Source organism: Apteryx rowi, unplaced genomic scaffold (genome assembly GCF_003343035.1).
Source record: "Apteryx rowi isolate R43461 unplaced genomic scaffold, aptRow1 scaffold_71, whole genome shotgun sequence".
NCBI classification, from domain to species: Eukaryota; Metazoa; Chordata; class Aves; order Apterygiformes; family Apterygidae; genus Apteryx; species Apteryx rowi.
In genome coordinates this window covers 1,296,741-1,440,919 of record NW_020450994.1, presented here as the reverse complement: position 1 = coordinate 1,440,919, position 144,179 = coordinate 1,296,741, and the positions used below count along the sequence as shown (strand labels likewise).

The 144,179-nt window shown below is 36.0% G+C and overlaps 1 protein-coding gene and 1 long non-coding RNA gene across 2 annotated transcripts; one reads left to right on the top strand and one right to left on the bottom strand.

The window, feature by feature from the left end:
- Positions 1–49,175: 49,175 nt before the first annotated feature.
- Positions 49,176–56,421, bottom strand: LOC112976262. Its single transcript, XR_003256974.1, has 3 exons — positions 56,396–56,421; positions 54,605–54,690; positions 49,176–52,674 (listed from the first exon to the last, which is right to left on the bottom strand). It is a non-coding gene; the product is annotated as an uncharacterized LOC112976262 (long non-coding RNA).
- Positions 56,422–56,641: 220 nt separating this feature from the next.
- On the top strand, positions 56,642–119,592 carry SPEF2 (sperm flagellar 2). The gene is made up of 33 exons (XM_026087219.1): positions 56,642–56,699; positions 57,512–57,614; positions 61,169–61,421; positions 64,977–65,147; positions 66,707–66,847; positions 67,921–68,003; positions 68,907–69,120; positions 74,572–74,760; positions 75,947–76,134; positions 78,280–78,448; positions 82,025–82,244; positions 82,787–82,917; positions 83,069–83,147; positions 87,998–88,071; positions 88,914–89,017; positions 89,860–90,116; positions 91,154–91,262; positions 92,072–92,229; positions 95,659–95,798; positions 97,342–97,469; positions 97,573–97,711; positions 98,722–98,859; positions 101,302–101,462; positions 102,307–102,493; positions 103,305–103,473; positions 105,813–105,935; positions 107,815–107,953; positions 109,172–109,401; positions 117,073–118,265; positions 118,368–118,585; positions 118,674–118,882; positions 118,973–119,096; positions 119,217–119,592. The coding sequence occupies exons 1-33, from the start codon at positions 56,642–56,644 to the stop codon at positions 119,590–119,592; spliced, it is 6,375 nt and encodes a 2,124-aa protein (XP_025943004.1).
- The last annotated feature ends 24,587 nt before the right edge of the window (positions 119,593–144,179 follow it).

Below are 144,179 nucleotides of genomic sequence, written 5' to 3'. Positions count from 1 at the left end.
TATTTAACTGAAAGCATATTTACATATTCTTATTAATCCTTCCATCGACTTACAGTTCTATCTTCTCTGTATTTATGCAAATTAAGTTTTATTACCACCACCATGAACAAAAAAAAAAAAGCATGAATTTGTAGTGAAATTATTTTAAGCAAGAAGATTGAGCAAGAACATTCTTTTTCATAATGAAGCAAGATTTCTTTGGTGTGGATGTTATTATTATAGTCAAGTTCAACTAATCAAGGTCAGAATGATGCATCTCTTGTGATCAGCTGGAAATTCTGCAGGCTATTTAAATCAGTAATCATATGAACAGTTTCTTGGCAAGATAGGCAAACATTTTGAAATAAGGAACACATTTTTATACCTTCTGATCTATCCACAAGGAGAATATAAAACTTCATCTTTTTCAGTATGGTTTGAACTAAACCAACTGCCAGCTGCAGCTGTGCACTCCCTTCCATCCATCATGCGGGCTACGCTTTCATTTGATCCCACGGTAAGACAGTTTAGGAAGCTAAACTGGTAGAAGTCAATTCCGTTTTTTCCCCTATTTCAACTTGCTAAACAGGCTCACTCTGAAGCCAAACAAATGCTAGCGCTAGGAGAACAGAACTCATAGCAGGCAGTAAAGATTCGACTGGTTGTAGCATAAAACTGTGCCCTATAGTTGATCCCATGATCACAACATTCAGCTACCTCTAAGCAAATCCCTCCAGTGACTCTTTGTGTAGAAAGATACTGCTCTTGGTAAATTGATAATATGTGTTTGAAAAGATATTATCGTCTCAGAAGCAAGAAAAGGAACAGAAGGTAAAACCTAAGAGGTATTTCACCAACAGGAAAAGATGTAGCAGGCTGTGGCTGGTTGTTTTATGTCTGCATGTGCTTGCTCTGCTAAATAAGGAGATCAACACAGGGCGGGGGAGAGAAGATCCTGCCTAGGAAAGAAATTATCAAAATGAAGGTGAATCAAGGAAGTACTGTCCATATCATCACTCTCTTAATTTCTTAAGAGGGATGCATAACCAAAATAGGCTTTATACCCTTAGAATCTGGATGAAGGCAAGAAGACAGCACAAAAATTAAATCACTAATGCAAAAAAGACAGAATGAGGGGTGACAGTTAAGAATAACTACTATCATTGAGATCTGTAGCAAGTATAATTTTAGACATTTATACCTGCGTTATCTAGTTTATAGCTAGCTGAGGTAATGCAGACTTGGATACTGTGGCAGCAGGCAGTAGTGTGTAAATGTTTCCCTACATTTTGGCCTTTTTTTTCCCCAGCTTTAAATGAGTGCTGTGTGGCTGTGGCTACCCTGCCAGCAATATTCAAGCCACTCAGGTGAGTCTGTACAAGCCCCCTCAGCCTCCGGAGGAATACTGCCAGGAAAAGGCAACTATGATCCTAGGAGCACAGGATTAGGGAGAATATTTTAAGGATGGTAGTAAGACCTACCATACACAGAGCACAGGTCACCCACATTCAAGAAAGATTCTTTCAAAATAGAAGCAGACAAAAAAAAAGTCACTAACATGAGATAAAGGGTTTCAAGGCTATCTATTAAAAAGAGATTGAGAGAGCTTGGCTGGTTTAGTCTAACAAAATAAAGGTTGAGGTGGAAAATGAAATAGGTGCTTGCACGCCTGTATAAAGATAATGTATAGCTATAAATATGAAAGAGAGTAAGCACTAGAAAAATCAAAGAGCTATATAAGCTAAAGAACAATGTTGGACCAAAAAAATCCTGGTAGAAACAGAACACAAAATCCAGCTGTGAACTAAAAGGAAACTAAGTATTAGAGAATGAAGAAGGGGAACAGATTTCCAACAGGGTAAAAAAAAACCCACCATAGCTACTTCTCGAATAGAGCTTGGCTAGTTTATGAAAGGGATTATGAACTTGACTCATCCCATCTCATTTAACTGGTGTATCTACCTGAGAAATGTGGTTCAGGTCAGGAGCTTCAGCTGCCTCTATAGTCAGCAAAGAAAGAGTCTCTTGCAGCCTATCTAGAAGCATAATAATTTCATTGACAGAGATGAATTTCTTTAGAAAAGTTTGTAGGCTTGGAAATTGTTAAAACAAGCTATTAAATTCCAAATAGCAGTCCTTACAGACATCCACAGATCATTTCCAGAGAGGAAGATTTAGTAATTTAAGAGATCAAGGGCCTAACTTTATTTTCAATGTAATGACATTTCTACCACTATAACCTCACCAGCCTCAGGGGAGTTACTCTATATGAGAGCTATCTCAGTCTTCTCAAACATTTAGGCAGAACAGAATTTCACTGCTCTCCAAAACAGCAAAACAGTGTTACAACAGCAACCACAAGTTCAGAAGGAGGCCAGAAGGAAGAAAGAAGTTGGAGGAACCAATCGGAGGAAGCAGTAAGGTTTCAGGAAGCGGCTTCACAGGTGAGAAAAAGGCTAAAAGGAATGTGGCAGGCAGGGAGGCTGAAAGGGCATTATATGAGAGGAGACTGCAGTCTGTCTTTCCCTTTCCCACAGCCCCTACCTACAAAAGCTCCAGCCTTCCTCAAAGAGCCACAGCTTCTACAGGGGTTGTGTCTATTTGTCCCCCCCAAAAAAAAGACGCAGAGGAAAGAGAACAGGGCAAGACTGTATTTTTATATGTAGAGGAAGAGATAGAAGAGAGAAAGTAGGAACAAGAATTCAGAGAAGTTCAGAGAGAACAATATTCTCTTTTGCTGCTGCCTTCTTTTCTTATCATTACTTCTTCCTCTAAAGCAGTAGCCAAAACCCATCCATGCGTGTCTCCTTACAAACAGACAAAAAGTAGCTGCAGGACACTTTCGTACAAGACAAGACATGGCAGGTGTCTCCCCTGCTGCCTGCAGGAATCCTGCTGCCACTCACTGGCACATGACCTATTTGTCTCAAAAGTCCCACCACTTTTCTGGTCGCATGACAGGCCCGCCTGAGCAGTACGGCTGGTTCCTTGGGCCCAGGATGTCCCGAGCCCACCATGGCCACCATGTCGGCACCACCATACCCCACATGCTCTCAGAGTGCCCCATGACTGGCTGGCAGCTGAAGCCCTGCCTTCTCCTTTCCCCAAAACAGGCACCAAGGCCACCAAGGCCAGGGCATGTGTCCTGCTTTCTTCATGCATCCATGTCATCACAAATACAGCCCTTTCCTGTTTATGGATATTTGATCATGGACATGAAGTGCTGGTGTTTGTTTACATTTAACATCTGTTCATAGCACGTATCACATTTCCAGCCTTTATATTTGCGAGGAATGAATGAATACACAGAGCTTGTAGTGGTAACAATCAAGCCTAGGCACGATAGTTATCAGTGAAAACGGTTCTGTTCAGGAATGAAGAAGGAAGCTGGCCTAGAGGAGACTGTTTTGCTAGTGGGCCTCTGGTGCAACTGAGGTGCCTGTGTTTTGATTGTATGCAGATGATCGCTTCCTAGCTAGGTTCCTCAGTATGGTTGTGGTAGGCTTGCTTTGATCCTCTGAAATTATGTGTGTGCCTTACTTGTGGTACAATTTATTATAATGTTATGTTAAAGTGGTATTTTTCCAAGTGGCTTTTCCATATAGTCCAAAAAATGAGTCCCCAACAAAAACTGAGACAGTTAAAATGCATCAGAAAATTTTGCATGACTCCTGCAGAGGTATTAACAGGCAGACATAAACCTTTTCCCCAGGAAAAATTAAAAATACTTATTTTCCTATAGCTGTCTGAATTCCAAACAGTTCCAAAAATTCAGTTTCAAAAATTCCCTTTGCTCCTCTAATGGTCTGTGTATGTTTGGAAGCAATGTTTATCAAGTATGGTACTACAGTAAAAGCTGAAATACTTTATCTGATTATGGAGATGTAGAACTGTCTGCTACATGGGGGCACACACGACACTGATTTAGCGCATAGACAGATTTGCTCTGGCATAATGCACATACGCATTGCATAACTTCAGACAAAATGCAGGGGTCTTTTTAAAGGATATTATAAATTAATCTGCCATGGAGTTAAGGATAACATAAAGGCTTTCATGAATACAGTTAAAGAAAAGTGTTACAGAATTACAGATTACAGAATCTGCACAATACAGACTCTACAGAAATACAGTTTACAGAATCTATTTGGTTAGATGCATATTGTGGGAGATGAAAGCAATGACTCGTGAATGACAGACAAGCTAGGCATGTTCTTCTGTAATTCCCTTCCCCAAACTTGCTGAAATGTAGCAAAAGCTTCATCAGAGATGCTAAGCCATATCCAAGTTTTGATCTTATTTTGATCTTATTACACTAATACGTTTTGATCTTATTACACTAATATGAATATGTACAAATGAACTGAACAGTTATTCTGGTTTTACAGAAGTTGCTTCCGTATTTTTATTTTGAAATGATAAGCACATCTTTGGTATTTACGTAAATACAAGAAATATAGTTTATTGTCACTGAGAGCTGTTTCTCAAGAATCATCCCTGTCTCCTGATGTCCAATATATATATATGAAATACTTTGACATATTTTTAAATACAGACTGAATATTAACTGTAACATTATCTAATTTAGCCATGTACCACTTGCCCTATAAACCCATGTAAATTCAGAATCAGCTGCCAAAGGCTGGCACATTCAGGTGAGTCTATTTGTTGATCCAGATAAAATAGCTCTCATTTCTGAGATGGGATCACTGGTACAATGTGGCAGTTTCCTACTTTACTTAGCCATGCTTGATCACTTGACTATTTCCTAAAGAAATTCTTGAAATTTTGCTCTCTCTTTTAATTGTGGACTTGTAGGAAATCCATAGTTCTCACAGAAGCCTTCACTGAATATCTCATTCTCTCACAGTCTGCACATAGTTTAATTAAGCTTATTATTAAAAAGAACTGGAACACTGTGGAAGGGGTGGACATCAAATCCACCACCAATATTTTAATTCATTACTTCTTGTATTTTTATGTCAAAAAGATTCTCTTTCCCTCCGATTTAATCATACAGAGAAGGGGAAAAAATGGTAAACTGTACCTGTTGTCTACAAATATCTTTCTTCTCATGGAAGCATTCATAAAATAAAGATGAAATTTGACTGAAATTTTTTTTTGCTTAAATTGCAAACAAAATTATTTTATATCACAACAGCTTGGTTGATGTGATATGCACATATACAAGTACTGGTGTAACAACATTAGATTTAACTGATAAACCATAATGCCATGAACAGAAAGTAGCTTTTATGCAATACCTTATCCTGTCTGCACAGGTAGTGACAGACCAGACCACCCTTTCAGAGTTTATCTGTTTTCATCTCTTTGATCTCTAACTAATGTCAGGCTGTCCTACAGTGAGTCATGTTTTATTGGTATTTTTACTGTTACAGAAAGCTTACTTATAATTCTAAACCAGAATGCATTTCCACAAAACTCTACATCTAATTAACACAGTATGTCTAACAGAATCTCATGTTGTCTGAAAAGATGAATAGAAAAAGAAGCTGTAATAAAAACAGGCTTTCAGGGGATCTCTCCTAGCTGTTTCCTCCTAAATTCATTCAGTCTTTTAAAATATTCTAAGAAATGATCCCATTCAGTATTCTGGAGCAGATACAGCTTTTTAAAAGACAATAAACACAAAGAATGCTTAATTTCTAACTTCTGTGATTCTTTAATTAGCAATAGCTGTAAAAACGTATTCTATGCATTGCCCTCCCTCAGTTCTTACTTTTTGCCTCTGACTTCAAATGTGGAAGCATTGGAGCTCTGGCTTGTGTCATTTGCTCCCTAAGTCAATCTCAATTTGTTGAAGTAGATGAAAAAAATTGTGTAAAATCAAGAAAGTATGTAGTATGTAGGAGGCAGAACTAGGTAATGATGATGAGATTCCTTCTGACTCTCTTAAACCTGTGAAATTGTCAGCTTGGGCCTACTGTACTTGCAATGCCGTTCTGTTGGTACTCATCCACGCCATGGATTGGCACGCAACACATACCATTGTGATGGCCAAGAGCAGCACCTCCTGAGTGAGGGGGCAGCCTTGACTACAGTAACATGCATATTCAAAGATCTTTTCTGCAGTGTGCTAGCATGTATTAGTGTTCCTTGCTCCAGATAACCTCAGGTCTCTGCTGTAATTTCTGGGCCTTACAGTTGCACTATCCAACAAATTTGGAAAATCTTCTGCCTTTTCACATTAGGAATGTCCCAAGTCATTTATGTATTATATTACAAGATGTATCTATTTAAAACATAAAATTATGTTCACTTCCAAAAATTTTGCTTTTCAAAATCATTTTATATGATCATTTAGAATCATACTGGTATCTTACTCTTTACTATCTGAATAATCACTGTTCAGAAAAATGTATTAGAGCAGCAGTATTTTATTGCTTATTGAGTATTCTTTATCTTAACAAGTAAACTGCTACATTCTGTCTTAGCCTGAATGTTTGATGTGCTACTTCATAAAACAGAACTATATGCTTGAGCTTATTCTCCTTGCCGAGTACCATTTATTGGCCATGGTTGGAGACAAGATACAGAACCAGGTGGATCTTTCATCTGACCCAGTATGACTGTTCTTCTAACAAGTACTCTGCAGAGTTTAAATCAAGAAATGACAATAACAGGAGGTATGATGCATCTTTTCCTCTCATATGGACATTCTCAACCCTCTTCTAGGCAATGAGTTTGAGGGAAACAGTCTTTGCCATTCTAACTACTTGATCTTCCAGAAGCTAGTGAAAAAATAGCTGCACTCAAATAGGAAATTTGGAAATAGTTTCCTCTTCTCAAGACTATCCAATTTTCCGCTTAATTATTCAACCAAAATAATTTCATTGTTATTCAGGATTTATCTTGGGGAACTGATTCACTTTCTGATAAAAATCATGCTTTTTAGCTAGAAGAAATGGAGTAAAGAACATTAGCATACTAAAAACATTCTAGCTGATCAGTTTAATACTGATACAGTCACCAATAATTAATCATTACTTAGCTATCCTTTTGGGGGGGTTTAGATGTTTCTTTTTTTCTGCAGTATAAGTGATGGGAATAGCATAAGTGCAAGAAAAAATTACTTGTCAATAATGATGATAATTGTCTCTCTCCTTGGTAATTACTAAGTTTTCCTCCTAAGATTCAATCAAGTTTTCTCTGTGATAATTTGTTATCAAGAAACAAATAGTTACAATATCTAAACCTTTTTTTAACTGATGCTGTTCTATTGTAGTAGTTCTGAACTGAAAGAGTATTTTATTAGCAAGGTATCTCTACTTTGATTCTGAGTTTTTCTGTTTATCACAATATGAGGAGCTAAATTCTGCAGAGACAATCACAGCCAGTGACAGCTGAAAACTAGCAAGGAAAATAGCTGTGACAATTCATTGCAAACCACAGACTGAAAAGAAGGAACTAACACACGGAACTTTACAATGATACGACCTAAAAAGCCAGATTCTGGACACTGGAAAAACAGTAACTTCACATAATCTGCTCAAGCCATGCATGGGACAAAACACATGGATGAGAAAAACTTCCATGGAAAGAAAAAATAAATAAAACACATGGCAAATAAGCAATATAATGTACACTGGAAGCACTCTGACAAGTAGAACTTGGATATGAATTATGTCTGTTTTCTTGGTACTTGAGCTTTAAAATCTCAGTAAGGCTCCCTATCTGCAGGGACAGCAGCTGTTTTTTATATTTTATTGTTTTCTTTAATCTAAAATAAGAATTTTTATTGAATGTACATGCTTTGCTCTTTGTCATAACAATTAAAATTAAATGGCCTTTTCAATAGAACTACATATTTGAAAAAAACCTCCATAAATACTTAAAAATTCTGGGCAGAATCACTTAAAACACAAAGCCTTGTAAGACTGTTTATGAAGCATTCACAGAAGCAAATAGAAAAAATAATGCTAATTTTCTTTACTCGTGCTGTTTCTCACAAATGTATTGTAGCAAAGAAAATGTATTGTAGCAAAGAGTAAGGAACGACCATCAAAAAATTACAGAAAATGTAGTGCACAGAAAATTAACTGTAAAGGCAACAAAAGCTATTTCTTCAAACCAAATTATTGCTATACTCCCCTAAGACCAACATGCTCTGCCAAATTTAAGCACACACGAGAGGTACTCTTTCTCTAAAATGAACACTCTGACCTTGGGAGAGGAATGATAGAGGAAAAGTCCCTAAATTTCTCATGCATCAGTGGAGAGAGGCATCTTTCAGAATTACAAAGATGAAGATTCCAACAGCCCCTTTAGGCAATCTGACTGGTTTAACCACTCTTATTCTGAATACTTTTTCCTCATGTCCAATTCAAATTTCCCTTATTGCAACTTCTGACTAGTGCATCCTGACATTGTACACCTTTGAGAAGAGTCTGGCTTCATCTTCTCCACAACCACCTTTTAGGTAGTTGAGGACTATAATTAGGTCCTTCTCTTCTCCAGGCTAAACAAACCCAATTCCCTCAGCCTCTTGTTGTGCATCAAACGCTTCAGTCCCATAACCTTCCTAGGGGCCCCTGCTGGAATCTCTCCAACTTGTTGATCTCTCTCTTGTACTGGGGAACACAGTAGCACAGATGCATCCATACACCTCCTAAAATAGCACAGTCTTTTGAAGTATTCCTTGGCCTAAGGGAAAGCATATTCCATGTATCTCAAAAAAGGATACGCCAACTCTATGTGCATGTACGGAGAATTAAGTGCCAGCCACCTGAGTGGGGACCATGAGTCATGGGCTTGTGCATCTGTGGTGCCAGCAACTAGAGAGACCAGAGTGTGTGGAGGTCTAAGTGCCAGCCCCTGGAGAAGGGGCCATGGTTCACAGGAGCCCATGAGTCTTGGGGTGCCAACAACTGGAAAGATTGGAGCATGTGAATATTGTGTGGGTGTGTATGTCAGTGTGCCATTGCTTCCAAACATCAAGCCAGACCAGCCAATGCTTATGGTGCCCCTGATATCTCCTTCTTCTGCAATAGTTTTTTTTTTACCTCTGTTCTCATACTCAATTCTCTATTTCTTTTTATCAGTTTGCTTTTTAAGACTCTTCTATTCCCTGTACTTTGTATCATTTTCTCCTTCAGTTACTTTCTAAAGACACAGTTCTTTTAGGACCTCTTTCTACCACAAGTTCTGGCTCTCAACATTTACGGTTTCATGTTTGGCTACTACTTAATAAAGTCATCATCTTCTTTTCTCAAGATCAAACATTTCAAGCCCTTCCATCCGCATAAATTTCTCTAGATTTCTGACAGAGCTTGTTGCTTTCTCCTAGACTCTCTTAAATTATTCTACCTCTTTCTTGAAGCAAAACACCCCCAAAACGAATGAAGTACTCCCACTTAGTCTTTACCATTGCTGGTGAACAGAAGGAAACCTACACAGCTTGCAAACTATGCTCTTTATATCCAACATAATACTTGCCTTTTTCACATCAGAATGATAGTTTTGCTAGGAAAAGCTATCAACCAGGAAGTAGCTATATGTGTAACTCAGATATGTTCATCTGCAAAGAGTAACTGAAACATATGGCAAAACAAAAAGTCTTCCTTTTGAAAACAAAGCATGCTTTCAATGTATAAATAAATTTCATGTTCAGATATTTGAAGTTAAACACTCTGAACAACATTCAACAGGCTTAACTCTTGTTCAGTTTGTGTTCTCCTATAATCTCTGATTCTGTTTCTTTGCAGAATTAGTATTTAGCTAGTTGTTCCCCGCCCTATTGCTATGTGGTTATTTATTCCTACCTGAATTCACAATTTTGCATCTTTTCTTGTTGTATTTATTGCAACCTATTTTTTCATAACATAGTTCCAGTTTTTAAAGACTATTTTGGATTATGTCATTGCAACTCCAACACACCAATTTTATTTCATTTGCTTATTTAGTACATAGACATTTAAGGCTGTTAATAAAAATCCTGAATTGTATTGGATACAAGACAGATCTATAGAGCTCTACTTGATACGTGCTTCCAATGTGGAACCATTGATAACGACCTACGGTTGTGGTTTTCCAACTTCTTTTTTTTCACTCTATCATTAATTCATCTTGACCATATTTCCCTGTTAGCTTATGAGAAGTGCCTGTGGTACAGCATCAAAATCTTTACTAAAGTCAAGGTATCTAATATCTACTATTTCTGTATGCATATGGCCCGCTATCTTGTCAGGAAAAGAAAGTAGATGGCTTTGACATCATTTGTTCATGATGAATCTGTTAAATTACTCATCTCCTTGTTCCCCTCTTGGTGCTTGCAGGTAAGTAGTTTGATAATATGCTGTTCTATTTCTCTCACTTAAAATTAAGCAGATTCCATTAGTTGTTCCTTTTGGTATTAACTGCATTCACCAGCTGATTGAGACTGACCTCTTTAATGAAAGCTAATGAAACACTCCAGCCTTTCCACTGTTTAGAGGACTAAAATTCTCTTGATTTTTCTCTTACTATCACTGTACCAGATAGATATTTTGTGTTTTCCAAATTGCCGCTTGTTAGTTGCATGTCATTTTGAGTATTGTGCTTAGGAAAGCTAATAATCTTGATCTATGAAAAAAATCAAACACCTGAACTGTTAAACAGTCGAGAAAAATTCATTCCTATTCAAAGGCTTTAAAGAGGGACTAATCCCAGGAAGACAGATGTCATGTATAACAAGGGTCCCTTGAGGGAAAGGATAGGCAGGACCTGTGAGGATCTCCCTAAGGAAAAGAAGCATTCTCTTCAGTAAAATGAGCAAAGGACTCTAGCTACATCTACTCTAGTAAATAAAATAAGGTCAAGGCACAAGTTGAAGCACTAGTAAGTATCTGTTCATACTGTTTAATAGTTAGCATACTCCTGGTCCAGTCTTAGCTTGTGACAATCAGCACTCTTCCAGGGAGTGCACAGAAGTGTTTGGCAAGTACCATGGGCCAGCTACAGCTCCCTACACGCAGTATGGACAAAGCAACACTGTTTTGGAGGAAAGAGTTTAGCTATATGAATATGGGATGTGTTGTGCCAAATGTCCTTGGGGCTTCAGAATTGTCCCTGGATAAATTTATATACTGGTATCAACATAGCCACTAACTTTTTTCTAATTAGTCAGTGGTTTATTTTATTTTGATTGCCCCAAGTGTTTTGGATTTGTTTAATTTTTTCCTATGTTTTATACTATTCTATTCATCTTTTGTCATTTGACCTAATTTCTGCTTTCTGTGTGATTACTTCTTATATTTGAGGACAAGAAAGAACTTACGATTTATTTGGGCTGTTGTTTTCTACATTCTATGTCCTCTGCATTGGAGGGCTTTGTACCTGTAATATAGTACACTGTATTTTAGGTGATACCTATTTTACTTGAGTCTTTTTTTCTTAGACTTGCCTCCTGTGAAATATTATGAATTGATTCTCTGAGCTGCTGAAGTCCACTAATTTGGAATCTGATGGTTTTATTTTGCTGTATTAATTTCATCAAAAGATATCTGAGTAGTCAAAATCCTTCGCTACCACCCGTGATGGCAGATGATTCTACTGGTTGCTCATTAGAAGCCTTCTTAATCTTACTGAGTAAGTGGTCTTTAGTAGGCCCCCACCATGATAATTATCTATGTTCTTGTCCCTTTAGTCACTACCTCGACTTTTGAGTATGTCTATCTGCCACTATGTTACAGACTCCAGACCAAGTGTCTAAGCAAATGCAACTGAATCTCTGCTATACCAATTCATATACAGTCAGTACAGACTCAGCCTCTTATGAACCGAAATAGCAAGGAATCAGCAGGGTTATTAATACATATCACCATAAAAGAATATAGCTTTTTTTGTGAAGGACAAAGAAGGGGGGAAAAAGGAGGTGATGGTTGCCTGAGCACTGGAAACAATGCACACATCAGCTATAGATATTTGGAGGAAATAATATGAAGTGGAAGCTGGAAGTGGATTCTTAAAAAAACAAGAATATGAACAAGAGTGAAACAGGAGCATATTAGTTTGGAATGCACCAACAGATATAAACATGCTTTCTGAAGAAACAGAAAGGAAGGCAGCCTCAGCATGCAAGAACTAATGAATTCTGTTCACTCAAAATCCAACTTACTGAAAGCTTCCAGCAGCTTGCGATAGAAAGTTCTCATGCCCTGAAGCTCACTGTAACAGAGAACAGTAAGACAGAGGTTTCTGCCCCAGATGAAAGAAAAATAAATTCACATTAAAATGCAGTGGTGTAGGTGCTAAAAGTAAGTCATCTAAATGCAAAAGAGAAAGGAAGGTAAGGATCAGAGAAGCCAAGAAGTCTCTACTGGGGTAGGTCTGAGTAATGCAGTAAAATCCAGATTGTTTTAAAATATTTTTAGTATAAAGGAGATATAAAAACACACTAGGTATGTATAATAACACATATAATTGGAGAAAAAATATCCCTAAATAAAAATAGTTTCAAAAGCATAAGTAAGAAACATCTAGACTAGAAAAAGACATAAAAAGGAAAGGATTGTGATCCATAGCCCTCAGTTAACTTCTCAATTAACTGTATGTTGCCTGCTTACAGAATAAACTCTTCAGGCCAGAGATCTGTGTTTCTGCATGTCTAAAAAATTCATAAACTACATGAGTCAATTACACTTTCATATGTTTAAAGTGGTTGTCAATGCTTTGATGGACTCCTGCAGCACTTGAACTGGAAAAATTACTATCTTTAAAGTTGCAGTTATTTTCCATTACAGATCTGGCCTACCACTGAATTATTTTACAGGAATGACATATTCCCTGCAAGCTGATGAATATCTATCCTTCACTGCATACTAACTGGTATTAGTTACAACATTGCTTAATAATCACTTTGCTAATGTACAAGTCTTCTAAAACCATTACTGCCAAAACCCAGACGTCTCATCTTGCTTCTCAGTGAAGATTCACCAGAGACTGCAATACAGTTCTCAGTTACTGAGATTATGATGAAAACAAATTATCTTACAATATACTTACTAATATACTACAAAGTATCATGGATAGATAAAATCATTCACACTTATTAAAAAAGTAAAAGAACACACAAAAAAATTTTTAGATGCCATATTTTTTTCTGGATGTGCCTGTCAAAATAGTTGATCTGATTCATGTTGAAGACAGCAAACTGAATATATGAAACAATTATTTTCTCAAAACCTGAAGTTACTGTAGAATTTGGTAGAGGTGGCAACAGTATTCAAAAAGTGCATGTTAGTGTGATTTAAAACCGGGTCAAATTGAATTTTATAGTCTGAAACTGATATATACTAGTTGTAATGGCTACATCCATGTTTGTAAATCAAACAGTACTAGGAATGTTCCTGGGCATTGGAACTTCATTGCGTATAAATCGTTGAAAAGGTTCCTGGCACAGTTTTTGCATTTATGCAAAGGTGTTGCTCAGCCTGTTTACAGCTGCAGTGTTGAGAAAATTCATACTTGGACTTCTTCATCTGCATCATTGTGCCCCTAAGAGCTGAATTCTACCATGTTTTGTAAAGGATAAAAGATTTAGGATTTTTTTTTTGTTTTTGCTTTTTATGATTTATAGAGTCATCTAGAAATTCTTTTCTTCCAGCTTAACATTAGAAGGTAAAACAGTCTCCAATGAGCAAACATGTGGAAATGATGATATCACATGAGACAAGCCAATGACAGTCAAGGAACTGAAAGAAATATCACTTGCCTTTTGACATTAGGAGAGCTGGTCATTATTAAATCATCCCAATCCCACATATTAGCTGATGTATGCTTGGCAACGTGTCATTTAACATGTATTAACTAATTGAGATGAACACCAGGGAGTTTTGGTTTCAATACAATTACTTAAAAGGTTAAAGGCACATATACCCTTAAATGTCTGTCTTAGTGGAGTCATGACTTTCAAAATAGTCATGTCCAAACTCTTACAAAGAGTCCAAACTCTGTCCAAAGTCGATCCAAACTCTTACAGAATATAAAAACTTGGCTGAGACTGATTTACTGTTTTATTAAAGGCATTTCTTATTCCAGCCAGGACAATGTGGAAATAGAAAAATGCCTTTAAAATTACTAATGTAGAGTCTCTAATCCAGATTGCCTACTAGAATTCTTAACTATTTTAGCATGTTGAAATAGAAAAACATGCAGCAAAATTATAAATCCAGAATCATGAGATACATTTAATCCAAATGCCGAATAAAGAAATAAAAAGGAAAATTTCGATGTTGTTTATTTTACAATATTTCTAATCCTTATGTTTATCTTCTTATTTGGGTGTTTAATTTTCTATATAGTATCTTAATACATAAAAATAATCATGTACATTATATATTTCATGACTGTCTAAAGAAAAAGAATAACAAAAACAAAACAGTTTTATACGAATATGGGAATTCAAGAAGTTAGTGACAGTTTCTGTGAACACCTGGCACTTAGAGACAATTAATTATAGATAATTTAATCCAAAGCAAAATCTCATTTTGCCATCTGGCCTGTTGTAGGCAAGCAGCTGGCAATTAGTACAAGTAACCTGGACCGAACCCAAAATGAAGCAAGACAAGGAGACAAGTAGCTGCTACAGTGATTTATGACTTCTTAAACAAGACACAAGGAGAAAAAGAAAATAACACAATACCTGGGAGAAATAAAACAATCACTGAAGTAAGTGAAAGCACTACAAAGAAGGAACTGGAAAAATTATAGAAGGTGATACAACAAACTTGTGAACACTGAGAACAAAGAAAAGCTGACTCTACTTCTGAATTACCTCATTTCCAAGTTCTCAAGACGCCCAGGACATTGAGAGAACAGACTCAAAGCAAGATCTTGTTAATAGGGATTACACATCACTGGTTAATTTTGCATAGTTATATAGGCAGCCAGTAAAGTTTGTCCTTTATATTACAGACTGTCCTTAGGTGACTGGTTGCTCAACTACCCAATTCCCAGAGTGACAGTTTGAGCAAATGATTTGACATCCACAGGTGTGTTCAAAGGTTCAGTGAACCAAAATAAACTTTTTGGATTGAAGGAATGCAACTTTCCAACTCTCAGTGATCTCAAAAACCCTATTTACTGGGGCCTATAAAGTTATTCTGTAGGAATAAGATACTACTTCCTTCAAAAATAACTCACTTTGCCTAGAGAGGAATGACCAAGAAAGAGAACACCAATTTGTGTAAATTCTTATTCTAAAGCTTTCAGTATATAACAGTTTTCATTCACATTTGATTCTTAGGATCAGAAGAAATGCTCTTTTGAAAAAGAACAGTTAGTTATGATCTTGATAGTTCAAAAAAAAAAAAAACCAAACAGCTACAAGCATCCAACCTTTTTCAAACATTAATAAGCTCTTAACAGCTATTGATAATAACTCAGAGTGTATACACACAATCACCTTCTTATCAACATACACAGGAGTTTGGATTTCAGGTCCAATAAATCATGAAATGATTTGATTAAAATTAAAATTTGAACTCCTGAATTTTGCTGAATTCTGAAGTTAATTAGTTAGACCATATGACGAGCTACTGTGGTGATCATCACTTCTCCAAGTCTAACTTGTGTGCCAGACTGTGCCCCAAAGATTTTTCAAGCTTGCTTCTTCTCTCCTGCTCCTACTGTCCATCTCCATACAATTCTGTTATTTCAGTCCACTGGACAATCGGATTTCTTGTCAGGAGTATAAATGGGTTTAAATCACAGGAATTCCCACCCAACATAGCTGCTATGCATGAGACACACTCAGCAGCTGTAACAGGTAAGCTCTTCCTGGTATTTGCAATTTTCTATCATGCCAGAAAGCAAGGTGCAGACAGGTCTGTGTTTTCTGTCAAGCCAGTTTTGCAGAGTGCTTTTGCAGGGGAAAGCCTGTGGCAGAGACCCTTGGACTACTGTACATCTTTTCTTTTTTTTTTTTAAACTCTTGACATATTTTTCTGTTTCAGCATTCCCATGCAGACAGGTACAGTGCAGGTTGGCCACATTTTCTAAAATCTCCGCAGGAATTCAATCAAAGCAGGAACTTTTGCCAAGCTCTTTTCAACTTCTGAGCAGGCAGGCTCAAATAACCTCTATAGCTAATAGGAGTATAACAATGTCTCAGTGATCAACAGCACCATGAGTCTGAAGTATGGGACTGTTAAAACTATGAGAATAGATGAGACAACTTGGAATCAAAAAGCAGGCCCCAGGATGGAAGAATCTCGGGGACAGAAGAGCCTGGGAGGATGTGACCTCTACGTTGCAAAGGCTTGACAGCTCTGGGCTGCATGATTAAAAAGGGTTTCTGGCTACCTCGTGGGATCAACTCCCTACTTCACCCCGACAGACAAACTTCTGTCTCTGTCAACATCCAGGCATCTCTAGTTGAGACTCGGATTTAGCAGGGGGAATTCACAAACAGTAACACACTGCTCAACCCCTGCCCCATCACTTCCAATAGGTCTGCAGTCTCATCTTCCCCTTCATCACCACATAGAACTTCTTGGTGTTCAAATACCTGCTGCCACAAATATTCCTTTGAACTGCGGGAAATACAACAGCCCCGCAATCCAAGAGGAGGGAAACAGAGAGGAAAACCTCTCCTGGGAATTCATAACTGCAGTCTGCCCAACACAGGTGTGAGATCAGAAAGGCTTCTCAGCGGGAACATAACCTGTCGCAGCAGATTTCAACCAGTTCTTTAATACTCCTGCAAACATTTCTTGCAAATATGCAAAGAAATTAACATTGTATCCATGTATCTCTCTAAATGTTTCTTTTCTAAATGTTATTTAATTCAAAAAACAATATAAAGTGGACTTGTTCTGTGAAAAAAATCAATCAAAACAGTTTAACTGAAGCAGAGAAAACTGACACATCTTGGAGTTTCTTTTCACTCCTAAAAAAGAATGTCTCTTTGCTTACCCGTTTCTTATTTTTTTGGTTCTCATTAACTGATTCATCATGTTTCTCTCACAACTGGGTATAATGAAGATGTTTTCGGTGAATTAAGTAGCCAGTCCCTGGATAGATAAGAAGTGGCATCAATTTGAACCAGCTCTTAACTCACTAGTATCATTGCAGCCAAATTTCCTGTTTGGGACACAGAGTGAGACCGCTAGTGAATCCAGAAATGACAGCACTGTATGCTTTTTTTTAAAAAAAAAAAAACATCCCAAAGCCTCAGATAGTCTAAAAATTTGTCACAGTAAAAAACACATTGTTTCTGCACAGTTTCTATGACCACCAATAGGATCCAGAGGTAGTACCAGAAATAAAGGACATATATCTCACCTTTAATACCTGAAGATTAATTCTGTAGGACTAGATTACATCACTACCTATAGCCATTGTTATCTAACTTTACAGTGTTCTCTATTTTGATAACACAGTGGTAAAATCTGAATTAGAAATAGCAAATATACAACTTAAAGTAAATAAATCAGATGCACCAGAAAGCTTGCTCTACCAAAAGCCTGTGTACAGGACTAGCCCCAAATGCAAATACTGTATTTTCCACAGGAAATTTTTTTCTGTTTCTTTTTCTGTGTTTTGCAGGAAAAAAAAGTATTTATTTGCAGTGGAAACAAACATTTCTATCTTATTGTTAACTTCTTGAAGTCTTATGAAAAAAGAAACAGATGGATTTGAAAATATGTAAAAGAATCCCTTTACATTGAATGATACCACTGAGGAATCCTCAGTAGAGGACACTTGTGGAAGACAAGTGGAAAAAGGAAATACAAAATATAGAAGTAATTTTCCATGCCGATTGGGCAGTGTGTGGGAAAAACCTGTTTTTGTTTTTCCACGCTTGTGATTAGAAATATTTATTTCTTTGTTGACATTTACAAAGTTTAATATGCAAACATAAAAATCCTCCCAAAAAGTAATGGAAATAGTTTTACAACCAAATCCTTTCAGAAACAAAATGCTCTGTAAGTCATCATAATCACAGGAAAAATATTTTCATTGAGTTTTCTTATCTCTTACAGTTTGGGGGATTTTAGTGATCATAAAAACTGGCAAATTGATCAACTTGGACTCTGAAATCTCCTCCTTATCCATAAAATATACACAAAGCAGGCAACACTGAGGAAAGATGTTCTACCTCTGCTTTTTCATGAAGAGACTAAGGAAGCAGCAACTTAGACACAGTGATTTTATCTTAGTCTTACTGTTCTATCTGTAGAATAATATCACCCTATTTAATGCTTTATTTAACAGGACAAATAAATATATTAATTGAACTCTTTTCAGACTTACTGAACTACAGATAGTTAGTTTTTTGTATTTAGTTCCACATCTACTCACTCTTCTCCTAACAGTCTTTAGCCCACATACAGCAAAATTTACTACAAGGTGAACATAAGCAAAGGGATGAGTTAATTCTTAATTATAATTAACTTCACACTAACTTCACAGTGTTGAAAACTATTGAATTAAATTCATGCCACAAACAGCTCAAGTAAATATTAATATAAACATATTATTATTTCAGGTGCATCTTGTCAGTGTCCTTCTTTAATCATAAGACCTAATTATAAGATCAATTCATTTCATATTACCTAAAAAAAATTAGGGATAAAAATGCACTTATTTAAAATGGATATAGAATCTCATAAATCACACTTAAAATATGAATTCAGATGGGTAAAGAGATAGCTACACATCCTGACAGCAGAATAAAACTGTAAATTACACCAAAATGAACTTGAATTACTCTGTTTAGTGAAAAGCAACAGTATTAAATGTGGAGATGACAGTACCCTTTACGAGTGGAACAAATGAACAGCTTGCCACTGCTAGAAGTGAGAGGTCTTGCTTCCTCACTTTTTCCCTTGATTCACTTCCTTTCATCCAGCTCAGTCACGCATTTCCCCACTCTGCCACACTGTACAGGATCTGAGTTTAAGATTAAATGTTTAATGAGTTTAATAGCTTCTGTTTTTCCCAGGTTAGTTTTCTGACACTTTAAAGAGTTGACTATGCTCACATGATCAAATAAATGCCAGCTGATGCAAGGCAAGCAACAGGCATATGTGGCCAAAACTGGAGAAAGAGGAATAACACAGGGGAGATGCCATTGCAGTGGAGTTCTGTTAATCTGGCTACACCTATTTCATGTAACCATATCTTACTTAACATATTTTAAAGAGGAAATATACTGTACATTCATTAAACTTGTAACTTGTATCAAAGTTTCAGGATCTGTTAACATCTGGGGGGAAAGAGAAACAGAGGCCAAAGATTTCCTGCTCTATAAACTTAAGAAAGGTGAATCTGAAGATGTAGTGAAATCTGCAGTGGGAAGAAGCAATACTGAAAGTACTGTAGGCAACGAGAGGTCAGCAAATCACACTCCACTTTGCAAAGTAAAACACAAGCTAGAAAGGTCACTGTAACTTGCCCATCTTGGAACAAGGAAGTAATGTTCCTTCTTTAGTGAGTCTGACCGAGATGAGCCTTGAGTAGATGGTGTACTCTCTAAGGCATAATACTTTCACAGCGACAAACCAGGATTCACCTCGCTTAACCGGATGCCTGTAGCTGGCCTTGTACCTGAGCTATATAGGGGGCCCTCTATAGTCAGTGAAGAGAATGTGACTCATTTTACCAGTTTCAGAGATATACTTAAGGACTCATCCTTAACAAACTAATAAGTCTGTCTAACAAATGCCTATTTCTACAACCAACTTAGAAGAGAGCCTAGAGTGAGTAACACAGGTACAGAAACCTGTTTGAGTATCCACATTTAGTCAGATGAATCACAACTACATTAATGAGCGGGAGGGAGCTGAGAGGCAAACAGAAAATCAGAACAAATAGAAATAGTCACTCCACCTCCTCATCACAGACACTTACAAACGTGCTGTAGGGGCATATCTTCAGAAACTGAAGATTTCAGTCATGTCTTTCTGCATTAGACCCCACTCAGCCCCCTGAATGGCAGAAAAATAATAGGAGAGTCCTGTTCATCTTGATGAACTTAGGACTTTGACCTAATGGCTGAATGAAATGTGGGGTGGTATTTTCTTTTAATAAAATGGTAACAAAAGATTGAGGGTGGATGAAAATAGTATATGCTGTTGCAGTAGGAAATAAATACAAGCATTAAGGCCAAGGCACTTTTTATGGTATATATGGAAGTCCTCAATGAACACAGAAGACAGAAGTTCAAATAATTAAAGAAGTCACTGCCAGTCAATACTGTCTGATAAAATCATTAAAATACCCTCACTCTTCCTCTTATATTAAATTTGACTGTTCATTATACTCACCGGGATCTTAATATGAATATTAATGTCACTAACACAAGAAAAATATTGTCCATTTATTTATAGAACACACAACCTAAATGCCAAATTTGAAAGCAATCTTATTTTTGCTGCCAATTTTATTACTAATTTCTGGCACCTTTCATATTCTGTTCAATTTTTGCCACTCTAAACAAGTTCATTACCTGATAGGTAGAATGCACAGTCCTGGGGAAAAGGGGCAACCCTGTACTCCAAGATTTGGAGCTTCGGAAAAGGTGAAACAGATTACAATTATTACTGATGGATTTAGAAGGAGAAGCAGCTCAGTGAGCCAGTCCAAAAGTTGATGTCTGCTAATATTTACTGATTGCAACCAAACAAAACAGATCCTAACAGCAGGCGCACAATATACTGAAGTATGTTTCTATAGTCTGTAAAAGGAATTAAAAAATTTTTTACTCTAACCATAGTATTTAAGATTTGTGCAGACAGTAGAAATTATATTATTAATTAAACTGTGTACCATGAAATAGGATACATGATATCTTTTAGAAATTAAATATTCATTCAGTTATTAATCCATTTAATATTCCTAGCAGCATCTCATTGAGGTATTGAAAGAAATACTCATGGCTTGCAGTCTAACTTCTTTCGTCAATCAGGCCAAGCTGGGTAATAGATAGATACATATATCTATGAAAAGACAGAAAATGGTGAGAGGAGGTGGAATTTTGCAATTTTAAATGTCAAGGAGTGACTGGAACAATTTTCTTGTTTTCAAGGAATTCTGATAATTATTTTCCTTTCGACAAGAACAGTAATTTTCACTTTCAACTATGAAATATCTATGTAGGAACTTAAAAAAAAAAATTCACAGTTTCCTTACTAAACACAAGGTACAATTTTCTGTGAAAGTAGGATGAATTGAAGACGCTGGCACACTCTCTTAATTGTCTTTCCTCAAGTGCTTTAGAACAGAAATGATGGCTTTATCATTATGATAATGACATAACAAATTTTTGAATATGTGTAATTACGTAAATTCAGTTTTTGGCACAAGCAAGGGCTATTGCATTGTAGTTGGACATATATTTTTAATGAAAATTAGTGTAAATTTTTTATATTTATTTGATTTTTTCTCTCTGTCCAGATCTACTATCCCGTATTTATGTTTTCTTATGTCATGAAACAGCCCACAAAACACAACCAAAAATCCTTCTCTCTAAGCCCCTACCTTCCCACCCAATAAAGAAAACACAACAAAATAATTTCCAGAAGGCTGTAATCAAGCAAAAGAGTGCCACAGAGGAGGAAACTTTCTGCACAAATGTAATGGAAATGCGGAGCTTCATTCATCTAGCACAAGGCTAAAACCTCAGTCTTACCCAGACACTCTAAATTTAGAATAACAAAATAATGACTGTGTGATTATCCATATTTCAGATGTAAAATATAGTTAAGCATTCTAAATAGGATTGAGCATAAAAATCACTGTATCATCTCATGCAAATAGTCTCACACTTTCAGAGAAGAAATGGCTGCTAAGATATCTAACAAATCTGAAGATGGTTAGAGTGTGAAATTAATAAGTATTTAGAAAAAAATCCTGCATTTGCCTCTTTTTGTGCATTCCTTTCATTATTTAATATTGGAAGCCCTATTCTTTTATAGTCAGTTCAATTTCTTAGAAGTTTAGAATAGTGACTCAAGATACCAGGAAAAAAATTTAGAAACACATATGATTTATTGCATGATTACATTTCTTAGTGCAGCTACAAAAATAACACTAATTTGTCTCTACCATGCATAATGAAAACTGCAGCTACCCCCTACAAAACATACCTCAGTCCATTAATATTTCATATATCATGCCAAGGTTGTTCTTCACTCAGCAGCTTTAAAATTTTGATCTCATTACTTCCTTTTAATTTTTTTGTGTTCATTTTCCTTTTTAGTCTTAGAGCAATCAAATGTGGAGTAATTTTGTCTCAGGCAATTTTGTCTCCTCAATTTTAAAACTGTAATATCACACAGCTTATACTACACTGATGGAAGTGAAGAGGAAGTAAAGCAGACAGAATAAAAGAAAATATCCACCTGAACTGTTTTGTAGTTTTGAAAGAATTTGGTTTACTGATCAGATCACAAAAAAGTCCCATTTAAACAGGATGTAGAAAACAAAAAATACTACCAGATGCATGAAAAGACACAAATGCAAAAGAACTAAGCAGTAAAACAGGGGAGCCAAAGTGACTGGTTTTGAATTAGGTTAGTAACATAATACAGATATAAAAACACGGTGGAAGAAAAATAGTAGGTGGAAGGCTGCAGCGCAGGAAACAAAGCACATAGGAAAAACAGAGCTGCTCACTCCAACAGAAGAGCAGTGTTAAATGCTAAAACAGTTGAATCAAATCAGGTAAGTTCACTGTTAATTATAAGGAAAACAGAATCAGTTGGATTGGGATTCCAGGCCTGAGCAGGAAAGCATGACTTTTTGAACTACAATACTGATAGTGGGACTATGATGATGATAATGACTGTGACATAGTAAGGGAGACCAGGAAATCTGAGAGCAGAAAGCAAACAATAATGGGAGGCTATTTCCATGCAAAATGGCTAAATTCCACAGGGGTGCATTGCTGAGGCAAAAATTTTAAATACCATGAAGGATTATTCCAGTGAAGCCAGTCAGGAAACCCACAAGAGGAGAAATAACTCTTGATTTAGCCCTTGGCAATGTACAGGACTTGATTCAAAATGATATTATTATTAAGGTGCTAATCTGTAACTGTGTCCATCATGCTCTTCCTTTCCTGGGCAACATAAGTTAAAAAAAAACAACAAAACACCAGTCTAGGCTTAATTTCAAAAAAGGAAATTATATTAAAATGAGGGAGGCTTGTTAAAAGGAAATGAAAAGGGAAACCAAATGCTTACCCGCTTGTAAGTGCCATGGAGCCTTTTCAACGGCACCACAAGAGAGTTTCAGAAAAAAACCAAAACAAAGGAGCTTTCCTTATAGGAGACTTATTGGAAGATCTGTTTCAAATTTAAGTGACAGTAGAAGGTTTGGAACAGACTAACAAAATGAACTGTAGCAAATTGCCAAAACTAAATGAAATGTATTCAGTAGTTCGGAAGGAAGTCACCTCCAATGTAACTGAATTATTAGGGGAGATGTGCAACCTTTCTCAACTCCAGTGTTTTCCCAAGCAGCTTGTACTCTCCTGGGTCCTCCTCCACCTGCCCTGAAGGTAAGCTAAGCACTACTTCTCTTTCCCACTCATTTGCAGTCTGACAACACTGCAAATGAATTCAGTTCACTGTGTGAAAAACTGCAGACTAGAACAGCCACAGCAATGAAAAAGGGAATATCAAATGCAACAAACGACAGTTTTATGACAAACATTGATTCTTGCAATATCTTAGAAAAATGGCAAATCTTATAACAAAAGAAACACATAGAAGGCACAGAATCCTGAGATTTGGAAGACTCTGTATTCCACTCACACAGCTATTGCTTTTCCTATTGCTTCAGACTGAATGAATATTGCGCCACTTACTTAACTATTAAAATCAATTTAATAGTGTCGCAATTCCTCTTTTGTATCAATATCAAGATTTGAACTGTATCACCCAACACTATATTTCAGGGAGGGAGCCCAGACAACTTCACAAGTATTTTACAGAAGGAAACACAAGGAAGTGAACAGAGATAAGGAAGATAAGCAAGAGTGAAAGAAAAAAGAAGTGAGATGAGATACAGGTAGGAAATAAGATAAACTGTCAGAAAGGGAAGATCATGTGTATGGTTACTGGATGCCCGTGAAAAGAACAAAAATGGAGTGCCACCTTTGGTCACTCAAACTGCACAGTGGACAATATTCCAGGTAACAAAAATGGAAAAGTTCAATATAAAAATAATTTTTGAGTAAAGTAATGGAAACAATATGACAAATTCACTTTAACAAGAATATAGAATACCACAGCAGCAATAATACTCCCAATCAGATAAAAACAATGAAATTCTATAAAGATGAAGGGGTAAAACTTAAACACAACTGTAAATTCTATACTCAGTGATCCTGGTACACTCATTTTTCTTGTAATAGCAGAGGACCTAATCATATCCTCTCAAAAACCAAGGAGTTATGACATTTAAACAGCAGGTTCACTAACCAGAAAAGTCTTTCCAATTTTACTTCTTCAGAAAAAATTCAATCTGATTTTAAATAATGTTCATTACAAATTGGTTATGCATTATTAGACTCCACAGGAATTGCAAATTATCACTAAAGAATCCAAGTACAAAGGGAAGCAAATCAATATGATCAATAAACAGTTCGCACTTCAAGAGAAAGAATCGCCAAAAACTAATGAAGAAATTTCATGGGACACAGGTACCATCTAAGAGTTATAAGAATAGAAATCAGTTTTGAATACCACAGAATTACTGATCTTGAAAAACAATCTTGATAACATTTCTGTCCATTAATTGGCAAGGACTGGCAGGCCAAAATGGGATTAATGCCCTACCAAATTCCATTCATCAGGGCACTGCACAGGATAAAGTTATTGCAGATGTGCCAATAAAAGAAAATTTAGAGACTAACCAAAGAGAATTTTTACCTGGGATAAAATACAATCAGAGACATTAACACTCCTGCCTGGGCAAGCACAATTGAACGCTATGGTAAAAAAACAATTGTAACAACATAATAAAATAGATTAGAATATTTATTTTAAAAAATTCTGCAATACCTGTTTATGGAGTTGTCAAAATGCCACTGAAATGATGGTCTGTTTAAACAGAACCTTGTTAAGAAAATGTGGTGCAGCAGGGTTATATAGATACGTCAAATTGTATTGCAGGCTTATGTGAAGCTCACATTGTCAGCAAAACGGGAACTGCAGACCTAACACCTGTCCTAACCAGTGAAAGTTACTGCCTTAGCCAAAACTAAACTCTGATATGTAAAAGGATTTTTAGGAAAAGCACACATTTAAATTGCAGAAGTAACGTAAGTGTTGCTTGTGTCTGGTATAGTGTAAAATATACAAGTAATGAATTTTCTTCTGTTGTGTTCTTCTGAAGCTTACATATAACTATATTTTTAGAAGATTCAAAAGACAGAGTAAGTTGAAAATTACTGGAAAAAGTTCAAAGGTTCAAACTGTAACCAACAGTTAATGAACATGTCCTGCTAAACAGTGGGAGAGCTATAAAAAAAGACCCAATACACAGGCTAAGGAATTCAGCATCACTTGAAGAAAACTGCAGTCAAGGAACTCCCAAATCTTGCACACTCCAGAACAGGCCAGCCATCTGACAAAGAGATTACTGGGTGACTGCAGAACTGTTTGCCTGATCGTGATTCTGGTTGTCCAGATACCATATCGCCTAATTAAATAAGCTGTTTGCCTTGACAGACAAGCAGTTTGCAATTCAGTCTCTCTTAAAAGTTGAAAGATTCTAAAAAAGGAGGGGAGGGGGAAGAAGAATACCAATTCTGGCTTAGGGAGCTCACAGCAAGAACCTCCAGCTCTAGCTCCACAAACCCCAGCATACGAGATACACAAGTTGTCTGCACACTGTATCTGAGCTCTGCTCTACATTCAAAAACATGAACAGACTTCATTTCCATCTGGAAAATCACATTAGCAAATAAAACTTTCTTGATGACTACAAAGCCAGTGGACACAGAAGGAAATAAAATGAACTACTGGTACATATACTGAGAATGCAAATAAACTGTACCTGTTAATAAAAAATAAATGTTTTCAAGATCCAAAGTTGCTCAAAATCTTAAGCAAATGTAACACGGCATAAGACTTAGAATGGAAGAGAATATCATCAAATTTTATATGGATTATAGAAATCAAAGACATAGCTATACTAGCAATACTTATTTCGTTTCTAAGAAGTGCATGTCAAAAAAAAAAAAAGAGAAATGGAACAATAACTGAAGGAAGTTCCAACAGGAATTTCAAATATAATATAAGGGAAGTTATAGAAAAAAATACCATATAAAAGGGGGAGAAAAAACGGATTCTGCAATCTAGAAAAAAGTTGACTATGTGGGTATATAAGACAATGAATGACACAATAAAAATAAACTTGTCTCCTTTTACTCAGACACTGAAACCTACTAAATTTAACATTGACAAAAAGAAACACTTACAAAAACAAAAGTATATTAACCTAGTAGTTCTCATCTTGTTTTCTATCAGAGGCTGAATATGCAGCCTTTCAGGCATCACACAGGCCATTTATCACTGTTACCTAATAAATTGTATGCCAGGAAAAACAATTAACATCAGTCGATATCCCAAGAGCCTCTTCCTTCAGATATATTCAGGTTCTTACCACACTCACAACAGACAATCACATCCTCTCTGAATCTCTATTCCGAATTTTACCCAGTTCCTCCATTCTTGTTCACCCAGTATTCATGAAATATTGACTATTCAGAAGACACTGTCAGCTGCTTGTGTCATTGGCCTTCTCTGGGTCTCTGTCTCTCTCCCTTCTGTTGGTCATCTATACTGTTCTCCTTTATCCAGCAGCACTGAGAAGTCACTTTTACCTTTCCTTCATTTTCTCCATCCAACTCAAGAGAGCAGAGAGTCTTCACATACAAACAAAACCTCACAAGCAGTGAGTGGAAGAAGTGATGACAATTTTCTCTATTAAGTTCATAATTCTGTAAATGAATTATACAGATTCTTGCCTTTTTCTCTGAAGAACAGGGTATCAACTACAGTCACAGGCAGACTATCAGATAAATCAACCACAGCTTTGATCCAGCAGAGCAGTTTCTACATTCTTGTGTCTGAAAGGACTTAAATACCTCCTAGGGAAGCAAAACAAAGTTTTGCATTAGCAACCATGTGCCTGCGTATAAATCCTAAGCAACAAGCACTAAAATAATCATCTTCTTGTATGTGGGCCTGTTAATACCCTTAAAAGCAGAACTGGTCATCAAAAAGGTCCTCTATGAGTTTTTCCCAGCCAAACTGAAGGTCTGTTAACAAGATGAACATCACTATTTCCAAAAGAATATCTCTCGGTGGAAGCATCACCAACATTTACTTGGGTTTTATCCAGACTGAAGACTGTTGTCTCCATCTGGAGAAAACAAAGAATGTTAGTAAATCAGGTGAACCTTTTTTCTCAATTTTTTTATTCATAATTTGCTGGATTTAAACAAAGACTGGTGTTTTAAATAAAAGCAGTAGTGGAAAGCATGCATGTTTTGCTAGGATTGTTTCAATGAATAATCTGGAAAAGTGGACAACTTCTATCAAGAGATCAAAAAAACCCAACAGGTATTGAGGCCTCCCCAAACTTTCTCTTTCCTAATGTCTTTGACAATGAAATGGTATAATGAGGCAGAAAGTTCTGCATATTGATGGCAGGTTATTAAGTTATTAAGCCAAATCACCCTGATTCTGGAATGAAAAACTTCCTATTTACAGACAGTTGTCAGTTGTGAGAGCCACTCTTCACTTTTCTCCAGTGCAGCAGCTACAGCTTTACACCTCCTTATCTCAGCAGCAGCCTCCTGGTTAAGATGCGAGCAGGCACCGGAGAAGGCACTCAGCTATCATTCACTACTTGAAAGCCATTTGCTCTCTCCTGGAAGAGGCACTGAGCCATATGCGAGCATCCTTAGGACAGGACAGGACAGCTTGTAGGCTGCTCGTTGGACCGGAGTAAGCCTCCAAGTAAAACCATCTTAAATATGATTAAATACTGCTGCTGTCAAACAATTTGTATTTAGGAAGGCTAGGGACTCTAATGCACTGATAACAGTCATAATTAAAGTTTTGTTCTGGTTCTCCATCCAAAAATTAAACTAGGTTGTAAATTGAAAAGCAATATGTAAACTATACACATTGATTAAAAAAAAAAAAAATCAGTAGCTCTTAAAACCTTCTGCTGGCTATTTTTCTATTTTTTTCTTATCATTGTTTAGGGAAGATGCGTGTTTTTAAAAGATAATCATATAAATACTAGAGGAGCAAATAAAAATAAAAACCGTGCAGTTAAGTATGCAGAGGAATATGAAAAATATTGATGCAAACATTTGCATAATTTTCTACATAACAGATATCAGTTTCAGGACAACAGGGTAAGCAATTTGCAAAAACCTCCAGGTACTTTTGGCTAGTCATCAGACTAGTACGCTTGACATCTGTTAGGATCATGTACTGCCACCCACTATTGCAGTGATATAAAGATCTTTTAGATATCTTGTACTCAGATGGCTACTGTGACCAACAGTCTTTGACTTAAAAATTGATGGGTGACAGCATATTGCTAAGAAACTGCTTATGTTGATTAATATACCACCAAAAATTCCAGAGTTCATAACCTGAAAAAACCTGCCCAAGTTTGAATGTTTCACTCATCATAAACTTTTGAGAAATTGATTTTTGGCTACTAAGGTACCCTCCTGAGAAACTTTCTTTTAAATGCATAAATCATATCAGAAGTCTAAAGCTAAATTAGAAACAAAAATGCACCTGGAGTACAGATTTGTATATCTGCTTCTATGAGCAGTGCACCAAATTCAAAACATTACAATACAGTGCAAGATTTCTGTAAATGCACAATCTCATAACAACAATGGAATTCACCATAATCTATGGGGATGTAATTTATATGCAAAAGACTTAGAAAAGAACACAGGAGTAAGTTAATTTATCTTGCACATATACTCTCTTACTGATGGCTATTGACACTACAGTTCTCTGGCTCTTTGGCAACAGCTGCCTAAACATTCAAGGTCTCCCACAACCTCAATTTTCTGCTGTTACTGATGTGAATATTAAATATGTGCATAAATATGTGTATTAAAAATGTAAGCATTCTAACTGGGTAAATTATACTTCAATTTTACGGCACTGTAAAGCTATATAAGATGAAAGATGAATAAAAACTAAGGCTAAGCAGACTACTCTATGCCCAGTTCTGAGTTTCTCCAAATGGACATTACAGAATTAATCTGATTTCACTGTATTGTTTCCACTGATTACTTCTGAACTCTTTTCTGAATTTGATCAAATAAATTAAGTATACTTGGTACAAGGGATTTAGAATAGATGGACCAAAGTTATACATATAATTTAAAATGAGATGATAAAAATCATATTTACTAGTGAAAGAAGATGTGGTACATCCAGAGATCTATGACACAAGCTGGAACACCTGGACACATGGTTTTGGGACATGCACAGAAGGCCTGCCATAAATCTACAGCATCAAAAATATCTTAGACTTGTTATGTGCACACAGATCTGTTGCACAGCACTTGCACAGGAGGGATGACATGTCCTGGACACGTGTAACTCGCTGCCTAAGCAGGGAATGGCTGATCTGCCTATTTGTCCACAAATAAATCAGCTGGAGAGACTGCTACTGCTCTTTTGTCCAGGATTATCCCAGAAAAGTGCCAGGATAGCAGGTTACTTGTAGTATTTTACTGTCAAATTGTTAAAGCAGTTAGTTTAGAGAAACACTGGATCTACTTGTTGTCCCCTAAATCAGTGATTAGCTGATGTAAGTAATTCATATTAGTAAACTCTGGATTAAAAATTAAACTTAATCCCAATCAAACTCCTTAAAGAAGCCAGACTATGTAACAAAAGCATGGATTTAAGTGATTAAAAAGCCAATAAAAAAAGGCAGACAGATATAGATAGAAGAGAAACATAGAATACAGGCAGAAATATTTGTGTAAAAATGGAAAAAAATACAGAGGGGAAAGAAGTCAAGAAGCTGACAAAAAAGTAGGAAAAGTATCCAGCTCTGTATGTGATCCAAAATAACTATTTGACACATCAGGAACAAACAGAGACGTAAGAAGATACAATCACATGTGATAATATGGGACTAATATAAAAAGTAAGATAAAACTCCCTGAAAATTGAAAATAAAAAGTGAATAAGGAAAGAAGAAATGGGAATAAAAAACATTTTGGGAGGCACAATACATTTCCTGATCCTTTTATTTTGAATGTTCAGGAATGTTTTTCTAAATGTATTTAGACCATACTGGACTTTTCTCAAAGGACTTAATCCACTCTTTTTGAAAATGTAGCACRTATTCTAACTTATTCAAAGGTTTAGCATTAGATATGCTCTCATCTCTTACTTTCTTATTGTATATTTTATATTGCTAAGAAGATTGACGTCATATTCAGCTCACAGAAATAGCCAAGCCTTCCCTGTTCTCTTTGCTTCATTTCTTCCCCTGATGTGCTGATATGAAACCTTATCAGGACAGTGGAAACTACCTTAGAAATGAAGTAACAAAATAAAATCAATTTCAAGTTTTCTATATTGGCCTTAAATATGCAGTAAAATTTCTGAACCTCTCGCTTTGATCAGAAATATCTTATACCCAGAATCTTTCTGTAACATAAAGGCAATGCTAAGAAAAAGCAGTTTTGGAAAAAAAATCATATATGTGAAAACAGAAAGAAAGGGGGACGCACTTGCATTCACTGGAAAAAAAAAGGAGTGAGATGCAAGGAAAGAAGCATCAGAAACAGCCAAAATCCACTGGCTTGGGCAAATTTGGATTGTTGGAAAAAAGGTAACAAGAAAGAAAATAAATCACAAGATAACCTTAGAAGCACAATCACTATGATAATCAGTTGTACCTTATTTCACAGTGTGCTTCAACACCTCCCTTCTCTATACAAGACGCAAGGCAGTTATCCAGAGGGTACCACTACTGAAAAAATTTATCTGCAGATAACAGCAGGTGAACCTAACACTGACATTTGTTGAAAAGACAGGCATATAACAGCACAAGAGATACTGAAACAAGAGAAGAAAGATGGTTATTATGAATATATCCAGCTGAACAGTTAAAACATAAGGTTAATACAAAAAGACACTTAATCACCTTTGGTGTTATGTGACTTAACGTAAAACAGAAAAGCATAATAAACTCCAGAGATTCTGCCAAAGCATGTAAAATATAGTTGTTTATTCACTTGTTCTTATTATGAAACTTCAAGTACAGTGGAACAGTCTATTTTGCTTTAGAAGAAAAATATTTTAAAGTTTAACCAAAAACAATTAACTTTTGACAGCAATTTAATTTAAACAACCTTTTCTCTTTAAATTGTCTTCTCCACCAAGGAAAAAAATTACTAAGCATGTTTCTTCTGTTACTAATTCTCAGTTCCATTTGTATTCTGATTCTTTTAGATTTAAAATACTGGGATGAAGTAACACGTGCATGTCAGGGTGTGAGTTTACTTCAGTGACATATGCATTAATTAATTCTTAGTGATGAAGAAGAATATTGTGCTTGCAACTGTTGACAATTATTCTGCATCTCAGTGCTGTATCAAAATTTTTTCTCATCACTGGGAAATTAATATCATTTTTATAGTGGTGCACTCTTGTCTGAATTTTATCCTGAATATCCATAGCTATAACAAAGATCAAAAAAACTTCCAAAGTTCATTATACTTCAATTATTTTATATTTGTTTCATAGCTAATAAAAAAGCATGTCATATTACTTTTCTTTTTCAAATATTTAATGTTATTTTACATCAACATTTTACTTACACAAATGGAGTCTTTTAATCCATCTAACTGGGAAATGCATTCACTTGTTTGAATAATCCAGGTCTGACATTTAAATCAGATATATTGTATGTATGTTTTTGTCTGTGCATATCTCCCTCACTCCTGAGGGACACCTGCACAGTGAAGAACAGACAGATCTTGTTGCTCCCTGATAAGGTCACAGAGGCTTAGCTATAATATAGCTGTGCTTAATCCTCATTGGTTTTGCCTCCCGAGCACAAGGCTGTTTCCTTGACAACACAGCTGCAGTTGCCACAGCATCCAGAGCCACATGGGATGGTCAGGTTTAGGTATGGTCCAGCCAAAAATCTATTATTCACTGTTATTTTCTACAAGTCATTGTATGTTAAAAATAAATCAGTGAAAATCTCCCATACATTCTATTTCTTAAGTTCATATGAAGCCCTTTGATATTTGCTATTTCTGCTTACAAAGACATCCCCTGTACGGGCTGGACACTTCTGAAACACAGGAGCCATGACGGTTCCTGTTTTGGTGAGCACACAGTCTAAGGGTATTTTGTATTGAAGGCATGTCATTTGCAGGTGATAAGCAAGTAAGAATTAATCATCAACTTGTGATGTAGTAAGACAGGCATAATTATGAAATGTATTTAAAAATGCAGTAATAATCTGCAAAGTGGAAATACAACTGATGACAAAGCAAACAGGCAGAGAATTTTACAGAAAATGAAATGCTCTTTCAAAAAGTGATTGACATACATTTTAATCAGTGAACTAGTTTTGAAGTTGAGAATCATGCAAGACCATGCAAAGCCTACCAAATTTTTTAAGCCTCACTTCATATCTTAACCAAAACAGCCAACTGTCTTTCCTGTTGAAGCTAATAGGAGCTTTGTCATCTAACAATACCACTATCAGGATTTGGTATTAAAATCATTTATAGGCTTTCTCTGCTGAAGTGGCTAATGCATTAGGTAAAGGGACTCAGAGAAGTTCCTTTCTGTTGTTTCATTACCACTGAATTAAAGAGGTTATCTGATCTCTAAGTGCTTACAGTGTGTTTATTAATTACATGACACATTAACCTTTGCTAACGTGTTTTGTAACAGAAATGTAACATGTTGCTTAATAAGTTCCAAATTTTCCCAGAGCTCTTACCCATGGCTCTGTAACTTAACTAGGTTTAAATATTTAAATATTAATATTAAAATAATTTAAATATTTCCTGGAAAATTCAAGGATGAGTTGAAACTGCTAGGTGTATATGCATGTAACTTCTGAGAACCTGCTTGGCAATCCCATGGGAAGCAAGTACTTGGCAACAGACGGAGCTTTCAAAATCAAAAGTATGATTAGGTCCTCTGATAAGAGGTTGAAGGTAGAAAAATTCAGGCTAGAAATAAAGCACAGAATTCTAACATTATCTAACAATTATGCATTAAAATAACTGATGAAGGGTTGTGTGGAATATTCCCAGAATTTTGGATGATTTACTAGATGACACTTGCTACTATAAAAAACAATAAATGTATGGAAACTCTATGGCCCAGACTACACAGCAGAGCTGATCAGATGATCATAGCATTATAATCTACAAGTCATTATTGGGGAAAAGAAGTGTTCAAAATGAGTCAAAATATAGTAGCCTATAACACTGGCAATTGATGCACATATTGTTGAATTTTGTAGAAATGGAGCAGACTGGCCCAAGAATCATACATGCAAGGTACCAGTGATCAGCTAATTAGAAATACTTTGTCTCTGTGAAACACAACACCTAAAATCTATCTCCAACTGAGTTCTGAGCTTAGCAAGACATATAAAACTTGGTACTCAGAGGCTATAGCTATACTCATAAATTAATTGCGTCCCATACCACTCTCTGCCACTCAGGCTAACTGCCATAGAACAGAACAGGTACATACTATTAAACTCTCTCATCTTCCAAAACAGGTTGTCTGCAAGCAAACTGCCAACTGGGAATGACCTGCAGCCTGTACGAACTGCCAAACATCGTAACTGTTTAGCAGTGTGCTTGGCAAAAATCTGCTCCCTTGTACCAATAATGAAACAGTACAGTCAACTGAGTTGCAATGAGGGGAACATTCCCTGGCACTGTTTAATTTACTAATATACACACAACCAAGGAGGTGAGACCTGGTGCAGCAAAACTGTACAACCCTTTCTGATCTCAGAGCTTGGGGGGGTGTTGTGATCTTGCAATCAACAGAGCAATATCTTACCTTCGTGAATGGCAGCATCAACCAGCCTCTATGGAACTTGGAACTAAAATGAAACCTAGCCTCTTTCAACCATTGGAAATAACAGAAATAGCGGACTATGGCATCCAGTTCCATTCCAGAAATACCAGAACAAAATGAGTCTAACAGTATTTAAATTAAGTCCCTAAGAGACAAAACAAAAGTTAAAAACAGTAACTCATGATCTGCAGAAGTAAAAGACAGAAATCCTCCATCGTTCCATAAGCCACATGTCCAAATTCGGGCTCTGAGTTAGAATCGGTCAGCACAGTCATCTCTCGTGAAACAAGCTGAGAAATCTGAATTAACCTTGAATATGAAGATTTCACAGGATTCTTTATTTTGAAGAGGAGGAATACTGCTCGTGTAAATTAGTTGAGCTACTGAACCTATGACGTTTGGCAACAAAATATTTCAGGACAAGTCTGAAGTGAGAGTCAACCAAACAGTAGCTGAGATTCTGTGTCAGCTAATCTATAAAGCCATATGTACTACCTGAAAACATATGGAGGGTAATAATAAATAAAAAATATTGAATTAAGAACAGCATGGAAAGCTAGAAGGATAATAGTTAATATGTGATGAGTCACAGCTGTACAACACTAACTCACCACAAGCCCGAGATGTTGCAAGCTGCAATTTCTAATCTATCAGTTTCAGTTGACTTTATAAATTTCATATCTTCACTGGGTACGTGTTTTGCTCTGAATGTTTAGAATTAGATACTGGGACTAAATTCTAGTTTCAAATAAATCCCTTGCAAATCTAAGGTGAAAGACCACTGATGGATATAGATAAGTGGGGAATCAGGAAACAAGACAACAATCAGTATTAAGGGCAGCAATCTCAGCACAGCCTTGATCTACCCATTATGAACTTTTGTGTAGTGAGCAGAGCAAAAGCAATAGTAAGAAGACATGGGATATAAGGGGATTACTGAATGTTTACAGAAGTTTCCATTGAGTGGGAAAAATAACATGAGAGAAAGCACAAAAATTACCATTTGAAAGTTTAAGAAGCAGGTGATAAAGGCTGGCATCATGGCTGAATGATGGGTCAATGGGCAGGAGTTAGCCTTTTGACCAAAATGGGAGGGAGGGAAGAAGGGAAGGAGCAGCGGGAGGCTCAAAGTGAAAAGTTTAGGAACTAGTTTAAAGGTGGATTCAGAAGTGAGATGGTGACATACTACACAGCACAGCTGCATTTTATATAAATATGCATAGAACAAGGCCACATTTTTCAAACCTCAGAAAAAAGATTTTACAATAAAGATAAATGGTGATGTAAGAGAAAATAAACATGTCAGTTCTGTAGCTGAATAAGGAAGGTAATATCTTAGAAGTTCTTCGGAAAGTACAGGCAAAAAAATAATGTAGTAAATGTAGCCAGATAGCTCATAGGACTAAATCAAAAATTACGCAACATCACAATGCATAGGACAGATCATATATAAAATAACTTTGTTAGTTTAAATTTGTTCAAAAATGCCAACAGAGTAACTTTATATTGGCAGACTTCATCTGACCAGATGCCCCCTGGCCTTCCACAATTAGCATAAAAACATAAAACTGTTACATATTTTTTCTTGTGTGCACTGGCTAGTTTAACAGCAATGCGCTAGGTGACCATATGTGCTCTAACCCAGTTTGTACTGAGCAAATCCAGTATTAATGCCTGTGGAACTGTAAGTGGCTGAAGATGACATCCAGGCTACAGTCCTGTGACAGATGCAGTGGCAGCATTCTCTACTGGGATCCAGAAAGAAACAGGAGACACAAATAGGTGCAGTGAAATAGGAAGAATTTTGTTTTATTCTCTGTTGAACTGGAACTCCATGGTAGGTACTCATGGAGACGTATCTGATTTTAGCTTAGATAGCACAAGACAGAGCTAAGAAAGAAATAGATAATAGCTTGACCTCATTGTTCATGGGTTTTGAGTTGCTCGAGCCTGAATAAGGCATTGCAATGCACCTTGTGGTAAAAACATATAAAAGAGAAGGATTTAATCTATTGAGAATACATCAGTTTGTTTCTTAGCAACACAGGTCACCAAGAATACATCACTTACATAATTGTTTCCCTACTGAATACAGTAAAATTTAAGTTTTCAGTTTTTCCTTTCAAAGATCTCAAGTGTGCAAGTTTGTATTACAAAAAAGATCAGTTTAGCACAACTATGAACACAACCTCCCATGACAGCGACCTTCCACCTTCAAGAACAATGAAGCTGAAAATTTAAAGACAATTGTATTTAAAAAAAAAAAAGACAAAAAAACATACAATAGACTGTGCTTTCCAACTGGCTGGGCAATATTTACCAGTTTTGTTTTGGGAACTCAGAAAAACTATGAATTCCATTGCTTTCAGAAGAATACGTAAAACTTGTTATCAGAATACTATCTGAAACTTATTATCAGACATATTAAATAAATAACTAATAATTAAAAGTTGGACCTTTGAAAGAATGCAGTAAGAGAGAATATCAATTTTATAAGATATTAAGATAGTACAGTGATGAGCAGGATATACTAATTGCCTAATTAAAAAAAATCACAGTTATTCAAAATAATAGCATTTGGTGAATATTTTTTATGCTTTAGTCTGTTAATGTTTCCTAAAGTTAGAAAAAAAACCTTTAATGACTTAATTGAAACTTTCTGTAAACTTGTGAAAACATATTTTGAATGAAATATTGCTTGTGCAAAATCATTAACAAAGTAAATATTTGCTCATTTCAGTTCTGAGCAAGCTACTATTCATACTGGTGATTGAACCATACAAAATTCACGTTGCATATGTATGACTGAAGACAAAGTATCTGAGTGTCTTTTGGAAAGTGACAGGCTGTCTGAAATATTGCTTTGATCAAATGAATCAAAACACAGGGTATAAATATATGTGTAGAAGGCAGTATTTTTTCTTCATTTACAAAAGAAAAAAACAGAGATAAAATGGTTAAGCGACTTAGATCCTGTCACACAAAGAGTCAGCAGCTGGGGCAGGAGCAGGACTTCACACTTCCTGTTTCTAAAACCTGACTGATTCTTTCAGCTTGCAATACCTGAAAGGAAAGCTAAACACAGGTTAAAAAGGGAGGAGTGATACAAGCCCTAAAATCAGAAAATTTCCACTCCTTAAAAAGGATGTAGCTTTTATCATTACAGATTACATTTTTAATGTGCTACTGATAGATTTTTCTTATTGTCATACTTAATGATGTCTTGTCCAGTGTTTTCAGATAATTACTGTAAGTCTAACAGCAAAATGAAACAGCCCAAATTGTCAGCATCTTCAGGTGTGTCATACAGGTTTTCAATCACTGCAGCTCCAACTTCAACTTCTGTCATAATTATCCTTCATTATAACAACAAAGGCAAGACATGAAAGTAATTTCCACTAACCTTAATTGTCTTACAGTAGTAATTCACGGTTAACTACCTGTCTGTCTTTATATTCCTTATTTACACTTTTCCTATATGATTTTTTTTTGGATGTATAGTTACAATGGTGTTATATAATCTGTCTCTTTTCATTGAAAGAATGAACCAAAGTTTTAAGATGAGGACAGCATGTCTACATGGAAACACAAACCTCCAGTGATATCTTTTTATCTCATCTTTCTCCCAATAAAATAAGTCTTCTAAAAACAGTGCTATCACAGTCTCATGCTCTTCAGTAATGGGATGTGCCATTTATAATTTGCAAACTATTTCAGCATCCTACTAGATGAAAATCTAGAAGTAAAGTCTACATGAAGTCTCATTTAGTTTGTAAAGTGTGAGAGATCAAATGACTATTTCCTGTTTGTATGAAATTCATCACTTTAGAAAACCCTAATAAGTGAATACAGTAATTAAACTGATTTAAAACAAAACATTCCTTATACATTAAGCACACTTCAACACAATTATTATTAAAATGTCTTATTAAGACATGAAAAAGTTTCTACAGTATTAAACATCGTGTTGTATCTTTTCTCTTTTTGAGAATTAATAGTGCAGTTAAACAACAGAGAAAATCTACGTAAGAAAATTTATCCTTATAATATTTTTAGTGTTGTTAACTTAAAAGACAAATAGTTTTATCTTGAGATTATTAGTTAAGCAGCATCCAATATTTTGACTCAGGAAGTCATTATCAGAAAAGTGCAGGAATATGCTGTCATAGTATCAGCTAACTCTCTTTACCAGATAGCGCAGCACCTGAATACACTCAAAGAATCATTAGTCACCACAAAGTTTTCCAAAGTGATCAATATTATGAGGAAGAAAGAAAAGAATATGCATTATTATTCAGAAAAGTGGTTGTTTCTTATACTTCCTTCAATTCTAGAAATGTAAGTAACTAATAGCTTGATAATTATTTGATAAACATTAAATGAGTTTGCTGGTCAGAGGCTTTCATATTTGTTTTAATGAGAAATAATTAATATCACCAAGACTGAAAAATGGCTTAAAAGAATTATATTATATGATGTCCTGCTTGTTTTCCAGAATTCTCAGACTCTGGCAAACCAAACTATTAACTGCACACCACTCTATACACTTCCCCTTTTCCATATGCAATACCAGCTGTTGCGACTCACTAGCCATTCACTTCCCTCTAATAACCAATGTTCCAACATTATCTTATCTAGATTTTTGTACATTTCTGTTTTCCTGTTTATTACTGCCTTCTAGATTCCTAATTTTTACGTTCTTACTTCCCTTTCAGATTATTAGAAAAATCAAAGTTTTCATTAACAGACTACAGTTCAATGATCTTAATGATATAAAAAAAATCTCCTAATAAAATGTAAGTCCATGTGACTGAAAATTAAAATAACACCAAAGAAACGTCTTTTTTCTATTTTGCTGAGAGGGTACAACCAGATTTTTCATAATCTTGCTTTTGTTATTGACTGTTAAATTCCACTAGCCATTGGATCAGAAAGATTGGAGCTAAAGTATCTTCCTGTAGTGCATTTATTTTTAACTTCAGTCTTCTGAATGTTATTAGATAAAAGCAGATCATGCCTTCCAAAGAAGATCGTAAACAGAGCCGGGAAGAAGATATTTACAACTGGTCAGTAACTAACTGCCCTGTTAAGAAAAAGGAGTTGGGTGGGTCTAAAGGTAGTACACACCATGATAAGGTATACAACAAAACGACAAATGATAATACTCCCAAGGTGTGGAGAAAGTAAAATCTTATGGGCATTTAACTTGACTCATTCCTGTCTCAAGGACAACACTTGAAAAAATAAATCTTATTACTCCCATAAGTTAAATGTAATAGATACCATAAGGAAATACATTATTTTCATGGTGTCTTTGCCTAGGTTGCTCTGTTTCTACCTCCACAACTAGTACGAGTCTGTCTCTTACTCCATTTCCTGTGTTCTTCCACTTCTTTTCTTGTTGTCTAGATACTTTCGGTCTGTCTACAAAATTCTAGCCTTCCCCCTTCCTCCAACTTCTGTCAAAGGTGGCACTCTTTAAAACAAACTGACTCTTTACCACCCTTTAGCTTGTTTCCTGACATGGGAGCATGGCTCCCAATCCTGCCCTCCTCATCCAATCTGTTCTTGACTGTAAAATCATCTTCCTAATTGCAAGCAGCTTTTTGTGGACAGAAGAGCTATGCTTCTAGTGGAAAGTAGCTTCCCATTTAGGAGTCAGAATACCTCCTGCTGTGTATATTAATTTTAGTATGTGAAATACACACATTGTACTGTCTCAGTACAGGTCCTTTTCACATTTTTAATTCTCACTCACTTTAACAGCAAGAAGTGAAGAAGTTCAGTTTGTAGCAGACCTGGGTTTTGCAAAGGTTTGCAGGAATGTCTAAGCCAACACCAAAACTGCACTTACAAAAGAGAGCAAAGAGGTGGCTTCCCTGTCACCAGCAGCACCAGAAGTAGAGAAAACTGTGATTGATGAGGATCATTTTGCTGGAATTAGAGCTGACTGAAAAAGAGTGAGATCTTGGAGAAAGGGTGGAAAATGAAACCAAAAAGGATACATTAATGGAAAATCCCAAGGGATAAGGAACAAAGGAACAAGCTGCTCACACAGATCGCTTCTTTATTAAGAGTATAAAATAGCATATTTGGCATTCCTGGTTGCTGCAAAGAGGATTCAGTAATTTGTCCTATCACTTGAAGACTTGCAAGAACACATCTTGGGGCTTCTCCTATTCCCCTGGGAAAGAAAATTTTGACTCAGTCTCCTTCAAGATTGATCATGTTTGCTAAGCCATGTCATTTTGAGGGATATCAGCCAAATTTCTTTCCAGATCACAAACGGGGAAGTCTAATGATGACCTATCTCTGTGTAATTCATCCAAAAATTGGCACTATTTGCTCTGTCTTTCATGAGATAATTATGAATGTAAAATACACCATCTGCAAAGACAAAGACATGCAGCTTCTCCCACTCCTGTCTTAAGGACAATATAAGCTTAAGCAACCCTGAGTTCAAGGGGCAGCAAATATTGAGAGATTTTGTGATTACATGTGCAAAATTTTTAGTCTCTCTGGCTGGTGCAGAAAACCTTTGCTGCATCTCAAGATTCAGTTGCTGGCAGAGCTAGAGCTCCCTTCTTTGAACCACACATCAGCATCATCAGTGTTCTGGGGAAACGACACAGGGACCTGAGGCACATCCACCCAACCATACTTCATAGTAATTCCACTTGGCAGTCTTATGATAACAAAGGTTTCCAAACAACTTTGTTCAATAATTTGGTATTTGAATAACTCATCTGTGTTCACAGTGAAAGAGCAACAGAAGTTTAAATAAGTCTGCTGCCTTGCAGTTCTGTTTTCATAAACATATAAAAAAAAAGAGAAGGTAAATGAAAATTCCATGAAAAGCCTGTTGTTATCTCACTCAAAGTTCCTTCTAAGCTCTCTAAACTTAGGCTAATATTTATAGTTAATTTCAAAAATGCTCAAAAGCTAATGTGGAATATTTCTGATAAATATTCTTGCAAAATACTGCCCAGAAAGATTGTTATCTTTCAGCAACTGATGGTAAAAGTTTCAATTGCACTCAACTTTACTTAACTCATTTGTTGCAACATTTTTAAGACAGCAGATTATACATGTTGCTTTGGTTGAGATATTACAATTAATTTCCACCCTCTTGAGCCAATACAGGCAAGCCAAATGTGTTGCTGCAAAAAGTGATGAGAAGAGTAATGTCATTAATGCGGTTAGACCAACAAAGAGCTCTGGAAAGTTTACGCCAGGTGCAAAGATATAAAATACAGCCAAGATAAGGTAAGGTAAAAGTACTTTGTAGAGATGCATCAAGCTTAATCCTTTCAAATGGCAGACTGACAGAGTTGATGGAAAAGGAGCAGCTGTTTGTTTCATAAGCAAATCTATAATTAAATGCATTTAAGGATTTAAAACTAATAAGAATCAGTTCTAATATTAACTGCCACAAAGCTTTAGCCCAATTATTAACTGAAGAGCAATTGGCATTATCTAGAGATCACTACTGATATGATTAACAAATCAATAATTTGTACTAAAATTGCTGGCGAGAATTAGTTAAATAATACAACTGTTCCCTGTTCCTTTTTTGGTTCTGTTATTACTCAAAAAAAACTTTAAAAACAGAAAAAGAAAGAAGGGGGTTACAGAAGCAAAGGGAAGGAGTCAAATCTAGACCAAAGACTATGTTATATGAAGTAAACTATACGTGCATCATACATACTAAAATCAATGTTGGTTTTACACACACCTATTTGGGCTTTTGTTTTTTATGAACTGACTCCTCCCTGGTACATTCAGTTCATCATCCAGATGATATTCCACACTGCTTTGTAACTCTTCAGAGGTAACTGCTCCAGAGTGCCCATATTTTGAGATGTCTCTTTAAAATCCAGATCAAATACTTAGGGACCGGACTCTTCATCATGATGGTCTCCTGTTTTCAACAATGGGATGAGTCAAAGTGCACCAGCATAATTCTCACAGTCTGTGCTTTATTTACACACCCAGACCTAGTTATTAATGCTCTATATCAGTCATAAAAAGCCAGTCTTAATCCTGGCCAAAATTTGCACCTAATCTCACATCAAGGGTCACCAAGTACTCCATAAACAAACTGACAGTTGAGGCCGCTTGGACCTGACCACAGCGTATCAGTATCACCATCCACTTTGTTCATATGGATAAGGAGTGAGGGGGTAGAGCTACGGACACAACAGAGAAGTGATGTGTCCACATCAGCATACCTATGGCAGTTTGGAGAGCAGACATTAATGAATACTGAGATGATCATGCTGCTGCTCTGCTCCATTTGCAAATGGTACTGTTCCCCTAATGGGGTGATTCTTCGCAACTGAGAGACCTATGGCCCCTAGCATGCCAACATTGGTATATTCTAGTTAGCATTATAAAATTGTAAGGTACTTTGGACTATTGTGTCCTTCTCTCATCCCCACCATGCTAAATTCTTCAAATTCTGCTTCACTGGACTAGCAAAATTAATTTTAATAATACATTTCTCCTGGAGATACAGGTTTTAAAATAGCTTGGATTAACTGTGTTCCAGAAATGCCTATTTCTCACTGTGGACTTAAATGAAAAGACAATCTCAGATACTTTGCATTTTAGACACCTATAAATTTATGCAAGATGAATCTCACATTGCCGTTCATTTGTTTAACCTGTCTTGCTGCTAATCAAATTCTTTATAGTGACTTATATTGCTGTATTTGATTATTTATCTCTATATCCTGGGATTACATGTAAAAGGAAGTTCAACTTCTAATGATTGGGGATAGGTGGGACGGGATACAAACTTTTTTCAGCATATAAAAAGTACTAATTCTGCCTTTTAAGATTACAGGAGGGAAACCTACAGGTATATTATTCCTTATGAAGTTAGAAAAAAGCTCATTTTTCTATGGCTGTGTCTGCAGCAAGTATTCCCTCGCTTTCAAAACCATCTGTCTTCAGTAAAAACAAATCAACAGACAGCATCAAGTAATACGAAGTTCACATCTGTGTTACCATCATCTCTTAGAGCAGGTTATTGTTCCTCATATACACAGTGTGCAAAATGTATTTCTAATTTAGAATTTATGATTTGACAGCTTATTTTCAAAAATGAAATGCTTCACACTTGTTTCTGACTTAAATAGACAAAACGTGCAGAATTTTGCTTTTCCTTTTGTTTTCCATTAGTTTTATGAAAGGACGGCTCAACAAGATTATTTACCAATGAAGCATGGTATGTAAGTAACAACTTACATTCTTCCTTCATAGCCTGTGTTAGCACTGACCATACTCAGAATTAAAAATGGAAGCAATATGCCCAAACCCACGTGTATAGAAAATGGACCAAAATGTTTAACAAAGCAATAAAAAAGACTGCTATCACTACAATATAAAAAATACAAAATAGTTGAAATGTTGAGAATATGGAGCTTCCTTTCATCAGTAAATTTTTACATTTCAAATTGTTTCATTCTGAATTGCAGACAAAAGCAAAAAATTCAGTCTACTGCAAAACCAGAATTCCAAAAACATTTCAAATCAACCAATTCAGGTCTCTCCTTTCACGTAGCTATTCCATCAACCAATTCAGGTCTCTCCTTTCATGTAGCTATTCCATTACCTCTCTAGCATCATCTTCTTGAATTCCTCATATTTATATTTCTCTTATGCTTACAATTATTTAAATTACATAGTCCCAAACCATCTATCATACCAGCTTACTGACTTACTAAGTTAAAATATTTAAAAGAGAGTAGAGAATATATTTCTTTCCTAAGATTAATATAGTATTTTTAAAAGACAAAATAGAAAGACAAACAGACTTTTATGCCCATTCAGAATGAGTTTTCTCTCTCCAAGATTCTTGCTCTTTCCTCCTTTGACAGTGACTACTGTTAAAGTTCAGATAAGGTGAAAATATTCTTCCAGGGCAAGAAAAGTAATTGTAAGTTACATCATGTCTATCCCTTTTTCACTTTTTGAAATATATCTTTGTCTCATACACTACACAAAAACCATCCAAGCAGCCTGCTGCTGCTGAATATTTCTCACAACTCTAGGGTAACATTTATAAAGAGAGTTAGCCTCATATAGAAAGGGTAATACTATATATGTGTATTATGAGACACATGAGCTTTTTTATACATGTATAGATACATATATATCTACATACACACAAAAAAAAATAGATCTAACCACTAAACTTTTTTCTGAAATATTTAGGAAGAAAAATTTTGTATGTAAGTAACCAAAACCACTGAAGAAGTTAAAAATGTATCTGCATCTTTCAAAAAGAAAAACACTACAATGTAAATACACATTTGCCTTTATAATCATATCACCTATTTCCAAATTTAATGTTATGTGTTTGAAAAAGCCCATATTCACGAAGAAACCAGATAGTTCACTTATGTGGTGGAAAAGTAAAAAAATATATATAAAGAATACCTTCTTGTCTTGCTGCTTATGGACAGATTCTGAACTAAAAGGCCACAACAACTTCTACTTTGTTATTCTACTGATTTGTTTGTTCTACAGCTTCATACATGTGAATCAAATCAAAATGGTGGTTTTTTTGTTTTTTGTTTGTTTGTTTTTGTTTTTTAATTTATATGAATCTCTTCCTCCAAGTTTTTGGCCATAAAATTTTACTAGTCATCACTTGCTTTCTTTGGGAAAATGGCATTCTTACTTTCTAAAGTATGACCCAGAAAACCTGCTTTTATGAGAACTGCTTCAATAATGGTTGTGCAATCTCTGTCCAGAACCTGATTATTAACGATTTTATCTTACTACTTTACATACTTATTAGCTTGAAGCTGTTGGAATATTTCCAGACTGTCCATGTGCCTGCAATACAACATGCACATGTTCCACACCATGTAACGAAATAAAAAGTGTTTATTATCCATCAGTTGCTTATGAGAACACTGTGATAAATGCAGAATCAGTAATCCCAACTGCTTGCTAGCAAAATTCTGTTTATCTCAACAGAATTATATGCTAGCAAATAACGTGATCCAAAGTTATTTTCTCCGTGATATACATGCCTTTTTAAGCTTTACACTTTATCTTCTTTGCAATGACAGTACAAAATCACTATGACAAGGATGATATTTCAGGGCCTTAAGCTTAACTTCATCGATCACAGAGTTATACCTAAACATATTTACATAGAAACGTATGTGATTTTCTTCTTGCCTTTGTAAATCAGCAGCTTGACAGAGAGCTACTGATAAGCCTTGCTAGATTTCAGAAGACTAGAGCAAAATTATTTCCCTTAAACTAACACATTCTCTCCCTAGTTTTGTGGAGGTATTCTATACGTACAGTTTAAGAGGTTACTTATATTATCAAGATCTGAAATAATACTTAGTGCTATGTTTCAAACAGCACTATTAACCATTACTGCAAATAATCAAACAGAAAGATTCAGTGCCAAAACAGGCTTATCTATCTTAGTTTGATATTCAAATGGATCAGAATGGTACTATCAGAGAAACCTTACTCAACTTTTTCCCAAGACAACTGCAAAATTTAAACTGAAATTTCCAAAACCTTGACAGTTTGGTCAATATTCTGTTAGCTGACACTCAAAAAAAATTAAATAATTTGTAATTCAGTAACACTAACACAGCATAAGCACAAACAAGGACTAGCCTAATTAAAAAAAAAAAATCTCTGGGAGGTTAAAAACTTCTAATCAAAAGATGTAACACAGAGTAAGAAGTGGTCATTATAATATGAAAACTTAGTGGAAAAATAATAGGTTTTATACACTGGTTAAAAGAGTATAGAAGAGTTTTAACCTTTCTGGCATTTCTGTAATATAGGAAACAAACATGAAGAGATGCGGAATCTGAATTGAGTAAAGCAGAAAAATTCCTATCTTCAATGAAGAAATAAGGTGAGGTAGAAAGAGGGGTAGCAGAAAGAAGTGTGATGGACAGTGAACAGGTCTTGCATAGAAGAAAACAGCAGATAACAGCTTCCTGAGTAGTCACACTCACAGACTTACAGCCTTTAATATAAATTACATTAAAACCAGTCGAATAAGGAGGAGGAAATAAGAAACATATCAGTAAGCAGAGGTTTGAGAAATCTGAATAAGATTTGGCTAGGGTCTAAAATGGAATTTCTCACAGAAGGACAGCATTTAGGGGTGGTTTTTATTTTTAGGAATTTTGCTATTTCATACATCAGAGTTTGAATTGTAATCACATTTTTTGCCAAACTACTCCAGAGAATTACAGTTACAGCACTAAGAATGTAAATAGGATGTATATGGAATACACACTATACCAGAGTATCTAGAATATTAAGGCAAATAAGATTTCCAACATGAGTATTATCGCATTATATAACATAAGGGATAATATATACAGTACTCTTAAGAAATTCTTTGCACATAAAAGGACAATGCATGCTAAAGAAGAAATTAAATACTGTAGAATTTTGCCCTGTCTCAATTCTCTTTTTTATACTTCAGTTCCAAATACGACATCAGAAATTGAGAAAGCTCTTTCATGAAACTAGTGCAGAGGCAATTATGTGACATGATGCCAGTAAGACAGCTTTGGCCAATCATTCTGACAAAGAGGATAACAGTAACTTTCTCATCAGTGGAACTGGTTAGCAGCAATGCCTTGTAGTAAGATTAATTTGTGAAAAATTCAAAGATGAACCACCTTTAGAAGTTACCCTTGCCTCTACTTTTCTACCACACATACTTCTTTCTAAAATAATTCACATTAGTTTGCCATGTATTTCACTGATGATAACTGAAGACAGATTTAGTTTAAATTCAAAATGCTCCTCATTTCCCAAGTTTTTTCTTATTTTAAGTAACATTCACACCACTATACTTGTTTCTTGCTACAGCAAATTGTGATGATAAACTTTTTATATGTTTGGTTAATCTTTTTACAGATTTTACATCTCCATTATTTACTAATTACATCATTTATGCTTCTCTTATTTGTTCTGAATTTCCTGTAACGTGTACCTTGCAAAACATGCAGGTTTTTTGCTTGTTAAATTTTCACACCACAGGTTTGTCTCATAAACCATGGCTGAACAACATCTGCATACCCTGAACACTGTAAGCCATCCCACCTAAAAATGAAAGTTCAGTAATTAAACCCTCTTCACTAGGGAGGATACATCTTTATAAATGAAACACAAGCAATGAAATAAAAATGGATTATCACATTCAGCTCAAAACTGAAGGAAAACAAATTAACCATATTTGAAAGTGTCTGATGTGTAATACAGATGTAGATAATAATAAACCACACAGCAGAACAAAACAAACTGTCACAGTTATTGAAAAACTAAACCTCTGTGGGGGCTACTGATTAAGAAGCTACATTACATGGAAGACTGAAATATCTAATCTTCCAAATCAGTTGTAAATAGTAGCTTTTACATACAGCAGTTATAGGGACAATAGAAACAAATTATCTAAATATCAAGAAAAGTTCATAAGACAAGCAATGTTACTAAATCTATTTCACAAAAGGAAAAATTGAGCTGGAAACATCTATAAGAAACAGCTCTACTCATTCTCTACTGTTTGTGCCAACCAGCTGATGGATGATAAATTAGAAAGGCAAATGTCTGAAGAAGTCGTGTTTGTTTAATTATTCAAATTTCAAAAATATTTATTCTTGTAATTGTATCATGAAGGCAGGAAATATTATGCATTCAATTACATTTAGAATTCAGGAAAAAAAGTAATGATTTTATTTTCATACAAATAAATAACTTTATGGGAAAGAACTACACTGCAGCAGTAAGAAAGGAATTGCTAGTTTTTGTTTGTTATCGATTTGAAACCCTGAACTCCATGCTTGTGAAAGACCTTTCAAAATTGTAGGACATTTTCTTAAAATATTTAAAAGCATACACCCACACGTGCATGCACCCCCACACATACTCATAAAAATAATCAGTCTTCTCTTATGAATCTTGCAGGTTTCTGTAAAGCAGGTAGTCAGTGGACAGGCAGATAATCAGAGAGTTTGACTTCCCAAAGTGTCCTTGAATTGTCTCCCTGAGGTAGTTAGGGCTGGTTGCTACTGCTAAGATCCATTCCCACTAGTGCAGGGTAAACACATGTAAACATATGTAAAACTATGTAAACATGTGTAAAATTATTTAAACATATGTACATAAAAATTATGTAAACATACCAAGGCAAGGCAAATTAATTCCTGAGCTTCACGTACATGAAAACTATAATGTGACCAAATCTTGGAACAATTGAACCAAAATTCTTATGAATGTAATTACTGTGCAGTCTGATTTTGTTTGTATGAATGCCTGGGTCTGTAAGAAAGTAATTAGAGTGATGCAATATCATGTATTTGCTTTTTGTTGATGTTTGCCTTTTCTGGGCTTTCCAAAACTGTTCCTCTCTCACCATGGAACAGAAACTGTTAAAGACATTCCTAAAAAGGATTGTTGAACAGACTTTACCAAGGCAGCTATCACAGGAAGCAGCTTAATAATTCCAGAAACAGAATTATATGAATCTTAGGTTCCAAATATTATATTACACAATAAACTATTTTATTGGTGTGTATACACACACACACATATATATATATATATGAGAGGAAGTTGGTGCAGAGTGAGCTGTAAAGTCTGTTAAAATATTGGTACACTTATTTCTTGTTTGGAAATTAAAGCTATTTTTCAATCCTCCATCTGGCCCACTCAAGTAATATTAAGCATTAATCTGTAAATGAAAATTTCAAACCAAAGCACAGAATTTGCTTGATTTAAAATAACCTAGTGAACAGCATGTCGCACTTGCCTGTTAGAGGCTTAGGGCCTTTGTTATTCCAAGTATGATGAGAAAAGAATTATACCCTCAAGGAAACCAAAAAAGTAGACATAGATCTTAGAAAGGCACCTTTCTTTAAATGGAGAATAAAGACTATTCTGTTCTACAAGATGCTTCTGATGTGTGCAAAATACAAGGATTATGTGTCTGCAGCAGGTATGAGCTTTAGGGAAAGAATTTTCTGCTGTCATCCAAAGGGAAACTGAGCAAAAGATGGAATAAGACAAGACTTTATTTACATATTTTATTATCTACCATGCAGGAGAAAACTTGTCACATGAAATGTGATCATTTTCATTTTTAAATGGAATTGAGAGAAGAAATTATTATGTTACAATAAGCAGCAAAAATTCTATTCAAGGTTATATGATCTTTGAACTCTCTTCTGAGTATAATGTCAAAAATGAATGAATTCTACCAGGAAACTAGTTTTTGCAATGTGAAAGAAAATACTTAATATCAGTAACAACATACCCTTACATCTGCAGTTGAAATAGCTGTTTTGGACAGCGGAGCCTGAGGATCTAGATTCAGCATTGTAAACAGAAGTAAAAGAATGGTGAGAAGTAACACAAGGGAAAGGGCAGAACTACCTTTACCGTCAGAATTTATCAGTGAAAAGAAGATAGAAAAAGAGTGGTGTGACACATCGTCTCTTTCCTGTTGGTGAAGATAGACCTATCCAACTACATGCCTAAATGGAGTATCACTACTTCAAATCACTACTTCCAGTGCAGTTTTCAGAAGAGGTAGGAAGAAAATGGTGCATTGTGGATATTGTTAATGATTCAGTCTAGCCAACAAATGCTGTTAGTGTGCTGCTAAAAAGGAACCTGTGATTGGTAATTATTTCTTTGGAAGTATTCTTTCTGCATAAAAGGATAAGCACACAGAAAAGTAGCTGATCCTAGGGGGTGCAAGCAGCTTCTGAAACCCAGTGGCAGAAAGGACGTGCCAGATTTGGAGTATAAATTGTGTAAGATAAACCAGAATTTATATCATAGGCTCAGACTAAGGTACAATATACAATGTGAACACAGGCATAATTATATAAATTTGCAGAAACTTGATCAAGGGCTTCCAAAGATACAATCCTCTGTTTAACATTACTTTTCTAAAAGCTGGCATATCTACCAGCAGGTTTTGTGCATACTTGAGGCTCCAACCATGATTTTGCTTGTTTTCCATTTTAAATCTCATTCATACAACATTTCTCTGTGGTAGAGGAGGACATCTACCATCCTTCGGGGAAGGAATTTCAAAACTGTAATTTGCAAAAACACTAAATTGTCTAGATAGGCATATGCCAAATAGCCACATGCCACATGGGTTACAAAGTACTTGTACAAAAGGAACAGCTGAAGGGTTTTTTGGCCTACCACTTTCCATGTGACTCAAACGGCCAGAAGGTGCACACTCTTGCAATTGAACCTAAGAAAGAACTCTGAGACAGTTTGTACCAGCGCACTAGAAAATGGGGAAAAAAGAGAATGAGTAAGTTGATATGGTGTAAAATTTAAATATCATACATGATTCAGAATGTCCATAAAATACCCTGAAAACAAAATATGCATACGAATGGTTCTAGGGTAGTCAATGAAAATCAGAAGAAAGGCACATCATATGTGAAGACTTCAGGATTACGAAGAAGAATATAAATGGGAATATATGGGTTAGAATAATTCTGATTATGGAAGAGAATAAGAATTAATGGAGCAGAAAGAGCTGGACATGGGAATAAATAGCAGGACAGCTGTAGGAAATCAGAGCCACACTATCTTAAATTCTTACTACTGGGATGAATATAGAACATTCTGTGTTGTTATAAGATTTGAACCGATTCATCAGTTACGGTAAGGGAGTCCAACCCCCACCACACAAGTCCCTAACTGCTCTAATTTCTTCTGTTTCTTTAAAATGCTAATTTGTGCCACATCTCAAAATAAAGAATGAGCAGAGTATCTTCTAAGAAAATTTTGAATTAAGTTAAAGGACTAAAGCATGAACTGTTGGCTGCCTTTTCTGCATCTTTCACGAGTGCCTCTGTTCATTCATTCTGTATTAATTTAAACTTCCTTATAGAATTTCACTTATTTTAAGGCAGAATTCTTATTCCCATTAAAATCTTCTAGTCAGATTTCATGTAGTCAGGAAGGAAATTTTTTTATGAATAAGATAAAGAAATGCTTAAACAAACCTGTATTTCAGTGATCATTAAACACAAGCACAACACTATCTGTACCACTATGAGCAACTCTGCTGTCCAAGAGGAAAAAAATATACATCTATTGGAATCAGCCTGAGCGCAAACTTATTCTGGCATAAGATCAGAGAAATTTGTAATTCATGAAAAGGGAAGACAAATGGTTATTGTAAGAAAAGAACATCTACGCATATATTTTCCTTATAAAATTAAATTCTGTATATTAGCAATATAATACCATGAGTCATCATTCATTCATTATTAAAAGGAGCAACTGGGCACTTTAGCCCATGATCTCTCTTTCCTCTAGCTACATCAACATCAATTTAATTTTTCTTGACTGTTTACATCATCAGTTTTACCCTAATTAGCTAACAACTGTGGATTAAAGAACAATTGTGAAAACCTAATGTTCTACCAAGAACATTTCCAGTATACAGTATGCTTGACCAATGTTCTCGTTCAACATAATGAGAAAAAACTAATAGCTAAGCTTTCAAGTACTGGCATTAGGTGCAAGGATTCCAGCCAAATTCCAAATCACTTAGTTACATTGTGGATACTTGCATTCCCTCTGCACTCCAAAACAGACACACTATTCTTCATTTTATACCTTAAAAATAGAATCGAACAGAATGATTAGTGCACAATAGCTGTCCTATTTCTACAAGAAAGAGCAGTTGTATTTCAGTAGCAGCCAAAAGGATCCTAGTTACATTACAAGCATTCTTTAATGATGCTATACAAAAGCTATAGTGAAAGGAGATAAGACAAATGGTGCCCAGTTAATGAGCACTTCTAGAATGATGAAGATAAAATATTAAATGATGAGGCCTTATGACTCATTTACCAAACACTATTGAAAATACATCAGGACATTGTATATAAATAATGCATCCATAAAATGATAAAGGCATAACTTATAATTGGCTGGAAAACTCTAGTTTCAGTAACTCGATTTGCATTTCACAGAAACACTATGCCAGAGACAAATTCAACTACGCACATCAAAAATAAACCATCTGAACTTTACTTACTACCTAGCTTCCCCCTTTTTACAACAGACTATAGAGAATTTGAAAAAGTAACTGAAGAACTTTCATCCACCCACATCAAGTGCATGTCCATTCTGTGCTTGTAAGAGAAATGATTACAAGGAAAAGTGTGTGTAATTTAATTTCTGACCATATTAAATTATGACACCAATACGTGTCGGTGGATGAGGACAGTTACCGGGAGTGACTGAAAACATCCTTTTCCAGTGTGTTTTGCATACTGCTTTTGAAGGCAGAAGAAATGGTGAGTCAGAATCTTGAGGTTCCATTCAGGCTTTGGCACAAAGATGATTTCTGTCCCCTTGATCCCTTCTGTTCCATTCCTGACGTAACCCTCTTCTTCCTGACTAGCTATTTGTGCCACTGCATTCCTTCATGAATGTTTACTCAGTTCCAGCCTCTAATCTTCAGTCTTTAAGCCCAGGCCTGCTGCTTTTCCCAGCTATTTCTATTCTCCCGTTTTGAGATCGTATTCTTCATCCCAGAATCTTCCCCTTTCTGATGGAATAAGGAATACAGGTATTAAAGGAAAAATCGCTATTAAAACAGAGAAGAAACTATTAAGGTCAATGAGATGCTCAAAAATGGGTATATCAGTTCAGAGGTCTTTAACATAAAAATGCCCTTAATTCTCCATTCCTTTGTTATGCTATCTTTCATAGACTTGCTTAAACCTATATCTACATGCTAATCTCTAATTTCCCTAATAATTTACTGTGTCCTTAAGACATGTCCTTGTTTTTCAGACCAGTTTTAATAAGCCTTCCAGTTTCTTTTCTTTTGCTCATGTGAATTTTCATTCTGCTAGGCAGATCAGTTCTTTACTTCCATCACTTACATTCAGTTGTTTTTAACTATTTTGGTACTTTCTATATAAAGTGTTCCTTTGCTCTCGAAATGGTTGAACAACATTTCCTACCTTGAAGCCACAGAATCTCTTCAAGGATTTTCATTAATGTCAGTGTTTGTATACACATAAAAGAAAAACTGCTTTAGTAAGTCTCAAACTTTACAAACCAAACCAAATAGCATCAATATTTCAAACCTTATTCAATAGTATATGCCACTATCCACTACAGACAATTCCTAACAAACATGTCACCCTGGAAACACTGAATATCTGGTCTGAAGCTGAAAAATTCTTTAGACCGCTGCAAAATAAGGTTTAAATGCAGTGGTGTTCTAACTTGGCTAAACTGAACCATATTGTCTTAGAGGCAACAAGTGAGTTACGGTTCTGTGGGACTGACTAAATTATCTTCTTCCTTACTTGGTTATCAGTTTGGAAAATAAACAGAACATCAGCCAGCCATAAGAATAGATTTGTTCCTCATATGGGAAGCATTTTGCCCTGTTTCATCTTTACAGTCTCAGAACTCTGCTGTTCCCTTGCCTTAATCTTTCCCAGTAGTTTACTGAGGTTTATTCAAAATGCATCTACATACTGATAATTCACTTTGCTGTACAGAAAACAATGCACCTAGTTGCTATAATTTTCTTGAACACTGTGTACCCGGAATTTTTCAGACTGTCTCATACAATCTCATCAGTATTTGAACAGAGGTGACACACTTGTTTAAAATATAAAGAGGTTACTTAGCAGTAACCGCAATTCTTTGACACATATTGTATATAGGTACATTAGCATTGCAAGTGTTTGTTCTACAAGCACTTAAAGTGGGGACTTTTTTGTAGTACTTGCAGCATACAGTCACATCATTCAATGTGCACTCTCATCTGGGTGCAGAAAATCCGTGAGCCACAATCATTGGTGGCCAGGAGAATATTCTGCGGGGAGCACCTCCAACGCTTTTGAGTCTTGAACCTTTAAAGGATTTTGAATGCTCTTTTGTGATAAAGGACTAAAGTTTACTGATAACTTTAAAAACTGGATCCTTGCTCTTTTATTCTTTGTGCATACTACTATTATGTCCATGTGATTCCAAACTAATATCCACAAAAACTGTAGTCTTGACTGTCATAGGCCTTTCTTTGTTTTTCATACATGCAATTTATGTCAGGAGGCTAAAAGGAATGAAATGTAAAAGCTAATCCATGGCACCTGAATTTCTGTCTGTGTTCAGCAGGTTACTGTTTGATGTCTTCTATTCCTTCAACCAATATAAATGCGACCTATTGACAAATCTCTCCTCTCTCAAAACAAGTCCAAAGGAGGATACAGGAAGATAATAATAAATACAGTTTTTGGTGAAAAAATCAGATGCATTCTCCAGCCAGTATTAGTGACTAAAAGTTACATTACCCTTCCCAAAGAAATCTTCCTTGGGAAACCAGTTTGGAATTTCCATGACACTCCCACCGGCATCCTTAGCAGTGAAATATAAAATGAACAGAATACAGAACAAACAATCATCTTATTAAGAAATGCTGGTGTTTTCAGAAAGTGCAGAATTAGGAAAACAGTTACCTTACTTCTTGTCTGTAAGTATCTTCCTTTAAACACTCTGAGGACTCAGCTTTCACGGTGCAGAACACAGACATCTTTCCTAAGTTCTTAAATTCAGGAAAAAAAAAAAAGTAAAAATAGGTTACCACATTATTCCATCACTAGCCAGAACTGTATAAGAAAATGACATTAACTTGTTAAGAGTGAAGAGATCCTTAGATGAAACAGCAAGCCACTACTGAATTTAAATCTATATGAGATTCCACATCTCTCTCTCAATTCATGCTCATCTGACCAAAATTTTACTACCTCCATCTCAGCACACCGAACAACCAATGTTATTTTAAAATAAAATTAGCTGTACTAAGTATTTCTCCTCTCCTGAACTTTCTGTTGCTTGATTTGTTCTTATGCCACTAGTTCTACAATGACCTTCTCCTGATACAAATGACTGTTGAGTTACACATTTACTCTTACAAAACTCAGCAATTTATTCTGATTTAAAGCACACCCTCCATGAAGGCACAGTGACTTATTTTGAAGACTTTTAGGGATACAGGATCCACAATATTCAAGCTGTTTGTGTCAACTATTAATCATTGTCACTTCTGAAAATTACAATTAGTTTTTTTGCCTGCCTGTGTATTGGAAAGGTACTTGAAAATTAATTAAATCATCTTTAGACCTTTTCTGGAAAAAGAGACCAATTTAAATTTCCATGGTATACAGTATATTTTCCAGATGAAATTCTTTCCTATATAGTCTGCATTTTGGTAGCACACTTTTCAAAATTTAAAGTGATTCATGACGGTGCCACATAGGATGATGCAACTACTTTTTTTTCCTAACTGTATAGATACACACACACACACACTGATCTTTCTGACACCACGTCTTACTGGACTGTGGGGGAAAGGTAGACCACCACCGCTTCACATTTCATTCAGTGGCAGGACCCACCTGCTCCTCCCTCAAAGCCCCTTCCCTCCAATCATACCATTGCGTGTTTGTGCAGCTAAACATGCAGAAAGCTAAAGTACAGAAGACTAAGAAGACCTAGTAAAAATAAAAGCAAAGAAAAACCCCAAATCAATCGATGCTTATTTCAAACCAAACTCAGATACCCAAGCTGGCTTATCATACAGCCACACAAGCAGCTGTATTGGCACGAGAATGTCTCCGAGTCTTCTTATCCATACACTACAGAAAAACTGACTAGCAAATGTGTAACATGCATTTAAATTGGCATGGCTTTTTTCAGCAGCTTTTGCTCTCCCTCCCCCTTTCACATTGTGCCAACCCAGTAACTTGTGCTGTTGCATGAACCCATGCGGGAGAATTGCTCCAGAATTTTCCCTTGTGTTTCTTCCCTGCCAGATTATTTTTCAGCCCGTATAGTTTCCTGCTCTGGAGCATCCACGCTAGCATAACAGTAGTTTCGGCAATGAGCAAGGCAGGGCTGGAATGGGGTAGCAGTGATGTACTAAACGAGCAGCCAGACACGCGGCCCCGCAGCCAGAAGAACGGGGCTCTACCACCAGCCAAGGCGACACAGGGACAAAAGAGAGTAGGGGAATATCTATCGGGACATTAAATGAGAGGGGCTAACGACCACCTGTGACCAGAGGACTCCTGCTGTCCCCCAGCCACAAGCCCCCTTGTGCTCAGCCGCCCCGCCTCAGCCCCGGGGGAGCCCCCGCGCTCGGCACGCGCCCCGCCCGCTCAACGGCCAACCGCCACCGCCGAGGCGGTCCCGCGCCGCCCCAACGGCTGCGGCCGCGCAGGGGGGCGCGCGCCCCGCGGCGCGCTCACCTTGCTTCGCCTCTCCCCGCCCCGGCCACACCCGCGACCCCGCCCCTTCCAGGGCGCATGCGCCAGCTTCCCGGAGGCGCGTGCGCGCTCCCGTGGAGGCCGGCCGCGGCAGTGGGCGGGGCCGTGTTCGGGCCCGCCCCGCGCCCGCGCCGTCCCGGTCGTCGTGGCAACGGGACGCGGTGCCAGGCGCTCGCGAGGGCCGGTTGGGCCGTTGCCGCCGCCGCCGCCGTCGCCGTCGTCGTCGTCATGTCGGAGATTTTGTGCGAGTGGTTGAACGGGGTGGTGAAGCTCTCCCGGAGCGTGGGTGCGTGAGGGCCCCGCCGCGCCGCGCCGGGAGGGGGGCACGGGCTCGCGCGTGGCGCGGGCCGGGGCCGCCGGCTCGCCCGTCAGCCCGGGGCGGGACGGCGGGGGCGGCCGCCGGCTCGGGGCCCCCTTCCGCCGCGGGGGCGCGGGGCTGATTGCGGCTGGTCTGCAAATGAACTCGCCCGTTTCCTCGCGTCTAGGTAGATTTGTAATCTTCAAGTGCAAGGTAGTGATTTTTGAGGTGAAGATGGTGATAGTTTTCCTCTGAGCGCCAAGTGGGCTCAGGAGATATGAGGAGCTCAGCCTTCACCTGCTAATAAGAACCCCAGAGGATAAGAGTATGTATGTGTATGCAAAGCCGTGCTGTGTTCTGAATGGCAAGCCTGGTGCTAGCTTTGTAGAAGCATTCCTTCCGCAAGGAGGGAAGGAACTTTCCGTAGAAGAGCAGCACGTTAGATCTCCTGTGTGTGTTTTGTTCATCTGCATTTTATAGTAATTTAGTAATTAGAATATATAGTGGTTCCCACTGTCTTAATGACAGTTATGATGATGTTTACTTTTTAACAAATTAAAATTGAAAATTAAATGACTAAAAGCAGATTTATAGATAAAGCAGATTTATAGATAAAGCAGATTTATTTGCAGCTTGAAAACTCATTTCCATTATATTCACATTCTAAAATTATTTTAAAGTGTTTAGTAAAGTTTGGTCTTAATTTACAAGTGTCAGGATAAAAATAATAATGAGTTGTATTAAGATTAATGTATGAATTCTTTTAATTATCTTTTTTTTTTTAAACAAAACCAACTTAGTACCAGGATCATTATCAGAAGAATTTTCTACCGGCTATCTCCTAGGAGAACTTCTGCACAAGTACGAGCTTCAGGATGACTTTAATCAATTTTCACAGAGCAGGTTAGCGTGCATGGATAATATGTCTCTTACAGAAATTGGAAAAAATGTTTATTGTTCAGTTAGGATTTATTAACGCAGGGTAGGAAAGACATATAGAAATTTTCGTGATTTCATGCAGTAACCAATAAGTCAAAAGTCAGTTGTATTAAGTGCACTGATTAGCTTCATGTTTCCAGAGGGTTTGATCATATTATTTCAAGAAAATCACATATTTTGGTTGTAACTAAGAAGACAGTAGCATGCTAGACCAAAAGCCCAACAAGCCCTTCAGGATGTCTGCAAGACTGGAGATATTGTCACTGTCCCAGTGAGGTAGATGGAGCCTGTAATCCTGAGGTCTGGTGTGGTGGTGACCATTGTGGCATCTCTAAAATGAAATTGGTAGCAATGCATTGTGAGGCTCTGAGTGAGGCCATGGTGGAAGACTATATAGGAATTTATAAGTTTACAAATAAAGCTGGTATATCCACAGTGAAGGGGGAAAATCTTCTACAGATTTGGTGGCATTGGTATGTTCATGATGCAGTTCACAACGTTCCCTGACTTATGCTCCATTTTCACAAAAGATAGACCTTGGTGCACATATGCATCAAGTGTGCCAGGCTGTGTGGCCTCTTTTTGATGTTCTCTGCACTTCTCATCTTTTATTTAAACTCTTTCATATCCGAGCCCAACCAACTGAGTGCAGCTAACAGAAGCAGCCACAGACCCAGCAGTTTGCACAGCAGTTTCTGTGCTCTGCTTCTAAATCTTCGAGGTCTCTTGGGAACTTCTTGGATCATTGGTGGACTTCTGGGAACTCTTTGAGCAAATTCAGGGTTTATGCTGCTGCCAGGAAAGAATAGCTTCAGGAGGCTTTTACTTCTAACATGTTGTAGCAACTTCTAAACGATCTCTGTCAGCTATTCCTGATAAAAAGGTGCTTTGAGCTTTTGTTTCCAGCTGAATTCTGATTAGGTAAGGTCAAGCATCCTTTCAGTAGGTGCAAGAAGAGGCCTATATAACTGCTGGGCCTAGAGTGCTTTGGTGGGGCAGAAGAAGTTTGAAGCAATTATGAGACTTACTACTTTTCTTTCATCCTGTTATGTCTCCAGAGAGAACTGCAAGGGAGAGTCCACTGGCTTGTTGTCAGGGATGCTGTATTTGTTGTCCGTTGTGATCATTTGGTTTCCCTCAGCGCTCTTTCTGTGAAAAGTGGGGAGGCCACTGAAAAGTCTTTTAGGGAATCTCAGTGAAATCAAAAAGAACAGTGATCAGTAGCAGATGCTTGTGGAAGGATATATATTTAATGATGCTTCCAAGAGTGCCTCTTCTCCTTCTAGCTACATACTTCTGAGCCAAAGATAATATTTTCATATTTAATAGCCCTATTTTGAACTCCAAAACACTATAGTATCTATCATGTGTAGTAACCTGCAGAAAACCTTGTCTCAAGATAATTGAGTCATATGAAATATTATTTCTTATGCTTTGAATCTGCCACATGATGGTTTTAGTTGATAACTGCTTGTTCTTGCATTATGAGAAACAGCTGAATAATATTTTCCTGTTCATCCTGTGTCATTCATAATTTTATTAAAATTCTCTTGTATCCCTCCTTAAATGTCTGAAATAGATTTGGACTGTGCCTTTCAGAAGGCATCAGAAATGGTTTCTCTTATGAAGGATGTTCTATGCTTGTGATCATTCCTTGTTGCTTTTCTTCTGGGGGCAGGGAGAGGAGGATTTTCCTCTTGGACTGCATCATTTTCTGGAGAGAGACAGACAGACAAGTTATGATATTCTCTACTATGGTACACTATGAATTCGTAAAGACATTGTGATGTCTTCTGTTTTCTTCATTATTTCCTTTAGTAATTACTGATATTGTTTGATCTTTTGGCCACTATTGAGAATTGAGGCAGTTTCCTCAATTCTGGTATCTCGTTCCTGAATATTAAAAGCAATTATTGCTGTGTAATAGTCATTGTATGGTGTTTTTGGAGTAATTCCAGCAAGAACCTGTGCTTGTCTAATCTTACTTAATGTCTATAAAATAATATTTTTAAATTTGTAGTGTGCTAATAAGGAAAAGTATATTATGCATGGATCATTTGGTAAACTGACGTCTCTTTAATGTTTCTTAGCACAGTGCAGGGCAAGATCATACCTCTTGGAGTGAGGGGGTAAAATGTAGATTTCATTTATAGGAAGGGCAGCTGTAATCTGGAAGACACTAACTGAAAAGAAAAAGGGGACATCCTGAACAACCAATCAAGCTCTACCGAAGCATAATAGCTGCTTATGTTTCACGGTCCTTGGACGTATAAGCAAGGGAATAATAATCGAGGAAGTGATATTACCTTTTTTAAAAGATTGTTACTAGAAAACTTCTTCCTGTTTGGCTGTCCGTATTTGAAAAATGAAATATTGGTGTTTTGTCTAAACTCTGACAATAATCTTGAAATGAGATTTAGAACATTGTGAGGAGGGTTCAATAAACTCCATCTGATTTGATTATAGAATAAAAAGTTAAGAGATGATATCATCACAGCCTCTAAATCTGTGCAAGATGATTCCTGACAAGAGGGATCACCTTTAATCTTGAATCAAAGCCCCCAAAAATGTTCTGTAAAGTGATGTAAGCTGCAGTTAAGTGAAATTGTATAAGAAATAAGCCATGGACTGTTACAGTGAGAATAATGAGCTACTAGAATGTTTTATCTAGGAGGAAAGTGAATTTCAAGTTACAAGATCTTAAGTTAAAATTGGACATTTTTGTAGAATTATGCTATAGCTCAGGTAATTTCAAAAGCTTGTTGGTTCCTGTAAAGAAACTATTGTGAAGTCAGGTGATAGAGTGTATATGGAAAGTATGATCTTCTGACTCAGCTAGAAGTTATGGATTTGTTGGATTAAATTTAATAATGTGTTAATCATGAAATATCAATAATTTATTCTTATTCTTTTGGGGCCTATAAATCTACTGACCTAGAGTGCTTCCACAGGACAATCTACATATCAAGTGAAGCATTAATTTGCTTTGACCATTTCAATTTTGAATAGCCTGCTTTGTTGTCAACATCTACTCTAACTGATGACTCCATTTCTTTTTATTGGGGAAGAAATATGACAAGGTTTTGCGAGGGTTAGTAAACTAAATAGTCTTTTTTTTTTTAATTTCATATATTTTAGCTGATTAGAACTCAGCTGAGTTGATTCAGAAACTTCAGTCTAATTCTTTGTATTTTTTGTGGATGGTATACTCTTGGCTGTAATTGGAGGTTACCTTTTGCTATCAGATGTACTTTTGTATGTACGTATCAAGATATATTGTATATAACCCAATGTGGCCTCTCTTTTTTTCCCCAAAGTTATGCTTAGTAGACCAACTAGTTGCGTGTACTACAGCATACAACCTAAACCAAAGGGTGTATCACACCACTTTAAGAAAGTCTTCCCCCCCACCACCATTTGTCTTGGCATGAAATGAATGTCATGACCATGCTTATTGCAGAAAATTGGGCTTGAATGTAAGTTTATGTCCTTTTTTTTTTTTTTTTTTAATTATATAGGGTTGCAAATGCAAAACTTAACAATTTTTCTCGCCTGGAGCCAACACTTCAACTCCTTGGTGTACAATTTAATGAGAATGTGGCCCAAGATATCATGACGGGACAGCATGGGGCTGCAACAAAGCTTTTATATCAATTGTATATTGCTTTAGAAAAAAAGAAAAAGGCAAAGCTCACTGGAGTAGCCATGGAAGCAATGAGACCTGCAGCACCTGCAAAGCTCAAGTCTGTTGAAAGTGTTTTATATCGAGAGGTAATGAAGTGTGTCTATTTTATATAAATATATATATAGAAAGAAAGGTAGCATACCTGTGTATACCTCTTAAGCAGTATGCATGCTTCCCCTCTGCACATTTTTTAATCTTCTGTTCTAAACACAATACTTATATGGAAAAGATGCAGTCTTTTACTATATGTTGGAGACAGACACAGAGGTTACATGGCCTCTCTGTGACTCATGAGGATAATGAGTATCTGTGTTTTGTGTTCTTTTGCTTTGGCTCATTCTGTGTTACCTACTCTGTTTGTAAGCTTCCTCCAGCTTTACAATATGTGTAGCAACAAAAGCTAGTAGTTGCTCAGCAGCTGCTGTCTTACTCCTTTGATCAGTACAGATTGCAGGCTGCATTGAAGTCTAGGTAACAAGCTAGAAGTAAGTTAGTTTCCTGTAGGGGGAACGGACTAGTCTGTGTTGAGCTTTGTGCCCCACTGCTTTGATTCCCCCAGCAGTTTGATTCCTTCTGTTACACATCTCTCCGTATCTTTATACTATGCTGCAGCCTGCAATGTAGGCATATAAAGCAAAGAGGAAAAAACTGAAGACAGTATCTATGTAGTGGATTCTGTTAAGAAGATTCTTCTTGTCTTCAATGATAATGTTCACAGAATCACAGAATGGCTGAGGTTGGAAGGGACCTCTGGAGATCATCTAGTCCAACCCCCCTGCTCAAGCAGGCTCACCTAGAGCACGTTGCACAGGATCATGTCCTGGTGGGTTTTGAATATCTCCAGAGAAGGAGACTCCACAACCTCTCTGGGCAACCTGTTCCAGTGCTCTGTCACCCTCACAGTGAAGAAGTTTTTCCTCATGTTCAGATGGAACTTTCTGTGTTTCAGTTTGTGCCCGTTGCCTCGCGTCCTGTCGCTGGGCACCACTGAAAAGAGTCTGGTCCCATCCTCTTGACACCCTCCCTTCAGATACTTGTACACGTTAATAAGATCTCCTCTCAGCCTTCTCTTCTCTAGGCTAAACAGGCCCAGCTCTCTCAGTCTTTCCTCATAAGAGAGATGTTCCAGTCCCCTAATCATCTTGGTAGCCCTTCGCTGGACTTGCTCCAGTAGTGCCACATCCCTCTTGTACTGGGGAGCCCAGAACTGGACACAGTACTCCAGATGTGGCCTCACCAGGGCTGAGTAGAGGGGGAGGATCACCTCCCTCGACCTGCTGGTAACACTCTTCCTGATGCACCCCAGGATACCATTGGCCTTCTTGGTCACAAGGGCACATTGCTGACTCATGGTTAACTTGGTGTCCACCAGCACTCCCAGGTCCTTCTTGGCAGAGCTGCTTTCCAGCAGGTCAGCCCCCAACCTGTACTGGTGCACGGGGTTATTCCTCCCCAGGTGCAGGACCCTGCACTTGCCTTTGTTGAACTTCATGAGGTTCCTCTCCGCCCACCTCTCCAGCCTGTCCAGGTCTCTCTGAATGGCAGCACAGCCCTCTGGTGTATCGGCCACTCCTCCCAGTTTTGTATCGTCAGCAAACTTGCTGAGGGTGCACTCTGTCCCTTCCTCCAGGTCATTGATGAAGAAGTTGAACAAGACTGGACCCAGTCCTGACCCCTGGGGGACACCGCTAGCTACAGGCCTCCAACTAGACTCTGCGCCGCTGATCACAACCCTCTGAGCTCTGCCATTCAGCCAGTTCTCAAGCCACCTCACTGTCCACTCATCTAGCCCACACTTCCTGAGCTTGTCTATGAGGATGTTATGGGAGACAGTGTCGAAAGCCTTGCTGAAGTCAAGGTAGACAACATCCACTGCTCTCCCCTCATCTACCCAGGCAGTCATTCCATCACAGAAGGCTATCAGATTGGTTAAGCATGATTTCGCCTTGGTGAAGCCATGCTGACTACTCCTGATCACCTTCTTGTCCTCCACATGCTTGGAGATGGCCTCCAGGATGAGCTGCTCCATCACCTTTCCAGGGATGGAGGTGAGGCTGACTGGCCTGTAGTTCCCGGGGTCCTCCTTCTTGCCCTTTTTGAAGACTGGGGTGACATTGGCTTTCTTCCAGTCCTCAGGCACCTCTCCTGTTCTCCATGACCTTTCAAAGATGATGGAGAGTGGCTTAGCAATAACGTCTGCCAGCTCCCTCAGCACTTGTGGGTGCATCCCATCAGGGCCCATGGATTTGTGGGTGTCAGGTTTTCCTAAATGATCTCTAACCCAATCCTCCTCGACCAAGGGAAAGTCTTCCTTTCTCCAGACTTTCTCTCTTGTCTCCAGGGTCTGGGGTTTCTGAGAGCTGGCCTGACCGGTAAAGACTGAAGCAAAGAAGGCATTCAGTAACTCTGCCTTCTCTGCATCCTTCGTCACCAGGGCACCCACCCCGTTCAGCAAAGGGCCCACATTTTCCCTAGTCTTCCTCTTGCTACTGATGTATTTGACAAAGCCCTTCTTGCTGTCCTTGACATTTCTTGCCAGATTTAATTCCAGACGGGCCTTAGCCTTCCTCGTCGCATCCCTGCATACTCTGACAACGTTCCTATATTCCTCCCAAGTGGCCTGTGCCCCTTTCCACTTTCTGTATACTTCCTTCTTCTGCTTGAGTTTTGCCAGGAGCTCCTTGCTCATCCGTGCGGGTCTCCTGCCTCCTTTGCTTGACTTCCTACTCATAGGGATGCACCGCTCTTGAGCCTGGAGGAAGTGATGTTTGAATATTAACCAGCTCTCTAGGACCCCCCTTTCTTCTAGGGCCCTAACCCATGGGATTCCTCCAAGTAGGTCCCTGAAGAGGCCGAACTTTGCTCTCCTGAAGTCCAGGGTTGCAATCCTGCTTAGTGCCCTGCCTCCTCCTCGCAGGATCCTGAATTCCACCATCTCATGGTCACTGCAGCCAGTGTTCAGCATGTGCAGATTGTAATTTGTTATCAATATGAGCATTCTTTACAAAGCTATACAACATGAATCAAATTCAGCTGGGTGACATTTCTCATTTTTCCGGCACGTATCCTGGCATATAGTCTACAAATAGAAAGTTTACTAACACGTGCAGGAGCAGCACCAATCAGTCAAAACATCCTTTTACGTATGTATGGATAGCTTAAAGCAATTGGAGCAACTGAGACTAATTCCTGTCGATAGATATGTTCAGAATGCCGTTTGAATCATAGAATAGCTGAGGTTGGAAGAGACCTCTGGAGGTCATTAGTCTGGCCCCCCCTCATCAAAGCAGGGTAAGCTAGGGGAGATTGCTCAGGACCTTGTCCAGTCTAGTTTTGAATTTTTCTGTGGATGGAGACTGCAGCTGCTCTCAGCAAACTGTTTATTCACCCTCACAGTAAAAAAGTTTTTTTCTTATGTTTAAGTTGAATTTCCTGTATTTGAATTTGACATTGTTTAACTTAAATTCTGCATGTTGGTTTTGATAGAACTGGTCCTTTTTTCTGAAAATTATTCCACCATACTTGGATGTTATTCCATTAACACAGGAAAACAGTTTCAAATGTCTGTTACAAAATTATCTTATTTAAATGTATGTTTCTTACTGTTTCTGACTCTCAATTGTCTTGAAATTTAATTTTAGCGTCTGAAAAATTTAATGCCACGTCAAACTGATTTGCAGCTGCAGCAAGTTTCAGGGCGTTTTGAAATGAAATCTAAGGCAATAGAAAATAAATTAGCTCGTACGCATATTGCAGAACAACAGAAAGTTCAAAAGCTCCAAGAGGAACAAAGAGCCCAAGACATTGAAAAGGTGACTATTTACTTTCTATGAAGAGACTTCTGAAGAAGTATGTTCTTAAGTTCATTTAGAACCAGCGTGAGTGCTTGTTAACTCTGTGCTACCCAATCACATGCTTATAGAAAAACAGAAAAAGAATACTTTTGGCAAGCATTAAGGTATATACTGTACCTAAGACATTCTAAAACAATATTTAAAAATCACATCCTTAACTTTTAATTAAGAGCGTTTGCATATTGTCATGCATGAAAACTCTTGATAGATTTGAAGACAAAGCACACTTTCAAAACTATCTGTGGTTCAGTGTTCTTGTAAAAGAGGTTTGTGACATTCTTCATTTGTGAAGAAAAGATGAAGCATTGTTCAGACTGAAGAAAAAGACAAAGGGAAGGTTACCTATAGTGATATGGCCTCAGTACATCTTGTAGCACTGTGTAGTTGTTCTAATAAAGTTATAAAGAGGAACTAATTTCTCAGGATAAGGTAACACACATTCAAAACACAGCCTGTTTTTCATATACATGAGCTGGCCACCTAGCCAAAGGGTGTTGAATCATGATGAAAATGAAGTTGATCAATTTGAGTAATATTTTGGATGGCTAGTTAAGGGGAAGAATTTCTTGCCTAAAGAATCTTGCTGTTGTTATTAAGCTCTTCTTATGGCCACTGAAAGAACAAGAATAAAAAAATGTACCCCCATGTGTCTAGAGAAGAAAATATAAGCAACATCTGAAACATTTTCAAAATAAATATTATTTAAATTCTATTTGACAGAATTTGTATTTTTTTTTTTACTTTTCTTCAACTCTTTGTAGAAAAGCCTTTTTTTCTACTCAACTCCACCCTTTAGCTACATATATATCTAGTGCAGTGTCACTTAACAGTGCCATTTAGATGTCTACCATTTCTTGATCATCTGAGACTCAGTGTTCAGCAGCAGTATTGCCTAATGCTATGCCTGTTCCTCAGTTTCTGTGTTGCCCTATGACCTGAAACAGCTACCAGACTAGAGCTAGCATTTAATACAACCCCTTAAATGCATACTGGGCATAGAGCACAAACTGTTTTTCATCACAGATCAGCTTCTATTGCACTGCACTATTTGTTAATGCAGACGTAGCCTATATAGATGTACCATTTTCTGATATTGGTACTTGAAAAATGTGTCTTCATTCTCAAACGTTGAGAACATGTAGTAGCATATTGTAGAGCTGTCAAATTACTCAGAACATAGAATAATAGTTTAATTTAAAATGTATTTTACAACATCAATTCCTTGATGTAAAAATACTAATTTATATGTACAGTGGCTGAGAATAGCCTTAAGACAAGATTTAACTGCAGACAAAACGTAAAAGATTCTTTGCTTTCATGGTATTTTAATGATCCACTTTCAAAAAATGTTGTTTGCTCAGGCCTCAAGCTTGATTTGTTCTTTTACTTTCTTCCTAGAAGATTTTTTTTCCTTATCGATTAATTATATTTACTTCCATAGGTAAATTGGTAGTGTATTAGAGTAATATTATTTTGTTTCAACTCAAGTATCTGAACACATGATGTTAAATATTCAGCATCGCATAGGAAGAAGGAGACAAAATGAAATAATGGCCAGGATTCAAGCAGCCGTTATACAGATTCCAAAGCCACCACCAAACCGTACCATAAAAGCTATTGAAGCCAAAAAGTTGTTAAAGAAGAAAAAAGAAGCAGAGGTAACTATCACCTGTATTCTTTTAATGTTCATTATGTGAACTTGGAAAACATATGTGCTGGGAGCATTTACAGTTACAAATATTGAGCATGCACCAACCAGAAATTGCTGATATAACTGTTGAAATTATGTAGTGGACTCAAGCAGTGAAAATTGGGCAAAATATCAATAATCTGCAGTGTGATTCTGCTTTTGTTACATACAGAAAATTTGCTTCGATGTAAAAGAAAGTTCTTACTAAATAAATAACATAGGATCAGATACTAATTTAATTGCTGATAATATTTTAGCTTCTAGTCTACTGACTGGAATACATCTGGAATTAAAGCATTAATTTTCCCTTGTTGTTTGTGAATGATGAACTTTTGCACAGTAATGTATGAGCTCTTCTGCAACATACTTCAGAAAGGTCTGCTATATCAAAAATGTTAGTAAGATTTGAAATTGGTCATTGTCCCAGATCAAATCAAGAGATGGTGGCAATGTAGCAATCCAAAAAATAAATTCTATATTATATAGTGCTGAGGAGTATTTGGGGAATAATCTTGTAGATTTTGGATCATGTTGTCATTAGGGCTCCAAATATTACCAGTTTTTAACACTGTACAATCCAATCAGATGCATTCTACATAGAGTGTAGGATGGCAATTGCTTGACTAATTATCATAGTAATTATCAAGCTACTAAATCTAAAGCAGAACATAACCTAGAATATTTTGTTTCAGAATCCCTCAATGATGGGAATTATATAAACCACCAGAGTCCCATGTAAAATCAAAATCATCCTGCAGAATGGACATCTGCAAAAAGTTAGGATTTTCTGTCTGGTGAATATAAATATAGCTAGGAAAAGGGGGAAATGCAAGGAAATGAAAGTTAAGAGAAGCAAATAATCTTGCCTTTTGTCCTGGTATATAATATATATTTTGATATATTTTCAGTGCAACCTTTTCTGTTGTGCTAATACGACATAAAAATCTTTACCTAATACTTACTCTGTGAATAGATAGTTGAACCTATTTATGATGTTTTGTGGAGAGAAAAGAAACATTAAATTTTGTGTTATTTCTTCAGCACACATACAAGGAAATCAAAAAGTTTGAGAAGTCTATGACAGAAAATACCACAGCAGCACTCAGGATCCAAGTCACTGATAGGTAATATTTGGATATTAGATTGTTAAGCTGAGACAGGATCCTATTCCAGGTGCCCACTCTATATGTACTATATGTACTACTTGGAGAAAATGTGATGGCTTGCTTAGCTTGAACTGCGATTCTCCTTTGTGTGATTGTCTGTATGCCCACTTGCATTGCAAGTATTCCAGCTCCAGCAGTGTTATAGTGTTTATATCTTATCTGTAACTGTAGCAGGGGTGGCTAAACCTTCTTGCTCTCCTTTTTGCTATGCATGCAGCAGTAAAGGACACAAAACACATCTCTTCTTCCCAGTTCATTTCAGACACTGAATTTGTAAGGTCAGTTAGACCTGTAGAGGGAGGAGAGTGGTTATGGATGTGTATACAGGGTAACACATTTCGAAGAATAGAGAAAAGCAACCTGTCTCTCTCCTTTGAGTAATGTTGTTTATGTTGATTCATTTGTGGATACTTAGAAGTAATAGCCATTCTGCCCTCTTTAGTGATATGTATACCATACTCAGGAGACATGGCACTCATAGCATACTCCTATGGATACTTCTGCATGAAAAAAACCTCTGATTAATAACTTTCCAAAACTGTGCTTGGAGAGAATGAGCATTTTGAAGAGTAACCCATTTTTCTTTGATATTCTGCAAGCCATCCTAATTTTCTGCTTCTGCAGATTTCGGTTTCTATGATATTAAATATTGGCAACTGAATTGATTGACAGTTGGTGATTATGGGGCACAAGGGCATCAAGAACATAGCCACAGCACTCGCAAAGAGCGAGTGGCCAATAGAATTCCACTGTGTATTTGTCAGACTTGCACATCACTAAATCTGTATGAAAACACCTCTAAGAACTGTCATTTCTATAAAGTAAGTGAGTGTTCTTTTGCTATTTAATCTTTTTGGTCAGTGATATAGAAAAATCATTGCAAACACAGGAGTTGCATACAACAGCCCTAGAAACTACAGCACAGACTACTGAACTGTTAAATATTTATTCAGATGATGAATATATAAGGAAAATTCAAAAACGTTTGGAGGAAGATACATTTGCTAGAGAGCAACGAGAAAAGAGACGACGAAAAATGCTAATGGAACAGTTAATAGCACATGAAGCACAAGAGGTGAGAAAATGCATGCTGACATATAAAAAACCCATGCACAATTAGTAATCTAAACGTTTGCTTACAGTCATAAAACAACATGATTTTTGAAGGGTTGAATAGAATTTGGAGGGGGAAAAGGAAAGTATATACACTTTATCTCTGAAAATCACTTTTATGCTGGCCATTGTTCCTTGAAAAGTATGGAAGGTTGTCCATTATTTCTTGCCACCTTAGTGTCAGAATTCATCCTTATAAATAATAAAGGTTTGGTTGAAGGCAGCAGAGCTAAGATGTTTAAAATCAGCTGAAGACCTGCCTCCTAATTTTTCCCCCAAATTTGAAAAAAATTAACCTTAAACTATTGAAATGTATACTTGGTCTGAAGAAGGTACTACTTAAAAATTATTAAATGTGGTATTAAGCAATTGAAAACCTTACTCCATTTGCAAATGAGTAATGTAAAGTGTTAGAGCTGGCTAGATTAATTCTGAAATGGTTTGTGCAGGAAGGTATGAAGAAGCAAAATACTTATTTTGCAGATTGGAGCTTTAGTTGTTGATGTGTTATGAGATAGAAGATGTGTCTTGGGAGGATGGCAGTGTTGTGCCCAAAAATGGATTTTGCAGGTTATTCCATTTCAATTCTGTCCTGTATTGTAAAGCACAAGGCTTTTGAGATTCCTCCTGAAACGCTCCTTATTCACAAGCAGCTCTTAGGTTACTGACTTCACACATCTTTCTCTCTGTAGTGATAATGGCATCAAACAGAACCTTACTTTGTTTCTGTGATTTCTCAGTATCTTTTATCTTAGTATGACATTGTGGGTCCTTAGCTTATATCAGGTACATTGAACCCAGTATAGCTGATGCTGTCTCCCCTGCTGTTCCCTGGCACTTAAAATGTGTTGTATCTCTAAACAAAAAAGTATGAAATTGAAATTATGTAATATATTTTTAAAGCATTGGCATGTGTTGTTCAGAGAGGTTTTTGAAGTTGTTAAGAACAAATTATATTTGTTGGGGTAGGGCAAATAGGAATTAGGATTAGTATTTCTCCCAGACCTATATTGTATGAAAAAGTAAGAACAGCTGTAGTGGCTCAGACCAAAACTCCATCTATCCATGTATTCTGTCTCAAAGCCCTCACTCAAGGAGATTTTGGATAATTTGCTTGCTGGTATGTACAGACCAGGAAGAAGTTTGACCACCCAGTTGTGTGAAATCAGTGCAGTCCCAGCATTTGCTCTTTCCCTACCATCAGCTGTTGCAGCCCCAGCAGCCTGGACTGATGGTTGAGAGAGCCATGGCTATCAGCTTGTGGCCACGTGGCATCAGCAGCACTCATGGGTGCATCTCTAAGGCAGCCAAGCTAGCCAGTGCTGTCCAGGAGGCAGGCAGCTAGTCTGCCTGCAGTCACAGTATGGACCTTGCCAGTTTGAGATGAAAGAGATGCTGGTATGTGCTGCCAATCAGACTGGCTCCAGTGAGGCTCCAAAGAAAAGCAAATATAACAGTAATGTCCCTTACTTCCTGTGAAAACATTCAGCATTGATATAGGGAAAATAAAAGTCACAAACTGCAGGGATTGGAAGGAAAGACAAGTGATCGGTTGACTGAAACAGTATCCTAACTAGATCAGAGAGTCTATTTAGTGCTAATTTGCTTCTAAATTAGCAGGGAAGGACATGACTGGTTGGAATTCTGTGAGAGTTTAGAAACTAGAAGTTGCTTGACTTAGAGAAGCGTGAAATAAATAAAGATACTTTCTTTTTTCAAAACAGTTTAAAAGTATACAAAGTAATTGAAAATTAGTTTCTCCCTCCATTGAACCAAAAAAGATTTGTTAGATGAAATTGTGGCCTTCTTGTTAGTCATTAGGGCCAAACCTCTACCTACACTATAAAACTTGGGATCATCTACGCAGTCAGTTCAGATGGACTTCATCCTTTCAGAGTGCTTTTATGTGTCTCATGTCCACATGCACGTATCTCTAAGCTGCACTAGAAGAATCTTGTTCTAATTTTTGAGATTTGGCACACTACAGATTGTAGTACAAGTCAGGGCCTGAGAGCAAAAATGCTTTAAAATAACATGCCACTCCCCTCTCTGGAGCACAGGGTGATGCCAGTCAGATTTTCACAGGCAGCAGTTGAAAGTGTTTGACAGTAACACAGTTTCATCGCAACTGAATCTTTGATCTGCACCTTTTTGACAAAAAAGTATTTAAAAATAACAAGTACTTAGAAAAAATAGTTATTTTTAAATACACTTTTTAAATTTTATCTCTTTGAATTTAAGAAGTCATGAGGAAATTACCATCAGCAATATACTGTGAAGATAGATACAGGAGGGGAAATTAATTGTTATTACTAGATTATTGCCTGCCACCCAAATAGCTTTATATATGCTAAGCTAAAAGTTTTGGTTATACATCTTATGACTATACAACAGGACAGAATTGTTTTATTCATATTTAAATTAAACAAGGAAATAGAAATCTAGAAATACATATGAGGTAGTAATATATGTATGCACAACATGAAATATAAACATGGCAATAAGTTTGGCCACTGGATGCCACTGTTGTCTCAAATAGGTAAACTGAAAAAAGTGTGTATTACGCTTTCTGAATACTAATTTTTTTAAATGATTACTAAAATGTCTTATTTATGATGTTTATGATTTCTTCAGTCACTGCACAATCCTTTGTGAAGAAGTTAATATAAGATGATACATCAAATATAAGATGATACATCAAAAAATGATGCCATCATTTTTATTGTGTCTCTAGTAGGCCCAGAAGGTTCAAAATTTATCAGCCTAAGGATGTTTCAGTACTTTGACCATTCCTGTTTGTATGAAAGATTGCTACCAATGCTTCCTCCTTCATCTGATAGGCACCCATTTTTAAATGAGGAATTTGGTGTTCTGAATACTAATTTATCTATTGTGCAGCTCTGAGTTAATTGTCTATTCAGATATTCTTGTTCCTCAAAAATTTCCTGCTGGCTCTTTTTAAGCCTCCTCTGCATGTCAAAATATTTAATTACCTAGAGTGATATCCAGATTCCCTCCCAGTCAAAGTATATATCTCCTTTGAGTACTCCGAATTGCTCTGCAGGAGCATCTCCCTATCTCCTTTATAAAGAGTGTGTTCACCTACATGAGGTGCTTTCAGTTCTCACTGGGCTAACTACTTTATGCCATACAGTTGATGGTTTAAGTATGACAGATGACCATCTGTTAGGGGGGCTCTTTCAGTCCTCTTTAAATCAGGATTTAAAGATCCATCTTCCTCTGGTGGCATACTGCTTGCTGTACTAATCCCTGAATGGGAATAAGCAAGTGAAACTAAGGGAAACAATGAAGGTTATTACTTGTAATAGGAAGCAAAGTCTGTGCATCTTCTATTCTTCTTTGAAATCTTGATGAAATACTAAGTCCAAAAAGGCAGCAGTAAAGAGAACTGAGGCAGCAAAAGGCATCATGTCTCCTTTTATTGTCTTGACTTCATGAATGTAAAGGACAAATGGATAGATTAACTCTTCAGTAGGCACTGCTATTAGAAAATTTTATCACCTGAAGTATACCAAATGAATGGCATATAGCAGGAATATCAAAATATAAAGTAGCTCCTAGATTCTACACATTCCTAGCACAGCACCATATCTTGGGACTACTCCATCACATGTAGCTGTTTAGGTAAATAACCAACTGCATCATGCATCCAGAATCTTAGAGCTGAAGGGAGGCACAGAGCAAATACATGGCTTTCAGCAAGGGCCCACATTGAAAAGAGCACTGTGGAAAGATGTAGGTTCCTCGGCTGCCGTTTTGCACTGTCACAAGATACAGTGCCAGGAAAGAGGAGTGCAAAGCACAGAGGCTCACATTTTGGCTAAAAAAAAATAAATAAAACTGTTGAGGGATGTTTATATCACTTAGTCTTTTCAGGTCACCAGTATTTATTTGGAGTGTAATTTGTTCTCAGCAGTTGTAAAGGCAGAAGAACTTAAAAATGTGGAAAGAGTTTTGTTTGAGAGATATTGACTTTTCTCCCTAACATCAGCATTAAAGATCTAAATTTATTGAAAAGCTGTCATTCATATTATGGCAATTAAAATAGCCATGTTTTGTTGCTTTGTGTCAGAAGGCTATTACAGATGTCTAGGTTGCATTATTTGGCACTGACACACAATTAGAACTCTTTGTAAAGTTGTTTCTTTCACAATAATATGAATAAAGTTTGAATTTTCACTTAGAGGTAAATTTACTTAATGTGTTCTGCCCTTTCTCAGTTATAGATAGATGATGAAAAATGAACCAGATTAAAAGATAATATAAAGAAGTTTGTTTTGTTTTGTTTTTTTTCATACTAATACTAACAATGCTTTACCCTTGTCATCTGTTCTTAGGAGAATGAATTTCAACTCTTCAAAATAGTTCCTAATTTAGGTCTTTACATTTAAATTTTACATTTCTTAGCAGTTTTGCCACATCTGGAACAAATGTCCAGTGAAGCAGAAGTTTCCTTTAAAATTCTGCTGTAGGAGTGATGTTTGGCAATGGTGCTTCAATGGCAAGCTTATGCTTTTACTTAGAAATCAGAAGCAGTTCTGGCCTGCAAAAATAATGGGAGAAACTTTAGGTTAGATTAAACTTTAAAGTTTAGATTAGATATCCAAGAACAGAGGGAAAAAATAAGGCACGTATGAAAGAAGTATAGTAATGAGGAGATACTATTGTGTTTTGTCAAAGTACTTTGAAAAGTAACAGTCCACAGCCTTCGAAGTGCCCATCCACACTGGCCACACTTCAAGCAAATGGTTAAGGATGATTTCATATCAGGTATGGGCTTCTGTACATTATGCTATTTTCCAGTGAGAACACTGAAATGGAAAGCCAGAAGTTTTGTATTTTCCTCTGTTCTGAATGCTCCCCAATATTCCCAGTCTCCTGAATGGAGGAGAAAATTACCTGGATCCCAAGAAGGAAAGAAAAAAATCAAATCTGTAGAAGAACAGACTGAACAAGGATCAGAGTACAGTTGAGTGTAGCAGAGTACAGCTGAGAATGGGGATTGGCAGAGAGCAGGGATAGGTAAGGGAAAATATGACTGGTTATTGATTTGAAGAAGGGATATTTCTTTACATTCAGATGCAATTATTTGAAGTATGCTACAGTTTCTTTGCACACAGGATTTATCCAAGTTAAAATCAAGTTAATCTGAACAAATGTATTTTTACTGAGTATGTCAATTAAGACATGTGGAATTCACTATAGTTTTACAATTCTTGTGTAGTTTACAGAAATGACACTCCTCATACATGGAAATGGGGTTCCAGATTTATCGGTCAAATATGCAAGTAAATACTGTTCTCTATTCATATTTCTCAAATGACAGAGTGATTAGTTTTCTATGAAATAGTTTATAAGCTGTATTTAATACTAATAATTTTGTATTCTTTAGGAGGCTTACAGGGAAGAGCAACTTATTTACAGACTAATGAGACAATCTCAGCAGGAGCGGAGGATTGCTGTTCAACTCATACATGTTCGACATGAAAAAGAGGTGTTACGGCAAAACAGAATTTTCAGAGAAAAACAATATGAAGAAAGACGACTGAAAGAGTTCCAGGAAGCTCTTGATAGAGAAGCGGTAAAACATTATTTACTCCCTGAGTAGTTGTAGGACTGTTGCAGTACTCACCTGTTATAAAATGCTCTGTGGGATTTATATTGTCAATTGTTAAACTTTTGGTTTTTTCTAGGGACAGAATGATCTAACAATGAACATATTGCTCTTAACTGTAAGGTTCAAAGTTACAGCTATGTTAATAAATGATGAAACTGAGCAGCTTAAAATCTAATTTTGATATTTTCTTCCAAACTGATTTAACTTTCTACGGAAACATTTCTGTATGCTGAGGTTAAAAGGCACATTCCTGCTGAGGGAAAATGACAGAAGACAGTGACAGAATACCTAGTCTTAAGAATCATATCCTTCACTTCCTTTAGATGTTACCTGTTAACATCCATTCTTGACAAATGACAGGAGTTTCACTCCTGAGTGCTAATTTCTACCTTGGAGCTACTGAGGCTGATTAATAAATTAGAAGAATTCATAATCCTGTGGCAAACTGCCAAGTTTTGTACCCACAACCGGCCGTACTGCTACAGTAGCAGTCTTACTTTGCTCCTGCCAAATAAAATTAACTGTTCCAAATCCCTCAACCCAGCTGGAGTCCTATGTAATCATCAGATATAGCTGTTGATTACAACATCTCTTCTAAGTTTGCTTTCTGGCCAAAAGGAGCATGGCATCACAGGAACGATGGATAATTAACTACCATGCCCAGAAGTCTTTCTCAAAGATCAGATAGCATCAATAATCTTGAATTATTTGCAGATCAGAATCTGACAAGTTAAATTGCTTGTTACATATTCTAAATGAGGATTCTGTTGTGGATGTCAGCAGAGCCAAGGCTTTACCCAATGCATCTGTATAGTTGTTCCTCAGGAATAGTAAACAGGATCATTTTGTGTTTCCCTGTCCCCCAACCACTGAATACATTCTTAATGTTTGTCATGAAAGAAGTAATATATTTCTCTGTTATTTCATTATATTATAGCAGTTAGAAAACAAACTGGAACTTATAGAATGAATAGAAATTTTTAGATTTCTATGTGTGTTAATCTGCTGGTTATCTAACTCTGGCAAGATAAAATGTATAACTTTTCATTTCTTGACTTAAATGAGCAAGTTCATTTTCTTATCCAGGATTGTGCATTTCTGCACTTTCATTTTCTTTGCAATCTCAAGTTTATCCCTTAAAAAATTCTAGGCTCTTGCGAAACAAGAAAAGATTGATTATGAGGAACAAATTATCAAAGAAAGAGAACGTCATGAGAAAATTGCTGCTGAAAGAGCTCAGGCTCATTATAAAAAGCATTATTCTATATGTCGGGAAGTGATGAATCAAATTATTGATTTGTCAACAAAAGTAGGAGACTATCGAATACTGACCAACAAGTAAGTATGGTAGATGTTAGGCAAAACTAAAAGGCAAATGGAAAGAAAAAGTTTTGAAAAACCTGAAAGATAAAATGTTGATGTGAAAAACATTTCATTAGTTATTGAAATGTTTTTGATTCTTACTTCTACCTCATCCTTCATTTGCCTTTTTCATCTCCTTTTTCTCCTCCTCTGTCCTAAAACTTTTTGAGAAATTATTATAATAAGTAAATATACAGTTATTATACCAACCATGTTTTTTGCATATATTTGCACAAGTTTCTCTTTTTATCAGTGTCCCCTCTCCTGCAAATTTTGAACCCAATTTTAACCTAATATGAGCAATAGATACCAATTTCATACATGTGCAGTTTTTACAAGTTTTGTTCACATATGTAGTCAGGCAGAGTCTCTCCGTTAATGCCTCCAGTAAAGGAAAATTATGCACGTGATTTCAGTCCTTACAAGACATCAAAGAATTCACATGGCAAAGAGCCTTCACATAGATTGCTCTCAGTGAAAAAGATTCATTTTTCAGACTGTTTTAAGCACCAGTAACATCTCATGTGGATTCTCAGATATCTCACAGGAAATTTTCAATTACTTTGTGTGGAAGAATCATGATACTGCTTTCCTTTGAGGATTCACTGATTTGTAATACAGGGTGAACCAATGTTACTGCCTTAGCATAATTTCTTGAAACCTCAACTAACTTGAATCCTTAGGAAATCAAGATTCACTGGTTCTACCACTTGTGGAGCTACTGACTTCCTTTTCTACGAAGAAATTCCTTAGTTTATAAGTTAAAAACTGAGTGGTGTTCATCTCATTCCAGGCTGCTCTACTAGCTGAATGTTTCTGCTGTGTAATATAAGCAGCCTGAAGGATATTCCTAAGATATATTAACATGCCTGGGTTGTCCTAAGGGTAGCAACTCTGCCTAAAATACCCAGAGTACAACGTGCTGTGATTCCCTCCTCTGACATGCCTCATTGCATCAGAGTTTCTGAGATGGTCCGAAAAAGGCAGCAACCTTCATGTGCCTGTGCTGCAAGAGTGTTTCCACAACCACAGAGTGGGGGTTTGGGATCTCTGTTGCTGCTGTTCTTTCCTAAAGTATTCAGTGATTAGACTAGGGGGTAAGCCATTCAGCATTAGCATGTATGTCAAAAGCTTCATTACCTTTTAGTGTAATTGTATGTTAAAAGAATAAAGCTTTAAATTATATAAATTTAGCCCCAGTAGATGCTTGATAAAATAGTCAGCCTAGACACAGTTTAGTGTTGATTTCCTTGTCTGACACGGTCATGGATCCAGTATAAGCTAGTGTCACATTTGCTTGCACCGAGTGCTGCACAAATGTTTGAAATACCTTTGAAAGAGGCACATCAAGATTGTATCAGCATTCACTGCTACTGCAGGTAGGTTTTGTCAGTGTTTCCATGCATTTCATTGATGTATTTCATTTTTTTAAAAACAGCATGTGTAGAGCTGATTTAAAGCATAACACTCAACTATCTACAATCATTACTTCAAGAAAGAAAGCCCAAATTGATGTAACTTTAAAAAACAGTAGAACTCTTCTCCGTTTTGAACATTTGTCAGATTTAAGCTGCTTGTATTAATTATCTTGTTATTTAGCAGCCGTAGAATTCTAACAGGTGTCATGTCAGTGTCGTGTTGGCCTTTAGCAAGAAAAATAATTTAGTTACTATTTGTAGTTTATCTTGTTGTTTTATGTGAATACTTTTTCTTTCTAAAAGAAAAAAAGAGCTGAACTACTCATATAATCGTGAATTATTTTTAGCTTCTAGGAAAAAACTGTACAGGTTTTTGATGAGGGAGGCCTCACAAAAGAGAATATTTTGGAGCAGGGAAACATAACTATAGCAAAACTGTTACTGCACAGCTGTGCCAGCCAGATGTTGTATGATGACACATTTGTGAAGATACTGAAGCTTACAAGTGTCTGCTATTACCATATAAGTAATCAAGCACAGTGACTATTACAGTTTCCCCCTAAAAAGCTGTAATTATTATGGAAAGCATGATAAACTATGCTTATTTCATGACTGTAACTGTTGTAAATTTGGGCCCAGTATTCTCAGATAGCTAATTCATTTAATTTTGTTTTGAAACTCATTGTTTTTTTTTCTCCTGCAGCAAAATTCCATTCAAACTGATGTGTGATTGGAAAGAATTTTTTTTTAATGGAAAACCAATATATGAAGAAGCTTCAATTCAACCTATGCCAAATGAACCAAGCCCAGAACAACTTGTAGAGCTGGATAAAATGAATCTGTTAGATGAGAAAGATTATGGTGAATACAAGGTACATCAAATTGACATGATATAATAAAGAAAATACATCTTGGTTTTTCATAGTCGTAAACATTTTGTTGTGATGTTACAATACGTTTTGTTCTTTTAATAGTTTATGATATCAGAATTTGACATACATTTTCATATCAGTACATGACATATGTACTATATGAAATACATATGGTTATATTTTATGTTAGTAGCATTGCAGAGCCTGTGCAATTTTGGAACATCATTTTAATTTCATGCTTGTATATAAGACTGATTATATTTCTCTCCTGAGTTCATAGGACTAACATGCAAATTGCAATGCAATTATTTTTAGATAATTGGAATTTTAAAGTGTAGTTAATGCCATCACATTTGTAAGTGTAACAGGAAGTAGCCAGTAAAGGAAAGTAAAAATAAATACAGTATGTGTTACAAACCTGATAGTCTTCTTAATTTCAGCAGTTTTGAATTAAAGCTTTCTAACAGAATCTGTTGGTTTGGATTATCCATTTACTTTAAGACAGTAGCACTTGTAAAAGTTATAAAAAGTGTCTTTTATTTTTGTTAATCTTCTGTTAGAATCCAAGTAACTATTTTCAGGGTGCCTTAATAGTTTTTTGCAACTTTACAATATGATATGTAATTTTACAAGTGAAAATTGAAGGATGAATGTTGCCTTGTTACAATTAAAAAATATTCTATATTTTCCAAACTACAGCATTACTGATGCTTTTCTTTGAAAAAATGCCCACTATGTTTTCAGTCTTTCAGATAATCTGTTTAACTATACTATGGCAAAATCATTGCAAATAACCTGTCTTTGACTTGTTTGGGAAATGATGACCACAATATATGTGCTTTTACCCACATCCTGAACCAATTGGTACATTTTCTTTTGCAGTGAGTACAAACTTTTGTTAGGAGTTTCTGTGGTGAATGCCTGACAGCTCAATTGACTTTGGTTTCAGTCTTAACACTTGTTTTTCTGATTAAAGTTATTTACAAGATCCTTGTTCAGACCATATCAACTCATGTGACTGATAAATTTCAAGATCACTCTCTTTAGGTGAACAAAAGCAAATATACAAGACAGGCAGGGAGGAAACGGTCACTGGGGAGCACTAATGAAAAAATTAAGTTTTTCAGTAATATTGTTGTTTATTTTATAAAGTCCGCATAGTCTTCTCTAGATGTAAAAGGGCACTAAGGTGGCAAACATTTAACTTATGATACCTTTAAAGTCTCTCTTCCGCTACTGATCTGTTTCAAATGCACAGTCACATAACTAATGTTTTTCCAGATGTTGTTAGTTTTATCCCTTTCTTAATCAGTATTCATCAAAAGCTGAACTAATGTGATGTGCAAAACTGTTGACACCAATTTACACCTATGTCACCTGAAAAGCTAAGTGAACAGTTAATACTTTTAAAGTGTTACTTCTTCTAGTTAGAAGTGTACTGGCTGGGCATTCTGGTAAAGTTCATGCTGATGTTCTTAACACTGGAAAATAAAGTTCAGAACAGGCAATTTTGGCATCTCTCAAGAACACTAAGCTTACATGATGAATACTGACTAAAGGAAACGTTTTTAATAAAACACAAGAACAAAATGAAGTGCTATCAGTCTGTTGCACATTCCACATTAGACTGAGCTTGTAAATATTTGGAAACTACCACACATCAGTTGTGGCTAATCACTTCATAAATTAATGAAATCACCCAAAGCAAGCACAGCAGTAGGCAGTGCACAAAATATCAAGTAATTTCCAGTTGCGGTTCAGAGTGTTAACCAGGAGTTGTATGACTCTGTCTGGATATCTGAAAACTTGTTTCTGACAGATGAGGTAGCTCAAGAGAGATACAGTCTAGCAAGCTTCTGATATAAAAGGCCAGAAATTTGAAAGGTGAGTACTTGGAATAGAGAACCCACTCCACTTGTAATTCACTTTTCCTGCCTTTCTAATAGAATTCAAAACAGCTGGTCCATCTCTTCTCATATGTTTAAGGAAGGAGGTTCAGATAGGACAAAGATTTGATTTTTTCTAAGTGTATCATCTTTGCCATTACATATTAAGAAGTACTTCTCTGAGATATATTAGAGAGGGGATATCGTGCAACTCAAACAGATTTTTTAATGTTTGTATTGATTAAAGATAGGTAACATTTTCATTTATAGTGATCATAAGTTACATGGTGTTACTCTATCTAATGCACATATATTCAAAATAAAGACTGATCACATTCTGTTAGTGGAATGTATGCTGTGGCAATATATCATTTATAATAATCAGGTCAGAAAAAAATTGTATATTCTACCTGGAACATGAATTTAAAATATTGTCTTTCAGTAGTAATTAGAAAGGAACTGGATGCTGATGCTGATGATAATGAAATACCTAACTTATAAAATCGTTAAAAAATTTTTGGTTGAAGGGGACAGGGAGGTCATTTAGTTCAGCCTCTTTGCTCAACCTCTTTGCTCAAAGCAGAGCCAACTTTGGAGTTGGATCAAATTGCTCAGAGCCTTGTCTAGTCGCTTTTGAATATTTGCAAGGATGGAGATTCCACAGCCTCTCAAGGCAACCTGTTCTTGTGCTTAAGCGCCCTCATTGTCCACATTTTTCTCCCTCAAATCTAGTTGGAGCTTCCCTTGCTGAAACATTTGACCTTTGCCTCTCATCGCTTTTTTTTGCACCTCCAAATGGAGTGACAAGCCAGAGTCTAATCAGGGATATTACTAGCCCACATATCTTTCAAACAGCTGTTTACTAGCCTGCCATCAAATAATGAATGAAACAAAACTAGTATTATTCTGACTTGCTAAAATGTTCTCTTTTAGTTTCTCACAGAATCAACTGCACATATACTTTATCAGCATTTCACCACTATTATGAGATACAATATTGGTAACATGTAGATTACAGTGGCAAAAACACAATTTTGTTTAATTATTTTGACTACATCTTTCTATTCTCATCTTTCACCTAATGCAGTTGTCAGCAGCAGTAATTTTACTAGCAAAACCTCATTAGGTTATATTCTGGTAACTCATACCACTGACCAATTTGTGTAGATGTACGTGAGGTTTCCAGTCAGTATTTCTCTCCCTTGAAACTTCCTGTAATTATATATTTTTTGTTTATTAAATGCATATTAAGCAGATATATTTATTTGAAATCTTTGTTCACAAAACATTTAGAAATTTATATGTGATACTGGGAATTAATGTTTTCCAGTTCTCAGAATACTGGATGTTGGGATAGTGGGCTTCTGTTCCAAAAATCTCCTACTGATTTGCTCTGTGGTATTGGTGAAATGACTGTTCATGTTTATGGAATTAAAAAAATGGTTTTACCAATCTATAAAAATGGGTATAAGAGTGCTTTCCTCCTTCAAGTAGGTATTAGTGAGTATTAGTAAATGTTTAATGAACGTGACATTACTATAGCATTTAACAAGGCTCTAGTATAAAAATATTTTATTATTTAGTATCAATCAAATTTCGTTGTTGCATATATGTTTATATATAATTAAATATATCTAAAAAGATGAAAGACAAGGCATACTGACAAATTGGTAATTTGTCATTTACACAGAGTATGACAGGGGAATGGCGCCCACCTGAAGAGAACAGTGAAAACAAACCTCCTCTTAATAATAATATACTGGGTCATGTGCTTCGTAGACTGATGGAGATTTTCTATCCTCCAAAACCCAAACCTTTACCACCTGTATTTCCTCCATTTCCTATCAAGGGATGTATTTTGGGAAAACTTCTTAGTGGAAAAACTACCTGTGTAAAGTTTCTTGAAAAAGGTAGAGAGTTTTTTTCCCCTAAAATTCTTTAAAAAGATTAAAGTTTATTTGCTTTTAAAACCTAGTTTACAATGCAAATCACTGCATTACTAATCCTGGAACCTCAGATGTATCAGTATTTTGCAGGGATTGGTTGCAAGACATTCATTCATTATTTTCCAAAACAAAATGAAAGTACCTGAATGTGAATATAGTGTTAATTCATTGTGCTGCCTTGCTATATTTCTTCTGCCGTTTTTAATGCCATTTTTCTGCCATTAAATTTTCCTGAAAATTTAAGAAATGCTTCTGCTAGACTTCTCTGAAGATGTTTGTTGTAGAAGAGAATAGCAAGGTAGCTGTGTGATTATGAGTGTGCAATGGTTACAGAGAAGAAACAGTGGAAACAAGTTACATCAAAAGCCCAAACAAAAGCAACTTTGCATTGCTTTGCATGTAATAATGCTGTCTTCCCATAGTGAATTTAGTTGCAATAACAGTGTCACTATATGTTTGCTCAACTTAAACTATACAGTTCTCTAATTTTATATTTTGTGTATTAGTTTGCAATATTCAGGTACTATCTGTTGATATTCTGGTTCAGGAAGCCATCCAAGCTTTTCTTAAAAATGAAAAGAAAAGTGAAAACAACTTTATTCCACAGGAAGCAGAGAGTTCTGGGAAACAAAATGAGGTAAGCATATCGTTTCCATTTCTTATTCTTTGAGTAAAGTTTTAAATTAGAAGACTTCAAGGCTCAGCTTGGATTGACAGTTTGTGTTTTTTCTTTTTCCTGTAATATGTAGTTTCCTTTCTAATCCTTTTCTTTTCTTAATTTATACAAGGTCCAGAGGAACTTCTCATCGAAATCATCACAGAAAGTTTTAAAGAGACTCCAAACTACATCTATCAATGGAACTAAAGGTAAATACATATTATTTTGTAATTGGATTTAAATGGCAGTTCCCCTTATACATGTGAGATAGTATCCATGATGAGTTTTTACAGTAGTTTCCATTATGAATTTCTTGTTTCTACACATTCCTAGTGTCTGAGAGCAGCAAGGGCAGGCTGTTCCACAAAGGAAGGTGGGCTGGGAGACAAGGGTGATAGAAACGCAGACAGGGCAGTCACCTTACCAGCTAAGAGTGGTGATATTGAGTCAACAAGTTAGGGTCAGGATCAGGTCTGAAGACAGTGACCAGGGTGAGCCTCAGTCCAGTGATCACCCAACAAGTCTGCTGATGAAGCAAGTCTGCAGTCAAACCAGGAAGTCAAGTCAACAGGTCTGGATCAGGGTTGGAATCCAAAAGGTAGGAGACAGGGTGCAGGCATGACTGCTATACAGTAATGATGTACCACAGGCAGGGCCCAAGAAGAGAGCTTCAGCTTAAAAGCAGCTCACAAAGGAAGGAGGGGCAGGCCCTCACCACTGTACAACAGCTCTTATCAACAAAGGAGCTGGCATTGGGCTCAGACAACTAAATGCCGAATCACAGAGTCACTAAGGTTGGAAAGCACCTCTGGAGATCATCTAGTCCAATACCCTTTGCACAAAGCAGGGTCAGCTAGAGGAGGTTTCTCAGAATATTGTCATCAGGTTTTGAATATTTCCAAGGATGCAGACTCCACAACCTCCCTGGGCAACCTGTTCCAGTGTGCAATGATCCTTACAGTAAAGAAGTTTTATGTTTAAATAGAATTTACTGTATTTCAGCTTGTACCCATTGCCTCTTGACCTTTCACTGGGCACCACTGAGAAGAGTCTGACTCTGCCTTCTTTACTCCTTCCCCTCAGGTATTCATACACAATGATAATAGCCCCCCTGAGCCTTCTCCTCCAGGCTAAAAAATTCCAGCTCTCTCAGCCTCTCCTCATATACCAGATGCTCCAAGCCCTTAATCATCCTGATTATCATCAGACCTGTTCCAGTATGTTGTTGTTTTTCTTGTACTGGGGAGCCCAGAAGTGGACACAGCACTCCTGATGTTGTCTCACCAGTGCTGAGTAGAAGGGAATTACCACCTCCATCAACCTGATGTTGACACTCTTAGCACAGCCCAGGATGGTGTTGGCCTTCTTTGCTGCAAGGGTGCATTGCTGGCCCAAGTTTGTGAGATTCCTGTTGACCCTTTTCTCCAGCCTGTCAGTGTTCCTCTGAATGGCAGCACAACTGTCTGGTGTACCAGCCACTCCAGTCCTCCCAGTTTTGTATCATCAGCAAACTTGCTTGAGAGTGCACTCTGTTGCATCATCCAGGTCATTGATCAAGATACTAAACAGTACTGGTCCCAGTATCAACCACCAGGGTACACCACTAGTTCCTGGCCCTCAGCTTCATTTTGTGCTGCTAATCACAACCCTTTGAGGCTAGCAGTTCAGCCGGTTTTCAGTCCACCTCGTTGTCCACTAACTCAGTCCGTACTTCATTGGTTTGTCTATGAGGATGCTATGGGAGGCAGTGTCAAAAGTCAAGACAAACAGGATTCACTATTCTCCCCTCATCCACTGAACCAGTCATCCCACTGTAGAAGGCTGTCAGGTTGTTGAGGCATGATTTCCCTTTGTGAATCCATGCTGACTACTCCCAATCACCACCTTGTCCTTAACAGTCCTGGAAGCCGTTTCCAGATATATTTGCTCCATCACCTTCCCAAGGATTGAGGTGAGGCTGACCAGCCTATACTTTCCTGGATCCTCCTTCTTGCCCTTCTTGAAGATAGCAGTGACATTTGCTTCCTCCTCATCTTCAGGAACTCCTCTGCAGATCACCATGACCTTTCAAGGGTAAACAAGAGTGGCCTCGCAATGACATCAGCCAGCTCCCTCAGCTTTCACAGGTGTGTCCCATCAGGTCCCATGGACTTGTGTATGTCCAGTTTTTAAATGTTCCCTAACCTGATCCTCCTGCACCAAGGGTAAGTCCTCCTTGCTCCTGGCTTTCCCACTGGTCTCAGGGAATAGGATTCCTGAAAGCAAGTCTCACCAGTAAAGGCTTAGGCAAAGAAGGCATTAGTACCTCGACCTTTTCCATGTACTTTGTCACCTCTGCCCCATTCAACATCAGGCCCACATTTTTCCTAGTCTCCTTTATTTTTTTTCTTTTTTTCTTCTTTCTTCTTTTTTAGCTACAAGTAAATGCAAGAGAGCTAGTGTAGCTGGATGACTACAGAAGGAGAAATCAATGTTAGCAAAGAATGGGGCTGCAGTGTAGATGCAGGAGTGTTATTATTGTGAACAAACTCCACTAGTGGCAGAACAGTCACCTTGGAGGAAGTCGCTGCAACACTAGAGGTATCGCTCCAGGATCCGATTAACTCTTTCCATCTGCCTGTTTATCTGGGGGTGATGCAAGTTAGAGAGGTGGGTTTGCATGAGGAGGAGATCTGTGAGCTCCTTCCAAATCCCTAGCCTTCTATAAGAAAATTCAATATGTGTCTAATGCCATAGAATTTAACTGAACTAGTCATGTGGGGGAGCTTTGCTGTTTCTGTAGAAGTTTATAGGGTTGAGGCCATTGTCTTTAGTGACTTTTCTAATACTGGTATAAGAAAAAAATTAAAAGGTGATTACTTGCTATCCTGGAATATAATAGTGCTGTACTGGAAAGGCATTCCTGTAAAATGCTTAAAAGGATCCTCCATTACAAGAATTTATAATCCTGAAAATCCTATCAGCAGTTTCACCAAGAAAGCAGGCAGTGCCATGAAGTTAATTCTCAGGAGACAGAATGCCTGAAGAGTGGCGATTTCACTTTAATAAGTGATGGAAAAGAAAATACGGCTGTAGGCAAACTGTAGATACTACATTTCTCTGGACAATTAATATTAAGACGGACATTAGTAAAAGGCTGAACAAGAAAAATGTGTGAAACTCATGTTTCTGCATGGGGTGGACAATTTAGTGACAGCACACACAGATAAGGCTGAGGTACTCAATGCCTTCTTTGCTGTGGCCTTCATCAGCAAGGTCTCTCAGGCCTCTGTGCTTACAGACAGGATTCAAGGAGGAGGACTACCAGCAATGGGTGAGGATCGAGTCAGGAACTACTTGAGAGAACTTGACCCCTATAAGTCCATGGGAACTAGAGAGCAGCATCCAACGGTGCTGAAAGAACTGGCAGATGTCATAGCAGGGCTGCTGTCTTATCATCTTTGAAAGGTCATGGAGATCAGAGGAGGTCCCTGACAGCTGGAGAAAGGCAAACAAATGTTGCACTCTTCTTCATAAAAGGCCAGAAGGATGATTCAGGGATCTACAGGTCAGTTAGACTCACTTTGGTCCCTGGGAAAATTATGGGGCGAGTCCTCTTGGAACACATTTTTGGGCACATGAAGGATAAGAAGGTCATTGGAAACAGCCAGCATGAACTTCTCCAAGGTTAAATCATGCCTGATCTACCAGATTGCCTTCTATGATAAAACAACTAGATTCGCGGATGAGGGAAGAACAGTGGATATCATTTGCCTTGATTTTACAAGCAAGGCTTTCAACACTGTCTCCCCCAAAATTCTTGTATCCAACTTTGGATGTTATGGTCTGGATGGGTGAACAACTAGATGGGTAAAAAACTGGGTCATTGAGCTCAGAGGGTAGTGTTAATGGGTCATACACTATCTGCTGCTAAGGTAGGCTGCTAAGGCTGCTAAGAAGTGGAGTACCACAAGGGTCTGTCCTGGGACCTTTCCTGTTTAACGTCTTTATCAATGACTTTGAAGAGGCAAGGATGTGCATTCTTATTACATTTGTGATGACACCAAACTGGGGAGGACAGTCGATACACTCAAAGGCAAGGTTGTCATTCAGAGGGACCCAGCAGGCTGTAGGAAAGGACTGACAAGAACCTTATGAAATTCAGCAAGGACAAATGCAAAATCCTGCACCTTTGGAAGAAATAATCCCTTGCAAAAATACAGGTTTAGCAGATGGCCTGGGGAACGGCAGTGCTGAAAAGGACCTGGGGATCTTGACAGAGGGCAAGCTGAACATGAGCCAGCAGGGTGCCCTGGCAGTAAAGAAGATCCAAAGCATCTTGGACCATATTAACATGAAAATAAGCAGTAGATTGAGGGAAGGGATTATATCCAGCACTCAACACTCATTACACTGCATCTAGATTACTGTGTCCAGTTTTGGGCCTCCCAATACAAGAAAGACATTGACAAACTGGAATGAGTTTCAGTGGAAGTACACTAAAATGGTCTGGTGCTGGAACCACTAGCCAGGAGAGGAGAGGAGAGGCTGAGAGAACTGGGCTTGTTTAGCCTGCAGAGAGCAGGCTTCAGGGGGACCTAACAGCACTACTCCTTCAAGTAACTACAAGAAGGTTATCAAGAAGACAAAGTAAGGCTCTTTATGACGGTGCGTGGTGCAAGAAAGAATGGTGATAGGCATAAACTGAAAAAAGAGAGGTTCTGACTGGATATGAGGAGAAGCTTTTTCCCCATGAGAACAGTCAAACACTGAAACAGGTTGCCCAGAGAGGCTGTGCATTCTCCATCCTTGGAGGTTTTCAAAATCACAGTGGGTAAACAAACTGAGCAGCCTGATCTGACCTCCTAGCTGGTGCTGCTTTGGACAGGCAGTTGGACTACAGACCTATGGAGGTCCCTTCCAACCTGAATTATTCAGTGATCCTATGATTCTAATGCATATACCTTTACATTCTGATTTGTTCAGAGGACAATAATTAGGCATGTACTTCTATTATGTACCTATACTAATTAGTATTATAGTAATAAAAATGTCAAACATTATAATGTACCTATTTTAGATAATGGTCCTGTCAAAAAGGATCTATCTGGTCAAGGAATTATATCAGACAATAGTCAGGATGACCAATCCAAGGTATGTAATCTGATTTTAACTTCCACTATATAAATATGCATTAATTAAAATCTTCTCATTAAGCTGCAGAACAGGGATACCATTTTATCATTCTGATTTCATTTATAGACCTTACTGCAATCATTTTCTGTATGAAATATGAAAACAGACTTCATTATAAAAAGCTGTTGTTGTGTATGTTGGTTAAAACTGTACATATTGTTAGAATTATATGTAAATATCTCATTAAATCTCACATTTATGTAAGATCTACTGCTTTCTATGTCATTTCTGAGTTAACAAAAATGTATTTGTGATCCTACTGGTGCCAAACTGCTCATTCATTCCCATGACAAGGTTTCTTTTCTTTGCATTCATAAGTACTTAATTCTACAAGTGATCTCGGACTTTATTGATCTTGACTGAAAAATACTTCAAAACCTAGGAAACAGCAAGATTCTGGTAACACCAATCAAGTTAAATGCTGCCATAGAAGACTTAAGTTTGAATCTTTTCTTAAGCTGGCAGAAAGCAAAAAGTCAGTTGCAGTACAGCAGTGAAAATCAGAATAAGCTTAGAACCAGGAGACTTAATTTTTATCTCTTGGCCTTCATACCCTTTGTTTCTCAACCTCACTTCTGTCTACCATTTTTGTTGGTGCAATGATGTTCAGTTGGAGGCTTCAGTTAAATTAGGCCTTCTTTACATCAGCTGAAACTATTGCTCCTTAATAGGTAATACAATAAACATTAAATATAATTAAATAAATGAATATAATATAGAATCATATATTTTTAACAGTGAGTGCTGTGAACATTCTCAGCATTAGTCTTTCATGTTCTTTTACCTGCACTCTTCCACAGCTCTCTGTACGTGCCCAGCTTGGTGCTGCATCACAGAAATTGTTGAAGAAAGGAAAAAGTATTCCCGACGAATTGCTAATTGACATCCTGTTGGAAGCCATTAAGTATGAAATTGTGTAGCTTTGTTTCTCGGTTATTTAGAATGTAATTATCCAGTTTGTAGGTCCATGTCCACCTATTTCTCTTTATTGAGTATTTTATTGGAACACTGGCATATTCTACTGGGAAAGTGAGCTAATCAGCAAAGCTAGTTAATGCTCATTTTAAAGCAGTTGAATCTAGCCCTAAATTATACAGACATAATTGTACAACACTGATGGTAAATACAAAGTACACATGACTAGCACATAGTCATTAAGTATAACTAATGTCTTTATTTTGCTGTACATTCATTAGTAGAAAGCTATTCAGCATGTGCTAATATTTTTCTTTTAATTTTCGTGTGAGATGCATAATCCAAGCATCTGTACTTTGGCAGTTAGGTTTATTTGTTTTTGTCTATTCTTGCGTGACAGAAAATTGTCTCATCTGCCCTGATGTGCAATTAGTACTTTAAGTTCCCAGATGAGTATCACTAAAGTTTTACTACTCCCATTAGTACTTTAAAGTTATGAAGCAGATTTTACTACAGTGCAAAAGTTAGCAGAGGAAAATAGTGAAATTCATCTCTGATCACAGTTTATATAGAGACTGGTTTTGAAAACTTCATCAAGACAGCAAAAATTGTTCTGTTTTCTTCACTTTTAGTTGTATTTCATGTTATCTTCTCATTGGAAAGCTATTGCTTTGCAGTTTTAGTTTTAATGGTCTTCATATTTGTTATTTGTCAAGATATTAAATATACTGAATTCAGAATGAAAGACTGCTAGGGCAAGTTCTTCTTTAGGTGTTCTTATTATTATGCTGTGATTTCACTGTATAATTCTGGCTCTTCATTTACATTTAGCCAAACACCACCAGAGAAGGGCTGGATTGTGGATGGATTTCCAATGACAATAAATCAGGCAAAGCTACTTGAAAAAGCCTTTTCAGGGATTGATCCAGACAAAGCGGATGCAAAAGATGAAAACTCTGGAAAGCTCTTATTGGTTGCAGATCCCACAGACCCTAACAAACCATCTGTCCCCTCACCTGTGTTTGATTTTTGTATATTATTGGATATATCAGATACCACAGTACTGAAACGCATGGCTAACTTGAAATGTGAGTTTCTGACTACCTTTAAATAAGTTAAGTGACAAGCAGATTCTGATAAAAGGGGAAAATTAACATTGCTATAATACTGAAATGACTAAATCTCTCGAAGTTTGTTGTGAGTACTTTGCAACATAATAGTGAGTTGCATATTTTCATTAAAAATATAAAGTATATAATACATATAATACATACCATATTATATTTATATATAATATATAGTATTATAGTAATTATTTTGCACATATTATTTATTATATTTTTATAATTTATATATTATGTAAATATAATACATATAATATGTATTATATGTATTTTTATATGTATTTTTTATATATATATAAAATAAACTTGAAATTCTTGTTAATTTAAAGAGCTTGTGTTGCCAAAACACTTTGAAAATGTGATAATACATGATATAATTGCAGGAATCCAAAGAGAATATATTTCATAAGATGTAATGTGGTGATAGAAGGAGTCAAAAGAACAAAAAAGATATCAGAAATATATGAAATTGGGCTAATTCTAACCAATTAAAGGGTTTTTTTTTAATCTAGAGAAGACTCAGAGAGAGAGGATACCTGATCTTCAGATGCAATGGAATATCTGTCCATTGTTGACTGGGAAAGGAATAAATAGCTTGAGTTTCTTCAGGGAAAATTCAGATTAGACTGGGAAAACCCCTTCTAATTGTAAGAATAATTAACCCTGAAATAGTCTACTCATGTGAATGTCTCATCTCTACCTCTGGAAAACTCTAAGATTGCAAAGCATCCATCAGGATTGTTAGTGCTATAATTAGTTCTGCATTCAACCAGGGGACGAGGCAAGACGGTTTCTTCAGGTTCTTTCCAGCTCTGTTTTGTATTTCAGTGATTTTCTCTGACTTTTCTTTTTGTAAGAAGTTTGGCATCCAATTTTTAGGTGAAAAAATGTAAGATGAAAGAATTGAAATGTTTCTTTTAATAATTATTTTATCTAAGGCCTATAATTAGACTACATAGTTACTTTTTTTGACATATGCTCATATATGCTGTTTCACACAGCAGATAAATCAAAGTCATCTCAAATCGAACAGGAGGACAACAATCAAACTTCAGATGCCGAAATCCAAGAAGAGAAGACTGACTTAGCCAGGGACCAGATGCTACATAGGTATGTTATATGAAGTACAATAAAGTTGCTTCAGTCGGATGTTTAGCCTTATAATCAATCTGAACCTCACATGTGACCCATGATGATACTGACATGCCTACCGTTAAGACTGTACTTCAGAGTTTCTCTGACATGAAACTTAGAGGTATTTTCATTCTTGACACAATATAAATAATCCTACAAGATAAAACTTTATGTTTTTCCTTTTCCAAAATATAAGAAGATTTTCTTATTCAAATATGTATTGAATGAACTACATACACATATGTGTGTGTGTGTGTGTGTGTGTGAGAGATGTAATGTGTAAGGTGATTGCCCTTTGTGTGAAATGCACTTGGTCTGAGTTACAGATTTCCTAAAATGGATATCTTCCACTATTATATTTATAAAAAAAGTTTTGTATTTTTTTGTTGAATCATTAGATATTTGAATTTACATAAAGAGGAAAATCAAGAAAACATTTGTTTCTAAGTAATCGATATTGTTGATTGTTTTAGACTATCATATTATTTAAGACTATCATTTATTATTATTGTTTTAGTTGTGATAAAAGAAAATATAGGTTTAACTTGTGACAAGAAAAACTAAGATACACTAGTATAGACTAAGAAGTCTATACTTCTAAAAATAGGATTTGGGAAATTTTCCTATATTAAATATAAAAAGGTTGATGTGCGTGGAATACTATTTGGCTGGATTTGTTTTAATATTAGATTAGATTTTTTTTTATTACTTTTGTTTATTGGTTAGGCAAAATGTTTTATTTTCCTGCAGTTATTTCAGTAGTTACATTGATATAATTTTTGTAGAATTTCAGGCTTTCTAGACACATGGCCAAAATTAGAGAAATGGTTTTCAATCCGTCAAAATATTCTAGTGAAAGTCAATGCAGAAACTGAAGAAAGTCTTTTGTGTAAAACAGTAAAGGAAATCCTTACGGAAGAAATTGCCAAAAGACAGAATAGAAGTAAGTTTTTCAGTTCCTACTTTTTACATTTCAGTAAGAAAATTCTTTGTTGTTTATAATTAAAACTAATAATTAACATATAAAACTGCATGAAAACACTGGCCATTTGCACTGGCCCTGAGAGATGTTGCAGATTTCTGAGTCAGTGATAGAGTTTTTATTCATGCTGCAGATATTTATGTATATAAACAAAATTATTTTCTACATGCAAAATATTGTCATGTAATTTTATTTGAATATTTTCTTGGCAATGCTCAGAATAGCTTTGCAGAGGCAAATATGTTTCCTCTGATAAGTGTACTTTTATCATTTTGACAATGGAAAATTATTTTAATGGTATAAATGGTAAGGTTTTGATTTGGATCAATTAAAAAATAATGACTTTTATATACTAATATGTAAAATTAATATAGTCTGGTTTTATTTCACTTTTATACATGTAATTAATTACGTATAAGCCGTATAAATTGGATCCAAATTCTTTGAAATTCAGTGGTATAAGGTTGGAGAAATGTAATGGTGTGACTCCCTTTTCAAACTGCTACAATTTAATGTTAAAGAGCACATTTCTCCAGTTTCTCAAATATAAATGGGCACATTAATTTTATAGATTCATTCAAATTAATTTAAATATATGAAAAAAGTACACAGTAAATGTTTGTTGTTTTTACAGATATTGTATAATTTACTTCTACTGTTGGTTCAGAAGCTATAGGGTGATTCATGTATTAACTTTACCAAATTCTATGTGATTTGTTGAAATTATTTTGAAGAAAAAGAACTAGAAAAATTAGAATCTGAAAAGAAAAAGCAATTTTCTAAACCTTTACCCCAAGCTAAAATTGTGGCAATTGTAGAAAATAAAAACAAAGAAATGGAATCACTCCCCCAAGAAAGAGGACTATCCCCACAAAATCCCACAAAAATTCTCAGAGGTTTGTCAGTCATAGTGGAAACACTTTTCTTCATGTTTTGCAATTAAGCATTAGAAATAAGAATTGCCAAAATATAAAATAGCCGAAATATAAAACGATGACCTTGAGAAAAATGAGAGCCTATTTCCTGCTGGATAACTGCCCTGGAACTCAGAATTTTTCTATTACCTTTTTACCTTTTCAAAGGATATGGACCAGTTTTACATAATATTAAAGATTTTGAGAAGAGGTTTTAAAATATTTAAAAGAAAGAGTCAGTTGGACATATTTATAATCTCTGAAGTAAATGATTATTAAATCCAGTCCTTTTCTTCTGGTTTAAATTTTACAGCTAGCATCGTTACCACATGGGATAGCATAGTGACAGTATAGGAAAGACTGACCTGCCATTATCAACATATACTATTTTATCACCAACAGCTTAAAAACATGGATAACTCAGTGTTATTGACATCTCTTTTGCTGTGTCAATATTGCATTTTTCCTCTTAAGGACCCTTTTCCTCTTAATGAACTCTAATGAGTTCATTCAGAAAAGGGCAGAATCATCTAAAAATAAAAAAGTAAAGAAAGATTAAGTATCCTGTGGAAAAGATGCATCAAGTAAATCAAGTTAAGTAAACATTTGAATCACCAGGTTTTATGCTGGCAATTGTTCAAAGAACCTCTTGATATATTGGCCACCAAAAAAACAGTCAGTATTAATTAGTTGGAAAGGTACTCTTAACTGTAAAAATTTAGACTACTATTCCTGCAAAAGGCTTCCATTTTATCAAAATTTCTTTGAAGTAACACACCTGGCAGATAATTGGATGGAGTGTTTTTGAAGAACTACCTGACTTGAATAGTTTTTTTCATGTGTTTGATATAATTCATGGCCCCACTGGAATCAGTGGCAAAATTCCTGTTGATGCAAATGAAGTCCATATTTTCTGGTTAGAATTCAGCTCTGCTGTAGAAGTACTGTAAGGACTACTTACTCCCTGTGGAAAAGTTCTCTCTCTGGTTAGTTAATAATGCCTAATTTCATGTTTGAGTTGATAGATTCCATGCTGTCCTTCACTATTAGGTTAATATGAGCAAAACAGCAGTATGAGAGTATATATTAATGTCAGACATCAATAGGATTCTGGGAGTCATATGGCAAAGGGAAATACAGAGATTAGTTCTCAAAATATTTAGCAGAAGTACTCTTGGAATATTTTATTTGGCTGATAGTTTATGTTCTTTTTATCACCCTACATCAGGACTAAGATATGCAGTTGTTGCATTGAAGCACTCAGCAAGACAGTGTTTTTCAAATGCAGATTTGTCACAGTTAAAAGCAAGTAAACCAAGAAATAGCTTTACTTTAAATATTAAACTTATTTCAACAAAAAGGATAAGACTTACAACAGTGGTTTGATGCAAGCCTATTTATTTTCTCTGAATATTTTTAAATTCACACCAGAATTGACTAGAATTCATGCACATGATTCTAAGCAATTAATTAACTTCACATTTAACCTGGAAGTTTAGTTGCTGTAGGGTCCTTTTATAGTCACTGAAGAGAATTTAATATCTTTCCAGAGGTCAATTCAGATTGTAAGGCTGAATCATGCTCTGGAGCTGCTAACTATGTTCAGTATTATTTTGCTATACTTTAGGTTCCTCTTTTACCAAGTTTAGGACAGATTCTCCTCCCAAAGTAGTATGGATGCAGGCTGCACGTAATTGTTCTCATAGGGCTCAATTTGACCCCCATGTCTTTTACATTTAGGGGTGAAAGGTAGACTTATTTCATCTGACTCAGCTTAGATGCTTCAGGGAAGGCTTCATCTTACTGTTTCTTCTTGCTGCCAGTTTTCTTATGGATTTTTCAGATTTTCTTTCAGCTACCAGGGTTAGTTTTTTTGCTTGCTTCTCTACGAAATGATCTTTTCTCTCTCTTTTTCTTTTTCCCTAGCTTTTTCCTTTTTTTCCCCTCTTTCCTTTTATGCTATGCATCATCTTTCATACTTCTCAGCTTTTCCTTAGTGTAAGGTTTGTTTTCCATTTTAGGCCAGATTTAGGTCAATTTATCTGGTTGTTTATTCTTCAGTATTTGATTTTCTTGATGCACTCTCTTCCAAGCCTTGGTGCATGGAAACTGTATGTGCTTATATTCCTTCTCGAATTAAGCAGGGAGTCCTTGAAATCATGATAGTTGTAGTGAATCTCAGAATTATAACAATACCATTGACCTTGATTTACCTGGTAGATAATGTGCTTCGTATTTATACATAACAATTCATTATCTTCCTGCTTCTCTCACAGTGATGGCTTTAGAAAAGTAACAATCCTGCAAAATATAGCTTAGCTGAAAAGTGATTGTGTAACTATGGCATCACTGATTTGATCAGTATATTTTTTGATGAACAATACATTTGAGCTTGTCAGAGTAGCATAGATGTCTACTTCTGTTTATTTACACTTAAAATACATTTGAAGGTACTAATTATACATTCATATACAAGGCTCTGTTGAAGAAAAATCACCAGGCAAAAAGCCTTCACAAGCCACATCTGAAGATCTACCTCCACCTATTCCTGTGAGACCACCACTAATTAAACCAGGATCAGATGAGTGGGTCTATGTAGATGAACCACTTCCCAAGGTACATTCATTCATGATTAGATACTAGAGTATGTATTTTTCTCAATATTTTATAACATATTCTACCTAAACTTTTTCTGTCATTACAAAATATTTTCTTCAATATTTCCAATATATAAAAGTTGAAAGAGACACTAATATTGTATTACAAATATCTAAAAATACAAATAGCAGCTGTTACTAGAATGTTATGCCACAGAGAAGCAAACACTGTTTAAAATGTTGGAGTTTGGTTTTGGGTAAATTCCTCACCATGATGGTGATGAATAGTATGTGGATGCCAAAATAATAAGACTTTTTAATATTATGAAATATAAACCTAGATTTACTAGAACTTAAGCCCATTTACCCAGTTTCCTGTCTCTGACAATGGCCTGTTGTGGATACCTGGGGAAAGAATGTAAGAACAGGGTAAGTATGCATTGGTTTTTCTCCTAGGATACTCTAATATGCTTTCCCCAGGACACCGCTCTAGCTTCCAGCAATCTGAAGTTTAGGGGTTTCCTGAGATGATTTTATATCTGCATCTTTGTGTTTAGTAGCTCTCAATAGACTTCTCCGTGATTTTATCTAGTTGCTTTTTTGAAGTAATTTACATTTTGGTCTCCATTGTATGTCCTGTAAAATTACACCCTTTCTGAAAAATTATTTCTCTTTCTTTGCTTTAAACCTATTGTCTGAAAGGGTCATTGGATGACCCTAGTTTTTGTATTGTGAGATGCAATGAATAATAATTCTGTATTCACTCTCTGAAGGTACTTAAGATGTTACATAGATCTATCACATCTCCCTTCTTCATGCCCTCTCAGTGTTGCTTTTCCAGTCCAGTCATAATCTGTTAAACTCTCCTCATGTGGAAGCAGTTAAATACATTGGATCATGACTGTTGCCTTCTGTCTGTCTGTCTGTTCTAGTTCTACTGTAAATTTTTTGAGATGGGGAGCTGGGACTGCATGCAGTGTTTGAGAGTGGATTTGAGAAGAGCACAATGATGTTTTGTATTTTGTTCTGTAATTCCATTCCTAACATTTACCCATTTTGCCTTTATGACTGCAGTTAGCTTGCATATTCTTTACATCTCTTTCTGAGTAACTGAAGTTCATAACTCAATATGTTGGGTTCCCTCTGGCCATGGGCTTTATTTTGCATTTCGTGACATTCAATCAGTCACTTTTGCAACACTCGACAGTCAGCTTTTATTTTTACCATTTTGAACAATTTTGTACCACCAAACGTTGTTACCTAACTACTCATCCTTCTTCCTTTCATTTATGAGTGTATTAAAAAACATAGATATCAGCAAAATTCCACTGGGACTTCCCATTCATTGTGAATACTGCCATTTTCTCCTAAGAAAATGCATTATATGTTGGTACGGTATATATAATCAGTTGTAAATAGGTCAGAAGAAATACACAGAGAAAGAAATCGATAAGTAACATGATTTCCTGAAATAATATTTCTTATATTTGCTAATGATACAGCAAAATGGGTTACCAAGAAATGTATCAATTAATTTTGATGTTTTTAAAAATAATTCACAGGAGATACCTGATTTTTTAGTACCTTACTGGGAAATGGTAGAAAATGCATATGTAAATACCATCAAAACTATACTTAGATGCCTAAGGGATGAACAGCACTCTGGGATTTATTACTTAGCAAATACTAGGTGAGTAGAAATAGCAGTTTATTACCTTAATATTAATATTTTCTATTTTTCCCCTGACATTCTATATGTCTTTTAACACTAAAATTATTATCACAATTCACAGAAAAAATTTCCAGGATTATCTGAAGCGTCCAGATCTTAAACAGGAGTTTGTATCTCAGTGGCAATCAGATTTTAATTCAATTCCTGATGACCTGTGGGAAGATGAGGAAACAAAAGCAGAACTACACCAAAGAGTTACTGTAAATAAGCGGCAAAAGTTATAATACACCCTGAAGTATTATCTGCCTGTATACCAGATTGGTGTAATAAGAATGATATTGTCATTTAAATTCTTTATTTTTTACCGCTCCTCTAAAACTATTTCAGTTCCCCTTGTACATAAAGGGATAATTCACAATTATTCCTTTGGTTTTTGGCCATATCTTTCTTATGTTTTGCTTCTTTTTTTAGATTGTACTGTGGTATTCTAGCACATCATAGAGTAAATATTTCTCTGCCTTCTTTGTCTTTACATTTTATGGTTTTCAGAACTTACCTTGGCCTACCTTGGCCCTGCATATAACAACACTCCTGTCTTCCTGTCTTGTGGCATACAGGTCTGCCATGCCATTTCCATGCAGAGATGGCGATTGGGAACAGAGGGTTTGCATACATGTATGCTTAATAGGTCCCCAGTGCTGTCAGTGAGCCACATAATGTTGCTATTAGATATAGTCACTAGTTGAAAAACCTTTAGCTATAAAAAATCATCCACATTAAAGAAAAATGGAATGGACCTATGCCAATCGGAAGAATATTTGAACACTGACGTAATTTCCTCAGAATTTATCACATTGCAAGTCCCTTTAGGGTATTCTTCTTGTAATTGCATCAGCTAGCAAACCGTTCAAGCTGAAAGTTTTTGGTAGTGTTGGGAGTGTAGCTGTTCGTATTCTCACTTCTTTTTCTAGATTAGATAAGTCTTTCTGCTGGGGGAAAGCAAGGCAATCTAGTATGGTCTTCTTCCTACTCATTCATCTCATACATTTGGATTCTTCTGTCTGGCACATTTGTAAAGCTACTTTCTGTAAGCTCTCTGTAAGCACAAAATACATAACTCTTTGACCAGGCTTTGACCTTTATAGTAATGAGGAAAAAGCCCTAAATGGGAAGGTTCCTTAGCCACAAGCACAATTATAATTTAAAATAATAAATATAAAAAGATACTTTTCTCTCACAGTTATTTCTTATATATGATTTTGTAATTTAGGACCTGAGAAATCGTCTCTGGGATATCTGTGGTAACAGAAGGGAAGAAGCTGACCAGGAACGTACTGATATCATGAATGATGGCTGGTTACCTGATCATAAGGGGATTGCAATGAACCATTTTTTTTCTCTTATGCAGGTATGGTGTGGAGCTGTTCTACTAAGTCTGCAATGGAAGAAGATAATGAATTAGATTTGATTTAGATTTGGAGGACTATAATCCTCAGAGGAGTTTCATGTGGTTAGCTCTGAATAAGTGAGGTATCAAGAATTAGATAAGCAGATGTCCATGCCTCTTCTGAATTAAACTAGATAGCTAGAAAATAAAAGTAAATAACATTCCATATATTTAACCATTTTGTGGCAGAAAAGGTTAAGACAAATACCATTGTTATTGTCCAAAACCCTCAAATTTTCAGTTTGTAATATATAGTGCTACTTTTGGCAGTTTATCCATCCAGTGAATCAGCTGAGTTTTGTAACAAAAATGTCAGATCTGTTTATCCCTTTGTGATCATATTGACATCTGCTCTTAATTTGGTTAAATTATATAATTCGCTGCTGTTACAGGGCCACTGGCTATTAAAGTTGTCCTGTATTTCCCATAACAAGAAATTATTTCAGTGACAACTTCACTAATGTAGCTTGAAATGTTACTTACCGACCGATCTGAAAATCTGCCAGGAATGGTTGTGCAGAAAGTGATGTGTTGTTGTTCTTGAGAAAACCTCTTAAAATTTGACACAGCTTTCAGACATTAACTTGAAAGCTTTCAGAAATCTGTCTTCACTTAGTTGGCCCTCACCTTCCCCACATTCAGCCTTTCCTCTCATTCAGCCAGACCGTGGGTTACTTCAGTTTGTGAATTAAAGAAAGATTTTCCTGTGATGGCCCTTCTAGGTGCTTCAGCTGGGATCAGGGTCAGGGCTTTAAAACGGAATAGAAAAGCTTTTTTGTATGCTGAGTGACATTTCTGTTAAAGGTTTGGCAGCTCTAAAGAAGATAATGAAAACTGTGCTTTAAACATGTGAAATGCCATGTTACGCTAATGTGCGTGAAAAATCTGGCCCAAGCAGCTTAAATTGGCCTCCCTGGCCTTCGTTCTCCGTGTTATTTTACATGCTTACTAAATGGGGGAACCACTCCCTAATCTCACATGAGTGTTCTAATAATTTAAGCAGTGTTTGTGAAGTATTCAGTTGCTATAGTGAGGAAATATTAATTCTATTTTCAAAGAGTCTAAATAATGCCCTAAATAAAGACTAAGGTCACTGACTAAACAAAGAGGTCTAAATATGAAATAACTGCTGACTAAATGAGCAACATGCATCCTGTAATTGTTGTCTGTAAAAAGATAGTTATATGATTATGTATTTAAAAACTATATCTTATATGCATAAAGGAGCAAAATTAAAGTAATATTGCTGAGCTCAAATTGTTCATTATGAATCTAGTTTCACCTGTCTTCTGTGGATAAAGAGAATAGCCGGTTAAAATTACAAACATGCATATTAACCTTATGTAATGTGTATGTTTTTTCCTAAAAAAAAAAAAAGTAAAGCAGACAATTTTTTTTTTTACTTTAGTATATATTCCCCAAAATAAATGAATTATTAATGCTAAAAACTACAAAACTAAAAATATTACTACACCTTTATGTTATGGCTTTGTTTGAGAAACAGCCAAAAAATATCTGGTTCTCTGGTCTTAAGCTCTCCTTCTGTGGGTTTTTTTGTGGAAAGTTACATATATTCCCCAGGTGCCTCTGTTACTGTATAAAAACATATATTTGTGTAAATTCCGTTTAACAAGGTCTGAACCTTAGCAAGGTTATATCAGATTTCTTTCCAGCTTTCTCTGTGTACGCTGTCATACTAAAAGTTGTTTTCTCTGTAACTTATGGATAAGTGCTGTTTTACACCACACAGTTTTATCCTTCGTTTTGTGAATGTGGTTTTGTGCATTTTCCCATGAATATTTAGTACTGTTTTGTCAGTTAGAAACAAACACCCTGCTGTATCAATAAATCAAAACATGACAGGTGTTAAATGTTTTTTTGAATCTCACTTGATTTCTCCTAAGAGGAGTCACACGAATTTAGGTGTGTAATGTGTGTTGAATTCTTCGGTCTAGAGAAACTGTATTGCTTTTTAAATTTTTTTCTCCATCACTTAACACTTTTTAGTTTGGATTACAAAAGATTTTTAATTATTTTGAACAAAAAGATCACTTTAATTTGGGGGTAGTGATAGACTTGCTAGCATAGAAATACATATACATCAAAATATATTGTACTTAAATTGAATGTATCAAATAGTATTTATTGTAAGGAATTTCCCTGTTTTTAACCCTTAGAAATACCTGAGTGAAAATTGAGAATTCTAATTTGAAAGACATTATTAATACAAGTTGAAGTATGCATTAAATACAGTCTAAATACTCAAACAAATATGTTTGTTATTCTCCCTCAAAGGGTCTTATGATTTAGAGTTGTTTTTGCTAGCATGTATTTAAAAATATAACAGAAAGTTTTTGTTCTGTCCTGTTTTTAATATCAATCTGTCTGTCTTTTCTTCTTGAGGTTGAAGTGGATCGTTTCCAGGATACAAAGAGACTTCTTCATGACTATTATAGGGCGATGGAAGGAAAAATCCCAACAGATGGCAGTCAAGATTTTACTAGAATTCCATTGTTAGATATTACTGATTTAGAGCAGAAAGAAGATCAAGTCAAATCAAGAAGGTAAAAATACATTATTAAATTATAAAAATATCAATGTACAATGCATTGATAGATTTGTGGGTATATTTCAAAGGACAGGTAAACAAGAATTTTTAACTAGGCATTATAGTCAAATGATGAATCTTAAATCATCTTATAGATTTAATTTATCAATGATTTTTGACTGATCTACCTACATCAAGTCCACTAATACACGTCTGAATTATCAAACATTTTGAAAGCTTAGAAAGAAATGTGCTAGAGAAATGTTTCCTACTTCGCCCTGCTTTGCTGACAGTTTCCAGCACAATCCTCACATAAGTAAGTTAAACATTATTCTGGAACATTAACAGGTTTAAAATTGGCACAGACAAAGATAATTAAATGGATTATGGGCTGACAGATATAAATCAAAGCAGCCTAGAAAGATGCACAGAACTGAATGCAATATTCAGGATAAGGGATACTATCAAATAATTTCACAGTATTAAAAATGCCATCAATAATAACACCTCCAGATGCATTTTTTAATACTTAGAGTTCATTTAGAAACCATCTGAGTAATGGAGTTGTGCTTTTATCCCAGGTGGAATATACCAGCAGATCGCTCACTCGTTTGACCTAGTTAATAACAAATGGATAACATCTATTATTATTCCTTCTCTTATGCGGTTACACTAGCCAATTTTCTTGTCATCCACACATTTTACAACTACTGGCTGTAGAGAAAGTTCTTCCTTTTCCTGTTGCTATGGCTAATTTTGAAAATAGTGTTCTCATTCTTATTAACATATTCTACAATGTAGTTGTTAACTGTCACTTTACAAAAGATATCATGAACTATGCCTTGTATTTTATTTTTAAGGATTCCTCTAGTTTCTTGTAAACCGCCTTCACCAGATATAAGTACTACCAAGCCAAAAAGCAAGGGAACTCCACTGAAGTTTGTTAAGGATGAGAATTCTTCTGAAAATGTAGTGGCCACTTTGGGAAAAGACGAAAAACTAATTACTGATACATGGCAAACAGCAGTAACAGCAGTAGCAAATATGGTAAGAAATGTTTTATTTACTCAAAGATTTGTGGGCTGGACAGTCAAGGCCTCCCATTCTGTACGCAGTCTAAGCACACAGCCTGTTCATTGTGTATCTCAATTTCATGCCTGTTACTCCACCAATGGTATTTTCATTGAATATGTTTCTGTTTTTATGAGGAAAGCAATAGAATCTCTGTAGTAACAGATCCCTAGAACGTCTCTGTTTATTTTTGACCCCTTCATTCCATTACTGAGAAATATTTTGGACCTTTGCTCTATAAACTTACTTCTTCCACGATAAACTCTCCCCTTATCCCTCAATAGAAGCATGAGAAGAGGAACAAATTTTGTCCTCTGAAACAACTTTTGCTCAAACCTTATAAAACTTCAAAAACTATGGCCACATTCCATTATATATATAGCTAAAAGTAAATTAGGTAGGCTTTTCAAATGGCTGGTTTCTAGGTAAGCCTTTTCTTTTCTTTTGATCATTTTGAAACAAATGAATGTCTGCGCCCTTACAGTGTAGTTGTAGTCTTGCTTTGCATACTGTAGATTCATACTTTTCTCATCTTCCTAGAGTAGTTAGATAATGTGTTATGAGAATTAAAACAACCATCTTTCTCTGTCTTGCCATTTTGCTGTAGAATTTTATTTTTCCTAAATAATCAGAATGTAATCAATTTTAGGTAAAATATCTCCTTTGTTTTATATATGTACGTATGTATGTATCAACAAGTATTTGCAGGAAGTACAGGCTATTTAAAACAGTAGTTGTATAGTATTGATACTATGTGCTTGACTAAGTGTGCAAATATGATGTCAAGGTAACAGCTGAAATACAGTCTAAAGAAACAGAGGAAGAAAAGGAACATCAGCAGCTAGAACTGAAAGAAAGAGAACGTCTATCTTCTCAGACAATGGCAGGCAAAACTACTGGAAAAGATGGCAGAGATACCAAAAAGTTTTCTCCCAAATCAGCTACTAAAAAGAAAGGTATTTGAAATGCAGTGTTTTTAAAGACTGTGAAACTACTGAAATGTAAATATTTCAGTAATACAGAAAAAAGTAATGCAAAATATTTAATTCTGTTTTTGAAATGTCAAATGTAATATTTCATCGTGAAAAGCTGGTAGTGATAAAGGAAGGCAGAGGCCATTGAATGACAGTTGGGTGTATTAAATCATAAGCGTTATTATTTAGGAATAAATATTCTGAGTAGAACCAAGGAAGTAAATATTAATTTTTCTCCATGTGCTGTTTTGGAATTGAAGATTTAGAACTAGTTTATCAAATTAAATCAAATTCTGTTAAATTCTACCTACTTTCTATTATAATTTCCAGCCATAAGTCAAAATATTTGAAGCATTAAAATAAATTGTGGATATGGATAAAACAGCCAATATTCCAGTATATTTCTAAATGAATTTGTCATTAATTGTAGGAGCAGAGATCTATCAGGGTCCATCATTTTTATTTACACCATGCTATATAGTTATGTTATATATAAAGAACATAAAATCTAACAGCATATATAGATCTAACAAAGAACAGACTCCCATTGAAGTAGCTCTTTCACAAAGGCCTAGCAAGAATCTGTCCTGCCCTATTACTTTTTCACTGTACAGGTGGGAATACAAAATTTATTGGCCAAAGAGAAAAAGACCCAAAAGGAACCTATCTCTACCTAGTAATTCAGGCAGTCTGCTGGGAGAAGTCCTAGCTTGTGATGATGTTTATACACTTTTTTCATAAATATTTCCTTGAGCAGGTAGTGGTTTAAGTAACTTTCATTTCTTTCTGCAAAATGGCATCATTTCAATAGGAAGTGAGGACAGTAGCAAAGTAAGAGGGGGGCTTGAGCCCTTGATGTTTGATGGTGGCCTAAAATCTAAGTATCCCATCTCCCGTGAGAAAGCTGTAACTGCAGAGTTATGTATAAAGCAGATGACTTTTTTCTTTGGCAGCCGTTTTATTTGCACTGTACTCTGTGCTATTGCTCTGGTTTGGTTGTGCTCATAGCACACTGAGCAAAATATAGCCCTGAAAAGATTTTGCCACATGGACAACTGATCTATGAACCCAAGGCAGCCTTAGGTGTGTGCTTAGCTGCTCAATCCAGCCAAGGGAGTAGCAGATTCTCAGATTCCTAAATAAGCTTTATGATGAAAAATCAGCAGCTATAAACTATTATGTGGATTGCTTCTTGGGACTAAATCTCGTTTTAGATTTGGTACTAGATGACTTAACCTGAAATCACAAAGCTATAAAGTGACTGAACTGCAAATTAACCTCAGCTGTGCATCCCTTGTGATACGAGATGAAGCATTAACTGATGCTTGTTTTGATTTCATGCCAAATACGGCGTTACTTTAGTACTCCTGCAACAGAATTCTCTTAGTTACACCTATAAGCTAGTAACTGAGAGATACAATTTACCACATGTAATTTTATCACTTCTAGAATTGACCATTCGCTTTATGTTGACCTGATGTGTCATCCAAATGCCATTGGTTTTTTTCCATAACATCTACCTCTATCTACTCTTCTTCTAGAACAAGGCAGTTAGAAAGATCAATATTTTTGAATAATAGTGTTGTGACTGCAGAAATATTTTCATGCAACATTCAAAAACAAAATGGTAAAATACCTTTACAATATCTGTTCATAGCAGAGTAAGTTGAAATAAGCTGTAGTTCGACCCTACAAAAGCAGCCAATAGAGTGATTTAAAAAGGCATAAACTAACATACATCTTTTTTTCCTCCCTGACATTTTACAGTTTTCTTATCAATTGCAGTATTGTCCTTTTTACTGCTTTGATGGTAACCAATAATATTTAATAACATAGCATTTTTACTACAATTTGCTGCACTTGAATTTGTTCCAAAAAGAATATTTATCATTCAAAAGCGGTTTACTTATGTGCAGGTTGTCATAAATTAGTAGATTTTAAGGTCAAAGAGGTCATTTTGACCATCCAGTATCACAACAGAGGCATGCCTATTCAATCGTGTTTTTCCATTGAGAAATACATTTTAGGTTGTTATTTAACTGATTTTACTACATTTTTATATGCTGGAGTAGTTTTGTGTCATGTTAATCTTAGCATGTCATGCAGATGTAAATCAAATGCCTTGAAGAAATCTTAAGTATGTTATGTTGACACAGTACATCTGAGTAACCACATTTGTATTCTCATAAACAGTGATATCAAGTAAGGTAGAAAATGCCATTTTGCATTTCCAAATATGCACTATATTGTGAGTGTATATGTACAGATACACACACATCTCCAAAGTCCAAAGACTTTTAAAGGGATCTATTTTTTTGCAGGAGCACCTCCCCCTATACCAGTGGTTGAAGTAAGTGCTCCTCCTCTAACAGCAGAAGAATTAAAGAAACAAGAACTGAGACTTAAAATAAAGCAGGAATATTTTAGTGCCCTTGAACATGAAGGTATGTTACCATTTGGTTATTTACATTTGGGGGTGATCATTATTCCTAGTCTAGACATTGCAATAGTCAAAACTGTCCACAAACTCTTTTGGGGAAAATGGATGGATAAGTAAGAAAAAGGAGAGGAGAGAAAGGAGGACTGTCTGGAGAAACCAGGAAATTTTTTAAGAAGTAGTCATCAGTGATTTTGTGGTAAATATATTCTAAACTGAAGATAATGTTTTTCATTCTTCTTTTTGTTTCATTTCTTGTGTTTTTCCATGATTAAAAAATTATTCATCATGAGGGAGTAAGTTTGACATGAATGCTTAGCCACTCTTTGCTATTTGATGAATTGTTTTGATCTGGGGAAAAATTTGATGGTAATTAGATATTCCAGTGATGCTCTTCTCTCTGGGTCCCTCTTCCTTAGGCTGCACAGAATTCAAGTAACAAGACACAGGTTTTAGGTTTATTCTTCCAAACCCCTTTCTAGACAGTTCCAAAAGCTACGTACTGTTTAATCTTTCTGTCTGTCTTTCCCAATAACTTCAAACCCACTGGTCCATTTCAGCAAAAAGCAGATGTCTGAAAAACAGAATAAAAGCAGTCTCCAAGTTCGCTGAAAGCAGGATTTGAGTAAAAGAAAAAGACCTCATTCTCACTAAAGGGAAGATAGAACTTAGCTGTTATACACTCTGTTTAGCAGCAGTTGGCTAAGCATCAGCATGTAAATAGTTCCTTGGTAGGGCTATTTTTTGGCTAGTAGTTATTATGAAGAGTAGAGGACAAATAGCAGTTAATGAAGAAAACACAAATTCATAGGGCTTCTTTAGGCCCAATTCATACCAAATGCTTGTACACTTACCACTTTAAAAAAGGTTTAATCCCAAAGTAGCTTAAGAATAAATATTGTAAAAATTTGGGATAATGAGGAAAGGAATGGTTGTTACTTAAAGGATCATAATAGCATGAAGACAAATTTCAATGATTCAGTGATATGCTCTGTTTTCTTAAGGTTGTTTCTTCTTCAATTATATTTAACAAAAAAGTCAAGATAAGCGTGTAAGGAAGACTAAACCTGTTGAGCTATATTTCATAATGACACAGGCACAAAACTTGTTCATTTAAAGATTAGAGTTTCATTTGCAGTTATGGTAACTGGATTATGTATAGTTATACAGATACATATTTAAAGACCTGCAAACCATCACTAGGTGTGGACAGTTGCTAAGTTTTTAATGTTGATTTCATATTCCATTGCTCAGTTGCATCAGAGTGCTTTGCTTTTCATGCTGCTTCTGTTGAGAGAGCAGCTCTATCACTGGAATATGCAGTACCTGCTTCTGAAAATGCCAGGAGACAAAAATTGTCATGCATTTATCCTGGTGGCATACTGAGAGCAACTACTCAGGGAAAATGCAGAGAAGCCACAAATAAGGCAGCACCTCCTTAAACAGTGCTAAGGAAAGGTGACTAGATAGGCAGAAAGCATCCTCTGGGATACTTTCAGTTCCTTCTAACATTTACTGTACTTTTAACTTTGTCTTTTAGAAGTCTTTTCTTTAAAATTTATCCATAACAGGATACTCACACTTGCATCATTAAGTTTCTATGTCTGTTTGCTGTATAGTGTTGATTAAATTCTGTGTCACTTAAATGTTTGTCTCCTGCAACTCTGCATGAGTTTTGTTAAGATATTTGTTACCTCGTGAATTCTGTTTATAGAAGACCCACTTTTGTAAAATACATGGTGAAATAGGAGTGATTCTGAAAAATAAGTAGTTCAAGAGTATGCTGTCTAAATACAAGTTAATGTGTTAAACTTTAGGTCCTTAAGAGTCAGAATCTTCCTCAAATTTTATAAACATTAACTATTATGACATTATTGTTTAAACAGAGGGAGCTGCAAAATCTCGACTAGAGCTTATAAAAAAGAAGGCTTTAGCATTTGTTGAAGAGCTAACAAAGAAAGTAGAAGAAATGTATAAAGATATGGAAAAGTGGCTTGGAGCCCGATTCCTGGCAGAAATGTCTAGGTAATGTATATTCAATTTTAAACAGGAACTTTTATCTTTTAAAATGAAAGACTATGCTAGTAGTAGTAGTGCTTGCTATATAGTTATATATAGAAGCAAAGAATTTGGAAAATATAGAAAATAGTAATTTTATTTCATGAGTTGGAATTTAATTTTACCTTAAGATATCTTGGTAATACCAAGATGGTAATACCTCATTTCTTGTATGATTAGAAGGTTCTGCTGGCAGTAGTAGAGGTAATTATCAGTCCTACTGTTTTTCTAGACTAGAAATTTGGCAGATTTATGAGCGCTGGTAGGCAACCAGCTATTCTGTTTACTAGAAATCTGTATATCAGTTCAGTGGCTTTAGTCACTTTGGAATTGTGGGGTTCTTTTCTTTCCTATGCTTCACACGTGCTGGAACTCTCCACCTACTGTTCTTACCACTGTGTATAACATTTATCGAAAATATTTTAAGGATCATTAAATAATAAATGCTTTTCTTGACCATTTTTCTATCCTAGTAAATAAAATGTGCTTGGGGCTCTATTTGACGCTTAGGCTGCCTGGCATGGAATGGGCTATGTCCATACCATTAAAGTATTTTACTCCTCAAAAGAAAGAGGTCACATGCAAATTGCCTTTTGGAAATGATCTCTGGCATGTGCCAACTTTTGAACAATATCTGGGAATTGTTTGGGACAGTGCTAGTTGGTCAAGGCCAAACACATGCTGAGGGATATTTTACTAATTTAACAGTTCAGACAGTTGACTTCTTTCCCTGTGTAAGTCATACGTATTCCACTTGTAACGGGAGTTCATATGCCTCTTCAGAATGCTACTCCAGAAAGTATTCTGTAGATCTAGGTTTTCAGGGCAGAGCAGAGGACAGGGTATTGAGATGGGCTAAAGGAGGATTACAGCCTGAACGTCTATGCCCCACCCCATAAAACTGATGGAATTAAGAAAGTCTCATCCTTTCATATTTTTCTGTCAAGTCCCTTCTATGGCTCAGATCTGTCTTTATTTGAAATCCTTACAATAGTCTCGGCAATTCTTGCTGCCATAGGAGGGCTGCACTTGCAAATGATTTGTCCGAGTATGGAATTCACACAGAGGATTTGTAATTCTTACCCTAGGGAAGCTACCAGAGTGTAAACACATTAAAATTTCACCATAAGTTATGACCATTGCGTATGAAAAAGTATTCATTGTTTTCTGTATCTACATTTTCAGCGTTGAAAAGCTGATTGAGGTTGCACGACACCATATTGAAAGTTCTAGCAAAATCCAATATGAAATGATTTTAGAAGAGACAGATTTCTTCATCAGCAGTGATATAAAAGTAATTCCTGATCGTGTTCTTCCACCACGTCTTCCACCTGTAGAGACATCTGAAAATAGTACTCTAACTATGTCCCAACTTACTACACTTCATAAACAGTTTCTACAGATGGCACCTAAAGGTAAGAAGAAATTTTCTTTTTCACATCTTCAAGACTGTTAGATGCCTAATTAGAATTTAAGATAACTGCCAGGAGCTGCTAAACATTAGTTGCCTATACTGATAAAGATCATGCTACAATTAAAGATTATGCTACATATAAAAGCAAAGTCATAATGCAGAATATTGTATGTGAAATATGAAATACCAGAACACCAGAAAGCTTTTAGTGTCTTTGCTATGCGCTTTTGTATCCTCAAGACCATGTACGTAATATTCTGTTAATGGGTATCTCTGTATGTTATATGTTTTTAAGAGCTGTACATATCATGCTTACTTCAAAAGTTCTCAGGATATTTGAGGTACAGATCAATTCAAATGCAAGTCTTTAATTCACTTACTACTTCAGATCTCAGTGAAGACTGAAGCTGAATTATTTTAAAATACATTTTTATGAAACTAGTATTTTTATGAAACTATTATATTGGGCCCAAGCAAATTTTTGGTTGTAACCTTAAGTCTTTGGCATCAGTTGAATTCTTCAAGTCAGCCTGTACCAGTTATTTTGAGTAACTTGCAAGTATTCACTCAGACATGTATTTTTACTTTTGTATGTAAGTTTATTGTGCACCTACACTCTAATTATGGGAACGATAGGGTTAGGACATTTGAAAATAACTTCTAGCAAAACTTAATACTGCTATATAAACACTATAAAATAATATGGGTAAAGCATTTTAAAGTGAGATGGAAAGTAGTTAAGCATATTTGCAGAGGGATTCCTTACAACTAGTCTTCCAGATTAATGAATGCCATTAAGATCACAAGATGCAATACGTAAATATGTATTTACAATTTTGGATCCAAGTTTTCCGATATAATAAAGCCACAGAGGCACACTGAAGTTGAATTTGATCCTTTATTCAGAAATACTTTCCATATATATTTATGGAAAATTTTCATTTACCTTTTCAACATGAATTCATTTTAGTCAGAAACATGGTTACAGTTTTCCTTTAAAGAGATGTATATCCTTTTATCTGTAGCGTAGGTGAACAGATGTATGTGTGTAAGCATTCCAATGAATGAAAGTAACAGCTAGTATTGCATATATAATGCCACATGAAGCTAAAAATCCTTACTTTTGTAATCATTAGATAGTGCATAATAGGTTCCAAACTCTGGAGGCTTGTATTATAATTTTATTGGTGGCAGACCATATCTTTCATACCAAAGACAGACATACCAAAGCACAGTTATTACAGTGAGATATCTTGCACAAGACAGCTGCTTTCTCCTGAACCTTTATTGTTTCAATATTTTCAACTTCCTGGTCAGGCACAGATAGAAGAAATTCATCTTGATTCATGCTGAAACATTATTTTTTCTAAGTATATAATACATCTAAATGCTCAAATTGCAAATATATATGTGAAGTAGGAGACAAATACCCTCTAGCATAAGATATTCACTGGGTCTTCCACTGGCCTTCCCTAACAGCAGCTGAGATGTGCAGCTCCCTCTCTTGTCCCTTCCTGCTCTCTAGGACAAGGATAAGGAATGGTATTATTTAAAATTAGGTCCTCAAGAACATGCAGCATCATTTTTCACTGTCTGATTACTATTAAATCAAGGTATTTACCTTTTTGGACATATGAGTTAGGAAGTGAAGCACAAGCTGTGGAAGTCATCTTTAAAATACTTTCTCCCATTCTCCTGCACATTGTAAAATCAAATAAATTACAACCCAGGCTTCCTAACATAACCACTTCTCTTCATTATAGAGTCTCCACACTTTATATGCTGGCACTCTAGTACACTGGACTGAAGCTGTTGGACAGCAGCTCTAAAGGAGATACCAAAAAATAACCCACTAATAACCCCTCTCTTGCAGAATATCTCAACAGACCTAGATTTTCTGCCAAAGACACACTACTCCTCAAATTCTTACTTGCATGAGCAATCCTCTGACTATTCATAATAGAAATCCATCAGAAACCTTACCAGTAAAGGTGAAGGATATAGCAAAAAATAAGTATCTGCAGACATTACCACTACAGATTTTACTCTTAAACGTGCCTTCAAATCTGGTAGTGAGATGATGGGAGCACAAGAGACAGGCTTTAGGGAAAGTCTACATATTTAAATAAAATGAATCTACCAATATTCTGTACTATGTAAATAGCAAAATTCCTAAAGTTGTTCTGAAAATGGAATATTAGGCTGATTTTCTATAGCATTATGGAGATTGCATAAAGGAAAAACTTAAAATAATTGAAATCTTTCAATTTATCTAGAAAACCAAGAAAGAAAAAAGAAAGAGTAACAAAGGAGAGACCACTAGCTTGGAAGAAATAAACATGTAAACTTTTTTTCAAAGGATGTTTGCCAAATGTCAATAAGATGCCTTTTCAAGATATGTTCAACAAATTGCCAAAATGAAAGACAAAACAGGAGTGCCAATTAGTTGGGGACTTAAAAAAAAAACTTCTAAAACTTCTGAACAGTTTTGTGTTTCCTAGGAATTTAAAGTATTAAAGAACTGCAGATGCATCATAGACAACTTTGTTCTATCCTGCACGCTTGGTTCTCCATGGAGACACATTACTCACCATCCTAAGCACCGATGGACAAAAGATATATGACCTGTGCTGGATCCTCCTACCTGTTGACACAGTCTTTCATTTGATAAGGAAATTTTTAAATATGTTTTTTTCATTGTTCTGGGTGCCGTTGCCCTAATTAAATGTGGCTTTGCAGTATTTCTTCATTTCACTAACTTTTTCAATCAATTCCTTGACTTTAATATATAGCCTGAGGAATGTGCTCGTTTTTTATAGGAAGAACTGTGTCAGGTCTGAAATTTACCTACTAACACTCAGTTTTTTTCTTTTGTTTTCTGCATTCTCTTTGGATGTGTTCTGTTCTTATCATCAAAATTAAACTAACCATCTGTTAGATCTTTCCCCCTCTGATTCCTTTCAACACTATCTTCTTCCACATCTATTGTCAATTGAATTAGCATACATCTGGAATTTATCAATTTTGTTCTAAAGGTGCTTCAGTGAATCCAGTTTTGGTAATTCTTTGCACTATCAAACAGACCAAAATAGATTTTATCCCAGATTTTATCCTCCCTTTTATGACTAAATTACACAAGCATATTTTTAATTGTATTATTTTTTTCACAGTCATGATCTTCATGAACCATTCCAGTTTAGGAATGGAGCTTAGCTATAGGAGTGATTATTCATCATAAATAATCTTCAAAAAAGTTTTAAACACTTCTAAATCCAACAGCCAAAAATTGTTTAAAATGCCTATTTTAAAAAACTAAATTAGCCTGCTAAGATATGAGCTGTCCTCAGTGATTCTACTAGACCTTATGATTCCAGATTTGTCAACTATACAGAACAGACAATGACTAAATTTTATTTCTATTCATTTTCACATTGTCGACTTGTCAATTGAGTTTTACTATATTGCTGTATTTGGAATAGATAAGCATATCAAATTGTGCATCTTGTTCCACTGAAATTTTGCCTTTTTGGTAGAAGTTTTTGCTGAGTAAGAAAGAATTGCACACTGACCATGAATAATGCCTACAGGTTATGCTATCCCTTCCCAAGCACTTTTGTAGAGACAGTTCAAGAGCACTGTAAGCTCATCAACTGAATTTGATGGGAATAGACAGTGAAGCTCACATGTGAGCACAGAAATAAGTTCTGCATCTCTAGCTTTTATCTTTCCTAAGATTAGATTTGTTTTCAATGTGCTTCTTTCAAAACTTGAAAATAAGAAAAGCTACATTTATAGATCAAAGAAGTATCTTCTACTAAACAAATTATATAGATAGAAAATGCCTAAACCTTTGGGCTCAAAAGCCCAGGATAAATATAGTACCTCTCCCTACAGATAATGGCAAATATGGTAATTCTACTGACTAGTATTTTCACTTACCTGTGCTGTAGGGTGTCTTGCTAAATCATGTACGTTATTTAATTTCAGAACCCCATGCCTGTTTTTCTTTCTATACTGCTCAAAAACCTTTGCATTTAATTACTTTTATGAAACATCTTTAACATGCTTGTATATGCATCTGTGCGTTTGAATACATATATATATACAAGCATTAAGATCCCAAGCAGCGTGACAAAGGACCTCTCCTTTCCCCTCATTGCATTTGTGCAGAATCAGGCATATCTTACTCTTTGTGATTCTAAATTTAAAATCCCAGCTCTTGGTAATCAGTAAAGACTGTGCATGTAACACCTCAGAATCGGTAGTAGTCCTTAATGAAGAAATGAAGTAAATATTTACAGTGAGATTCACCTGCAGGGGATGATTTATCTCAATAATTAGAGGGAATGAATCATATTCTTGAGATGCCTGTCTTTTCCCTAGTGACAGAAGTATCCCAGATGACTAGCTTTTAGACTATCTAGCTGAAGGGTTTATTTCACTCGTTCATCCATTACAGTATTGCCACAGATTCTGGTGTGTAACTTGTGTAGATCTTTCATACAAACATCTAGTTAGAAACTGCTATGGAAATTCTTTTCTCAGTGAAAATGAAGGGGAACAGGAATATGTTCAAATATTATAGTGAAATTTGATGGAAAGGGAACAAAATATTAACATAATACTCATTGCTAGTCTAGATTTACAGTCTCTTCATATTTTGTTGCTTGTATACATTTATAATCTCTCCCTTTCCTACAGTCTCCTGCGGTTTGGGCAAATGTTTTCATGCAGCGTCAAACTGAAATTTAAAATCAAAATATTTTACTGCTGTTTACTGAGAATCTTTGGAAAATAGACTCCTTTATATCATATCTATGTCTTGTATTTGAGGCCACATGATTGCTTGTTATTCCTTCTGTCCCTTTAAAGTGCCACTGCCCTGGTTCACAGGGTGCACATCTAGTGTAAAATTATATTGCTATTGTTCTTAATTTTCTTTTATGATAGTTTATTTTTCAGTTTTAGTTTTTGTCATAATCTTTATTTCTTCAATTAATTTTTTGCATGTTATGTTTATTATGTTGCTGCACTGCTTATTGAAACATATGTAAATATTTGTGAATGTCACCTTTTGTATACTGAATGATACTTTGAAAGATTGTAATGAAAAACAGTTCTACCTTATGTAGTCTTTTTTACATTATTTTTCCCTTTGTCTTCATTGATGACAAACTTTTATGTGAAAAACAAGTTGCTTCATAAGCAGTGAAGGCTGTCTTCCTTTTGTATTCTGTGTTCTTTCCAGAGTACCACTGCAATAAATCCAGCCCATTTCCTTGTTCCCAAATTCCTCCTGCTAGTACATCTCCTGTTCCTTTCTATGTCCCTTAGCCTCATTTCATAAAGCTGTTGTCTTTCTGCCATGTTCTCTTACCTACATTTTCTGCTTGCACAGCTAGGGCCGAGATGCATTGTAAGCTGTGTGTGGTCTGGAACTGAGTGTATGCTGACTACTGCTTCTTGGCCACAAACAGAGTGGATAAAAGCTGGAACAGATTTGAAAGAAATTTATAGGAACTTCACATCTCTACCCTACTGAAAAATTTGGTTGAAACTGGTTGTTGGATTCTAAAATTATCTGTGGGGGGGAACTGGCGGACAGACAAATTGATGTACAGATATTTAAGCAATATGATTGCATAACCTTCATTTCCTTAGGTAAGCATGGTAAGAATTTACTTGAGGGAGGCTTTTTAATGACTGAAACCTGGTTCAGAGAGGTCATCATAGTTTAAATGGATTATAGATTTGATCTGATGATTTGTGCTTCTTAACTATACATTTACTGCTCTAATATGCTGTGGAATATGCTATCTTTCTGAAGACATATACAACTGATGACTTGTAAACACATGATGTCCCAAACATTTTCCAAGTGTTCTAACCCTTGTGTTTTAAACAAATTTGAATTTGAAAAGTGTTAGTAAAATTGAAGTTTCACCTCACGGGGATTCTAGTCCCTGACAGTGGTCAGTAGGTGTTGACAGAAAGTCTGGCACCTACTTGTGTCCCTATTCCTTTCTCATCTCGTCAGCAGCAGATTTCCACTGGTTCCCATACACCTCACAAAGCAGTAGGCACTATAGGGGTGTTACAACCATTTTGCCCCTTCTACCCTCTCACTTCTGCAGTTGCAGATCCTCTAATCCTCTTTTTTTCACCGATGTTTGAGTTTTTACAGCTGCCTACTGTTAGGAAAGGTTTTTGATCTTTACTGTGTGTTAAGAATGCTTCTCCTTCTCTCTTTTTCGTCCTGGATGTGCTACTTAGGCACATTTCAGAAACTGCATCTGTGGAGGTCCAGTTTTTGCTCTCCATGTGGACCACAGCTGCTAGCTCAAAGCAGAATGTTTTTTTTACTCTTTCATGAGGTATCAACAGCTCTTTAAATGAATCACTGATAATGGAATAACACTGATAATATCTGAACTACATGTTCTTAACATTTTTAATATTTTTAATAGCCTTTCATGATGCTCAGAATAGAATGGAATAGACAAACTGTCATTTAGATTACAATGGGAACAAACAGCTCTCACAAATTTTATAATTCATATATATATATAAATATATATTTATATATATATATTAACATATATATGAAAATTTGCACCTGCTTCTAAAATAGAAAAGAATTGGGTACAAGGAGTCTTTTGCCTAAGAGCTTTGAAAGTACCAGAAACAACATTACTTCCTATGATTAGCTTAATCTAATTGTTGATTTTGCCTCTTGAGGTACATATCACAACAATGAGGGTGGGAAGATAGATTGCTCATAGGTCACTTCCTTAATGCTTTAGTTCTACTGTTTCCCAAAGAATAGATTTCAAGGTTTATTGCCTCAGTTTTGCATGGAATTTGTCTTAGCTATTTGGGTGCTTTCTTTTCAAAGCCATGAAATTATGCAAACTGTGGACTAAAGGAATCATTAAATTGTCCACCAAAAGGAGTAGATTCATGAGTTCTAGAGATAGAATTTTCAAAAATGTCAGTTTATGGCATTTTCTCCTACAAAATATGAGAATGACCATCTTGAGAACAATCTGAGAGAACAACCTCAACATTCTGAAAATGTCTCCATTTTGAGAACAAAATGTGAAGCTTATACAGCTTTTCTCAAAGCAGTAATGAAATCATTCTGCAGATAAATATATTTTAAGAAGATCAGGTCAGCTAAGTATACTATAGAACATCTTATTCATTCTGAGACAGGTACTTTTTATGTATTTGTGCACTTGCTCAAAGTAAGCTTTTCTGTTAATGTTGGGTACAATGGGCATCACAAAAGGTTCATGACCTCAGCAGTATCTTCTGGAGACATTCTGCCTGAAAGACCATTCTGAATTCTGTTTCCTGGCTCAGTTTTTCTCTGTTTCACAAAATGATATTGGATACTTCTATATTTCACTGGTTGCAGATTCTGACAAACCTCTGGTAGTCAAAAGGAACTTGGAGTTAAAATTGAGCATTTCCTACATGGGTCCCGGGCAGCCTTCAAGTGATGAAAGAGGAGATTTCAGTTTTCCTTGTTCCCTTTTACGGTTGTTTATTCCAAGTCACGGTTTAGTCCTAAATTAACCAAAAAATGTGGAAGAAAAAAGGAAAATAAAATTGGTATTTTAGGAAATAAAAACTATTTTATATTTAGTTGTTTCTTTTTAAATTATAGCTATAAGAGCACTGAAGCAATTTAAAGGCAAGAGTAATTCTTCTAGCAAGAAAGAAGTTGGTGACCAAGGGAAAGACAAGAAAGATCTGGAACCCCAGAGAACAAAGAAGAATCTCCAGTTTTCAAAAATATGGCTAACAAAATACTCCTGGTTAAAATATGACAATGAAAGGGGGATAATGTTCTGTGCATTGTGTCGTAAGCATAATGTGGATTTGGGGGAAAACGTACATAATTTTTATTCTGGCACTGATGACTTCAAGCTTGAATTTATAAATATACACCAGAGTAGTGAAGCTCATGCCTGGGCTAACTGCATGGAAGCTGCCAGTACTGCTGCGCCAGATATAGCTTCTGCTGAGCAGATGTTGAAGAGTATGAATGCCATAACATTAGGAAGAGTAGAAAATATTTTTAGAACATGCCATGCTATCGCTAAATCTGGACGTCCCTTTACAGACCTTGACTGGATGTGCAAACTAGATGATATGAAAGGAGTGGATATTGGTTCTGTATTTAGAAATGACAAGTCAGCAAGAATGTTTATACATTTTATTGCTGAAGTAGAAAGAAGGGCTTTAAAAGAGAAATTGGAGAAATGTAAATTCTTCTCTCTCATTAGTGATGGTGTCACAGACAGTATATTCAAAGCAGCTGCCGTTGTCTATGTACGTTTTGCAAATGAAGGAAGGGTCCATTGCCAGATTGTTGGGGTTCAACCTGTTCACAAAACCGATGCTTCAAGCATAAAAAATGCAATTGAGGAAACATTACAAATAAATCTTCAGCTCAATCTGGCAAGCCAAGACTGGTCAAGAAAATTAGTTGGGTTTGGAAGTGATGGGACAGATGTCATGGTAGGAGAAAACAATGGCGTAGCTAAACTTCTGAGGGAAATTCAGCCTTGTGTACAATCAGTATATTGTTTTGCTCACCGTCTTAAACTGGCTTACAAAGGAGCACTGAAAAATATTCGGCTATATAATATCTTAAGCAGTGTGTTGAAAAATATGTATTATTTTTATCATAACTCACCTCTAAATAAGAACAATCTCAAAGCCACATATGAAGCCATTAATTTACGCCCAGCTATTCCTTCTCGCATTGGAGGCTCCCAATGGCTTGCTCGTCTACAAACAGCTCTCCAAATTCTCCTTAAAGGTTATCCTGCAATTGTTCTACATCTGAGTAAGGTAATCGATTTAAAAATTGGATGTACCATTAGGAAAAATTAATCGCTATGGCTAATTTTGGTCCACACACTTGGCACATTCTTTTTCCTCATTGATTTCCAGATTGAAAGAGATTCAAGAGCCTCAAATCAGCAAAAAGTCAAAGGCCTTTTACGGGTCCTTCTGAAAATGGAGATAGTCAAGTTCTCTCACTTCTTGTTGGATGTCATTAATGTCCTCAACATTCTGTTACGTGTTGCTCTGGATCACAACTCTTCCATTGCAGATATATTTGCAACTGTGCAGTCAACGCTGGAAACACTCCACATGTATCAAACAAGGTCTGTTATTTCTAACAACTGAGCCATGATCTAAGTTAGAATATAGCAAAAGAGTTTTATATATTGTTTTGCCTTCTTTATCTTTCAGAGCTGGTCCGAAGGAACGCTTGATGGAGACTATTCCGCACTTTCATGGTTACCAGCTTGTTGGGAATGGAAATATTTTATCAGTACGAACTAAAGTACTAAGTAATTTGATGAAGAGGTTGAGTGAGTGTTTTTGCGATGCAAGTCAAGATGTTTTGAGAGCAACTACTATTGGAAGTTTTAAACTATGGCCTGACAAAATTAAACAAGGTATAGAACTATGATAGTGGCTATTTCAAGAAGTGCATGTTCTAAATTTTTTTAAAGAATAAAAATACTTTTCTTTTGTCTCTGTTATAGAATTTGGTGAAAAGGAAGTGTCTGTCTTGACTAAACATTATGAAGTCATACTAGAAGCTGCCTCTGTGAAAATCGGTGAAGTTGAAACTGAGTGGAGCATGTTGAAATTAGAGCTATATAACAGGTAATAAGGATACTGCATTTGTGTCTGTTTTAACAATTTAGAAGTATCTAGAGCATACTGAAAAGGATTATGGAAATGTATATAGTGATACATAAAAATATTTTTTACTGTGCTTTTTAGATTTCAGAACATCCGGACCTTGACATGGGATTCAGTGAATTCAGATTATTCAAAGAAGTATCCCAACATCCTGAGATTGGTAGATTTGATCCTAACGCTGCCTGCAAGTTCAGCTGAAACGGAGCGAGGCTTCAGTCAAATGAAATTCACCATGATGCATCTTCACTCTAAACTAATGTCTGAAAGTGTGACAGATCTTATGATAATTCAGATGAACTCTCCGGATATCAAAAAGTTTGACCCCAAAAAAGCTATTCATCTGTGGAATACTACTTGGCAGAGAAATAGAAGACTACAGGCAGATGATATGACAATAAATGGAAAATCAGATTGCTCCTCTGAGTTTGATTTGGAGAGTCACTGTGGAAGTGATTAGATGAAAATTCTTAGTTTTTACTTAACAATCATTCTTGTAACATATATGTATATTTTAAAAGAATGTCTTGCAAGATAAGTGAGAGTAAAATTTGTATTTATTTTATAATGTTGCAGTTTTAAAAGATGGCTTTTTTGGGTGCATATTCACTGCTGAATCTCCATTAGCTGTTTACATTTGCTCTTATATACCCAATTACTCCAAAAGACACAAATCTGAAGACAATGAACAAAAATAATGGAGTACATTGTGACCTTGCTGGCACTTCGACAGAGGGATGACTCATAACTTCTGATTGTTTATTGCTCTTACCTGAGACATAATACATTGTATCCACTGGAGCTAACTGTTATCTTAGTCTCAATCTTTCATTGAATCTGAAAACCCTGATTTTATTTTTGATAAATGGGTAGAAAATCAGTGCATTATTTCTGTCAAATGATTGCTTGACCTCTGTAGCCTATGAATTTGGGGTCATGGCTTCTCTCTATATTTGTATGCCTTGCTACTTTTTATTCTGTTGTGGGTAAGGTTTAACATAACCTTTTACAGATTTTTGTCAGACTTGTCCTTCACAAGACTTTCATACAGAGGCAGAACAGAGCCATTTTCTATTGCTGATTACTAAGTGCTCAAGCCAGTCTTCCCACAGCAAATACTCTTGTAGCCAGGATATGACTAATATACTTCACAGCTTGAACCATCATTTTTCCCTGTAAAGGAAATACAATGCTGTATCTTTATTCTTATCATGGAAGTTGAGAATAAGAATTTCAGAGAAGTTTCTGATTTCATAATTTGCCACTTTCTACTTTCTAAATGTTCTAAATGCAACCTTCTACTTTTTAATTTCCAATCAAGAAAAAGCACACCAAGAGAGTGTATTCCTACCATCAAGCAAAGGCAATGATTTCTATGAAAAGAAAACTAAAGCAAAATCCCTAATGATACTTCTTAGTCCTTTCAACATGAAGATGAACTGGACATAATTAGGGAGAAAGGAATTTGAGGTCATTCACCTTAAATCAACCCTTTTCTAAATCAAGATAAGCTCTGTACTTTCAGTATAAGACATGACATGTCTAGTAATTGTAGAAGGTATGTTATATATATCTTTATCATATGTATCTTATATAATTCATGCTACTTCTAGGTCTAAATAGTTGCCTATGCCAGAAATAGAATCGGTTTTGAATGAATGCTTCATTAAGGGGTGTTAGTCCAGTCAGGTAATTTGTTGGGATCAGAACATAAAATCAGTATTGAGCATTAGATGGTAGATTATAAAATATACATCTTTGAAATATCTGTATTTGTGATTTCTCAGATAACAAAAATGTTTAGTTGTACTTTAGCTAATAAGCAACAGGATATGTATTATAGAGGATGCCTTATTAGATTAGCATTGCTGATTCTAAAGATTTTCTCCCGAGTCTCATAATAGTCAATATTTCCCTTTGAGATTTTCAAATGGGAAGATTCCAGCTGTGATGAGATTAGAAAAAGTATATGGAAACATGTACCAGAAAGTCCAATAGCAGAAGACAAAAAACAAACAAAAGCATATCGAACCTAATAATACTGAAGTCACTTCCATGACTCTCTGGGGCAGCATCATATTTTTGTACTGTTAGGACTGAGGATGCTGGATACGTTGCTTTTGGCAAAATACCAGAGAAATCTTAGTGTCATAAAAAATAATTGGAAAGGGACATCAAGGACTTGTCTAAGCCCTGCAGTGAAATGGGATCAAGTTTAGTCATACCATCTATAGCTAATATTTGTCCCTCTTTTTTATAAGCTTGTAAAATATTCCACTCTAGATTTATTTTTTTTCCCTAGTGCTTTATTGTCCTTCTGATTATAAGGCTATTGAGAGTAATTATGATCATTCTTTTTGTAACATTTTGTTTTAACTGGAAAACTATTGCTATGTTTTCTCTCAGTCTTCCTTATATAGATAAAATTAGCATAATTCCTTCAACCTTTCCTCTCAGGCCATGTTTTCTAACCCTGTGACGATTCTTGCTGCTCTCCCCTGGGTCCTCTTTAGTTTGCATACATTCCTCTTGATCTGCAGGTTCCAAAACTGCACTCCAGCAGAAGCCTTAACAGAGCTGAGAAAAATGGACGRATTGTTTCCAGCATCTTCCCATGTACTTTCTGGTGATACTGTTTACTCCTTTTAGCTTGTGAGCATCTGTAATCCCTAGAGCCTTTTCTACAGAACTGTTACCTTGGCAGTAAGGTTCCTGCCCTGACACGGGGCAGGTTCCTGATACAGTTCATTATTATGTTAGCTCCATGTAGTACTTCACATTTATTCTTATTGACTAGTGTCCTGTTTATCTCAGGCTATATCTCCAATTTGTAAAGTTCATTTTGAATTCTAATCCTGTTCTCTAATGTGCTTGAAGTCCTCTCCAGATTGTTCTTATCTGCAATATAATAAGCATATTAATTTGTGCATTCTATTTCTCAAAGCGTATCTCCCGTGACATTTGCTTAATGATTTTGATCATCTAATTTTTCAAAATATGTCTGAATTTTGATTCTTCCTCCAAAATGCTTGCTATCCTTTCCAGTTATACAGATATCTACATGTTTAATAAGTTCATTCTCTGTTCAGTCACCTAGGTCATGTAACAAAATATTAACCAGAAGCAGACTCTAGACAGTGGGACTTTCCTGAAATGTGCTCCCATGTTGATAACTACTATTCAAGTAGATTATTTTAACCAGTTGTACTTCCAATGTATAATAATTTCATTTGGACTAAATTTCCATAGCTTGCATAGAAAGTGTCAGGTAGAGAAGTATCAAAAGTCTGAATAATAATTGCTAATGGTTCAGAAAGTAATTTAACTTAATCCTGTGACATAAAGACCCCACTTAAAACTGGGAAATAGCACTTGTTCCAAATGGCATACCCAATATAAGTGTCATGCAATCTTTCTAGCAAGTTGTTACTGCTCTAGAAATTGTGAATTGCATAAAATGTATGTATTACTAATACCTTGAGCAATAATTAGAATGGGCATCTTAGCAGTTTTCTCCATCTGTATTTGGGCTCCACAGAGTTAGGGGAGTCATGCAAAATAATTCATGTTTACATTTTTGAATACATCTGCTCATTTATTTTCAGCTATTAAAGAGCTGTCTGTGACTATCATGGTCGCTTCATTTCTAGTTTCTCCTTTGTATGGCACAGCTTGCTGTTTTGCTTATAATGCAGTGTATGAGAAAGGTGTTGAGGATGACTGTGAAATTATGCTTAAAATATAGTATCATTCAGTAAGTGCTGGTTGTCCTAAACACCTTTCTCCCTTATATTACGTTTCTAAAATGTTTGACTCCCCAGTTAGATGTTTTCTCTATACTTTTATTCCTTATGCCTTACCTCCTGAATCAGAGGATGGCCATGCCAGGGCACTGCCTCTGTTTTATTTCCCCCTTCTAATTTCACTTAGATATTCAACAAATCTCTTCCTTATTTTATTTCAAAATTCAAGGTAGTATACATGCTCTTGGATATCCAATAAGTTTTTCTGTTTCTCCCTAATATTCCTGACATTTATATTTAGGTATCTCAAATATTTACTTCTAACTTTTAATCGCTCTTTCTTCTTGCTGTTGTTTCTTCCTATTGCTTCTTCTGATATTCTTCATTTCCTGGTTGGAAACCAGTCTTGTTAGAAGGACAAATCAGAATGGGAAGAATGTAAATTTTCTTCCCATTCTTCCCCAGAGGATATCATTTCCTCCTACCACTTGCAGAGCCCCATTCACAGACACCAGCGTTCTTTCCTCAGCACTGTCTCAGCAGCTGCCCACTCACAGCATCTCACCATGATTACAAAGCAGTTCTGTGGTGTTGGCATCCCCTAAAGAAAATTGATCACCTTTGCAATCACGTCTTGCAATATGATGTGACATTCAAAAACAGTCCATGCTCTATAGTATAAATAAAAACACTAGACAAAATATCTAAAAATGTTAAAAATAGTTCTTTGATATCTCTTTTTGATATCCTTATGAGAGATTTCCTCTCTCCATCTGAACATTCCTCATTCCCCCTAGATATGTAATGAGAAGGAAGTAGGTCACACTATATTTGAAGTCTTTGAGCTATTATACTTTTTTTAAAGATGCTTGAAAATCATCCCAGAAGTCAGAGGTTCCAGGATGCAGGGGTAATTTAGGAAGTGGCCCCACAGCACATCAGCAATTCTATAATTAATAGATAGAAAGTAGCTTGGCTATAAATGAAAGAGAGAAGAGCTTCCTCACGCTTACCACAGAGTAAGAAACATGAGTAGGCACTGCGAAGCAGCTGAGAGAGCTTAAATATCTCACAATAATTCATCTGTTTACCATTACTTCCAATCAACTGGGGTCAAACTTACCTAGAAGCTATGTGCCAGCATGTTCTACAATCCAATCAAAGTTCTAGAAATGGTGATTAAAGGTTTAATCTCCAATCCTTTAATCCCATTTCAGACCTTACCTCTTATGAGAGTTCTTTAATTTCCTTTCCCCTCAAAAACTTCCTAGTTATGTTTCTGAGGTCATATAGCCTCATGAAAAGTGACACAAGGAGATAAGTATTCTTTTGGAGTTTTGTGCATAGAAACAAAATATAGTTAGGTTTTAGGAAGCTAGAAAATGACTGGAAATCCAGGAACTAAATATTTATGGTCATGTGGGGAAACCATAGTAGGAAGTGAACAGTAATATCATATAACATAATGTGACAATAACATAATGTGAGTGAAAAAAATTAGCGGTTTTCCAGTAGTAGGGATCAGAGCTGGAGAGGGAAATTGTATTAATTAGCATTGCGAACAAGTTATTTAAAGTTCTTAGACAGCCTAAGAAATGATTATTAAAATCTGAAATAAAAATTACGATAGCTGTACTTTCCATGGTAAAGCACTAGACAATTTGAGGCTGCAAATAAGATGCAAAAACTTGTTCTGTCATTTCAATATAAACTTTTTACTGCCTCCTTAGTGGACTATAGCCTTTCTCTCCAAGAACCAGTAAAAACAATGAGGCATTAAAGTTACCTGGTTTATTGAGTCTTCTATGAAGTCTCCTGGTAATGATACTTCTGTGGTGTAGGCTTTATTGTGCCTTACAGAAATCATCTGATTCCTGGGGCTTGAAGTCTTCATTAAAAAACACATTTCTGGATACCTTAAAATTATTAAATCAGCAATCCAAAGTGCTTCAGTAAACAGCCTACCCCACATGATTTTTAAAAGGTATTCTTCCTCAAATGTATAACTCAAAATCCTTCAGGCAGTGGTATCAGAGCATCATTTTCAGTCTGCCATTCTCCCAATATTTATTTTCAGCTTTTGCTTTCATGCTGAAATTTATGGTAGGACATATAAGGCTTCAAGTGCAGGTCTTTTGTCCCTTACTTCTTCCTGTCCCAACAAACTTTAAGCTTCCCAAACCTATTTTTTCTCTTCCCTCCAAACTTTTATATAAACGAAGGGCCTGTCACCACTCCCAGGGTTTTTCTGTGATATTAAGAGGTGCTCAGGGCATTATTCCTGGTTTTCCCACTTGGATACAAACAGCAGGGATTGTAGACCTACAAATTCAAATGGGAACTGTATTTTGAATACTTACATTATGAAATTAAGATTCAAGCACATTCTTAATATTCCTACCATTGAAATCCTTCTTCACAAATTTAAAAAAACCTCACTTGTTCCACTTCAAATAAAAAAAGTTTGTCAGAGATACAGAATGTGCATAACTGCTCCTTTTTTAAGGCCCAAGAACTTTGGCTGTAATAACAAAAAAATTATCCTAATATTCTTATCTCTATTGGAAAGATTCCATTTTACAGAGAATCCTCACTGGGCTGGCAAAGTCCATGTCTGAATGGACAGACTCAGTCTTACATATTTCAGCATGCATCATTTTATGTTTTAACACTGTACATGAAGTTTGAATTTTCTATTTGCATAGAAACAAATTCATTCCTCTTTTAAAAAAGAAATCAGTTTTGTCATCAATACACACATGTAGTCATATATGCATAAACTTATTTTTATTTTCTGATTTATTTAAAATACAATTAATGGGGATATTCATCATTAACTTCCACAAGCAAAATTATATGAAGCAATTCAACTTTATTTGAAAGTTTAACAGATACTGTTCTGTATCTACCATTCTATTCTTTAACATGCACTTGCTTTCAAGGGTAGCTATAGATTTATGGTTAATCTAAAATAGAGCACAGTGAAAGAGCAGGTTGGTAGCTGTGATAACATTCTGATACACAGAATATGTGTGCGTTTGCTATTTGTGAAGTACTCACTAACAACCAGTGTAGACCGTGTGGAGATGGATTAGTGATCACAATACAGATCAGGGTAAGTATCAAAATAATTGCAGTTTATCAGAATATTGGACATTTTGCAATTAAACTGGCCCCACATGATTTATTTTAAATGAGAAAAAATTTGAATTTTGGCATGAAAGATATTACCACCATCAATAGTGCTTAATGGCAATACAAACCACTTTCCCATATGGCCATTACAATAAAAAGATTTTCATTAACACAAGAAGTCTATTTTAAAATTGCAAATACATTTTTTTATGTTGACTTTTTTTTCACTAGGTTTTATACTAAAGAATGTATTTATTGATGTTGTGATGGACTTGATTACTTTGGATCTTGGAACAGATTACCTTCCTGATGAGTGGATGAACTTAACACTTTCAGATGTAAGTTAACACCTTTTTTACATTTCAATTCACGTATCAGTATGTGCAAGAAATGCAGCCTTGTCCTTACCACAAGGAAGCCAAGAGAATAAAGATTACACGGCATTATCAGTTTTTGTTACAGTTCTTCAGTTTCGCTAGAGAAAGATTCTGGAAGCAACCATACCAGGAATTAAATGCTTCTATCTGCACTATGTTTATTTATGATTTTCAAATTATATCAGCTCCTCAGACACCATTGAAAATTCACTTCCAGGACTTGAAATAAGACTGTTCATGTTCTTTGTTCCAGGATATGTGAATAAAAACAGGAGCTGTATGACATTAGACTTATTTGTCCAAGATTTTCAGATTTAGGAACATGAAAAAATTTAATTTAATATTTCTGAGCCTTCCGTCACTGAATTCTCTGACTAATTTTACTTTCAGATGTTGCTGGTAAGCAACTATGGTATGAAAAAGTTTAGTAGTTTTGGCATATTTTGATAATTCTTTCTGACAGTTAGCCATGGTTCATATTAAGATTTTAATTGGAATTTACATGATGCAAAGAGCTTTATTCAAATATTCTTCTCCCAAATGAATTTCATGAGCAAGCAATTTTAAAGTTGCTGAGTAATGTATTTCAGCTGAATTTAGAAAGACCTAGCCACAGCTGTCATAATCAGTATATAAATATATAATTTTAGCAGAGGAGATAAATTATGTGGGGAAAAATATGATTCATTCAATTTGTTAATAGAGCACATGTGCATGTATCCCATGTTCGTTATTCTTTAAGAACCTTTAGTGCTTAAAGGTACTATTTTTACTTTAACAACAGGATTTCCTTAAAATGAATTTCCTTAAAAGTATCATTTTAAAAGGAGACTTTAAAAATTATAGTGAAAGCAAGAACTTGCAGACAAAAGAAAATGAACACAGCATGAGCTAAGACAATAAATTATCTTCCAAGCTGTGGTCACCATTTCATCTTTTCACTTGTGGCTTGGTAGAATTTCAAATAAATTTGCATATTGCAGTAAGCAGTACTGGACATGCCAGTGTTAGGGCAGATGGCATCTGCAACATTTTGGAGTAGTGGCATTTCTGTGATGCCGCAGGCCGTAATCCCTGTAAACACCTTGCTTCATTCTGGAACTCCAGTCTGGAGCAAACCAAACAAAAACCTTGACAAGGAAATCGAGATGTGGAACAGAAGATGGTATAGAGGTACCTAGTAGGCATTCACCCTACCTACCCTACCTACCAATAGCTCAGAAGTGACCTGTGCCAGTTTTGTCCCCTCTATGCCCAACAGTGTATCAGGAGATCTTACCTATATTCCCCCATTTGTGTCCTCATACCCCACTCTGATCTCCACATACTACGTCCTCAGTGGTAAAAGGACACGCATAACAAGCTGCAAAGCAGCTTTTCTATTACCTGCTTTTGTTCACTGAAAGTAATGTGGGAGCAGAGAGAAGCCACATGGTGGTGTACACCTGTAAAAGCAAATTGGGGCCAAGGCACGGGCCCCGCACTGCTGAACTGTCTGTTCGGGTCACAGTATTCTCCTAGACAATGTCTGAGCGCGATGCAGGCGGCAGCCTGTGTTAAGGACTGTACCTCATAGGCAATTTGGATAGAGCCATGCTGGTTAGGCAGTAAGGGTATTCATTTAGGTGGATACTGGCTGTACCTGCCAGGTGGCCTCAGAGATGGTCTCTGGCCTGCTTTATTTACTGGTGCAGAGATCGCCATGCATTTTCAATGAGAGCAGAGTCCTGACCTTGATTTGTAACGAGCTTGCCCTCTCTCAGGACTCAGCTTGCTGGAAGTAAAGGGCTTTTATGTCTACTGGGTAAAAGGGAAGAGGTAAGAGGATTGTTATTTTTTGTGTTTGTGTTGAGGGAAGCAGTGTTTCAAGGTTTTTGGATGGACTGCAGATGCTTCTGTCAAGATGACATGGGGCACAAGCATTTGAGGGCACTGAGAAAAAGATCAGTGGTTTTGCCATATAAAGGCCCTCATTTACTATGTAGAACTGAGCTTGTGCTAGCATTGGAGAGAACTGTAAATTCACTGTAAGCTGTAAATTTCATAAATTTAATTCTTCATCAGTGTAACTGCACTGTGCAGACAAGGAAGAAACAGGAAGAACTCCCAGTTCGTTATGCACCTTTGGAACCTCACAGCAGAAACCTGTACATCTTAAACTGGAAAAAAGGTTTAAGGTTACATATTATGTAGAAAGTGTATATTTACCCATGTGCATTTGACAACATTTACTATTTTATTTTTATAGTTACAAAATCTGGCAACTGCCTTAGCAGCGAACTCAGAACTGATTGACTGGCACAGATTCTTGCTAGCAGCAGCGCAGCCTTGGCCAGTGCCATCTGTGACGCAGCTTCTCAAAACTCTACATAGCTTCAAGTCTGTTGATGAAACTGGATCAGGCTTTGTTACACGGGAAGACTATACACAGGTTATAATGCTTTTCTCTTTTCAAACATATTCTTCTGATAGTCTCTTTGAGTTGAATGATGTATTGTGGGATTTGTTCACATTCAGAAACTCAGCCTGGATTTTAAATGTTTCACTTTTTGAAGAACATTTCTGGTGAAAATTTTCTTTAGGAAGCTGAGGACAGGGCCTAATATCTATCTTATCCATATATATTAGTAACAAAAATCAGGCTACTTAGGCTTACATTTTAGTTCCATTTCTTACTTTCCCCAGAAATTTATTGCTAATGAAAATCCTCCCTGTTCTAAAGAAACTATTCTGTGATCAGTTTGACTACTGTTAATTTATTTGACACTATATGAGACAAAAAGTGCCCCAAACAGAAGCAATTATTTCACTTGGTTTTGCCACCTCTACTTTGATTAAATGTCTCCAGCATTATTCCACTAAAGACTTTTGCAAATGAAGATTGTTTTTCAGACTTTGGATACATGGAAAATTATGAAATTCCTTGAACCATTCTTTCCTTGAAAGAAAGCTTCTATTTAAACTTTTGCATTGCATAGTTCAGCAAAGTTTTTCAGGAAACAGGTTTCATGAAAAAGTATTAAAAATATTTTTTTTTTCTTTTAGCAAAATTCTCCTGATTCTGCTCAATAAATTTTCACTTACTTGGTTTCTTAATCATAATTTGGATGAATGTTGGTTCACTTTCTTATTGTGTACTAGCTTGTATATACATATAAAGCTCTACAGTTCCATCAGGTAGGATTTGTTTGGTAATACTAAAATAACTTTCAGAATGTTTTAAGTAAAGTTTATGGAACATTTATTGAAGTTGGTTTTCAAATGTCCTAGGAGCAGTTTTCTTAAATAGTGGCTGTGTTATTCCAGAGGGCTGTTAGTTTCAGAACTTCCTTGATTAACTTAAAACTTCTTGCAGCCTGCCCCTCCACCCCAAGCTTGCAAAGAAACAAATTCTGCAAAGCCAGAAAACCACAAAAGGTTCAGGTCTACGTCCTGCATCTATTTGTTTATTGTTGTGGTATTTTTTACTGAAGTGTGAGAGATTAAAAATAAACTAACACTTTCAAGATGCGCAGACGGCAAATGTGATGTTTTTAACAGATGCTAGTTCAAAACTAATTTTAACTCAGCAATTCAGTTACACGCTTCAGGATCACTACTGGCTCACATCCAGTCAACTGAAAGTAAATAAGCAACTGTGTATGCTCATTTCTATGTAGACTTACCTGCCAACAGTTCTTGCAAACTGCTGTGAAAGTGATGTCTCTTTGAACCTATAGTCTAATGCAGTTGTTTGAAAACATTGAAAGGATTAAAATGTTCATAAACATACAGGTAACTTTCCAGCTGAAGCTCCTTTTCCAGAATAGACCTATATAGGTAGGCATATAATTTAGGTGCAAGAGACATTATGGGAATTTCCAGAGACTATTCCAAGCATCTCAGTTCAACAGTAATTAAGGGTCTGCAGTGCTCTGAAGATGTCGTTCTTGGACTGATTCATATTGAAAATCAAAGTCCTAATGTCTATCTATCTTTATTTCACACTTGAAAATACATCAAATTTTTCTTAACTTAAAATCCTCTTGAAAATGCTGTATATCTGCTGTGTATAAACTCTACAGTTCATGTTATTGAGAGTGCTGTGTTTTGGAATTTTTGTATATGCAGTTACAAGAAGAACAGGAATAGATTTTTTCAGACTTGAGTGAAAGTTAGTTCTCTAATTTCAGAATTATTGATGAGGAACATCTGAATTGTTTCTAGTCCTTTTAGAGTTACTCATGGCAAATTTCATGAGGTTTTCTTTGTTTTGAGTACTTGCTTCATTTCTGTCTTGTTCATTTCTTTCTTGCTAATGTAATGTTTCACGGTCTGTGGAACACGATGCACTAGAGAGTTAATGAGTCAATGCATCCATAAAATTAAGAAGGAACAATAGCAGAGAGTTAGTAAGCCTTCTGAAATATTTCTGCTGAAGAGGATTGCAAGGATAACATGAAGTCTACTTTCTTGCAATTACTTTGCTGAATTTTCCCTGCTACCTTGCACAGAAAAAAAGCAGAAAAAAAATTAAACTAGCTTTAACTAATTATTTTCCATTCTGAAAATCATTTGGAACTTCCTATTTTGTTGTATTTCATATTTTTCCTTTTTAAAGGAAAAACAGCTTAATGCTGTATATTAAATTTGCACATTATAAAAATGGAGATATAACATTTGCATAAAATGCAATATTTTACATAATCAAGAATGTAATAATTCACCCAAAATGTGGGAAAAGGATATTATTAATGAAATTTATATAACTTTGCCATAATATTTTAATTTAATGTCCGTCTTGTCTATCCTGAAAGACTGCTGCATCTCCCATTAACATCTGTGAAGATATATGGAGATTTCCTGTGTTATTCTATGAACACAATAGGAAGTATACTGAGAATTTTTTAAATGTTAATATCTATCAATAAAAGTGGAAAGAATGATTATTCTCTGTTTTATACGTAAACTTCCATGCATTCAAAATGTCATGAAACTTTGATTCATTTACTTTATTTTACTGTCTTAACAAGGAACAATGACAAACAACATTCAGTGAGAATAACAGGAAGAACCCTCAGCTGGGAATGTGAGGTGCCCCAGCTGGCCCCTATAGTGGCATCTATCCTTACAAACCAACGAGTGCGAGGGAACGTCCCCAGGCAGTAGGACTCAATTGTCTATACTGTGCCATTGTTTGCCCAGTTCCTGGCATGGTTTAATATGGGCCAGTTAGGCTCTCAAACAATGTTCAGGCAAGTGAGTTTTTCTATAGGCCATCTGGTGGTGGCCACCCTGTTTTAGAAGGTAAGAGGTGACGGATGTGGGACATTCACTGGCTGTTGGCCTTAGTATTAGAGAATGGTTTGGGGAATGTTTAATTTTCTGGTGTACGTGTAGCTCTGTAACTATGACAAGACACTTAGCTTTGCTGCTGGGAGCAGGCATGGGTGGGAAGGGCCATGTCTCTGTCCTTCATTATACTAAAAGAGTGTTTGGATAGGTGCTTCCAAAAGAACATTTAGGACAAAAGGTAGCAAAGGTTACCCCTAATAGGAAGAAACTAGAAAGCACATAGAAACTGCAACATATTCTGCTTCTTGGGTAAGGTAGGTTTACAAAATACCTAGTTCATTTTCTCCTTTTTCAAGAATATAAATTTAGAGTCACTTCTATCCCACTCCGTTTTCAATAATTCCTAAAATGGCTGTTAAAATATCCAAACAGCTATTTAATTATTCTGGTGTCATTGTGTATTAATAACAAATTCTAAACTTGAATAAATCTAGGAATTAATCTATCTGTTCAATGCTTATAGCACATAAAGACCAAATTATTTTAAGGTGTGAAAATGAATGACTTTTTTTTCTTTTGGTCAGGTTGGTTTATGGTTTAAAGGAAATGAAGATCTAACTGTAACAGAAAGTTGCACAAGACCTTTACCTTTTGATAGACTGGGACATCTCGTAATGGTAACTTTAAAAACAGATTTTTTTGAAGAGTCCACTCACTATTCTAAATTGAAAGGTCCCATTCAAAAGTTTCTTGGGTCTCCTTCCATAATTGCTGAAAAGTTTCAGGGGCTTTTGCAGTCAGGTGGTGCTTCAGAATAGGATTTTCATATATAAGAAACTCAAAGTTATGAATAATGTGGAAGCAGGGACAAGAATCTAGGAATTCAGTATTCTAAACCATAGTCTACACAGAATGACTTAATTATTCTTGTTCTCCTTTGAATACCATCAGTTTTGCTGCATAATGACCAGCTTTTTAAAAAATGGGAGGCAAATGATCCCTGCATCTAAGCTAATGGTTAGGGTAGTCTCCATGGAAGAGTGAGATGCAGGTGTGATCTGAGTTCAAGAAAATAAACTTATATTTAGATAAAACCTATTGAACTTACTTGCCATAATATAAGATTTTATGAGTTTCTACTCATTCTGTGAAGGTCCTCAGTGTAGTAAAGAAAATACTACAATGTCTCTTTTCCTAAATGACGGGGACACACTTTTGATTTAACTGGATTTACAAATTCTCAACACATTTTTAAAGTTAATATCACTTTTCAGCAGTCACTACTTTATTTCACCCTGTTATCTACAGTCTTTGATTTGTATTTGATGAAATATCATTTGCAGAAATTAATTTACATTTTTGTCCTTTTATAGTTTTTCTACACTTTATTTGCTGATACCAGAAAAGATCCTGCCCTGCTTGACTATAATGAGATGCTGCTTTATTTTGCCTCCCACCCAGATCCTGTTGAAGGTGTTTACAGAGCACTTAGTGTTGCTACTGGAACATATATTCAAAGAAAAAAAGAAGCTTTTCCTTCATGTGAGGTAAAATATTACAGTGAAATGGGATCAGTATATATAGTAGTGGTGCTACTCTTGCTTGCAAGTTATAAATTGGTTAGCTCCAGTCCCCACAGATAGCCCCATTGGCTTCATGGGGCCTCTGCAAATAATCCCACTGACTTTGGTAATAGTACTCAGAAGCACGCTTCCAAGAGTCTGAATAGTTTCTTGCTAAGTAATAACAAAAGTTTAAGATATTTCTTGGTAACTATGCCTTGTACAGTTGTACAGATGAACTGAGGACATTTCTTGACCTTATCTCAGACAATTAAATCTAGCTATCAATATCCAGGAACTAGACTGTAATGTGATTGTTGGTATTGCCATTTAAAGATATAAAAACTGACATTATTGCTGTTCTTACTTGCTTTCTCACTATGTTTCTTGACGTTAGTTAAAAGTATACACAACTTTGTTACCATTTTCCAGTGTTTTATTTTGCCTGTAAATCAGAAGGACTGATAAATGAATAAGTAGCTTCATGTTTAGCTTCATTTGATTATTTTTAGAGCTCACTCCTCTAGATAATAAAACGTTTCACTACACTGGCACAGCCACAGTGACTCAACATTTAAAATACTGTTATGCTCTCCAGAAACAGTATAAAAAGGGCATTATTTTACCATGGTCTAATCCCCACACATATTCATAATTACATTTTATCACTTCAGTGACAAAATGTATTGTTGTACTCCCCTGTGTCTGCTTCTATTTGACACAGCAAAGTTTTGGAACAGGAACACAGATATGAAGTGAGGGCAGAATTAGCTCCAATGAATATATGGGGAGTTTTAGTAGAAATTTTAAATTTTCCATAGGAGAGAATCAATAAGACAAGATCATTTTCACATTTCACAGAGAGAGCACAGAAAGGAGGAGACTGTGCTCCCAGTTGGATACAGTAGATTTGAACTTAGTCTCCCATATTTCAGTGGATAGCTCTAACTGTCAGGTCATTGGATATAAAGCAACACAACCTCTTCTCCTCCACAGAGTTTTTGTTTGGTTTGGTCTATTTGGTTGTCCCCAAACTCCCAACTTTTGTAAGATTGTAAGATTGTAAGTAACTGCACTGGCATTAGCACCTATCTGTCAAAGACTTCTTAAGGCTGTGAGTCACAAGTAGAGGGAAACAGTTCCTTTCAATCTAGCATTAGCAACATATCTTTGGGGGGCAAGGTTTATACTCCATCTACCCTGATTATTTCATAATGCTTAGTTTCCCACTCAGTGTATTGGCTCTGTGAATCTCTGCTCTATCTGATGTATCTCTCTCTGTGTATTATATAGAGAGTTTGTGTGCCTAATTCATCTTCAGGAGTCCATTGGAAACCTAGAAATATCTAAGAGTTAAATGCTAAGTGAACATTTTGCATGTGTGGATTCTCTTTGACTTTATAGCCATCTTTTGTAAGTTAGTGCTCAGAGAATTGCAGGGCTGACAGAACATTTTTTCAGTCTTGTCTTTCTTCTTATGCCCTGTGTTCCATATTTGTGCTGTTTAACAATGGTGTTAAATACAGAAAAAAGAGAATGAATGATATAATGTTCCACCTAACTCAATGAGAGTTTTAACCATTGGTTTCAACAGGGCCAGCATTTCATGCAGGACGTTCAACCGCCACAAGGGGGCAAAGAATAATTAATGAATTGGTATCATGTCATATTAAACTGAGTCAAGCTCCATCAAATAGGAGGGCTTAGATTCCTGAAGACGCCCAAGGTGGTGTTCAGCTCCAAATTAAGACACCTAAACAGTTGTCTACCCGTAGTTGTTTACATGTGACCTAAATCTCCAAGTTCCATTACAGGTAGTGGATATCTAATATATATTGGCAGTGGAATCTAAAGAGCTATTCAGGACATCTTAAATGAATTTTGTAATAGCAGCTTAGATACCTAGCTTACAAGTAGGCGCTTACACAGAGACACCTAACTTAAGGTGTCTCCTCTCTCTTTTTTATTCTGTTTTGTTATTGTAATGACTCATGATTGGTAGTTGCCTAAGGAAATACTTCTGAAACATCAATGGTGTTAATGGGAGAAGGTCAAACAAAAACATTCTAGAGATTTTTCCTACTTATACTAACTAGATAGCTAAGAGCCTTTCACTATAACCCCATAACACTTTATTATGGTTGTGTAGATCTTACAGCTCTTTTTAAATGTAAACAGTACATCAGAGATGGAAAAACCTAAGCGCTGGTATTCTCCGCTGTTGAGTGTTAAAAAGACTGGGTCAATGACTCTGGTCCTCCTGTGTTGGAAAAGGCATGGTATAAAGCCTAAGATGTGTAGCACTAGTGTGACTGAATCACAGCAGTCACTCTCTTAATGAGAGATAAGTGGCATGCTGAATTAAATAGAATTTCCTGTTGTCCTTCACAGTTATCCTACAGAAAGTGGCCTAACGTAGACAAAAGCATCATTCACCCTTGTGAGGTCCATTTCATCTTTGTACTCACAAATCTCTACAGTGAGTTTCTCTTTGGGCATCTCTAATATCACCTCAAAGATTTCTCACCTCTTGTTTATACCAAACTTGCGAAACACTAAACTTCTAATTTTTCTTCATAAAGCCTTTCTCATCCTTTTCTTGCAGAGAGCTGGGGAGCCTATATTAACTGTTAGCCAAACAATATCCACACAGTAACTCCTTGAACTGGACTGGAAAATCTATACTGTTTTTATCATGTGAACATCCAGAATTCGTGGAAAGAGAATTTCTCTCTCCCATATTATGATTTACCATATTTGCTTTGATTTATTACTCCCAAGTGTGAATTACCAAGTTTATTCTTTATATACATACAAAGTTCTCCGTAGAAGATAATGGTAATTTATAACTATTAAGTATCTTTATTTTTTGTTGTTCTGAAAAATATTAATTTCTCAGTGGAACACTGGCCATTAGCTCTACTAATGTCAACATTATGGATATTTCAGGACTCTTACAATCGGTTCCTTCATTCTATATTACAGTGGATAATTTTGTGTGTGTTGATGATTTTTGTTTTGTAAGAATGAAACTTTGGAAATATAATCCACTGCTCTTCTATAAATGTCTAACTGAAGTAGATGACTTACTGACAAACTACTTATCCCTAAGTATTATATCTATGCTTTATTTCCCTAGGCTTTTTCTTATACTGACATACCGATAAATGAGGAACCTTTAATAGAAGAAGAAGATGAAAAAGAAATCTTAAATTACACAGGTGAAGGAATAATTTCTGTGGCAACTCTACTCAAAGTGTTTCATAATGGAGGAAGTAAAGATGAAGATAAACATAGATTTAATAGCCTGCAGATGGAGGGCAGTTATGATATGGTAGGCTGGTTGATATAAAGAAGGTTCTGTACCTTACATTATATGTTACAGAAATATCTGCTGTAAACTTTTCTTTCCCCTATATTTTTTAAAATACTTCTTAAATGAATGGAATGGGTATTATTTTTTCTTAAAGCATTTCATGAAAATATACAGAGAAATAGGCAGTGAAGATCTGACTCCCATTCCAGTTGCACTCCTTTTGAAGCATCCTTTCATTCAAGACTTGATCAACAACTATCAAGAACACAAACTTCCTGTAAGTATTGCTTTCTGGGACCAAGAAATTTGTAAGTACACATATTTGCTTTATCCCAGGAATGTAAATGTAATTAATTGAAATACTGCAAATTCACAGTGTAGACGAGATATAGAGCACAGTAGGTTGTAGTTGAGCGTATACAGAGCATACCAGGTTGCAGATCAGCTGTGATTTATTTTCTGTAAGAACTCCGTCCATCAAAGAGTGTAGTGCTTTCTGACCCATATTTTTATACCTGTCTTGTTGGCTTATAGCTACCTAAAAGTCCTCTACTGCCTTGTCACATGTGGCATTGTCTTTCCCTCCACCCACAGGAATGAGCCTGGCTGACTTATCTTCTCCCCGTTAGTAACAAGATGTTACTTCAGGACACTTTGGGATATGTGATAGAACATGTTCCATGCCAGGCCGACCAGGCTGCAGAAAAAGGCATGCACAGAGGTAGTACAGGTTCAGACATTCTGCCCTGCCATACTTAAGAGCTTGCCTGTTGCCTGCACCAAGTTTAAATGTGCATTAAAACAGTTTGCACATTAGGCAAGTTTGGGCAAGTTTTTTTAATCACACGCTACATTTCCTAATTTGAACATGTTTTCCAACCTCACTGAATTCTTTGTAGACCACAGCATTTCTTGAGCTAGCTCTGTGTTATATATGTGATCTATTTCAGGGACTATTCCTTACACAAACACATTACTGACTTCGTAACACTCAACATACTGCAAGCTCCCCATGAAAGCCAGATATGACGCAATTGAAAGTAACACTGAGCTAGAGTATAAACTGAGTAATGCCATGTATATATACTCTGCTACTTTCAAGGAGGGGGACTTCCTTTGAAAACCTTGTCACACTAAGCAATAGCTGAATATCAACAGCACAGAATATATTATTAATCAAAATTTCTAATCCCCCAGTACTCCTCTGGGGAGAAATTATTTTATAGAGCTGAAAGAGTAGATTGTAGTATACATTTAAAGATTTATTGGCTGCTATAGAGAACAAAGCTTGAATTTATAAATCACCTGTGTTATTTGTGGCTGGTAGGTTATGTTCAAGGCAGCACTGTTGTCAAAATTTCCACAGCTTTTCTACCAAAGATATATAGGTATCTTCACAGTCAATTAATACATTTTTCTACTGATCTGACAGATTGATTTGATGCCTATATCTCTTGACTTGGCAGTTAGATGATGCAGAGCTTCAGTTTTTATAAATTATCCTTAGACTTTCCTCTTGAGAAGGTTTATACTGACAGTATCTCAAATACAGTGGTTTCTGTACTTAAAGAAGACAAGTTTATATTCCTTGACTGTACTGGTAAATATAGACTGATGTTTTATACATGAAATCAACACTTCACAGTCTTACTTTAAAATTCTAATTAAGTGGGGAAGAGCTCAGACCACAACTTCTTACTCAACTTTAGACCAAATTATTATATTCACCAGCAAACAAGCACGGAGACCCAGTCGTCATTGCTTTATGTAGGATTCTGGTCAAAAACATATGTGGTCCAAGAGCATAGTTTTCCTCAGACAGTTCTTCAAAGAATTATATTTGGTGAACAAGTAACTTTTTGCTTTCCGAAACATTTCCAAATTAAGTAAACAAAACTTTTAGCATCAGTTATTTTTTCTGAAATCCTCCTGTGACTATAAAAATCTCTATAAAAAATGAAATTCAACCACCGTGCTGTTATTTTGAGATCTTTTGCGAGATAAATATAGCAAGGTAGGGTGTGGTTTCTAAGGTTAAAATGCTTCTACTACTGCTGTCATAAACAGTGGAAAAAAATGCTTTGCTAAAAACTAGGGATGAAATATTTTGCTTAGGTTTTTTAAAATTTAATTTGGGGCACTGGATTCCTATGGCCTCTTGATGACCTCTTCAATTCTAATCAATATAATCAGCGATAAGGAAATAATTATCTGCTGATGGGATATATGCTGACCTTTTGAAGGGAGTTTGCTGTCTCAGTTTATATACCAGTGGGCTGGCAACCACCTACATGATAATAACCTTTTTGTTAGCCTCAGTACAAATGGCAACAAATGAATAAGCATGGAAATTCTATTTTTTTTTTCTGGTCTTTTCTGTCCTAGTTAGAAGTCTTTCCAGTCCTGATTAGAACTTACAAGTGGTCTGCCACTGTTAACACATTTTTTCACTTATCAGATGAAATTCTCCTTTAGAATAGCTAGACTATACCTGTATGTGAGTGTGTCTTTATGTATGCACTTCATTACATTCTGAAAGAAATTGGTTTTAAATACATTTAATAATAACTGAGAGACAATATTTTTATTAGACCAGCTGATTCAGCTGGAAGAAGCAAGCAAATCTGCTTTTTCCAATGTATCGCTTGGTCTAACAATAAATATTAAGGCCCTTTTTCAGGTTTGGTATTACTTCTTGTCACAAATCCTGCCTTATTTCTATCCTGAAACTGTCACAGATACAGCAATACAGTAACAACAAGACATTTTAGTAACTCTGTTTTTTGATTGTGATAAATGTAAATAAACAGTCTGCAACATATTCTACAACTCTTAATGCTTGCATTAATCATTTATTTTGAGTAGACTGCATTCTTATAATTACTGAGGATAACAAGCATAGTTTAATAATTAGCATTCAGTTTGTTGACATCAGAACTGTAATGCATTTGATGTTATGTTATACTGTTATCCTGCTTTCAAATCCTGAATAGTCTCGTTGCCGTTACTTAGTTCCTTTTTTAAAAATTCTAGTTTTAAAGATAGAGATGTCAAAAAAGATCACATTGTATTTCTATATATCTATATTTTGAATGCATATGATATAGCCATTTGCTTCAAGCTTGTTCCTTCTAAATTAATCGTCATATTATTATTGCTGTTATTGTTGGTGGTTTGGTTAATCATTTCAGTAACATTACTCAGATACTCATCCAAATTGGAGTTCTGCTGGGGTAGGACTCCTAATAATGCACAGTGAATATGTCTGTATCAAAGCATTTACTAGTAAGCTAAGCAATTATTACAAAATTTGTTTGTATTAACAGCAGCCGTTTAATATTACACAACTCAACATGCTTTCAGAACTCCAGGTATCATTTAACAGAGCAAAAAGGCTTTCTGTCATAGGGAGAGTTCATATAGATTCTATTCAGGATGGATTATGAGGTGGAGCATATAGTTCACAGTCAACACTATATACGTATATTATATATAATTTATATATAATGCCTTGGGAAAAAAGCATTGCTGAATCACTGTCTACTTGTAGGCAGTAGCTGCGATACTTATGAAACTTGAGAAGCCTTTTTCATGTGGTGTTTTAAATGTCCCAGTGTGCAAGGGAAGGAAAATTTAACTCAGTGCTTGAAAGAGCATTTAAATACCTAGTCTAAAAGAGACACCTATGTTTGACTGCTCTTTATCATGTACTGCATCAAGAAAAGCATAAGAAATGCAAACATACATGAAAAATAGAGTGTTTCTTACGCTGAAAATGATAAAAATATTTCTTCATGTAAAAGGAACATTAAGTTTGCTTCAATGGATACAGAAATAGTAAATCCTTAGGGGGACTATTTTTTCAGTTTAGGGGGACTATTTTTTCAGCATTTTGAGGTTATTTATCATTTTGGTTTCCTTTGCAAAACTGGTAGTTACATAAATTAAATCTGTCCAGAGGAAAATTTCTTTCAAATGCTTACCACATTCTTAAATGCTGTTCTGTCACTCTGCTGCAGCAGATCATGATTTTAGATCATACCATTCTTACTTTTAGACTGATACTTAACATATACCTCTGTGGTATTGTTAGAACATAAATTTTCCACTTCCCACACACATGAACACAATGACACTATTGGACATGTCACTATATATCGTTTGCTCCACAATGATCAACAGTAGTTTCCTTAAAATTCTTTTTTTTTACAAGACTATATACTTGCACATTATATTTAAAAGTTTCATAATAAAATTCACATGCCAAAAGCACTGCAGTTTACTGAGATCATCATCTGCCTCATGTGGTAGTGATAAGTACTGATAATGAATTTGCTGAAGCTTCCATTTGCTAACATGTACTTTTGTCGAACCGGAATTGAAACTTCTTTTTCTGACTCAATGTACTGAAATAGGCCTCTTCTTTAAAGTCAAACATGTTAGCACTACCTTCTAAAACAAAGGACTGGTAAAATTAATCTTTTAACCTAGGTCTTCTGTATTCACTGAAAAGCTTCTGATATTTTGCAAGGCAGATGAGGCATCATTAAATACAGGTAGCTTATGCTTCTGAAAAAAAGGACTGTATCTTTAAAATATGCATAAAATACCTATGGGAATATGTATTTGAATTTAAACTCATTTATTTTATAAAGTCTCTGAATGTGCCCTAGAATCTGCAGAAAAATTGCTTTCCTAAGGGAAAAATGTGATTACTGACAATTAAAACTAGAAAATGTTTAAAAGTTATATTATTATTTATATTTGTAGTAAATATTCAGTGTATTGTTTATTAAAACACAAATTCCTTGTTCATCGTATCTACATAAAGGATAGTATTGCTGAAGCTGGAAATAAAGAAGTTTGTGCTAATACAAATTCACTGAAAATTAGCAAATCAAGTAGTGTTATAAAGAATGCAGAACTGCAAAGAAGTATAACTATCATGTCTGAATGTCAGCATGCAGTTACTTATTTTCTTTTATTTTCATTTCCTTGAAGTGTTATTTTAGTTCAGTCTGAAATGAAGCGTATTTTAAAAGGATTCTCTATTAAAGAATTTGGCTCTGTATATTCTGAATGATATTTACCGATTTAAATGACAAAACTTTAATGACTTTCTGCATTGGTAAAGTTAAGCAGATGCTTAAGATCTTTGCTTACTTACAGAATTGCATTTTGATACACTGTAGTTTCATAAATCCACTGAAGGCAATGAGGTTGCATGGATAACATGAAAACATTATCTCAGTGATATGAGTGAAGTATCAGTAACTCTTTTAGAATTTGCCATGAATTTTCTTTCTGCAATTGTCACTACATGTTTTCATCAATGCATTGAACATATATAGTGCTTTAGCTCAATAACAGTGCTGGTTTTAGTGCTGCTTTGGAAGACATCTTATTTAACCTAGGAGAAGTGTAATTTAGAGTAATATATCTCCATTGAAGTTAAAGTTTTAACCAAACTCTTCTGGCCACAATTTAGGATGCTTACCCCATGGGAGACAGGGATTATTATTAAAAATTTGAAGATAGATCAGGTTGCTGCATGAAACAATCTTTTAACTGTCTTTTCATTTTCCTTTTCATAGGATTTTAAAATCATTTTCCAAAGAGCTGAACAAGTACAGTCAATTGATGGAGAAACCACAACATTTAAAGACATCAAAGTATGAAAAATTGTGGTTGGTGAATATTAAAAAAATTTTTTTTATGTTTGTAAGAAATGGGTCTTAGATCTACAGTCCTTCCTTCCATGGGAAAGGATTATTCATTTATGATTGCAGGAGTCAAATCCTGCAGTGTTTACACATTTTCTGTTACTTTAAATAAAAAAGAAAAAAAGAAAGAAAGAATATGGTTTATTAAGATTAAATAATCTGATATTTCTAAATAAAATGAAACTGGTTTCTGAACTTTAAATAGAACTGATAGTGTGTTCATTAATAATTTGTATAGAATAGAGTATGTCCCGTTCCTGTAGATATCTGGTCAACTTTTGTTAATGTGCATAGTATATGATAGAAATGATTTAATACTTTTAACATGTTACAGTTAATACTTAATGAAGCAAGTAAATGAAAGCACTGTTTTCTCTAAAATCAGGATTAACTACCAAAAGGACATGATGTACCTGAAAATGAAATACTTGTTAATAGAAGAGATGAGGAATCTTTGCCATCCAGCCTTTCAATTTCTAACCTTCCGCTTACAGCTCAATTCTGCTACCACCCACTAAAAATCTGCAACCTCTTTCTCCGGTGCAGCACCAAGCGCAGCCCTAACGTGTGGGTGGCACCGGGTGCTGCTTCCCCGCAGCCTCCCCTCGCATGGCGTGGCACAGAGCAGGCCCCAGAGAGGCAGTGAGGTAGGGCTGCACCGTCTGGGATTCCACCAATATCCACACGTAATGCTGGTGCTCATTAGACCTTACAGTGAGGCTTCACACTGTTCTTTTCAGGCATCTGCTAAAAGTCCTTTTTGAATCAACACAGCATGTCAAAGGAAACTATTACAGACACAAATTGGGGGGGTTTCACATAGAACAGGTATTTGTCTAAAAATCTCCCTGCCACACGGTGACACCTAGCGGCTGGTGCAGAGTCTCGGGGAAGCACCCTCCGTATTTACTTCTGCAGAGGTCGGTGCCTCTTTTTCTCCATCCGGTCTGACTGTTACTGACTCTCCTGACTGTTGTCCTGGAATAGTTTTCATAGAAATTTTCTTGATAATAGGAAGTTTGTATCTCTTTGCAGTTTTATTCAACTTTTTCATTCTCTTGTGGCTAATGATGGCTAGCTGTGAGATGGTGGGAACTATATTTTTTCACAGAGCTTTTTAACATAAAATTTAGACCACTATTTCTAACCAATTACTCTGGAATTCACCATTGAGATGTCTAATAACTCCTTAGTTTTTAGTGATTCTCTGTCTTCTTATCTACAGTTTCAAGTATTTTGAAGACTGGACATAGCAAATAGGTACTTGTGATTATCTGTACTCAGTGTATCATCTATTTTGCAAGCTAGCAAGTGCCCAAGTTGTTATCAAACATTGTGTTTTCTACTTTGTCTTAGAAACATAATTAATGAGTAAATACTTCCCAGATGTCTACTCATACCTGCACACTACTCTATCATTTGGGGGTGCTTTTTTCTGCATTTGGCAGTACCCTGGTAACAATCACATGAGGCTTCTAAGCTTCCCTTCTCGGGTTTAATTCATCAAAGTGCTCAATTGTATGGTGCTCTCTAAGAATACAAATAGTCCCATTGAAGTCACTTCACTCCTAGGGAACCACAAACCTTTGCCCTTTCTGAAGAAGTGCTCTGCACAGAATACTTTTACATTTTTTTAATACATCTTTATTACTTTTTGGCCAAATATGCTTGACAAAGTATAATACTTGCATAATGTTTGCTAATGGTAACTAAAATATTTCTAATAAGATTTCTAAATAGCCTGTATCAAAAAAAGTAATAGTAGCAGTCCAAAAAGAGAAACTGGCGTAGTTACAGTTAGACAATGGGTAACGGGCCTACCTGTAAAATACATTCCATTTTCTGTCATGATAAATAAACATTTTGTCTGATTGTTAGAACTTCCTGATATCAAGAATGAAAGTTTTGTTTCTTTGT

Excerpts from the sequence above, each read along its gene's own strand:
- SPEF2 (XM_026087219.1), top strand. The coding sequence starts at position 56,642 with ATGTCGGAGATTTTGTGCGAGTGGTTGAACGGGGTGGTGAAGCTCTCC. Across the intron at positions 91,263-92,071 it reads AGGGACCAGATGCTACATAG|AATTTCAGGCTTTCTAGACA; the intron begins GTATGTTATATG and ends TAATTTTTGTAG. Across the intron at positions 105,936-107,814 it reads TAGTGCCCTTGAACATGAAG|AGGGAGCTGCAAAATCTCGA; the intron begins GTATGTTACCAT and ends TTGTTTAAACAG.